The sequence below is a fragment of the Eleutherodactylus coqui genome, chromosome 3 (assembly GCF_035609145.1).
Source record: "Eleutherodactylus coqui strain aEleCoq1 chromosome 3, aEleCoq1.hap1, whole genome shotgun sequence".
Taxonomy (NCBI): Eukaryota; Metazoa; Chordata; class Amphibia; order Anura; family Eleutherodactylidae; genus Eleutherodactylus; species Eleutherodactylus coqui.
This window is the reverse complement of record NC_089839.1, coordinates 292260797-292388622: the sequence shown is the minus strand read 5'-3', so window position 1 is coordinate 292388622 and position 127826 is coordinate 292260797. Positions and strand designations below refer to the sequence as shown.

General features: G+C 46.0%; 2 protein-coding genes across 3 annotated transcripts in view; both read left to right on the top strand.

Moving 5' to 3' along the window:
- Positions 1-12626: 12626 nt before the first annotated feature.
- PGM1 (phosphoglucomutase 1) lies at positions 12627-72286 on the top strand. 2 transcript variants are annotated; one of them, XM_066597698.1, is made up of 11 exons: positions 12627-12978; positions 30430-30592; positions 31622-31768; positions 34655-34780; positions 36341-36531; positions 36813-36967; positions 53935-54050; positions 63542-63677; positions 64857-65040; positions 65268-65402; positions 72040-72286. In XM_066597698.1, exons 1-11 carry the CDS (start codon positions 12733-12735, stop codon positions 72127-72129), a joined length of 1689 nt encoding a protein of 562 aa, XP_066453795.1. In that variant the 5' UTR covers positions 12627-12732; the 3' UTR covers positions 72130-72286. The 2 variants fall into 2 exon arrangements, with proteins under 2 accessions (XP_066453795.1, XP_066453794.1); XM_066597697.1 differs by lacking the exon at positions 12627-12978 and adding an exon at positions 22829-23101.
- Positions 72287-108639: 36353 nt separating this feature from the next.
- The window catches only part of ROR1 (receptor tyrosine kinase like orphan receptor 1), a 238570-nt gene continuing 219383 nt past the window's right edge, over positions 108640-127826 (top strand). Inside the window, exon 1 of the mRNA XM_066597694.1 lies at positions 108640-108882. Coding sequence (XP_066453791.1) covers positions 108789-108882 — 94 coding nt within the window. The 5' untranslated portion in view covers positions 108640-108788. The remainder of the gene's footprint in view (positions 108883-127826) is intronic.

Here is a 127826-nt window from a genome sequence, read left to right as displayed (position 1 = left end):
GGGAATGCGGTATGCCTCCCTGAAGAGGTGCGTTACAATTACGCATTATATGAGCGTAACAATCACACAGAGAAAGTTTCATGCAATTCCGACAACTTCTAGGGGAGGGATGGGTGCTGACAATGAGTGCATTAGTAATAACCGCTGAAATGGGACTTTTCTATAAAAAAAGCTCAAAGGCATAAAATCGTGCTAGTAGTTAACTTTAGACATCCCCGCAGTGTGGTGATCCAGGTGTGATTGTTGCAGACAAGGGGTGAACCAACCCAAACCCTAATCTTGAGGATCTTCACTCTTGAAAATATATTCTATAGGGGAATCGACACGTCCTTCTCTCCCAGCGACAAACCGGTCTTCCATGTGACATCGCAGCTCTAACAAGGTGGTAACGTGACTCTGATCTCTGCGGGGATACTGGGGGGGGGGGGGGGGCTATTTATTAGGATTCACAAGGTGAGAACCCTATGGGTTAAACCCATATTATTTGTTTAACCTTCCGAAAGGGCGCAGACAGCCGGCTGCTGCTATTTTTGCCGCCGGTGACCTTTGCTCTGTGTGTGTAATAGTATCCTCCATGATAAATGTCAGCTGTGCTATAGGATCGGACTGGATCAGGATGATGACTGCGCTCTCACGTTTCTGCGGCCCATCGAGCTATAAATCACAAATATTACGCTGCGCGGCTCATTTCGATTATTTGTGCAGGTAACAGTCTCATTATTCGGATGCTCCAACCTGCTAAAAAGGTCAAGGAAATCCGACATAGCGAATGCAACCAAGACAATATACGTTGTGGAGCTGCGCCATTATTGGAGAGGAGAACTGCAAGAAGAGATGAGGATGAACTATGGGGCATTGCTACTAATATTGGCGCACCACCAAACAGTGAGGCATTTAGTGTACCATGCGCCATGCGATAATTAAGGCAAGAACATGCGAATCGCATACCGGTAATAAAATTTTTTTTTAATCAACCACGCCTCTAAGGGCTCGTTCACACGAGCAAATGCTATTTTTGTCCATGAAAAAACATTATGTGCGTGTTGCGTGCGTTTTTGATGCTTGTTTTATACATCCGTATTGCATCTGTATTTTCTGCATTTTCCATGCGTAAATAAAAAAACGCAAGAAGGCCCAATTGATGGAACCTTTGACCAACTGTATGCTGGCAACGTTTGTGAGAAGTGCCGTGAACACACATGCAACTGCGTATTTGCTGCGTTTTCATTGACTTTAATGAGCAATTTTCATCCGTAAATACTGATAAAAATACGACATGTTGCGTCGGAGGGTTTTTTTTCTTACGTTCGTAAAATAAATGCATAAAAATTGAACGCCTGAATACACCGATATAAATCAATCATGTTATATGATGTCTGTATTACGTCTGTTTAAAATATGGATGGATGATATGACAGGAAATACATCTATGTGAGCGGGCACTTAAACATGTTACCTCAGACCAGACCCGTAAATCCATCAGACCACCAACCAGAACCCTTAGAGGGGTTTCTGAGGCTAAGGGTACCTTTACACAGCCTGATAATCGCCCTAATCACTCAAACGATTAAACGCAACTGTTTGCCCGTGTCGACGTCTCCACACATCCCCAACAGGACACTGAGCGAGTAGTCCGTGTACACACGTCCCCAACAGGCCACCGAGTGAATAGTCTGTGTACACACGTCTCCAAAATGCCACTGAGCGAGTAGTCCGTGTACACACGTCCCCAACAGGACACCGAGCGAGTAGTCCGTGTACACACGTCCCCAACAGGACACTGAGCGAGTAGTCCGTCTACACACGTCCCCAACAGCACACTGAGCGAGTAGTCCGTGTACACATGTCCCCAACAGGACACTGAGCGAGTAGTCCGTGTACACACGTCCCCAACAGGCCACTGAGTGAATAGTCTGTGTACACACGTCTCCAAAATGCCACTGAGCGAGTAGTCCGTGTACACACGTCCCCAACAGGACACCGAGCGAGTAGTCCGTGTACACACGTCCCCAACAGGACACTGAGCGAGTAGTCCGTGTACACACGTCCCCAACAGGACACTGAGCGAGTAGTCCGTGTACACACGTCCCCAACGGGGCACTGAGCGAGTAGTCGTGTCCACACATCCACAACAGAACACTGAGCGAGTAGTCCGTGTACCCACGTCCCCAACGGGGCACTGAGCGAGTAGTCGTGTCCACGCGTCCCCAACAGGACACTGAGCGAGTAGTCCGTGTACCCACGTCCCTAACAGGCCACCGAGTGAATAGTCTGTGAACACACGTCTCCAACATGCCACTGAGCGAGTAGTCCGTGTACACACGTCCCCAACAGGACACCAAGCGGGTAGTCCGTGTACACACGTCCCCAACAGGACACTGAACGAGTAGTCCGTGTACACACGTCCCTAACAGGACACTGAGCGAGTAGTCCGTGCACACACGTCCCCAACAGGCCACCGAGTGAATCGTCTGTGAACAAACGTCTCCAACATGCCACTGAGCGAGTAGTCCGTGTACACACGTCTCCAACAGGACACTGAGCGAGTAGTCTGTGTACACACGTCCCCAACAGGACACTAAGCGAGTAGTCCATGTACACACGTCCCCAACAGGCCACGGAGTGAATAGTCTGTGTACACACGTCCCCAACATGCCACTGAGCGAGTAGTCCGTGTACACACGTCCCCAACGGGGTACTGAGCGAGTAGTCGTGTCCACACGTCCCCAACAGGACACTGAGCGAGTAGTCCGTGTACCCACGTCCCCAACAGGCCACTGAGTGAATAGTCTGTGTTCACACGCCTCCCAAATGCCATTGAGCAAGTAGTCCGTGTACACACATCCCCAACAGGACACCGAGCGAGTAGTCCGTGTACACACGTCCCCAACAGGACACTGAGCGAGTAGTCCGTGTACACACGTCCCTAACAGGACACTAAGCGAGTAGTCCGTGTACACACGTCCCCAACAGGCCACCGAGTGAATAGTCTGTGAACACACGTCTCCAACATGCCACTGAGCGAGTAGTCCGTGTACACACGTTCCCAACAGGACACTGAGCGAGTAGTCTGTGTACACACGTCCCCAACAGGCCACCGAGTGAACAGTCTGTGTACACACGTCCCCAACAGGACACTGAGCGTATAGTCCGTGTACACACGTCCCCAACAGGGCACCGAGCGAGTAGTCTGTGTACACATGTCCCCAACAGGGCACTGAGTGAGTAGTCCATCTACACACGTCCCCAACAGGACACTGAGCGAGTAGTCCGTGTACACACGTCCCCAACAGGACACTGAGCGAGTAGTCCGTGTACACACGTCCCCAACAGGACACTGAGCGAATAATCTGTGTACACACGTTCCCAACAGGGCACTGAGCAAGTAGTCTGTGTACACACGTCCCTAACAGGGCACTGAGCGAGTAGTCCGTGTACACACGTCCCCAACAGGACACTGAGCGTATAGTCCGTGTACACACGTCCCCAACAGGGCACCGAACGAGTAGTCTGTGCACACACGTCCCCAACAGGGCACTGAGCGAGTAGTCCATCTACACACGTCCCCAACAGGGCACTGAGCGAGTAGTCCGTGTACACACGTCCCCAACAGGCCACCGAGTGAATAGTCTGTGTTCACACGCCTCCCAAATGCCATTGAGCGAGTAGTCCGTGTACACACATCCCCAACAGGACACCGAGCGAGTAGTCCGTGTACACACGTCCCCAACAGGACACTGAGCGAGTAGTCCGTGTACACACGTCCCTAACAGGACACTAAGCGAGTAGTCCGTGTACACACGTCCCCAACAGGCCACCGAGTGAATAGTCTGTGAACACACGTCTCCAACATGCCACTGAGCGAGTAGTCGTGTCCACACGTCCCCAACAGGACACTGAGCGAGTAGTCCGTGTACACACATCCCCAACAGGACACTGAGCGAATAATCTGTGTACACACGTTCCCAACAGGGCACTGAGCAAGTAGTCTGTGTACACACGTCCCTAACAGGGCACTGAGCGAGTAGTCCGTGTACACACGTCCCCAACAGGACACTGAGCGTATAGTCCGTGTACACACGTCCCCAACAGGGCACCGAACGAGTAGTCTGTGTACACACGTCCCCAACAGGGCACTGAGCGAGTAGTCCATCTACACACGTCCCCAACAGGGCACTGAGCGAGTAGTCCGTGTACCCACGTCCCCAACAGGCCACCGAGTGAATAGTCTGTGTTCACATGCCTCCCAAATGCCATTGAGCGAGTAGTCCGTGTACACACGTCCCCAACAGGACACCGAGCGAGTAGTCCGTGTACACACGTCCCCAACAGGACACTGAGCGAGTAGTCCGTCTACACACGTCCCTAACAGGACACTAAGCGAGTAGTCCGTGTACACACGTCCCCAACAGGCCACCGAGTGAATAGTCTGTGAACACACGTCTCCAACATGCCACTGAGCGAGTAGTCCGTGTACACACGTTCCCAACAGGACACTGAGCAAGTAGTCCGTGTACACACGTCCCCAACAGGACACTAAGTGAGTAGTCCGTGTACACACGTCCCCAACAGGCCACGGAGTGAATAGTCTGTGTACACACGTCTCCAACATGCCACTGAGCGAGTAGTCCGTGTACACACGTCCCCAACAGGACACTGAGCGAGTAGTCTGTGTACACACGTCCCCAACAGGCCACCGAGTGAACAGTCTGTGTACACACGTCCCCAACAGGACACTGAGCGTATAGTCCGTGTACACACGTCCCCAACAGGGCACCGAACGAGTAGTCTGTGTACACACGTCCCCAACAGGACACTGAGCGAGTAGTCCGTGTACACACGTCCCCAACAGGACACTGAGCGAGTAGTCCGTGTACACACGTCCCCAACAGGACACTGAGCGAATAATCTGTTTACACACGTTCCCAACAGGGCACTGAGCAAGTAGTCCGTGTACACACGTCCCTAACAGGGCACTGAGCGAGTAGTCCGTGTACACACGTCCCCAACAGGACACTGAGCGTATAGTCCGTGTACACACGTCCCCAACAGGGCACCGAACGAGTAGTCTGTGTACACACGTCCCCAACAGGGCACTGAGCGAGTAGTCCATCTACACACGTCCCCAACAGGGCACTGAGCGAGTAGTCCGTGTACCCACGTCCCCAACAGGACACTGAGCGAGTAGTCCGTGTACAAACGTCTCCAACAGGACACAGAGCAAGTAGTCCGTGTACACACGTCCCCAACAGGGCACCGAACGAGTAGTCTGTGTACACACGTCCCCAACAGGGCACTGAGCGAGTAGTCCATGTACACACGTCCCCAACAGGACACTGAGCGAGTAGTCCGTGTACACACGTCCCCAACAGGACACTGAGCGAGTAGTCCGTGTACACACGTCCCCAACAGGACACTGAGCGAATAATCTGTGTACACACGTTCCCAACAGGGCACTGAGCAAGTAGTCCGTGTACACACGTCCCTAACAGGGCACTGAGCGAGTAGTCCGTGTACACACGTCCCCAACAGGGCACTGAGCTAGTACTCCGTGTACACACGTCCCCAACAGGACACCGAGTGAATAGTCTGTGTACACACGTCCCCAACAGGACACTGAGCGAGTAGTCCGTGTACACACGTCCCCAACAGGACACCGAGCGAGTAGTCCGTGTACACACGTCTCCAACAGGGCACTGAGCTAGTAGTCCTGTACACATGGCCACCAACACGGCACCGAGAGAGTACTTCATGTACACACGTCCCCAACAGAGCACCGAGTGAGAAATTCCCCACTACCGGTAGTCACAAGTTGTTCGGTTTGAGCTCACTAAAGCAGAACGACTTCTGAGCGACGTCTCACTCAGTACAAACAGGAGGACAATCTCTGAGTAACTCCTGTTTGCAGTGAATGGTGGCGGGCGGCTGGAAGACATCTCCGCCCGCTCCCCCCTCCGTTCCCTGTCGCTCCTGTGTGAAAGCATAGCAGCCATAGACGCTGGGATGGCTCTCGCACTTATGCCATGTACAGGTTGCTTACCTATCCTTAGGGCTCGTTCACACCAGCGTATTTGTGCAGCGTATTACGGACGTATGTAATAAGCAGTGAACAGACCCGTTGATTGCCGTGGGTTCATTCACAGGAGTGTATTTTTTCACAGGGTGTCCAATTGTGTGAAAAAATATGCGAGATGACCAAACTGACATCAATGGGTTTGTGTAAATACGCATGACACACGCAGAAAACCTGCATATTCGTTGCGCATATGTGCAGAAAATGTGATTTTGTGCGTAATTTGTTTGTGTGCGCAAACACATGCAGATACATGCTGGAGCGGGCGATACACCCAGATGTAAGAGCATGTCGGTCACACAGCCAAAATGCACTTTCGCCCATGTGAGCAAGCCCTTAGGATAGGTCATCAATATGAGACCGGTAGGGGTTCCGCCGTCCAGCTGTCTGAAGTGGCTGTGGCATTCAGGTGAGCGCCGTGGCTTCTTCTCTGGCCTGTGGGGTGATGTTCATCGATCTCATGACCTGAGAGCACCTGAGCCCCATTCAAGTAAGGCTGCCTGTCCATGTGCGGGTTTGCATTGCGTTCCCCGTGGCGATAATCCGGCCGCGGAGAACACAATGCACGCTTTCCATAGCACCGCTATGGAAAGCGCAGCCCCGCTGTCCACGAGCGGAGAACCATAGCAATTCTCCGCTTGCGGGCGGCAAATCGCTGCATGCTGCGAATTGCCGAGATTCTCTGCGGTCTGCCTATCTGTCAGATAGGCTGACCGTGGAGATCCATCGGCAGGCTCCTGCTCCTTAATAAGATTGAGCCTTAGGGCGAGCACCCACTGGCGTTTGCGTTTTCCGCGGGAAAAAAACGCAGCGTTTTCGCGGCGTTTTCGCGGCTTTTCCATTAATTTCCATGGAGAAAAATAAGGACACATATGCAACTGACAGTTCCTATGTTAAAAACGCAAACGCAACGCAAAAAAAACGCCAGTGGACAGGAACACATGTTATCTCTATGCCTGTGCAGGAAAAACGCAAAACGCAAAACGCAGGTAAAAAAACGCCAGTGGGTGCTCGCCCTTAATAAGCAGCCTTAATAAGATTGAGCTGCTATACCAGGCTTCGCCACTGTGAAATGTACGGCGCTGTGCCTGGTATACAGTGAAGTGGCCATGGCGGCCAGTTGAGTATTGCAGTCACTTTGAACATCTGCCTGAGGATAGACCAGTGGTGGCGAACCTATGGCACGTGTGCAGAGGCGGCATTCAGAGCCTTCCCTACTGGCATGCGCCGCTGTCCGCAGCTCACCAAATTAGTGAATACCAGCAGGGGTGCCGCAGCACCCCTGCCGGTATTCACTCAGCAGCGCTGCTAGAGGCGCTGATCCTGGCGCATACTGTGACGTCAGTGTGCAGCCGGGATCCTCCTTCCCCCCTCCCCTGACGTCTCTACTTGGTTTCACGAGAGTAGGGGAGGAAAGGAAGCGTCTGGCAGCACATCACAGTGTGCACCTGGGATCAGTGGCAGCAGCAGCGGCGAGCAGTGGAAGGGGTAGGCAGTGAAAAGGGGTGGGGGTGGGGGGAATATGGGTCTCGGGGGGTGGGGGTGGGGGGACACTATTTCTACAGGGGCCACTGTGGGATGTTGCAATTACTACTGGGGCCACTGTGGGGTGTCACTATTACTACTGGGGGCCACTATGGGATGTCACTAATACTACTGGCTACTGTGGGATGTCACTATTACTACTGGGGACTTTGTGGGGTTCCACTATTACTACTGGGGACCACTGTGGGGTGTCACTATTACTGCTGGGGCTGCTGTGGGATGTCACTATTACTACTGGGCTAATGTGGGATGTCACTATTACTACTGGGGCAGCTATGGGATGTCACTATTATTACTGAGGGGCCACTGTGGGATGTCACTATTACCACTGGGACCACTGTGCGGTGTCACTATTACTACTGGGGGCTACTCTGGGATGTCACTATTACTACTGGGGACCACTGTGGGGTGTCACTATTACCACTGGGACCACTGTGGGGTGTCACTACTACTACTGGGGGGCTACTGTGTGGTGTCACTATTACGACTAGGGCCACTGTGCGGTGTCACTATTACTACTAGGGACCACTGTGGGGTGTCACTATTACCACTGGGACCACTGTGCGGTGTCACTATTACTACTGGGGGGCTACTGTGGGATGTCACTATTACGACTAGGGCCACTGTGGAGTGTCACTATTACCACTGGGACCACTGTGCGGTGTCACTATTACTACTGGGGGGGCTACTGTGGGATGTCACTATTACGACTAGGGCCACTGGGGGGTGTCACTATTACCACTGGGACCACTGTGCGGTGTCACTATTACTACTAGGGGGCTACTGTGGGATGTCACTATTACGACTAGGGCCACTGTGGGGTGTCACTATTACCACTGGGATCACTCTGCGGTGTCACTATTACTACTGGGGGCCACTATGGGATGTCACTAATACTACTGGGGACTTTGTGGGGTTCCACTATTACTACTGGGGACCACTGTGGGGTGTCACTATTACTGCTGGGGCTGCTGTGGGATGTCACTATTACTACTGGGCTAATGTGGGATGTCACTATTACTACTGGGGCAGCTATGGGATGTCACGATTATTACTGAGGGGCCACTGTGGGATGTCACTATTACCACTGGGACCACTGTGCGGTGTCACTATTACTACTGGGGGCTACTCTGGGATGTCACTAATACTACTGAGGACCACTGTGGGGAGTCACTATTACCACTGTGACCACTGTGCGGTGTCACTATTACTACTGGGGGGCTACTGTGTGGTGTCACTATTACGACTAGGGCCACTGTGCGGTGTCACTATTACTACTAGGGACCACTGTGGGGTGTCACTATTACCACTGGAACCACTGTGCGGTGTCACTATTACTACTGGGGGGCTACTGTGGGATGTCACTATTACGACTAGGGCCACTGTGGGGTGTCACTATTACCACTGGGACCACTGTGCGATGTCACTATTACTACTGGGGGGCTACTGTGGGATGTCACTATTACGACTAGGGCCACTGGGGGGTGTCACTATTACCACTGGGACCACTGCGGTGTCACTATTACTACTAGGGGGCTACTGTGGGATGTCACTATTACGACTAGGGCCACTGTGGGGTGTCACTATTACCACTGGGATCACTCTGCGGTGTCACTATTACTACTGGGGGCCACTATGGGATGTCACTAATACTACTGGGGGCCACTATGGGATGTCACTAATACTACTGGCTACTGTGGGATGTCACTATTACTACTAGGGAGTTTGTGGGGTTCCACTATTACTACTGGGGACCACTGTGGGGTGTCACTATTACTGCTGGGGCTACTGTGGGATGTCACTATTACTACTGGGCTAATGTGGGATGTCACTATTACTACTGGGGCAGCTATGGGATGTCACTATTATTACTGAGGGGCCACTGTGGGATGTCACTATTACCACTGAGACCACTGTGCGGTGTCACTATTACTACTGGGGGCTACTGTGGGATGTCACTATTACTACTGGGGACCACTGTGGGATGTCACTATTACTACTGGGGACCACTGTGGGGTGTCACTACTACCACTGGGACCACTGTGCGGTGTCACTATTACTACTGGGGGGCTGCTGTGGGATGTCACTATTACTACTGGGGCCACTGTGCGGTGTCACTATTACCACTGGGACCACTGTGCGGTGTCACTATTACTACTGGGGGGCTACTGTGTGGTGTCACTATTACGACTAGGGCCACTGTGCGGTGTCACTATTACTACTAGGGACCACTGTGGGGTGTCACTATTACCACTGGAACCACTGTGCGGTGTCACTATTACTACTGGGGGGCTACTGTGGGATGTCACTATTACGACTAGGGCCACTGTGGGGTGTCACTATTACCACTGGGACCACTGTGCGATGTCACTATTACTACTGGGGGGCTACTGTGGGATGTCACTATTACGACTAGGGCCACTGGGGGGTGTCACTATTACCACTGGGACCACTGCGGTGTCACTATTACTACTAGGGGGCTACTGTGGGATGTCACTATTACGACTAGGGCCACTGTGGGGTGTCACTATTACCACTGGGATCACTCTGCGGTGTCACTATTACTACTGGGGGCCACTATGGGATGTCACTAATACTACTGGGGGCCACTATGGGATGTCACTAATACTACTGGCTACTGTGGGATGTCACTATTACTACTAGGGAGTTTGTGGGGTTCCACTATTACTACTGGGGACCACTGTGGGGTGTCACTATTACTGCTGGGGCTACTGTGGGATGTCACTATTACTACTGGGCTAATGTGGGATGTCACTATTACTACTGGGGCAGCTATGGGATGTCACTATTATTACTGAGGGGCCACTGTGGGATGTCACTATTACCACTGAGACCACTGTGCGGTGTCACTATTACTACTGGGGGCTACTGTGGGATGTCACTATTACTACTGGGGACCACTGTGGGATGTCACTATTACTACTGGGGACCACTGTGGGGTGTCACTACTACCACTGGGACCACTGTGCGGTGTCACTATTACTACTGGGGGGCTGCTGTGGGATGTCACTATTACTACTGGGGCCACTGTGCGGTGTCACTATTACCACTGGGACCACTGCGGTGTCACTATTACTACTAGGGGGCTACTGTGGGATGTCACTATTACGACTAGGGCCACTGTGCGGTGTCACTATTACCACTGGGACCACTGTGCGGTGTCACTATTACTACTGGAGGCCTCTGTGGGATGTCACTATTACCACTGGGACCACTGTGGGGTGTCACTATTACCACTGGGACCACTGTGCGGTGTCACTATTACCACTGGGACCACTGTGCGGTGTCACTATTGCCGCAGTGGGTGGTCACTATAACCGCTAAATCCGCTCTGGAGGGGGGTCACTATTACCGCTGGGGCTGCTCTTGGGGGTGTCACCCTTACCGCTGGGGCCGCTCTGGGGGGTCAATATTACTGCTTGGGCCGGTTTAGGGGGGGTCAGTATCACTGCTGGGATATGTTTACACGAGGTGGAAATGCTGCAAAATGTCCTCAGCGGAAATTTCCGTGGCAAATTCCACAGCATTTCCGAATCCAAAAGCAGTCAAAATCTACACCTTGTCTGTTTTGAAGCGGCCGTCCTTTTAAAATCATACGTTGTGATAAGCCCCGCCCCCTGACATGTTGGCACTTTGCGGTAAATAAGTGGGTTTTGGGTTGCAGTTTGGGCACTCGGTCTCTAAAAGGTTCGCCATCACTGGGATAGACCATTAATATCTTCATCCTGTAACGCCCCTTTAATTCATCCGACCACCAACCGGACCTCTTAGTTTATCAAATACGGTCATTATTATTTTCTATTGGGCAAATACGGATCAGTGAAGTATATGGCGGCAAATACGCATCACAGAGTGATGGGATACGGTTGTAATGTCATCCGTTACATGTCTGTATTCCGGACGTGTTACAATACGCTCGCCTGAATCCGCCCTCAGGCTGTATTTATATGAACGCGTTCCACGCAAATTCCATCCAGTAGCGATACGGACGGAACTTGCATGTGAAAATGTCCCGTTACTTTCAGTCTGTTTATTTACAGGGGCGATCTTTCTGTCGGACCGATGATCGGAGATAAAAATGTTGCGGCGTCTCCTATTTTTGGGCGATTCTTATTCAAGAATTACCCACTATTTCCTATGGGAGGAAAAAAAATCGTATCCCTCTCGCACGCCACGTGATTTGCATGCAGGTGGGACGTCTTTTTTTCTGCTATGATTTTTGGAAAGACGTGCAATTTTTTTTTTAACGCGTGAAAAATGCTTGAGAAAATTTAATGTACGACGCAATTTGCAAAACGCATCGCAGAAAAATATGGCAGTTCAGCCGTGTGATTTTGGTCCGATTTTCTTGTCTAAATCGAACTTTTAGCTGGACTCCCACGGACGTATTTGCGCACAATACGCAGAGAGGCCATTGATTTTGATGCGTTTGTCCCTTTGCACATATTTTCCGGCGCATTTCAGACGCACAAAAAAGGCTGATTGCTCGATTTTCCTGCGCATTTGCACACCAAAGGTCCCCATAGAAATCAATAGGGGTGCGCAAATGTGAGCTCAATACGCTGGGAGATGCGCCAAACGCTGCGGAATTCTGCTAGAAAAAGAACACATCCGGAACTCGTTAGACTAATTAGCCATTCGGCTCATGAGCGACAATCATTGAGAAGATAGTTTATACAATATGTCCTTTATATTAATGCAACTCTCCAGTTTCTCTGAATCTACAGCTCCCAGCATTCAGTGCCAGGCCATGCTGAGACTTGTAGTCCGCCAAGTGCTGGACAGCCAGTTGGCACAGCAACTCATATCAACCAATCAGAGTTCAGCTTAAATGATTCTCAGAATTTGCAAGCAGACTTCCTATTGGTTGCTACGGGCAACAGCAGCGTTAGGAATCCAAATCAACGTTCCTATTGGTTGCTACGGGCAGCGTGAGCAGGCATTAGCGCGAGGACGTGATCCGGGGCGGGGTCACCGCGGATTGGCCGGGGAGGAGGGTCGGGCAGCTCCGGGCTGACAGCTCAGTCCCCGGCCAGTGACTCCCGTGCAGCGGGCCCTTCCTGCTGTCCCTCCAGCTCACTGACTGCGGCGCTATGGTGAACATTCAGGTGGTGAAGACCTCGGCGTTCCCGGACCAGAAGCCGGGCACCAGCGGGCTGCGGAAGCGGGTCACCGTCTTCCAGAAGAGCCCGAACTATACCGAGAACTTCATCCAGAGCATCATCTCGTGCACGGAGCCGGCGGAGCGGCAGGACGGGGCGCTGGTGGTCGGGGGCGACGGGCGCTACTACATGAAGGAGGCCATCCAGCTCATCATCCAGATCGCTGCGGCCAACGGGGTGAGTAATGCGGGGGGCTCAAGGGCAAAGTCATACCGGGGCGAGCTGCTGCAAGGACATGATGGAGTGCAATGCTCTGCAGAGCAGATAGTATGGGGGTGGGTGCTGGAGGGCAATCTGGGGCTGTAGGGAGTGTGTGATGGGGAGCAGTGGGGCTTGCATGGCTGGGGAGCAGTGGAGCTGCAGGGTATGCAGTGCTGGGGAGCAGTGGAGCTGCAGGGTATGCAGGGCTGGGGAGCGCTGGGGAGCAGTGGGGCTGGGGAGCAGTGGGGCTGGGGAGCAGTGGGGTGTGCATTGCTGGGGAGCAGTGGAGCTGCAGGGTATGCAGTGCTGGGGAGCAGTGGAGTTGGGGAGCAGTGGGGTTGGGGAGCAGTGGGGTGCGCAGTGCTGGGGAGCAGTGAGGCTGCAGGGTATGCAGTGCTGGGGAGCAGTGGAGTTGGGGAGCAGTGCTGGGGAGCAGTGGAGTTGGGGAGCAGTGGGGTTGGGGAGCAGTGGGGTGCGCAGTGCTGGGGAGCAGTGAGGCTGCAGGGTATGCATTGCTGGGGAGCAGTGAGGCTGCAGGGTGTGCATTGCTGGGGAGCAGCGGGGCGAGCAGTGCTGGGGAGCAGCGGGGCTGCAGGGTATACAGTGCTGGGGAGCAACATTCTGTAGGGACTGCATATCAAACTGAACTCTATTATTCTGCAAGTCCCGAATGGGCTGCGATGTTCTGCAGGGCAGTTTATAACAAGTGTCAGAGTTCTGCAATGTTGGTGACATCAGGAGTGCAATGTGCTGCAGATCGCTACACCTGGGGGTCATTCACCTCGCCCCTCCCCCGCTGGCGTCTGCCCCTCATTCCGTTAATATAGCAATTTAAGGAGGTGACATCATCCAGAATCTTCGCTCCGTCTCTTTGAGAATCTAGGGGGCTCCGTCGTCACCCTGACATCCTGGGGGGTGTCTGCAATTGCAGCATTGTGCCACCTCTGTTACTGAGACCTGTAGTACCACGGCCTCTGGCATGGGGGTCATGCCCATTGTAAGAGGAGGACACCTCAGCGATGCCAGGGAGCAGCTGAGCGCCCGGCTCTTGGTGTCACCTTGTAGATGGCATTGTGTGACCTTTGACATTTAAAGTGACCTTGCAGGAATCCAGCCGCACTTCCAGCTGGTGATCCGTGTCACGGTCTCTCAATGATCCCCGCTCCTTTAAATAGAACCCTGAATGTACGGATTATATTAGTAGCGTTATATAGTCGTAGCGCAAATCACGACTTTGCCAACGAAGACAACAATACGTGCGACTCGCAATTTGGCAGTTTTTTTTCACAGTCAAATCGCAGCTCTAAAATAGTCGCACAAATGCAGGAAAAAAAACCGGGTGCAAATAATGTGGCAGAATATGGGCATGGAGGGGGGGGGGGGGGTCTCTGGGACGTCCTCCTGTGTGGACACTTTGTAACAATGTAGAAAGAGTTTCACCATAATGTAGCAACGGCCTCATGAAGTTACTGCTTGGGGTGTGACGGCACTTGCTGAACTTCCTCCAGAGTTACACTTGTCACGCCGCTCAGAATAGGGGATAACTCACTGATCGGTGGGGGTGTCACTGCTGAGACCCCTGCCGATCTCAGGAACGAGGGTCCCGTGTCTCTTCTGTATGTCAATGTGGGGTCGTTTTTCCCACGGCAGTGACGTCAGAATAACCGAAACGCCGGCGGAACGTGCACAATCACCACTCCACTCACTTCTATGGGCAAATACCCGATACTCGCCGTCCGGCTGTCCCCTATTGAAAGTGGATGAAGCATCGGCATGCTTGCGTGACCGACGGTCCATTCATTCTCCCCCATGCACAGTGAAGAGGATGGGATTCGTAAGACCCCCACTGGTCAGCAAGTTATCCCCTGGTTTGTAGATAGGAGATGAGTTGTAATCTTGCAACAACCCCTTTAAGGCCTCCTATCCTCAGGATAGGTCATCAGTAGTTGACCAGCGTGGGTCCACCACTCAGGATCACCGCCAATCAGCTGATTGCCGGGCCTGCAGATAGCGCTGTCCGTAGTGCAGTAGCCACCGCGCCAGTTGGATTCAATGCTGTATGTTGGCCGTCTCCCTTGAATACAGATAGGTCCTCAATATCAGATCGGTGGCGGTCTACCGCTCAGGACCCCGGCCGATCAGCTGATTGAAGTGGCCCTGGTGCTCAGTAAGTGCCGTACGCTATATAACAGCTGCGCCTGGTATAGCAATCCAATCCCATTCACTTGAATGATACTGAGTTATCGCAGGTCTTGTAATCACTGAATGTGACGTCAGTACCGCTACCCCTTTAGTCAGCTGATTAGCGGGGATCCAGAGTGGTGGACCTCCTACATATCACATATTAACAGCCCTTTTTTGAGGATGGCTCATCAGTATTTTTAGTGAACCCTTTTAACCTCTTGAGTCAGAAAATCCTGAAGATCTGGAACACAAGGGGTAAGATTTAACAAAATTAGGGAAATAGAGGAGCTGATGGCAACCAATCAGATTGCAACTCATTAGTCAGAGGCAAATAAAGACCTGATCGGTTGCTCTCGCTCTCTCCTAGTCGGATCTCTTCCAATGTACCAGCTTGCTGGTTGATCTCTGCCCGATACATGATGAAGCTCCTGAGTCACGATGATCTGGAGTTTGGATACAGTTTTTCAGCGGCGTTGAGTCACAAGTGATGGGAAGCAGTTTTGGCTTTTGTACAAATCTGTCGCTGCCGCGCCTCGTATTCAGCCGGTGAATCACCGGGTATAAAGCGCTGATCTCTTACATGGCTATAGAAAAAGCTTCCTCCGGGCGGTGGAGATCCGGCTGCAGACAATGGGCCGATTACCGTGTCACGTTGGGGGTCAGTTAATGCAGCTATAATAGGGTCACATTGTATTATGGTCTCAGGGACCAAGTAATGAAGGTTCACGTTGATACAATGGGGTTCTAAGTCTTCGGTTCGGTAGAAGTGGTCTAGATATTACGGCACAGTAAGGCGGGGGCCACCGTGCTCTGTCAGAGGGGGAACTGGGTAAAGGTGCAAATTGGGAAATGCCATGATGGGGTATATAGACTGTCCAAGAATGGGCAGCTTTTTAAAGGGGTTTTCTGGGCAAATATTATTGACAACATATCCTCAGGATAGTTGATTGATTGTTGGGGGTCACCACTTGGGATCCCCAACGATCGCCCGGGCTGCTGTGACTGCAGTTGGGCCAGGCATCATCATAGGGGTTGGAGCAGGAAGTCTAATATACGGCTTCATTCCCATTGAAATCAGTGGGATCAAAGCCGCCTCTGAGACTTCCTTCTCCAACCTCGATGCGATGTTTAGTCCCACTGCACTGACTGCATGCCGGGCGGTCAGCCAATGGCGGATCCCTAGTGATCAACTGTCCCGAAGATAGTCTTTGCCTGGAAAACCCCTTATGTCACCCTGATTTTCTGTCATGCACGTTCATTTGCATAATCGTCAGGCTGTGTAAAAAGCCAGAGGATCAGCCAACGACTGAGCGAACGCTTGTTCATCAGCTTATTGGCTTTCTAGCCAGCATAAAAACACGGAGGAGGATGAGTGCTGTCCAACGATCGCCATATTAAGGATCGATCCTCTCCATACAGACTTACTATGTATGAGCCATAGTGAATGAGCCCCAGTCGACATTACTTTGTCCAACCAGTGCTTTTTATAATGAGCAACTCTCAGCTTGTCCAAGAGGACCCTTATTCTGTGAGATGAGGGGTCAATCAGCTGATCAACAGGGATCCTGAGCGAAGGACCTCCAATAATCCAACTATTGATGACTAATCCTGAGCACAGGAACCAAAAAGTGGCAACAGCACTCAAAATACATTAGGTATCAGAAATATACCAAATAACAGTATCCACACTAACCAGATTAAATAATGCAGGGTTCTTGGTATATAATGTGATCAAATCATATTGGCCCATCTACCAACATCCAGCTGACCTAGCGTTCGGATGGGTCCTAACACTAATACCAGGTGATGTTTTGAGTGCTCTTGCCACTTTTTGGCTTCTGCTCTTGGGCTGATAGTCCATGTCCTATTTGGGGGGGGGCGATTTATTTTTTTGCATAAGAATTGCCCATTATATTCTACGGGGCCGTTAACACCCCCCCCCCCCCCAAAAAAACCCCCCCCCTACATGTTTCCATACACAGCGAGCAAGCAGAGATCCTGAGAATTGTGGAGGATTGAAACACAAAGTATATTAGAAAGTTGCAGAACTTTTCCTTAAATAATTGCACTTATTTACGACACACAACCTTTCATGGTTTGCTGTCTGGTCTGTCGTGGTGATGATGTGCAGTAAGTCGCTTCCTCGGTGACCTTGCCGAAGATGTAAACGAATGTGGTCAGACTTAATCAATCCCATTACTTATCTAAAAATACCAATTGTATCTGGAGGAGAACAATCCTCTTGCCATATAGTACCCCCCCAGCCCTATCAGCACCCTTCTGTTTCATCCCGAACTTGAGTCAATATTTGAAGCCCCTGGTTGTCTGCGACATCTGACTTGGGGGGGGGGGGGGGGGGGGCAGATCTGGCCTTAGAGATTGTGTAAAAGCCGAGCCTTGATGTCTGGATCAAAGGTTGTAGAGGCTTTACAAACAAATCTCAGTTTGTCTTTCTGTTTCTGCCGCATGTCGCTGCACGATGTGTAACGCAGTCTATATGTACCTTTATATCCTAGGAAGTTGCATAATGGACAGTCCCTAAATATATATCCAGTAGTTGAAGTGGAAGCGATGCGTTAATAAAGGACCCTTTACATAGAAACCTTATCGACCAAATCGCTGGAAACGGTGAATTTGGGTGATGATCGTTCCCTGGACACGCGGCCGGCGCTGAGCCAGAAGTCGCTCCCCTGTCACAAGCGACCGTCGGCTGTGTAAGCAGGCGGTTGCTCATCTATGAGCGATACATTGCTGATTGGATCTTACATGCAGATCGTTGTTCTGCCATTGCGCCATTCTGTGTAAAGAGGCCGTGGTTCGTCGGAGCAGGCAAATCGCCACGTATGGCAGCGACTTTGTCCTGTGCATGACAGCGTGTCTCATGCGCGGCCTTCCTGTTTTTTTTTTTTTTCTGTTCAATTTCCCATGTTATCGCTTAGTGACGATGCGTAAAAACGCCGCACATACGCAATGTATATACACAAGTGTGAATTAATCAATGAAAATCGCTGCGCTCTCATTGACTCCATTCACTGTGTATTATGCATACGTAAGGCCACTCTCACACATGCGCATTTTACCGCGATTATCCCGCCGCGTTCGAAACGCGGTAGAGCGCTCCTATTGATCTCATTGGGGCCTCGCAGACCTCCGCTCGAACGCAGCATTTTCTAACGCCATGATTTTTGAGCGCTGCCTGCTCTATTTTGCTGTGTTTTCACGCTTTTTAATGTAGGGGCCTGCGGCTTTCTTGGGAGCCCGCAGACAGACAAGTGAGAAGGTACGTTAGTTCTTCTTGCAACTCTTCTTCTGCAAAAATGGGTCCAATATTTTTGCACAAACTCGAACAAATGTGCAAATAGTCATGACTTAAACAACCAAACCAAACCCCTTCTTAACATTTTATGTATACAGAAATCGAATGAAATCCCGAGGGTGTCCGCCTGTACACAGCCGTATTTGCTTTCTGGAATCCGGGATGGCATCTGCCCCTGTCCATAGCGTGCTATGGCAAAACGCCAGTTCATCACCACGAGTGGAAATCCAATTGGGATTTTAAAACTTATTTTATTATTTCCCCCCCCCCCCCCCCCCCCGCGCGCTCGGGCGCGGAAGTCAATGGAAGCCATGTCATTGACGGCGCGCGTAATCTGTACTGCGCATGTGTGATGGCCGGCATATCCGTAGGACAGGGGCAGCCTGCACACGGGTGTATTTGCATTGTGTACTGCGCAGCAAATTCTGCCCATTAGCATTCAGTGGCAAAATGCTGTTTCATCTCCACGAGTGGAAATCTATTGTAATTCCCCCCCCCCCCCCCCCGCAGTGAAGAAATCGCAGCATGTTGCAATTTTGTGCCGCCCATCCATCCTGCGGCACTGCGGAAGTATTGCAGGATACGCATCACCCCACAGCACCAGCAGCTACTGCGCATGTGCGTCGGAGTACCAGTGGGCACATCCGCAGCGCTCACAGTAGACACCCGATAGGTGCACAGGGTTGGTTTCAGCAGCCGGAATCCGACCCGTTTGTGTGATGGGAGATAACTTACTCATTGGTGGGGGTCTCGCTGCTCATTCCCCCACTAATCCCAAGAATGGAGCTCCTGTGTCCGTCCTCCTCATTGTAGGCTTACAGCGCCCCCTGCAGTGAGGAGGAGAACGGATGAAGCACTGGTCGCACATGCACGCTGCCACTCCATTCGTTTTCAATGGGACTGCGGAGCGATAAACGCTCGGGTATTTCCCTCAGCCCCCTTGAAATGAGTAGAGTACCAACTGCACATGCTCAAAGCGACCCTCCCCATCCAGTGACAAGAACAGGGCAGCATGGGACCCAGTTTCTCAAGACCGGTGGGCATCTCACTAATGAGACCCCCATTAAACAGTAAGTTATAGGGGATAACTTGTAATTCCAGTACAACCCCTGCGGTCAGTAAATGACTGGGATCGCTCTGCTGTACTTTAAGCTTAACATCTCAAAAAAGTTCTGCCTACTGTATTCATAAGGGGGATAAACTTTAACAAAAGTATCTGCAAAATCCCCGAAGCGGCTGCAGAACCCTGATGTGTGAACCTGGACTGTCCTTTGCTGGATGAACTTTTGCATTGATGTAATTGATGGTTTCCACCACTAGGGGGAATGTTTCCTGAAAAATCTCAGTTCTCAGAAATATTGACTCGCGTCTCGTGTAGATCTTCAGGTTGTTATATTGATATTGGCTAAGAATTAGTTCAAAGTTGTAAAAGTTTTTAAATTGTGGCCAATTTCGAGCATATTTAGTCCTGAGATCTGGAAAACGGCTAAATAGACGATCAGTGGCGCTAAAGGTGAACCCGCTGTGTAGGGCATTTACCCGGCGTATAACTAGATTGCGCGACACTATGGAGGTGAACGACTCCAGATCTGCTGGTGCCTTTATGCGCTCCGGGGAGGCGCTCCTATTTACAGGGCAGCGTTTGTCACTAACGGGCAGATTCTTGTTCCTGTGACCTTAATCAAATTAGAAAGGATTACGTTACAGACTTGGGAACGGAAAACCAGAGTGCGTCCACCTATCCCCATCTCTTGGACGCTATGCAAAGGTCAGCGAGGAGGGAAGAGGAACAGGTGTCACCGGTGGGTCCGGTTACAGAAGAGCTGCTACAACCAGAGAAGTTACAAAGTCCTGGCGGGAAAGTGATTCATGGCATTTAGCTCAATTGGCGTGCATATAAATATATGGAAGGGCAACCTGCAGGGCTGGGCATCTCCACTCCAGGTCTTGCCACTGAGTTGCCAGCTTCTAGTGCCCGTCTCAGGAGGTGTCTGTTATTTAGACGTGGCATGACTGCAAATGGAGCAGCTGGAGAGTGGTGCATTTCCTGAGATATCTGGTATGTAGTAGGATGGCGCTAAAGAGCAGGGAAGCACCTGGCATGTGTAGGGGGCAGCACTTGGGATACCTAGATACCCAGAAGTGACATGTGAGCGAGCATGGCAGCAACTGGAAAACCTGGAGTGGAGATGCTAGAGAGCAGGGCGGCACCTGGGATACCTGGAGTGGAGACGCTAGAGAGCAGGGCGGCACCTGGGATACCTGGAGTGGAGACGCTAGAGAGAGCAGGGCGGCACCTGGCATACCTGGAGTGGAGACGCTAGAGAGAGCAGGGCGGCACCTGGCATACCTGGAGTGGAGACGCTAGAGAGAGCAGGGCGGCACCTGGCATACCTGGAGTGGAGACGCTAGAGAGAGCAGGGCGGCACCTGGCATACCTGGAGTGGAGACGCTAGAGAGAGCAGGGCGGCACCTGGCATTCCTGGAGTGGAGACGCTAGAGAGAGCAGGGCGGCACCTGGCATTCCTGGAGTGGAGACGCTAGAGAGAGCAGGGCGGCACCTGGCATTCCTGGAGTGGAGACGCTAGAGAGAGCAGGGCGGCACCTGGCATACCTGGAGTGGAGACGCTAGAGAGAGCAGGGCGGCACCTGGCATACCTGGAGTGGAGACGCTAGAGAGAGCAGGGCGGCACCTGGCATACCTGGAGTGGAGACGCTAGAGAGAGCAGGGCGGCACCTGGCATACCTGGAGTGGAGACGCTAGAGAGAGCAGGGCGGCACCTGGCATACCTGGAGTGGAGACGCTAGAGAGAGCAGGGCGGCACCTGGCATACCTGGAGTGGAGACGCTAGAGAGAGCAGGGCGGCACCTGGCATACCTGGAGTGGAGACGCTAGAGAGAGCAGGGCGGCACCTGGCATACCTGGAGTGGAGACGCTAGAGAGAGCAGGGCGGCACCTGGCATACCTGGAGTGGAGACGCTAGAGAGCTGGGATACCTTAAGAAGAGACTCTAAAGAGCAGGGCGGCACCTGGGATGTCTGTGGTAGAGCGAGAGCAGGCCCACACCTGGGGTATCTAGAAGACTGGCACTGGAGCAGGACAGTACTCGGGGTACCTGGTATGTAGTAACGTGACACGAGAGTAGGGTAACACCTGATACACAGTACTATGTAAAAGTTTTAGGCAGGAGCAGATAAAATGCTGCATACTAAAAAAAAAAATTTCCAAAATAGAAGGCGTCTGACTCCAAACTTATTCTGCAGCAGGACAACAACCCCCAACATCCAGTCAATGTCATTAAGAAGTATCTTCAATCTAAAGAAGAGCAAGAAGTCCTGGAAGTGCGGATACGGCCCCATAGAGCCCTGATCCGATCATCATCCAGTCTGTCTGATTACACGAGAAGACAGAGGGATTTGAGCGAGCGACACCCACAGAAGACCTGTGCTCAGTTCTCCAAGATGTTTTGGAACAACCTCCCTGCCGAGTTCCTTCAAAAACTGTGTGCAAGTCTACTTAGAAGAACTGATGCTGCTTTGAGGGTGAAGGGCGGTCACATCCAATATTGATGGGATTTACATTTTACTTTTGTTCAGTCACTTAGTTTTTTGGTCAATTAAGAAAATACAATTATCTCTTCTATTTTTGGAAGCATTCTTACTTTGCAGCATTTTTTTCCACACCCGTCTAAAACTTCTGCACAGCCCTGTAACGTCTGGTATTCTTACAGACTTGGGTGTAACAAAGTGGGAAGACAAATCTTTTGTTGACTTTGGATCCAGATTTGAACTTGTACGTTAACCATTTAATGTCTAACCCCATACTTGCACCAGCATGAAGGTCCGGGCAGGTGAAGACCCCGAGCTCTTGTGCATTTGTCACTCTCGAACAATCTCAGCCTTGTGCTAGCTGGCACCATACCAGGGCTACCGGGTGAATCCTGGAATACTGCTCATTTTCTGCCCTCCTGCTCCGTCGCCATTCATGCAAGCGATGCCGCCTTTGTCCTTTCCCACTTCGCATGACAACCTAAACGTGAGAGCCCCGTGGATTATCCCGCGAAGGTGTAAAGTAAAATCCATGTATACGTTTAATATTCCCTCCTGTGACATTGACGGTTGGGGACATGTGTACGAATCGTTCTTCAGTTACACTTAGAAACCACTTCGTCGTCGCATCCAGGGAGCTATTTTTGGTCTCTCCTGGTTGAATGTCTCGCTGTTGGATTTGACATTGCTGCTCCTTAAATCAGTTTCCTCTATTTGGCCCCCTTTCCTTTTATTTTTCCTGACAATTTGTGTCCGTTTTTTCTTACCGCGCGGCCTCTATGAATTAGCGCAATGGATGACGGCCCTATCCCATTACTGACGTTGCCTACGGTGCCGTACTGTGACCAGCGACCAGGAACCAGTGGACTGAGGAAGAAGACTTATTATTTTCAGACCAAGATAAACTACTTTCAGAATTTCATCCAAAGCATCTTTTTCTCCATCGACCTGCGGGATCGTCAGGGATCTACTATGGTCGTCGGCGGAGACGGCAGATATTTTAATAGATCTGCTATTGAAACGATCGTTCAGATGGCTGCTGCAAACGGGGTGGGTAACGTTTCCGCTATTCCTAGAGTTATTACCTAGCAGACATGTCATATGCTTTTGTTACAAGTTGCAACATTTGTATTAGTTTGTGTTTATAAGTATGTAGCATTTAGAGAGTTAGAATATAACTCCGGCCGGCTTCACATCAGCATCAGAACTTCCGGTTAGAGGATTCGTCGTGGATCCGGCTTGGTCCGTCTGGCGCAGTTCGGTTCAGTCCAGAGACGGAACCGTTCGGTCACGGGGGTTCCCCTCTCCTGCTCCCCAAACGTAGTAGGAAAGCGGAATCCCCAATGCAGGTGAAATCGCTCTTATTCCATTATTTCTATATTTTGCATCGCTCCTCGTTCCTCCAGTAAACCGCATATTGTAGCGGAAGCGGGTTAAGATTCCACGAGTGAGAGCTTACATATGACAAGTGACATAAATGACAGATAAGATTATACAGGCTGTCTTTGTAGCTTCGCTGAAAAGTGAATGCTGGGATCGTCCAACCGCGCCATTGTGTTTTTAAGGGTACATTCACGTGTGTATGTATGTGTGTATATATATATATATATATATATATATATATATATATATATATATATATATATATATATATATATATATATATATTATATATATATATAAGATTTATTTATTTTTCTTCCTCTGGTCTTCTAACACCCACTATTTAGTCATATAATAGCGTTGTGGTCATTGAGGATGTTTAGGGCTCATTCACATCAGTTTCAGAGGTCTTGTTATGGAGCCTCTGTCGCTGATCCCATTACAATGCGGGATGGAATGGCGCAGGCGCAGCATTATTTCATCCTGTGGAATGCTAAATGGAAACCATTAGTCAGTGTTCAGCGCCGATCTGATCTGTCCTACGATGGATCCATTCGGCCAGTGGATTCAATTTTCCTGCTTCCATAAAAAGTTGGAAAACGGAACTTGCAGCGCAGATGTGAAGTCGCCGTACGTGGGGATTACTGTCATGTATGAAAGAAGAAAATGTTTTGGAGCTTTTTTATTTTTTATTTTTATTTAAAAAAAAAATTCTTGTGACATTTTAAAAGTGATATTTAAGCTGCCCCCTATGTGCAAGATAAGGGTTAGCTAGCTGATCGGTGGGGTCTGACTGCTGGAACCCCATGATCACCGGAAAGGGGGACCTGTGTCCCCTGAGAAACTGGCAAAATGAATGGAGTGGCAACGTGCTGCTCGTTCACTTCAATGAGGAGCGCCAGAGATTGTGGCATACTTGGACGCATCGGTTTTCAACGTTCCCATTGAAGTGAATGGCACGGTGGACGAGCATACTCACTGCTGCTCCATTCACTTGTCAGTCTCTGGTGGAACACGGAACTCCTGTTCTAGCGAGCGGTTGTACCCTCATTATCAGCTAATTAGCCCCCAGCAGGATAGAGGGAACCAGGATGCCCCTTCTTAGATCTCATGAAACTACAGAATCCGGTGATGATTTTAGGGTGTTTTAACATAATAAGCAACAGTTCTCCGTAGCGGACGATCACGTCGCTGCTTTTATTTTTGCCAAAATGTTCATTTCCATCTCCTTCTTTTTTATTTTTTTTTTTTTGTGTATATTATATTATATTTTTAGACAGTTGTGGTGATTCTGTTGCTTTTGCAGAAATATGATTAAGTAATCCGGAGAGCCTCACATGCAATATATTTCTGTGTATTTCCACTTAGAAACAACGTCTGTCCCCATTAGATCCAAAACTATTTTGGAGTTTAGCATAAGATTAATTTGACACCTGATGATCTGGAAATCCTGCTAATCCAACATGAAATGGATATAGTCCCGTGCCAGATTAGCAGAGATTTACACTGAATGACCACTTTATTAGAGACCCCCATCTACGAGTGCGCCGGCCCCTCCTTATACTTCCCAACCACAGCAATTTGTCAGGACCTCCATTCATGGGTATGGGGGGACCCGGATGTGCCAAGAAAACCTTCCCCGCACCATTAGGGCGCATTCACACAAAAACCGCATTCTTGCATGAGTATTGCGTGACGCAATGCGCACAAATATGAAATCCATTCTTTTTTTAAATCGCAGCTTTCGGCGTTCCCTCAGAACACATGGCCATTGTTTTCAAATGGGATATTGAAAGACTTCATATGGCGCTCACATGATGTGAGATGCACATGCGATGTTTCCCATTGAAGTCTATGGGAAACGCTTGCGATCCTATCACATGCATAAAAATCGCAATTTCACAAATGCAAATTTTTATTTTTATTATCAAAAACTCTGCATCACAGTAAAAGTTGCACGTTGGCGTGGTTTCGCGCTCGCCCATGTGACTGTAGCTCCATCAGCCTGACAGGAAGGGCCATTCATTCATGCTGCTCATGCTACATTCTGACCTCGCATCAGCCCAGAAATCTGGATCCGTCTGACCAGGAGATGTTTTTCCGACGCTCGGTGATACAATTTTTGCTCCCTGTTTATCTTGGCTACAATGGCGCTGGAACTGGTCGTCTGCGGTTATCGCCCGTCCGTGCTGTTTGGACACATCACTTGGAGCATCAGCATGGTTTTCGACTGCAGTTTGTGCAGTGCCTGTGTGATTCCTGACATCCTCCTCTGACCCCTTTCAGGGACGAGTTGTTTCTGTCCTCTATCAGTGTATTATAAAAGACCGTAATCTGATAATGTAGAAAAATAAAACCAGAATGTAATACGGCACTCGCCTGCTGTGAAGGAGACGCCCGACTAAAGCGCCCCACCACATCTGTAATCCCAAGTGGGGGTTACCCTAGATCCCACCCTAGGATATCTACAAACTGCAGAGTGCTTGAGGTCCAAACCCAAAGTCCCACAGGGTGTTGGTAACAGAGTATCCCAAAAAACACAAAGCGTAGCAGTGCTGAAGGACGGCCGGTACGGTGCGCCCACAGGGGCTTATTTATCAATGAAGGTGTAGTTGATGCCGTGGTTTTTTTTCCCCCCCAGTCCCAACGGATGTAATCTGCACCATATTGATGATGGATGTGAACGGCGCTTGTAAATGGGGTGAATATTGAAAGGCACCCGAAAAACTAGATGTGTCAAAAACTTGAAATTTGTCAAATTTTCATGAAGTGTACAAAAGATGCACAGAGGTCAGGAAACATCAATGGCGGAGGCATAAGGAGTGGAGATTCGCCAAAACTCACACAATGGGAATTAGATTGACTTTTCTCAAATTTTTACCTCCGAGTGTGCTGGGGTGATATTTACAGCGAGCGTCTGGATTCACCGCTGTATAAAGAATTTTCTTCCAGTAAAATAAAACAAGAGTAAGGTGAGCGCCAAAATGACGACAGATGCACCAAAAGGAGTGCTTAGTTGCGCTAAAAATTTACCTCCAGAGGCTGAAAGATTACACAATAAAGTTGCACCAAATTTGGCAAATTTATAGCCAGCGCCAACCTATTCCCTATATTATTTGTCTACTTTACACTTTTTGCGCCTCTTTTCTGACATTTAGCTTCACAAATGTTTTGAAGACATCTGAAACGCAGGCCACACCCACTTTAAAAGGGAAAAAATAAAGGCAGAGCTTTTCGTAAATTTTTTTTTTTTTTTTTAATTTGGTGCCAATCAGCTGTTTAAAAAAAAAAAAGAGGAAGCTATTATTTCAGTGTAAATTCCACCACGGATCTGGCGGATAAGGCTTCATAAATAAGCCCCGCAGTATAAATAAAAATGCATGAAAAGGAGAAATGAAAACTTGCATCACAGGGGGGCGGTATAAAAAATCCGAAACTTTACCGCTTCCCTGTTTTAAGTAAGTTTTCGTTTCTCCTCTCATCCACTTTATACTGTGTAGCGTACGATCCACCCGGGAGCGCCGCTGTGTCTTTTTGTTTCTGGGATACTCTTTCCTTGGATGTTTCTCCTTGATCACGCCATTCTCTGTAGACTCTCCACACAGTTACGTGAGAGCCTATGTGGTTGTGTGGTTGGCAGTGACATCCCGGCCCCGGCTAGTCCAGCACCGATGACCCGGCCTTGTTGGAAGTCGCTCAGATTGCTGGATTTTCTCATCTATTGTGGATTCACACTGAAACTGATTCACGGAAAACTTGTCGTGTGTGTGTGTGTGTGTGTGTGTGTGTGTGTGTGTGTGTGTGTGTGTGTTTTTTTTTTTTTTTTTTGTTTAATGCCCAGGTTACGGGGATATCATCCATACAGGGAAGCTCTACCTTGGCAGCCTGCCCCACCCCTCAGCCACGGGGCTGTGGTTGATGCCAAAATGTATATGAACAAGTTGTAATAAGGCACGCAGTGGTTCATAATTAACACTAAGGTGGTGCATTGGCCATCCCAAGGATGCCAGATTAGTTTCTGTTCCTGCTGTGTCTTTACTGAAAGGTCTGTGGTTTTGGTCTGGAGAATTTTAGAGACCTCCGACATATAATTATGGATGACTCTTAGTGTGCATGTCCACAGGTCTTCATTCACCGCGTATTACGCGTGGGTATGCCGGCCGTGTGATATGCGTAAATGGAGTAAATGAAAGTCTTTACGGTGATTCCGAATCTCCCCACCCCCATATAAAGTTTAGCTCTTCTTAGAGGATTTTCCTGACTTTTTCTTAGTTGGTCAGTGAAGATCTTACAGAATATCCAAGTTGGAAGTTATTAGTCAGGAGAAGGGGGCAAAAGCCTCTCCAAAACATTACATATACCATGGGACACAGTGAAGACGTCAGCAAGAGGTGGGTTACATTTGACACAACAGTGACATTACCAAGAACTCGACGTTCCTCGGAAATTGATGAAAGACCAGAAGAACATTGGCCTGTGAGACTACCAAGAGGCCGACAGTAGCAGTAAAGGAGCTGCAGGAGTTTCTGACAAGTACGGGTTGTGTAGTGCATGGGACAACCATCTCCCATATTCTTTATATGTCTGAGCTGTAGGGGAAGGGGGTAAGACGGAAGCCTTTTCTAACAAAGACGAATATCCAAGGCGGCTATGATTTACCAAAACCTCCATTGAGTCTACTAACACCAGACCCGCAGTGAAGATGGTGGAGGTAACATTATGCTTTGATGCTGTTGTGCTGCTGGAACTGGGGCTTTAGCCCAGGCGGAGGGAATTATAAACAGTTCCAGATAGCAGTCCGTTTTGGCACAAAACCTTCAGGCCTCGGCTAAAAGGTTGAAGATAAAGAGAAATTTCACCTTTCCAGCACAACAACAACCTAAAGCAGACCTCCAGATCATCAAGAGAATGGCTTCACCAGAAGATCAAAGTTTTGCAATGGCCCAGCCAGACCTGAATCCCATTGAAGATCTGTCGTTGACCTGAAGAGGGCGCTACAAACAAGTTGCCCCCACAATCTGACAGATTTGGAGCGCACTTGCAAGGAAGAGTAGGCAAAGATTGCCAAGTCAAGATGTGCCCCGCTGATAGACGCCAGCCCAAAAAGACTAAGTGTTGTCATAAAGTCAGAGGGTGCATCAACAGAATATTAGTTTTAGGGTCTGGCTATTAATGCAACCACATTAGTCTTTTAGGGTGAAAAAAAAACCAAAAAAACCCCGCATAGTTTGCTTTTTAACCCTTTCCAATCCACTGTCTGACGTCTAAAGACATTCTGATTGAAGGCTGTACAGCTCCGATGTCGGAAGACGTCCGGCAGGGTATTCTTACTGTAGATTACTGGCCACTCTGTTGTCGGGGGCCTCTCCAGCATGTCTCATATCGCAGTACTGGCTCTAGCCAACAGATGGCGCCATTGTATAGTGGCAGAAAGAGAAAGCCCCCTAGGAAACCCTCAATCTAAAATTGGATTGCAAAGGGTTAATGGAATTGTACAGAATGCGTCTCTTTGAAGGTGGAAATGGATCTGAAATGATTCATCTTTTGTTGGAATTTTAATAGGGGTTTTTAAACTTTTTTTTTTTTTTTTAACCACTGCATGTACCAAGAGGACTCCCTGTACACTAGACATACAATGAAGACCCTGTAAGGCTGGGTTCACACGAGCCGGAATTACAGCTTAATTTTAACAATCTGCACGGCAATTCCGCCCCCGGCTCCTAATCTGGATAGCTGCTGCTGCATATAAACATGTACACTGCAAAATCTTGCTGTACACTCCTACATGATGATGAGCTGTGTGTGTGACAGACAGTTATATACCAGAATCCGTGTAATCCTCTGTGTACATTCTGTAGAACACAGCGCAGTAGCATCTCCTCCCACCGGTGCTGAGAAAGTGGAGAATCAGATGTACACAATGCAGAGGGGGAAAATGGGGAACAATACAGGATAAGCCATATAATGGCCTGAAGGAGCGTTGTTCCTCGTGTACACAGCAGCTTATCCTGAAGCCTCTGGTAGGCTTTAAAGGGGTTTTCCAGGTAAACACTATTAATGACCTCTAGGTCATCAATGGTTTAATCACCAGGGACACCCTTGGGATCCCTAGCAATGAACTGCTTGCCCAGCCCGCTGTTAGGCCGGTATAACACGGGTAATAAAATCATGTGAAATCGCAGAATTATACAACCTATGATCTTCAATGGTTTCAACAAAAAAACAGCATGTTCTAAATTTTTCTGTTACTTGCTGTGGTTTTTTTTTTTTTAATCTCCCATGTTTCCCTATGGAGCCTTCATTTTTATCGCATTGCAATGAACGAACTTGCGTTTTTTTTAAAAATATGATGCGGTTTTAACATTAGAAATTCCTATTGTCTCATGAGAAAATCTCGCGCGAAAAAACATCCAAGAAAATCGCAAACGGCAGTGATGTTTTGTGAGCAAAAGCAGCGCTGACTCTCAAATCACGTGAACAAAGACGTGATTTTTCTCACTGGGATATCGCGATCGCCCGTCTGCAACTACCCTTAGTGCAGCGGGCCGGACGTGCTTCACAGGAGATGGGAGTGGAAGTTCCGTAGCTGGCTTCACTCCTGCTGAAATCTATGGCAGCTGAAGCGGGTGTTACACTTCCGCGTCCGTCCCCAATGTCTGAGGCAGAAGTGCCGGAAGTGTAATAGCCAACTTCAACTTCTTTTTGATTTCAACGGGAAGGAAGCCAGTTGGGGCGCTTCCAAGACACATGTGCGGGCCACTGCACTGACAGTGCGCGGAGCGATCAACTCCTCTCCAGTGATCCCGGGGATTACCTATTGATGACCGATCTTGAGGATTGATCAATCGTTTTTGCCCAGAAAACCCCTTAAGATTACAAAACCTAAAAAATTGCAAAAAGATTCGGACCGCGGCTGTGTACATGAGCTCAGTTTGTGCTTCCTCCAGGATTCTTGTCTCCATGGTATAATAACGTTCTCATATCTTGTGCTTCAGATTGGTCGTCTCGTCATTGGGCAGAACGGCATCCTGTCCACGCCAGCCGTATCCTGCGTCATCCGCAAAATCAAAGCTATTGGGGGAATAATCTTGACGGCCAGTCACAACCCCGGAGGGCCCAACGGAGACTTTGGCATCAAGTTCAACACTTCCAATGGAGGTGAGAAAAGAAAATGGAATTTTTTTATTTATTTTTTTTCAAGTAGCCAACAAACTGAGCTAAAAAGGAAAAAGTTGTCAGATGTTTAGAAGTAAAGGCCGGGTTCACATTGGTGTTCCTTTAACCGTTATTGATGGGTACGCCTTTCTTTTCAGAACGAAAAAAAAAACCCCGAAATGGATGTCTAACTGATGCCAACGGATCTGTCAGAAAAAACTGATAGTTTCTGGTCGCATTAGATAGGGGGCATCAAGATTTTGCTTTCAAACTACTGATGATGACCCGTCCGTCCGTGCGTGCATAGGTTGGTGAGTGCCTTACATACTTCGCGCCCTGATCACATGACTATGACGTCATCAAAGGTCCTTCATCCCCAGTGAGGGAATTGCGTGCTCCACTCCTGATCGCATGACTGCTGCTGTCCGGCTAGGTGTTCGTTAGTATTCCATAGCAACTGAGGCCGCAGGCAATTTGTAATCCGCCCGTAATCTGCACAAGGGTGCAGGACTTTTGACCTCGCCGTCATGTGATCAGTGGTGGAGCATGTAGGTCATTCACTCAGGATGAGTGTCGCCGTCATGTGATCAGGGGTGGGGCATGTAGGTCATTCACTCAGGATGAGTGTCACCGTCATGTGATCAGGGGTGGGGCATGATGGTGACTTCATCACAGGTTTTTCCATCTCAATGCTGTGCTGCTTCTGATCCCCGTTGTATGGGACGAACCGTGTGCGTGTGCGTGCGCGTGCGTGCGTGTGCGCAGCACAGCTGTGTCGCGCATTGTGCCACCAGAAATACTGGTACTATAATTTCCTAATGATTAGTAGTCTGTTTTGAATGGATCAATTGGTTTCATTAAAAAACAAATAAAAATAGTTAAGACTAATTAGAAACCAAAACCAAAAAACTGAGAGCGGCCAGAGCTGAGCATGAGAGCTTCTTCACACGGGTGTGCGGGTCAGATGAGGCTTTGGCAGGGGCTGCATTAGAGGGGGTCAGTCCGTGCTAACCGCTCTCATGTTTCCTCCAGGCCCGGCTCCCGAGGCCATCACTGATAAGATCTTCCAGCTCAGTAAGACCATCGAGGAATACGCCATCTGCCCGGACCTCAAAGTCGACCTCTCAACCATCGGGAAGCAGCAGTTTGATCTGGAGAATAAGTTTAAGCCATTTACAGGTGAGACTGTAACCTACCTGTGTCGTGAGGTTTCTGGGCTGTTTAGGTCTTCGTGCGAATGGCTGCCCGCTGCGCTATTCTTGTGGACAAGTCTGATGCCAACAGAAGCTCAGACACAAGTGTGAATAGAAGCCGATTCCAGTTCTTTACATTTGCTATTGTGTGTGATACTTTATGAGCAGTAATGTTATGATATTCGCAACATTCGCACGGCCGCGTCCAGATGGCGAGGAATACCGGGACACATCACGGGGAAGTGCTCAGTGCACGGCAGAGGTGAAAGAAACTAACTTGGCAAATGATACTGTCTGTTGCCATGGGCAGCATGGAGCATGATTTAGGGGGTCTTTCATTGTTCTTTGATTCCTGGTGTCATGCCTCCCCTGTTCAGAGGCTTAGGGGGAATGTGCATGGGCGGTCCTGAATTGCGGAATCCAGAGCGGGCGACTGCTTCTGGATTCCACAGCAAATTCCGCCCATGGCATGCAATGCAAAAGTGATTCTTCATGCACACAAGCAGAAACCAATTGCGGTTTCCGCTCGCAGGTGAAAGATCACTCCATTTCCCTGTGGATTCTGCACGGACGGCTTCCATTGAAGTCAATGGAAGCCGGACGTGCCGCAAATTCCACAGGAAAAGTAGGAGTTTACAGAGAAAAAAAATCTGTACTGCGCATGTCTGACGGCGAGCCGTGTGGGCCATCCGCAGAACAGAAAATACAGGTACGAGTGGATGCCGGCTGGGTACAGGGTCGGATTCGGCTGCAGGCTCCCGTATGTGGAATCCGACCTGCCCGTGTTAATGTGGCCTTGATAGTGTGTTGGTATTTGTTGGAGTGCTCCCCTAATATTTATAAGGGCACATTCACACGGGCGTATTTATTTATTTTTTCTTGTCCATATGTTTTATGGGTGGCTTATGGACGACCTAAACCTAATTGATTTGCATTAGGGTATTCAGATGTGCTTTTTTTTTTTTTTTTTCTCCATACTGCACTTTTTGTATACATGTGTCCTCTTTTTAGGTCCAGATCACAGACCAAGCAGAAATCTGCTATTACAATTCAATCTGTGGTGTTGCATAAAAATGCATCAAATACGCAGTTGCCAGGACACAGTGGTTGAAGAAAATAGTAACCTCAATTGGGCCGGGGTTTTTTTTGTTTTGTTCTGTTTTTTTGTTGTTTTTTTTTTGCATGAAGAACGCAGTAAATACGGGTGAAAAAAATAAATATAGCCTCAGAACTCACTAAATACACAATGAAATTGCATCCGCCCGCATGCATGTGCCCCTCTTACCTGGCACAATTATCGTACAAGTGCCTAATTAGATGTGCACAATAATTGTGCTGTGTAAATGCACGCAGTGAAAGAACAATCGGTGATAAATCGCTGATCGGATCTTTAATGCAGACCGTGAAATCATCGTTGATCTGCCGCTGCGTCATTCAGATTAAACTGTCAGGCATTCGTTTATGAACATCTGCCTGTTTACTGTGAATGGAGATGGACGGGCTGCAACGACCGCCATCCCGCTGCGCCTCCATTCACTGAGCTGGGACGGCCTGTCAGCGCCAAACGGTCATCCTGTCTAAAAGGGGCTTAACACTGCTGGGGTGGAGCAATGATTACTGCAGCAGCCCATTGCAGGAGAAGCCGGGGTTACTAGTCTGGAGTCTGCAGTCGTGGAAATATCTGCTGGGATGGGGTCGTCTGCAGGGGGGCAGTTAGTCTGACAGTAGAAGTTAATACTACTTTTGAAGAACCTCTTCCTACAGATGGACGTACCATTATGTCCAAATCCTAGTGTCTATACCTATGGACATAATGTTACATCCAGTGGCTGGCATTAGCTGTCAGCGGCATGGGCTAAGTGTAATATATAGGAGACTTGCTACTGCAATAGTCACAATCAGAGATGCCTTTTGATCCTAGACATCTAACCCCTTAAATGCTGAGGTCAGTAGTGACCCCGGCATCTAAGGAGTTTGACGGCGGCTGGGGACTTCCTCTAGCAGCCTATTGCTGCCTCACTATGTAGTTGTGGGGATCTGATGGGTTTCCATAGCAGCTGCTTATTAGTCCCATCCCTGCTCCCTCCACCCCCCCTCCCCCCTCAATAATGCAACTAAGCATTTCCATTAAAGCGATACTCTAGTAACCGGACAAAATTTTGTCCAGGGACCTAAGGAGGAAGGAGTATATTTCCTGCAGCAGTTCTCTGCCATCCCTCAGATTGCCGGTTCTGGCCAAGATGGCCAACGCAAGCTTCAGACTGCCTCATCCCCACAGTGGATTGTTAGTGTTATTCTTGTCCATACACTATACCTGCTCTCTCATTGGCTAGCACTAATCACATGAGCAGCCCTGGCCAATCAGAACAGTACACAGTGTGCATTAGATAGTTAAAAAAAATTTTTAGTAGCCATCTTGGATAGCCGACAACTGGATCCTGAGGGAGGAACGGGAAGAACTGCAGGTGATATTCACCCCTCCGCTTCCTGTCCCGGGACAGAATTTTAATCCTGATATCACAGGGCTGATATATGCAAATACTGTTTTGAAAAGACATGTGGTACCCCCAAAGTTGTAGTAACCCATGAAGAGAGAACACATTTATACATTGTTTCTTGTGTTGGTACATTTCATGGGGGAAAAAATGTCAGAATTTCTGTTTTCCCTATTCCTATGTAGAAAATATGGAAATCTGGTTCCCCATAATCGTCCCAATATGTAGGCTATAGAAGGTAGTCGTGCCGCATGGTTTAGGGTGTACAAAGATAAAATGGCAGAATTAGAATTCATTGATCAACTTACAAATTATTTATTTATTTATTTTCCATAAATTCTCGATTTCTGACTTTTTTTTTTTTTTTTGACTTGCAGTTGAGATCGTGGACTCTGTGGAGGCGTATGCCAACATGCTGCGGAATATCTTTGACTTCAGTGCCTTAAAAGAATTGCTCTCAGGGCCGAACAGACTGCTGATCCGACTTGACGCCATGCACGGAGGTAACGTGTCCGCTGGGGGTGGGGGTGGGGGATTGATTTAGAATTTTTGGCAAAAATCCTTAAAGGGGTTGTCCCGCGAAAGCAAGTGGGGTTATGCACTTCTGTATGGCCATATTAATGCACTTTGTAATATACATCGTGCATTAATTATGAGCCATACAGAAGTTATTCACTTACCTGCTCCGTTGCTAGCGTCCCCGTCTCCATGGTGCCGTCTAATTTCAGCGTCTAATCGCCCGATTAGACGCGCTTGTGCAGTCCGGTCTTCTCCCTTCTGAATGGGGCTGCTCGTGCAGGAGAGCTGCTCCTCGTAGCTCCGCCCCGTCACGTGTGCCGATTCCAGCCAATCAGGAGGCTGGAATCGGCAATGGAACGCACAGAGCCCACGGTGCACCATGGCAGAAGACCTGCGGTACACCGTGGGTGAAGATCCCGGCGGCCATCTTCGCAAGGTAAGTAAGAAGTCACCGGAGCGCAGGGATTCGGGTAAGTACTATCCGTTTGTTTTTTTTTAAACCCCTGCATCGGGTTTGTCTCGCGCCGAACGGGGGGCTATTGAAAAAAAAAAAACCCGTTTCGGAGCGGGACAACCCCTTTAAGGAATGTTATTGGTATTAAAGGGATCCTGTCGTCCACTTTAAGCACCATAAACTAAGTTCTGGTGCTTATAGTTTAGTTGCCGGGGTCCATGGAGCCTCTTTTCATACTCCACCGCTCCCCTGTTTCTGCGGTGCCCCCTGACAAGTCAGTGCTCAGCCAGTGTGGCTCTTTTCAAAAGGCTGCGCACTCCCATAGAGATGACTAGAATGCACATGCACTCCTTTCTGAGGAGTCGGACTACTGTGCTCGCATTGACTTCACCCAGGGACATCATGGGAATGGGGGGCAAAGTGAGTATAAAGCCGCATTTACACACAAAGATGATCGCTCAAAATTCGTTCAAGAAAAGAGAGGGTGACAGTTTGGGCGATCATTTTGCATAAGCTGCTAATGGGCACTAATGCCCATTGGCAGCTTATTACCTTCATTTGCATGTAAATTGGCCTCCAGGTGCTTTATGTAGGGAACAGCAGGTGGTCTGTTCTCTGCATACGTTCCTTTGTTCTACTGTGGGACTGCAAACTGAATACAACGTAGTCAGCACTCCTCATGAAGAACGCAGCATGTGGTCCCTGCTATCAGTTCTCCAGCTGAACAATGGATTTTATGCTCACCTAAAAAATCATCGTTCAGCCGAAGAGTGAAAGATGGGAGCATTTACATACGATTATCGCTCAAACGATGGCTTTTGAGCAAATTTTGAGCGCTAATCGTTGCGTGTAAATGGGGCTTAAGACACAGCTCTGCAGATTGCCCGTCACCTAAACTATCAGCACCAGAACTTGGTTTATGATGATGATAGTTGATGACCGGTTACCTTTAAAGTTTTAGAGTTCTGATAAACGAAACTGAAGTAGGCATCGGAAAATGGTTACGTCTGAGGTCTCAGAGTCCTATTTCCTTATACAGTATATAAATCGCACATCCAGTGTTTGCATAATGTTTTTTGTTTTTAACTAGTTGTTGGACCCTACGTGAAAAAAATCCTTTGTGAGGAGCTGGGCGCCCCTGCAAACTCTGCAGTAAACTGCATCCCACTGGAGGATTTTGGCGGTCACCACCCTGATCCAAACTTAACCTATGCATCAGAATTGGTAGACACTATGAAGACTGGCGAACATGACTTTGGCGCAGCCTTTGATGGAGATGGGGTAGGTCAGACTTGCATTGTAATTGACTTTCAGAGAGAACGGAGGGTGGTTGTCTGTGACCAGGTGACAGAAGCATTAGCTCCATTGGAGATGGCTGACGATGGTAGCAGTCAGATAACTACTTCCTGTACGGGAAAGTGAAGGAAGGAAATGTATGGCATAGAGACGCTGCACACGGTCACTAAACGCCAGCAGAGTCGGGGTTTCCGTTTTTCATTTTGCTGTTATAATTTTTCGTATTTATTTTGTAACTTTTTTCTCTATTTTCCCCTTCTCCCCAGGACCGGAACATGATTCTTGGCAAAAACGGCTTCTTTGTGAACCCATCGGACTCTGTGGCTGTGATTGCAGCTAATATTTTCAGTATTCCCTACTTTCAGCAGACGGGTGTACGTGGATTGGCAAGGAGCATGCCAACCAGCGGAGCGCTTGACAGGTTAGAGGAGGGGTGTTGCTTCAAGACTGAATTGTTTTCCTTTAAGTTCTTTCACCTATTGAAGCTGCTTAGGGAAGGTCTCCAGGGCTGCCATGTGTTGCAGTCTATTAAGTTGTGCCACAGGCAGCACTTAAAGGGGTTGTCCCGCGGCAGCAAGTGGGGTTATGCACTTCTGTATGGCCATATTATTGCACTTTGTAATATACATCGTGCATTAATTATGAGCCATACAGAAGTTATTCACTTACCTTCCCTGCGCTGGCGTCCCCGTTGCCATGGTGCCGTCGAACTTCAACGTCTAATCGCCCGATTAGACGCGCTTCCGCAGATGGGTCTTTTCCCTTCGGCTCGGCAGCAGCGGCGTTCTGGCTCCGCCCCCTTGTAAGCGTCATCGCGTAGCTCTGCCCCGTCACATGAGCCGATTCCAGCCTCCTGATTGGCTGGAATCGGCACATGCGACGGGGCGGAGCTACGCGATGACGCGTACAGGGGGCGGAGCCAGAACGCCGCTGCTGCCGAGCCGAGCTGAAGGGAAAAGACCCATCTGCGCAAGCGCGTCTAATCGGGCGATTAGACGTTGAAGTTCGACGGCACCATGGCAACGGGGACGCCAGCAACGGAACAGGTAAGTGAATAACTTCTGTATGGCTCATATTTAATGCACGATGTATATTACAAAGTGCATTAATATGGCCATACAGAAGTGCATAACCCCACTTGCTATCGCGGGACAACCCCTTTAATGGACCAATATTAAAATATACTAAAATGCTCCAGTATGTTGTAGAAATGATCAGATTACAAGTTCAAGTCCTCTGTGGGGACTAAAAATTATCTTTTTTATTTTTCCAATAACCTGGCCACATAAGGTCTTGTTTTTTGTGTGTCGAACTGTAGTTTTTATTGGTACCATTTTAGGGTACATATAATGTATTGTAAAACGTCAAATTTTATTTATTTATTTTTTTTCTGGAGCATCGCGAGAGAAAACGCATAAATTCTACCATTCAGCATAAATGACATGATACATTTTCTTTTCTGCGGGCCGGTAAGATTACAACGACACAAATTATTATATTTAAGTTTTTCCACATTTGCATAATACAAACTTTTTTTTTAAATTGATTATTTTACATAATTGCTCTCAAAGTTCTATAACATTTTTTATTTTTCCATTGATGGAACTCTGTGAGGGCTTATTTTTTGCCTGACGAGCTATAGTTTTTATTGGGACCATTTTGGGCTACATATGGGTTTTTTGATCACTTTTATTGTCTAATTTTGGGAGGCAAAATTAACAAAATAAGCATTTTGCCTCCATTTTCCAGGTGCTTTTTTTTTCAAAGTTTTTTTTTTTTTTTTTGGCGTGCAGGATAAATGGCGTGTTCAATTTACTGTACAGGTTGTTACAGATACAATGATACCAAGTATACTGTAACAACCGTCTCCCGTTGCGGGAGGGCACTGGCTCATTTCTGAGCCTGCGCCATCCACAGGATGTAAACTTGCCTCCTGTGGCGTTAACCCCTTGAGTGGCACGTCCGGAAAATTTCCGTGACTAGCTCCACTGCCCATAGCGATATAGATTTCCAGGCTATGTTTCACTATGGGAGCTGCAGAGCACAATGCCACAAGCTGTGGCATTGTGCTCTGCCTGCACAGACCCACAAAGAGCAGTGCAGGACTTTGAAAAACAGAAGCAGGAAGATATTGCCGATCTGCCGGCAATCTCCGCACTTCTAAATTCAAAGTCATGCACTGCTTTGTTTACAGGTTGCCATAGAGACCATCGGCTTGTCAGAAGCCAGCTGATGGGTCTCTGTGGCAGGGAGAGCTGGTGCTTGGTTGTCAGAGGACAGCCAAGGCACCAGCTCTTACAGCAGAGATCAGAGAAAACCTCTGATCTCTGCTGTGTTAACCCTTTCCATGCTGCGTTCTATGTGACTGCAGCATGTAAAGGGCTGTCACCATCGGATCCTTGGCATGTGATCAGGGGGTCCTGATGGGTCTCTGTAGAAGTCCCCTAAAGGGACAAAAAATAAAGTAAAAAAACCAAAAAACACTTGTCACCTTTTACTTTGTAAACAATTAAAAATAAAATAACTACCCCCCCCCCCATTTAAAAAATCGTAACTCCTTTATTTATCCATCGACATCTCTGTATGAGGGCTTGTTTTTTGCGGAACGAGTTGTATTTTTCAATGGCGCTATTTAAAGTACCATATAATGTACTGAAAAACTTTTACAAAATTTTAAGTGGAGTAAAATGGAAAAAAATGACATTCCGCCATCTTTCAGTGCGTTTTGTTTCTACGGCGCACAAACTGTACCAAAAATGGCATGATAACTTTATTCTATGGGTCAGTACTAGAGATGAGCGAGCATACTCGCTAAGGGCAATTACTCAAGCCCTTAGCGAGTACCTGCCCGCTCGGAAGAAAAGGTTCGGCTGCTGGCGGTTGGGGAGAGCGGGGAGAAACAGAGGGGAGATCTCTCTCTCCCCGCTCCCCCCTGCTCACTGCCGCTACTCGCCTCTCACCCGCGCCGGCAGCGGAACCTTTTCTTCCGAGTGGGCAGGTACTTGCTAAGGACAATGCTCGATCGAGTAATTGTCCTTAGCGAGTATGCTCGCTCATCTCTAGTCAGTACGATTACTAGGATACCAAACTTGTATAGGTTTTTTTTGCTGTAGTGCTTGTATTTGTTTTCAGACATTTTAATTTTTTAAAATTATTTTCTGCTGCATCTTCTGTGCGCAATAACGTTTTAATTTTTCCGTCGACTTACTTGAGCAAGGACTCATTTTTTGCGAGATGTACTGTAGTTTACGTTAGTGCTAATTCGGAATACATACGACTTTTTGATCGCTTCTTATTGCATTTTTCTGGGAGACAGGGTGACTGAAAAAGTGCATTTGTGTCGTTCTTTATTTTTTTTTGGGACTACGTTCACTGTGCGGGAAAAATAATATACTACTTTGATAGATCGGACTTTTACAGGCACGGTGATGCCAAATATGTATTTTTCTTTTAGGATTTAGATTTTTTTATTATAGATAAGGCAAAAGGAGGAGGATTTAAAAAAAAAAAAAAAGTAATAAAAAAGTTTGTGTGAAAAAGAAAACTATTACAATTTGGTATTGGCATAATCGTACCGGCCTGTAGAATCACTTTAATACATTATTTATACTGCTCAGAGAATGCAGTGAAAAATAAAAATGAAAAACATGCAGAATTACAGATTTTGTTAATCTTGCCACTAGAAAAGATAGCATAAAAAGCGATCAAAATTTTACATGTTCCAAAAAATTAGATAAATGAAGACTGGAGTTCATCCCACAAGAAACAAGGCCTTCTAGACGCCGGCAATGGGAAAATAAAATGATACGGCTCTTGGAATGTGGCGACACAAAAGCAAGGCTATAAGAAAAAAAAGTTTTATATGTACAAAAATAGCAAAACATAAAAAAAACGGTATAAACTTGGTATCGCCAGAATCGTGCCGACTCAGAAAATAATGTTATCACGCTATTTATTCTGCACGCTGAACGCCGTAAAAATGAAACCCAAAAATGAAATGGCAGAATTTTTTTTTCCCTCAATCTCCCTACAAATTTTTTTTACAAAAGTTATGCAATACATTATATATACCCGAAAATGATGCCATCAAAAAGTACAACTTGTCAAAAAACAAGCCCTCGTATGGCCATGTCCATGGAAAAATGAAAAAGTTATGGCTCTTGGAACGCGACTGCAAAATTGGTTGAAATTAAATGATTAGACCATTTAAAAAACCTGCCCTGGTGGGCACGACGGGGTTGTAAGAAACCCGCCACTCAAAGGGTTAAGGCCTCCTCCCACAGGCGTTTTTTACAGCGTTTAGCGCTGCTTTCTCGTCCGTATCATTGGGGGCCACAGCCTAGCCCATGGGGATATAGCCACTGCCCTAGGAGGCGACACTAAGCAAAAAAGTGTCAGCTCCTCCCCACCTGGCTATATCCCCCCTGCAGGCACTCAGCTAATTAGTCTTTAGCTTAGTGTCTGCTAGGAGGCAGACGTGGAAAGAGCTATTCGCGGGAATCCGGGGAGTCGGGGCTTTTCCCTGGCTCTACTGGCCTCCCGGGGGAGACGCAGGCAGGGGGTGTCTCCACCACTACTGCGGCGTCTCACCCAGAGAAGAAAAAGGGGCCCGACCATGCAATGCGCATCTGAGTCGGTTACCCGCCAGCCATAGGGCTCCCCCTCCCTGGAGTAGCGCACTGTCTGACGGTGACGCATAAGGGGCAGCACTGCTGGAGCGGTCGATGCACGGACAGGCTGTGGCCCCCAGGACAGGACACCCCGCTTGGGACTCCATACGGACAGCGGCGGCGGCAACATTCCGTCTGGGACTCCACACGGACAGCGGCGGGACGCCATACTGGCAGCGGCAGCGGACGCAGATTACCTGAAGGAGCATCGGGACGGCGACAGCAGCGGCGACGGCAGCGGCGGCAGCTCTCCCGGCCAGGGATAGAAGCGAGCATGTTGCAGGACGCCGGGGCGCCGGCCGGCAGGCCACTTCCGGGCACGGCACTCCGGGGGGCGGAGTGCCGTCGTCACGGCCGGAAAAGTCACTTCCGGGTCGCGGGGACGCTTCCGGGGCAGGCCACGCCCCCTCCGACCGCGGCAAGTTTAAAAGGGGCAGCCGGACAGAGGAATGGCCGCTCTCTGCAGCTGGACACTTCGTCTGTCGGCACTTCTGAGCCCAGCACTGCGCAGCTCTCTGAGCACACAGCAGCCGTCCAGCCATTCAGCCCTGCAGTTTCCTTCTGCTACGGAGAAAGCACCCGGACAGCAGCAGCACCTCCTGTCTCGGGCACCAGCAGCTGTAACAACGCCGCAGCAGTCCCTGCCACAGCATCTGCCGGGTCACCAACGCCGTGAGATCGTGTGGTGGACCCGCGTCGACTCCCGACAGCATTCAAGCGTCAGGACCAGAGGCTCCAGCTGGACCAGGGGAACCGCAGAAACAGCTGCTAGACCGGGTAAGCCCTGCCCAAGGCAGCACTTCGCGGTGTTCTCCCCTCGCCCTCCCCGTCCCCCCTGCAGGCATTCCTGTAACGGTACATAGCTTACCCGCTACCTGGAAATTGTTTTCTGTTGCCATGTCTGACCCTAGATCAGAGGGTGAAGCATTACGCTTGCACTTCCTGCAGCGTTAAGTTTGCTTGCGGTCAAGTCGACCCCCGCTGCGCTAGATGTGCCGCGGCGCGCGCAGCTCCAGGGACCCCGGTGCCCCCCGCCGCCCCTGTGGAGCCAGGGCCCGAACCCTAATGGGCGAGGTCCCTGGCCGCTGCCGTTTCTGTCTTGGCCACATCCTCTGCGGCGATTTTACGCCGGTTAGAGCCCAGCTCAGACGCGTCCTCCTCGGATTACGAGGGAGGGCACACAAGAGAAGGAGGTCCCGTAGCAGCGAGGACACTGCCCATAGATCGCGCCGCACCAGGAGGTCGTCTAGATCCTCCAAGTCCAGACGATCCAGGGACTCTCATGGGTCCAGGGAGTCCGTGCATACTTACCACAGATCAAGGCATTCTTCACTGTCCCGGTATTCTGCGAGACCGGCCCGGGCTCGCCATGAGTCCCCTCGAGCGTCTTGCTCATGGGCGTCCCAGGACACGGCCCAAACGGCAGGCGAGGGCAGTGGGTCTGAAGACTACGACCACTCTGCAGGCTCGTCAGTTTCGGAACTAGACGAGGAACAGGTGTCGCGCCTAGCAAGTCTAATGGACGGCCTGGTAATATCCATAAGAGAAACCCTCCAAGTAATGGAGGAACCAGTGGAGACGCCTCCTTCCACGGTGTCATTTAGACGGCAGAAGAGATCACGACAGGTCTTCCCAGACCATCTGGATTTTGCGGAGGTCCTTAACAAGGAGTGGCAGAACCCGGACAAAAAATTTAGGCAACCCGGGAAGACTTGGGAAATTACATACCCATTCCCAGGGGGTCTGAAAAAGGGTTGGGCGGTACCTCCAGTAGTCGACCCGCCAGTGTCACGACTGTCTAGAAGCACAGCATTGCCAACAGCCGAAGTAGCAACGCTGGCTAATCCTCAAGACAGGAAACTGGATACTTTGGCAAAAACCGTGTTTCAAGCCACAGGCACTGCCTTGCAGCCGATTTTTGCGGCCGCATGGGTCAGTAAGGCGTCCATAGCCTGGGCCAAACAGCTCCGGAGAGACATTGTAGCAGGCGCTCCACCGAGTGAGTTGCTCGAACTGACAGACGACGTCATACAGGCAAACAAGTTTGTATGCGCAGCAGAACTAGACGCAGCCAAGTTCGTTGCCCGGGCATCCGCTGCACCGGTCGCGGCAAGGAGAACTCTCTGGCTGAAAAGCTGGTCAGCAGATACAGCATCGAAGATGGCTCTAACAAAATTGCCATTCGAAGGAAACAGGCTGTTTGGACCTAAACTGGATGACATGATAAAGGACGCCACAGGCGGCAAGAGCACGTCGTTACCACAAATGCCGGCAAGAAAGGAGAAGGTTCCATTAAAAAGGAAACCGTTTTTTAGATCCTTTCGGCGTTTTTCGTCCCGTCCAGGGTCAGGGCAGTGGTCCCAGTCTACAAGAACCCCGACTGACGCAAAGAGGGGCCCCTCTTTCAAAATAAGACAAACATGGCGATCCCGACCAGGAACATCTAAAACGGCGGGATCAAAGAGCGCGGCATGAGATGCTGCCCCCACCCAGTGTCACCAGGGTGGGGGGCAGGCTCTCCCAATTTCGGGAGACGTGGGGGAGGCGTGTGAGCGACAAGTGGGTGCAGGAGATTGTGACATCCGGGTACGCAATCGAATTCACGACTCTCCCACGGAATTCGTTCTGCAGGTCCAGAGTGCCTACCACCCCGGAAGGAGTAGCCAACCTACAGCAAGCAGTGCAGAACCTTCTGGCACAGGGGGTTGTGAAACCGGTACCGGGGGCACAAGAGAGGCAAGGGTTCTATTCGAATCTTTTTCTTGTACCCAAAAAGGACGGCAGAGTGAGGCCGGTTCTGGATTTAAGGAGGTTGAATCAATTCATCAGAGCAAAACACTTCCGGATGGAGTCAATCAAGTCCGTAATAACCTCCATGCAGCCGGGCGAATTTCTGTCCTCGATAGATATCAAGGACGCTTATCTCCATATCCCGATTCGGGAAACGCATCAAAAATTCCTTCGTTTCAAAACACAGGGAAGGCATTTTCAATTTACGGCGCTGCCATTCGGCCTGTCTACCTCTCCTCCAAGAGTTTTTACGAAGGTACTAGCAGCAGTGATGGCGCTACTCCATGCGGAAGGTATATCAGTCATTCCATACCTGGACGATATACTAATAAAGGCACCATCGTGGGGCGGCAACATCAAAAGCCTACATGTCACGATGAAGATTCTAGAAGAGTTCGGCTGGATAGTGAACCGCGAAAAATCATGCCTAATACCGACACAGCGCTTGGAGTTTTTGGGCATGATATTCGACACCAGCCAGCACCGGGTCCTGCTACCCCAAGCAAAGGTAGACAAGCTCCGGCAGGGGGTCCGGTCCCTAATACAGGGGAAACCGCTAACCCTCAGACACTGCATAGCTATCCTGGGCCAGATGGTGGCAGCATTCGAGGCGGTTCCGTTCGCCCAGTTCCGGTCGAGGAAGCTACAACACTTGATATTGTCACGCTGGAATGGATCCCGGCTGACCCTGGAACAGCGAATCCAGATAACCCCTCAAGTCCAAAGGTCACTGAAGTGGTGGCTGGAACCTGGGAGGCTTCAGGCGGGACGGCCTTTGGGCCTAAGTCGTTGGATAGTAGTGACGACGGACGCCAGCCTTTCAGGTTGGGGCGGAACACTGGGGGACCAGTCTGTTCAAGGAGTGTGGTCTCAAAGAGAGACAAGGCTGCATATAAACATCCTAGAGTTGCGGGCCATCTACCTGACTCTCCGACACTTCGGGCCCAGTCTCGAGAGAAAAAATGTACGCGTCCAGACGGACAACACCACAGCGGTGGCCTATGTCAACCGACAACGGGGAACACGGAGCGCATCGGTAATGAGCGAGGTAGCAGGCATACTAACGTGGGCGGAGAAGCATCTGCGCTCGATTTCTGCAGTCTACATTCCCGGAATAGAAAACTGGGTGGCGGATTACCTAAGCCGGGAAACAGTGGATCTCGGCGAATGGGGGCTGCACCCAGAAGTTTTTCGGACGATATGCCTGAAATGGGGCACACCAGACGTGGACCTCATGGCGTCCCGACTAAACTACAAACTACGCCCATTTGTGTCCCGAGCACGGGATCCACAAGCAGCGGCAACGGACGCGCTGACTATTTTGTGGGGGGAGTACAAGCTCCTATACGTATTTCCACCAATCCCTCTCATACCGAGGATCCTAGGGAAAATCAAGCAGGAAGGGTGACCAGCGATATTAATAGCGTCAGACTGGCCAAGAAGAAGCTGGTACACGACCATCATAGAAATGCTGTTCGACACACTGTGGCATCTTCCAGAGCAAAAAGACCTGCTATCCCAGGGGCCTTTTCTACACCCGAATTCCAAGTCTCTACATTTGACGGCTTGGCCGTTGAGACCGAGGTGTTGAGGAGAAAAGGTTATTCGGAGAAGGTCATTCAGACAATGATACGGGCCAGAAAACCAGCCTCATCTGCAATTTACTATAAAGTCTGGAAGCGCTTCTTCACCTGATGTGAGGAGAGGCGGGTACAACCGATGCAATTTTCGGTGGCCAGAATTCTTGCATTCCTACAATCAGGCCTCGAAGTAGGATTGAGGGTAGGTTCGTTAAGGGGACAGGTGTCGGCATTAACTGTACTGTTCCAAAAGCCAATCGCAAATAGGATGGCAGTACGTACATTCCTGCAAGGAGTCGCCCATACGACGCCTCCATTTAAACCCCCAGTCCAAACTTGGGACCTTAATCTCGTGTTGGACACTATGACGGACCAGCCGTTTGAGCCGCTGAAGGAAATTTCTATGCGACTACTGACCTGGAAGGTGGTATTCCTCGTCGCTATCACGTCAATCCGTAGGGTCTCGGAGCTGGCGGCTTTGTCTATACAGGCGCCATATATGACCTTCCACCAGGACAAAGCGGTGCTAAGACCATCACCTGAGTTTCTACCAAAGGTAGTCTCGCGGTTTCACATTAATGAGGAAATTGTCTTGCCTTCTTTTTGTCCAGATCCAGTACACAAAAAGGAAAAAATGCTGCACCACCTGGACGTAGTAAGGGCGCTGAGGATCTATGTGAAAAGAACAAAGGAGTTTCGTAAGACCGACACCCTCTTCGTTATTCCGGAGGGGCCCCGAAGGGGCTTGGCAGCCTCAAAAGTCACCCTATCGAAATGGATAAGGTCCCTGATAACAGGCGTATCGCGCCTCAGGACGCTCGCCGCCATTTCGGGTTACGGCCCACTCCACACGGGCGGTAGGGGCTTCCTGGGCAGTCCGCCATGGAGCCTCAGCCCTCCAGGTGTGTAAGGCAGCCACCTGGACTTCATTACATACGTTCTCAAAATTTTATAAGGTCCACACAGCTGCATCATCTGACGCCACTCTTGGTCGGAAGATCTTGCAGGCGGCGGTCGTTGACCGCACAGCCGAACTTTGAATGCCCACCCAATATATTGTTTTCGGGACTGCTTGTGGACGTCCCATGGTCTAGGCTGTGGTCCCCAATGATACGGACGAGAAACAGATATTTTTGGTATAACTTACCGTAAAATCTCTTTCTTGACGCGTTCATTGGGGGCCACAGCACCCACCCCTTGTTTTTTAGGCAGTTGCTGGAGCTTTCTGTTCTTCAGTCATGGCTTGGCAGAAAATTGCGCCAAAAGTTATGTTTTTTGGTATGTAGAAAACATAGTATGTATAATTTTACTCCCACTGGCTTCCTACTGCTTGCAGACAGACTAATTAGCTGAGTGCCTGCAGGGGGGATATAGCCAGGTGGGGAGGAGCTAACACTTTTTTGCTTAGTGTCGCCTCCTAGGGCAGTGGCTGTATCCCCATGGTCTAGGCTGTGGCCCCCAATGAATGCGACGAGAAAGAGATTTTACGGTAAGTTATACCAAAAATATCTGTTTTTCAGCGCAGCGCTAAGCGCTATACAACGCTCCCATTCATTTTAATGGGGCTGTTGACACAAGCGTCAAAACGCAGAGTTTCCAACGCTGCACTTTGACAGCGATGCATGCTCTATCTTTGGCCGTTTTCAGCCCTACATCACCCATTGAAATGAATTGGCAGCAGTTTCGCGCTGCCGAAAACGCGGTAAAACTTGGTACTGCATTTTTGGCAGAGCTAAACTCCCTAGCTACACTACCTGAGAGAGAAAAGAAAAATCAATACTCACCTCGCAGGCGCCGTCCGGTTACCCGCCGGTGTTTTTGGAGCTTCGGGCCGGCTACCGGGCACTTGTCAAGCTGGCAAAGCATCTATTGCTAGTCACTGGGATTGAATTCCCCGCCTCCCAGCAAGAGATTGCTCTGATTAGCTGAATAGGCTGAGTAACACCCTGCTCAGCCAATCACAGCCAGCACTGGATGCACCAATCAGAACAATCTCTTGCTTGGAGGCGAAGAATTCAATCCCCCGTCACTAGCAATAGATGCTTTGCTGGCTTGACAATTGCCTGGCAGCTGTCCCGAAGCTCCGAAAACAGCGTTGGGGACCCTGACGGTGCCTTCAAGGGGAGTATTGATTTATAAAAAATTTTTTTTTCAGCATTCTTAGCTGCATTTTCGTCTGTGCTGAAAACGCAGCCAAAGCGCTGGTGTAACGCACGCCAGCGCTGCTGAAGCCGGGTGGAATCTGCAGTAAACGCAGTGTTGAAAAACACGTTTCTGCAAACGCCTGTGTGAGGGAGGCCGCGTCAACCGAAAAATAAAAAATTATAGCTGGTGACAAGCCAGGATGAAAGAACGAAAAAGATTTGAGAGATTTCTGGTCTTTAACAGGTTAATTTTGGATTTTTTTCTTTAATATGAAACAATGGTAGTTAATTGAATATGGAGGATAATGCCCGGGCAGCGCTCCAGGGCAAAGATCCTTTTTTATTAACACCCGTGCAAAATTTCAGCTCATACTCGGCTGTTTTTGGCTTGAGAAACCTCAGTATGAGCTGAAACTTTGCACGGGTGTTAATAAAAGGCTCTTTGCCCTGGAGCGCTGCCTGGGCATTATCCTCTATATAGGTTACAGGGCCTTGGGATCAGGGTCATTTTGGGCTGGCACCACCCTTTATTTCTACCAGCGCTGTCTGACTTCGGATTATGTAGTAGTGAAAACAATGGCGCTGGACCCCTTAGCGCCTCAGACTCTATATGAACATCCTGGGTTTATATGTATTGGAAGCTGCGCCCGCTCCATACACGGCTGATGCCGGCTGTCTCAGAAAGCTGCCAACTGGCCACAATCGGCATTCACAACGTGATGACCTCACAATGTACAGTCTGGATGTCATGGCAGCTAGGGGCCATGTATTTATGCCTATTAAGATGGGCTTGTGGCCTGTGTCAATAGAATGCCAGCAGAAATAACCTATACTGCAGTACTGAAGTATTGCAGTACACGGTATAAGCTATCAAACGATCGCAATTTTTAATTCCCCTATGGGGACTGCAAAAAAAGAACGTAAAGGGAAAGTTTTTTTGTTTTTTTTTCCCGTAAAAATAAAGGATATTTTAAAAGGTTTTTAAAAAAACCCCTTTCCTATATTTATAATAATCAAAAAAATCGAAGCACAAAAAAAAACCTGTATCAAAATAACGCATTACTTATCCTGCACTGTGAACATTGTCAGAAAAAAACACCAGAATCGCATTTTTTTTTTCTTGGTCAGCTCATCTGCAAGAAAATGTTTAATAAAAAGCAGTCAAAGTTGTCTGTACTATAAAGTGGTACCAATAGCAACCACAGGTCATCCCACAGAAAAGAGCCCCACTACAACCCCAGCAACGGAATAATAAAGTTATGGCGGTCAGAAGATCCTGAAAGAAAATACTTTTTTTTTTTTGAAGATATTTAATTTTCTAAAACTTCTGCAAGAAAAAGCTGCATAGACCTGATGTTTAGTAAGTGCACCGACCCACAGAATTCGGTTATATGACTTAATTTTTTTATTCTTTTGCCGTAATGTGTATTCCGCAAAAACAAGACTCTCTCCCGCTACCTAAAAAATGCCAAACTGCATTGTATTTCCATTTCACTCCTATTTTTAAAGTTTTTCAGTACATTATATGGCACATTAACCCCTTAGTGACGGAGCTTTTGTGTTTTTTTTTCCATTTTTGTTTTTTCCTACTCCCTTTTTTAAAAATCGTAGCTCCTTTATTTATCCATCAACGTCGCTGTATGAGGGCTTGTTTTTTGCGGGACGAGATGTATTTTTCAATGGCACTATTTATTGTACCATATAATTTACTGAAAAACTTTTTAAAAATTCTAAGCGGATAGAAATGAAAAAAAAAAACCACATTCCACCATCTTTCGGTGCGTTTTTACGGCGCACAAACTGCAACAAAAATGACCCGATACTTCTATTCTACGGGTCAGTACGATTACTACGATACCAAACTTGTATAGTATTTTTTTTGCTGTAGTACTTGTATTTTAATTTTTTTTTTTAAGATATTTAATTTTTTTACATTATTTTCTGTGTCCATTTTCTGCGCACGATAACTTTTTTATTTTTTTGGCGACGTAGTTGTGTGAGGGCTCATTTTGTGTGGGATGTCCTGACGTTTCCATTTTCGCATACAGTTGACTTTTTGATCACCTTTTATTACATTTTTTTCTCGGAGATAGGGTGACCAAAAAAGTGCATTTCGGCCATTCTTTATTTATTTATTTTTTGGACCACGTTCACCGTGCGGGGTAAATAATACATTACTTTGATAGATCGGATACCAAACACGTATTTTTGGTTTATTATTTTGATTTTTTTTTTTTTTTTTATTGCAAATATGGCAAATGGGTTTTTTTTTTTTTTCGAACTTTTATTATTTTTTTTTATAATAACTAAAACTTTATTGTTGGTGTGTTTTTTTTTTTTTACACTTTCTTTCAGTCCCCCTGGGGGACTTTAACATGCCATGCTTTGATGGCTCCTGCAGTATGACGTAATGCTATAGCTTTACGTCATACTGCTTTTTCACAGGCAGTCTATCAAGCCACCCCGCGGGGGGGCCGTGCGGGACCCCCGAACAGCGTTCGGGTGATTTAAATGCCGCTTGCCAATTGACAGCGGCATTTAAAGGGTTAATAGCCGCGATCGGCCGATCGCGGCTATTGCTCGCGGGTGTCAGCTGTAATAAACAGCTGACGCCTGCACTGTATGGAGGGAGATAGCGGCGCTATCTCCCTCCATACACGTCCTGCAACAGCAGGACGTAGAAAGATGATAATGCCGTCACTAAGGGGTTAAGTAGTACCATGTACAAATATAACACAACAAAGAAGGTCTCGGGTAATGGAAAAAGAAGAGTTGTGAAGGTGAGAAACCAAAGAGAAGTGTGGAGGAGAAACCAAAAATGGGGTTAAGAGCTTAAGACCCTCTGTCCACGGCCGAGGCGGAATATCGCTAGCGATATTCTGCCGCGGGGGAGAAGGGGAAGCACTGACAGGTCTCTGAGATGAGCCTATCTGATGGGCTCACCGCTCAGAATCGCAGCATGCTGCAATTTAAATCGCACGAGTAGAGAATCGCTGTGATTCTCCGCTTGTGGACGCCAGCGCTGCACCTCCATAGTAATCCTATGGAAAGCTTTTACAGAGCGTGATCCGCAGACGACTTATTGCAAGCAGATCATCGCCTGTGGACAGGCAGCCTTAACCCCTTCAGTCTTCAGCACATTTCAACACTGATTTTTAGATTTTCCGGGCGAGCCACTAAAGGGGTTAAGAGATGCTTTTATCTCAGTCAAACATGGCCAAGATGGAAACACTGCTGATTACGAGGTGGCTGGGATAACGTGAGTGGCTGAGCGTGGATGAACTTGGATGAGATGAGTCGCTTCTCATCAGGAGATCATCCATGAGCTTGGATGAACTGCGCAGTTTCCATAATGTCTATAGAAGTTGATGGGAGTTACATAAACAATGTACAGTAACAGAGGGCGCTCTGCTGTTTCTGCTCTCCCAAGGGTGGCCAGGGCTGGTGGGGACCCTAATACAAGATAAATGCAGGTTCCACGTCTGACCCTCACATATCATATCCTGTGATATGCCATAACAGTCTGAGCTGAGAATACCCCTTTAACACCAAATACAATGGCAGCAGGAACCTGGAGACACCACTGTGCACATCAGTCATCCATAATCACCCATGTCGAATGCATCATCTCTATAATACAACAGAAAAAAACACATGACCATGATTGGATGCTTCAGGGTGAGTTCACACATCGCTGATTTCATGCCCATCATTGCACCAAAATCCACCGCAAATCTGTTGGATGTGAACGCCGCCTTAACCTTCTCACAGCCAATGGCTCTCCTAAGCAGTGTAGGTTAACGCATGGATACGGGTACCAGGGCTTCTGGTTCCTCTAAGGGCGGTTTCACATCTGACTGGAGGTTCCAACGCAGATCTGGAAGAAAAAGCCGGGCAGCTGAGCAGAAGCCAAATGGGCCCCGTTATAGTTTATGGAGTCCGTTCGGCGCGATTTGGTTCCATCCTAAGACGGAGCCGTTCGGCCACAGGGATGTGTAAAGAAGGACTTGGGTGGATTTCATTTGCCAACAAGCAGCAGATGACCTAGTCAGCATTCTGTGTCAGGAACAGATAATATATAAGGCCCTTTGTCAATAGTTAAATATGTGAAAACAGTTTAGTAATATCTTATTTCTATACTGAGATACAATCACTTGAAGTTACAGGCCTAAAGCCTGAGGCTGCACTACTGAGAGCTTCTGGTGCTATCTGATTTCTATTGGCTGCTGTGTTGTCATGGAGGTCACACCATACACAGGAACTCTCCAAAATGCTTCTCGAACTAATTCTGGATAACTTTGTCCCAATGAAACCCCCCATCATTGTGGAGGTACATGACGTCCATGAAGGGCTGCAAATGGTCACCAAACAGTGAAATGTAGCGGGCAGCGGTCAATGACGTGTTTAGGCAGACCAATGGACCCAACCCATGCCATGGGAACACCCCACATCAGTATGGGACCACCACCAGCCTGCACAGTACCTTGCTGACAACTGGGGTCTGAACCACACACGAACCCTACCATCAGCCCAAAAGAATTGGCCATCCGTCTGGCACCCACTATCACACATCATTCAAATTCCGGGAATTCCCGTCGCCTTGCCATGAGCATGCTGGCCCGTGTTCAACCTCACAACTTACACAGGTGTGGGCATCCCTAAGTGTCACCTGAGGTCTCGCCACTACTTACTTAATTTATATACTGCTATCCCATGATTTTTGGCATCTCTGTGTATAGCATCTATTATGGTTATATACGTAGAGACATTAATGTGCATGGAAAAGTCTGCATAATGACACTACACCTGACTGAAATCTAACATGTCATCAGACTCTCAGTAGTGCAGCCTCAGGCTTTGGGCCTGTAACTTGAAGTTATGTCTCACAATAGCAGTAAATTAACTCTTGACAGCCTGAAGGAGAGCGACCCATCTCTAGACAATCTTTCAGGGGTTCTTGCTAAGCATCAAGCCGGTACCCTGAACTAGACTGTCTTCAGATTGGTCTCTCTTTATAGAGATGGCTTTGAGTTGGCTAATGAGCTAATTTGCATACTTCCCATGAATCCTGCCTGAAGATAAGTCTCCATATTCTTGCTGAATCTCAGAATCTTGCTGAGAAGCTGAACCCCAAGGCTAAAAGTAACCTACAAAACAGTTTTCTCCCATTTTTCTGAACTTGTTAGAGACTGTAATACACCTTTCTATGGATCTCACTAATGGGCTTTAAACCTGCACCTACATTTTTTTTTATGTGGCTTGGCTGACTACTGACAGCCAGGCTCCTGCTCTAACAGCCAGTAACGGAAAAATTTAAGATCTTGTCAGTTTAATCTTTTACATGCTACAGTCAATAGCAACTGCATGATTTAGGCAGATGACCAGGGTAAGGGGGCTCCCTCTGTCACCCATCGGCACCCTGCAGTGCGATCGCAAAGTACCAATGGCAGCCAGAAGCCTAGCAAAGGCCTACATGCCTGACATGTAACTCGGCTCATTAGGCCCAACTTCCTGTAGAGTCTGATAGGCTGCTGTCACAGACATAATAGAATGCACAACATAAGTACTGCAGTGTACTATTCTAGCGATCGAACAATCGCAGCTTCAAATCCCCTTCAGGGACTAAAAATTGTTTCAAAAATTTAGTAGGTTAATTAAAAAAAAAAAATATATATATTATAGATATAGATTATATCGTGGTGGTGATCCTAGATGTCTTACAGGTCGCCCCATAGACTTTATGGGTCACCTTGTACCCTTTGCGTACAAAGTGACCCATCAGACTCCTCCCCGAATTAGCGATTCGTTTCCAAGCCATCGAAAACAGAACCTGTCAGACGGCGACCTTCAATAAATACTAAAGTCCTAGATTAAAAAGCGAGTGACGAGCCAAACACACGTCCTTGTATTTCGCCTCCGTTGCCATGACGACGGGGGAAATAAAAGTTGTGAGAAAGCAGAGGCCTGGATTTGTAAGTCCATAAAACTTTAAAAACTGTACGTGTTTATTACATGTCATGTCGGCGCATGAAACGTGTTCTTTCATTAAAAAAAATATATGAAGTAAAAGCACTCTGCAAAGTGAAGAAGAGGAAAAAAAAGCCGGAGCTTAATTAGAGCGAGCGACTCTTACAACTCCGGGCAGAGCCGTGAAAACCATAATCCAGTGTTTTCATTCAGATTTTTTATTTTTTTTGTTTTTAGAGTGGCGAAAGCTACAAAGATCGCTTTATACGAGACTCCGACCGGGTGGAAATTCTTTGGAAATTTAATGGATGCAAATAAACTCTCGCTGTGCGGAGAGGAAAGCTTCGGAACCGGTAAGATGCGTCCTGAGGGGGTTAATTACTAGTTGGGAATGTATGTGGTTGAATTAAAGGAGTTCTGCGGGACTAGGAAAGGGGTGATCTATTCTTGGGCTAGAACATCAATATTAGATCTGTGGGGGGTCCGACTCTTGACATTCCTGCCAGTCAGCGCTGTACATCTGGTAGTGGATGTACCTGGTATTGCAGCTCAGCCTTGTGATAGCAGACACAGCCACTACTAAGAGTATGATGAACTGCTGTATGAAGGGGATGGGGCACTTGTCAGACCCCCACTGATCAAATGATAAGGGCCTGTCCTAAAGCTCCATTTAGACGGATCCTGAGTTACATCCTGTATTATACTCCAGAGCTGCACTCACTATTCTGCTGGTGGAGTCACTGTGTACATATATCATCCACCAGCAGAATAGTGAGTGCAGCTCTGGAGTATAATACAGGATATAACTCCGGATCAGTACAGGATAAATAATGTATCTACACAGTGACTCCACCAGAAGAATAGTGAGTGCAGCTCTGGAGTATAATACAGGATGTAACTCAGGATCAGTACAAAATAAGTAATGTATGTACACAGTGACTCCACCAGCAGAATAGTGAGTGCAGCTCTGGAGTATAATGCAGGATGTAACTCAGGATCAATGCAGGATAAGTAATGTATGTACACAGTGACTCCATCAGCAGAATAGTGAGTGCAGCTCTGAAGTATAATACATGACATAACTCGGGATCAGTACAGGATACGTAATGTATGTACACAGTGACTCCACCAGCAGAATAGTGAGTGCAGCTCTGGAGTATAATACAGGATGTAACTCAGGATCAGTACAGGATAAGTAATGTATGTACACAGTGACTCCATCAGCAGAATAGTGAGTGCAGCTCTGAAGTATAATACATGACATAACTCGGGATCAGTACAGGATACGTAATGTATGTACACAGTGACTCCACCAGCAGAATAGTGAGTGCAGCTCTGGAGTATAATACAGGATGTAACTCAGGATCAGTACAGGATAAGTAATGTATGTACACAGTGACTCCACCAGCAGAATAGTGAGTGCAGCTCTGGATTACAATACAGGATATAACTCAGGATCAGTACAGGATAAATAATGTATCTACACAGTGACCCCACCAGCAGAATAGTGAGTGCAGCACTGGAGTATAATACAGGATGTAACTCAGGGTCAGTACAGGATACGTAATGTATGTACACAGTGACTCCACCAGCAGAATAGTGAGTGCAGCTCTGGAGTATAATACAGGATGTAACTCAGGATCAGTACAGGATAAGTAATGTATGTACACAGTGACTCCACCAGCAGAATAGTGAGTGCAGCTCTGGATTACAATACAGGATATAACTCAGGATCAGTACAGGATAAATAATGTATCTACACAGTGACCCCACCAGCAGAATAGTGAGTGCAGCACTGGAGTATAATACAGGATGTAACTCAGGATCAGTACAGGATACGTAATGTATGTATACAGTGACTCCCCCAGCAAAACAGTGAGTGCAGCTCTAGAGTATAATACAGGATGTAACTCGGGATCAGTACAGGATACGTAATGTATGTACACAGTGACTGCACCAGCAGAATAGTGAGTGCAGCTCTGGAGTATAATATAGGATGTAACTCAGGATCAGTACAGGATAAGTAATGTATGTACACAGTGACTCCACCAGCAGAACAGTGAGTGCAGCTCTAGAGTATAATCCATGATATAACTCGGGATCAGTACAGGATACGTAATGTATGTACACAGTGACTGCACCAGCAGAATAGTGAGTGCAGCTCTGGAGTATAATGCAGGATGTAACTCAGGATCAGTACAGGATTAGTAATGTATGTACACAGTGACTCCCCCAGCAGAATAGTGAGTGCAGCTGTGGAGTATAATACAGGATGGAACTCAGGATCAGTACAGGATAAGTAATGTATGTACACAGTGACTCCACCAGCAGAATAGTGAGTGCAGCTCTGGAGTATAATGCATGATATAACTCGGGATCAGTACAGGATACGTAATGTATGTGTACAGCGACTCAACTTTTTAACAGACTCAATATAGATGGTATGTAAATTATAACATGGTGATTAGAGATGATCTCCAATAATATATACGGTAATATTCCTGTAATCCAGCATCATTACAACCCAATAGATTAGATTTTCTGGATTATCAGATGATAGAGCAATACATAAAGCAGACATATGAGAAAACAGAAACTTCAGGAAATCTGGGGACACAAAATAATCTGCTACTATAATTGCTGCTAGACCTTCCTCGTTTGTTCTCTGCTGCGTCTTGTGGAATCCCACATTACATTGGATTTCTGGATCGGTAACAAGTGCCAGATTATCAGATGCCAGATTAGAGGAATTTCATTGTATTACATCATTTTCTTCTGTGATGAATGACGTACATTTTTGTTCCTGAACGGCCCGATTGAAGTCGCGGTTGTATAACTCTGGGGCAGATTATTTTCCCGCCGCGCTCGTTGCTGGCAGAGACACGTTTGTAACGTATGTGTACTGATGGGTATAAATAGGCGCTCGACGAGAGGCTGACCGCGCACTTCTCTTCCTGCCGAGACCTTTCGTATATAAACATTTTATTTGGCGACTGCTTTGTGGAACTTATTTTTTTCGTCTTATTATTTTACAAATGTACAAATTAAATTCAGCATTTTACATGGAATTTCATCCAAGCCAAAAACTGCGTCTGACAGACGGCCGTGTAATTCTGGTACACAAAGGAGTAATTAAGTTATTATTGGAAGATATTCTGAGCTCTATTTTTAGCAAGATGGCCTCCCGTTCTCCCCGCAGTCTCTATTCAATACAGATGTTCAGAGCGTCATTAGCCCCACTGACCACCGGAGGGCAGACTTTTTAACCATAAATTAGTTTTCAAAAACATCATGGCTCAACTGAATGGGTCACCGCCTCCCTGGAAACCTGATATATGTTCTCCTGAAATCCTCTGCACTGCCGAGGATGCCTTCTGCCATATAATAGAATGCTCATTCTCTGAGCTCCCACTCGTTTCCATTCCCCTCCTGTCATGTGGCCAACATAATCACATGAGGAGATGTCTCTGACCCCCACAAGATCGGGATGGGCTCTCCTGAAGTACTCTGTGCTGCTGGAGGCCTTTTGCCGATTTCTGTGATCTAATAATTATGGCCATTCCCATGGGTGCTGCGTGATGCCAAGCGACAGTGAAAACAATAAAAGTGACAGCAATTGGGCTTTTGTGTGTGTCTTTTTTTTTTTTTTTTTGCTTACGTGAAAAATGGACGTTGGGAAAAAAGCGCACAAAAACAGCAAAAATGCATGCAAAGCGCAAATGACGTGCAGTGAATTCGGTCCGTGAAAAATGGTCTGAGATGTCATAGGACTGTGAATGAGCCCTCAGGATACATTTTAATGCTGCAGAATCGTTGTGGATTGTTTTCAGCGGGAAAGTTTCATCCAAATCTGCGCCAATGCTGCCAAATTTGACGCAAATCCGCACCAGACTTCACGCCTTCAATTGAAAGGTTGAATTCGGCTGCGTAGCCGCTTCAAAATCTGCGTTTTGGTACGGTTCTGCATCAAAATCCCCTACTTGTGAACGTACCCTAAAGGGGGTTTTCCACTAACAACTTAGGGTGCTTTTTCCAAGGGACCTGCAGCGATCCGACGATCTGCGAACGCCAAGCTAGCTATATGAACGCAGCAGCGGGGGGAGGGGGGGGCAGCTGTTACCCCTTTCACTCTTTTGGGGCAGAGGGAGATTCTTGAGTTGAACAACCTCCCTGCGTCTTATAGGGATGGATGGAATGGTGGTCACGCCTGCGCACTGCCACTCCGTTCGCCAGTGTGCTACTTGTGCAATGTATGCGGTCCTTGATCAGCCGATCGAGGGTGCATACTGTTGCACAAGATGCGTGCACGTCGCACATTTAGAAGCCCAAATTCTGGATCTAAATGGGCAACTGGCAACACTGAGAGCCATTGACATCATGGAAAGGAGTTTGGTGCTCACTGAGCAGACACTCGCTGGTGTAGAGGCAGGGGCGGATGGTAGTACGGAAGAGCAGGGGGAGCAGGCAGTCAGCTGGGTGTCAGATAGAAGGAGGCGTAGAGGGAATAGATCCAGGGAGGCTGGTCCTGAACTGGCACAACCCAACATGTCTGCAATGTTGGCAGATGAGGGCGATGCAATTACAGAGCCAGCACCGCTGCAGCACGACACGCCCTCTGAACGCCAGGGAGATGACTGCTACAGTGAGACGGGGACGGGGAGCGCAGGGCAGGCTAGACAGGTTCTAGTGGTGGGGGACTCAATTATTAGGGGGACAGAGAGGGCAATCTGCCATAAAGACCGGGATCGTCGAACGGTGTGTTGTCTTCCTGGCGCTCGAGTTCGACACATCGCGGATCGGATTGACAGATTACTGGGAGGTGCTGGTGAGGATCCAGCAGTCATGGTGCACGTTGGCACCAATGAACAAGTTAGAGGTCAATGGAGGGCCCTCAAAAATGATTTCAGGGACTTGGGGTCAAGCTCAGGGCACAGTCCTCCAGGGTAGTTTTCTCGGAAATACTACCTGTACCTAAAGCCACACTAGAAAGGCAGCAGGATCTTAGGGAGGTAAACAAGTGGCTCCGGAGTTGGTGTAAGAAGGAGGGATTTGGGTTCCTGGAGAACTGGGCTGACTTTGCGGTCGGCTACAGGCTCTACCGTAGGGACGGGCTGCATCTTAATGGGGAGGGTGCAGCTGTGGTCGGGGAAAAGATGGCTAGAAGGCTGGAGGAGTGTTTAAACTAGGGACTGGGGGGGGAGGGTAAAATTAAGAAATAGTGGGGTAGCCAGTGTAACTAGCGATCCGGGTCCAAGCAAAGGGAATGGGGGTCGAGCAGGGGGTGGGTTTGGACAGTTAGAACTGATAGATCAGCCATTAGTACGAATAGCAACAAAACAAATTTAAAAAACAAAAAAAATGATATAAATTGTATGACCACGAATGCACGAAGTCTGATCGGTAAAGTGGGTGAGCTTGAAGCGAGAATGACTGATGAAAACTATGATATAGTCGGAATTACGGAAACATGGCTTGATGATAAGTGCGATTGGGCGGTGAATTTGCAGGGGTACAATCTCTTCAGAAGAGACCGAAGGAACCAGAAAGGGGGAGGGGTATGTCTGTACGTCAAATCGAACTTGAAGCCGAGGCTACGGGAGGATATAGGGGTAGGAGACGAACAGGTGGAATCTCTGTGGGTAGAAATACAGGGAGGAAAAAATAACAAAATCCTGATTGGGGTCTTCTATCGACCACCAAAAGCAACAGAAGAAACTGAAAACTTACTACTAAGGCAGATAGAAGAGGTGTCAAAACGAAACGAAGTAATTATCATGGGGGACTTTAATTATCCAGATATAACATGGGAGAACGAAACCTGCAAATCTCACAGGGGTGATAAGTTCTTGAGAGTAATTAAAGACAATTACCTGAACCAACTTGTACAGGAACCAACAAGAGGGAGAGCCATTCTGGACCTAGTACTAACCAACAAACCGGAACGTGTAAAGGGGGTACAGGTTGAGGGGCACTTGGGGAACAGCGACCACAATATAATCAACTTCCAGCTGTCAATCTATAGGAAGCCTTATCAGGGAGCGACAAAGAAACTAAACTTTAGTAAAGCAAAATTTGATGAGCTTAGAACTACCATCGGTAACATTAATTGGGACAACATCCTCAAAAATATCAGTACGGAGGACAAATGGGAAAAGTTCAAAAGGATCCTAATCGCCTCATGTGAGCAGTTCATTCCCTTTAAAAATAAAAGAAACTCAACTAAAAGGAAACCAATGTGGCTCAACAAGACGGTAAGGGGCAATAAACGAAAAAAAAAGCGTTCAAACTACTAAAGCAACAAGGCAGCGAAGAAGCGCTAAAATCATACAGGGAAAAAAACAAAATATGCAAAGATAAGATCAAAACTGCCAAGGAGGAAGCAGAAAGAGAGCAAAAACAACCTGAAGCTATTTTTCAACTACATTAACAGCAAAAGGATTTGCAGGGAGAGCGCTGGCCCTTTAAAAAACAATGCAGGAGAAATCATTGATGATGACAAAGGGAAAGCAAATCTACTAAACAGTTTCTTCTCAAGTGTATTCACCAAAGAAAAGGAAATGCCACGCGAGATGCAGGGGAATAAAACGAACCCCTCACAAAATATCTCATATCTAACGCAGGAGGAGGTGTGGAAGCGTCTAAAGAAAACTAAAATTGATAAATCGCCGGGCCCAGATGGGTTACACCCAAGGATACTAAGGGAACTAAGTGATGAGATAGCTAGGCCGCTATACCTAATATTTCTAGACACTATCAAAACCGGTGTAGTACCATTGGATTGGTGCATTGCCAACGTGGTTCCAATTTACAAAAAAGGGAGCAAAAGTGAGCCTGGTAACTACAGGCCAGTAAGTCTCACTTCAGTAACGGGAAAAATTTTCGAGGGGATTCTGAGAGACGCCATCGATGAGTACCTCAAGGAGATTAAGGGAATAACTCCTCACCAGCATGGATTCATGAAGGGTCGCTCATGTAAGACAAATCTGATCAGTTTCTACGATGAAGTAAGCTCTAAGCTGGACCAGGGAGAATCTATTGATCTTGTATATCTGGACTTCTCTAAAGCCTTTGACACCGTGCCACATGATAGGCTAATATACAAAATGAGGCAGCTCGGACTGGGCGAAAACGTGTGTAAGTGGGTAAAAATTGGCTCAATGATAGAAAGCAGAGGGTGGTAATAAATGGCTCATACTCTGATTGGACCACAGTCGCTAGTGGGGTGCCACAGGGTTCAGTATTAGGCCCCACTCTGTTCAACATATTTATCAATGACCTAATAGAGGGGCTGCACAGTAAAATATCAATATTTGCAGATGACACAAAATTATACAATATAATTAATGCAACGGAGGACAATGTGCGGCTACAAACGGACCTGGATAAGATGGGGGCTTGGGCAGAAAAATGGCAAATGAAGTTCAATGTTGAAAAATGTAAGACTATGCACATGGGCAGGAGGAACGGATGTCACAAATATTCACTTAATGGGGTACCGCTAGGGAAAAGTGAGATGGAAAAGGATCTGGGGGTATTAGTGGATAATAGACTAAACTGGAGTAACCAATGCCAGTCAGCTGCTGCAAAGGCAAATAAAGTCTTGGGGTGCATTAAAAGAGGTATAGGGGCGAAGAACGAGAACATCATCCTTCCATTATATAAGGCACTTGTCAGGCCTCACATGGAATACTGTGTACAGTTCTGGTCACCGGTGCTCAGGAAAGATGTCACAGTGCTTGAGGGGGTTCAAAGAAGGGCAACTAAACTAATACATGGAATGAAGGGACTGGAATACCCAGAGAGGCATCAAAATTGGGACTATTTACTCTAGAAAAAAGGTTAAGAGGCGACCAAATAACCATGTACAAGTACATGAGGGGACAATACCCTTATCTCTCCCACGATCTGTTTATACCCAGGACCACGACGGTAACAAGAGGACATCCGCTACGCTTAGAGGAAAGTAGGTTTCATCACCACCATAGAAGGGGATTCTTTACTGTAAGAGCAGTTAGACTGTGGAACTCTCTGCCTGAGGATGTGGTGATGGCAAAATCCATAGAGGAGTTTAAAAGGGGACTTGATGTCTTTCTGGAGAGGAAGGACATTATAGGATATAAATCTTAGGTTAATTGTCAATCCTGGTATATAGGCAGGTAGGAACTGTTAGGGGTTGATCCAGGGAACAGTCTGATTGCCATTAGGGAGTCGGGAAGGAATTTTTTCCCCAAAAGGGCTAATTGGCTTCTGGCCTTGGGTTTTTTTTGCCTTCCTCTGGATCAACACAGTAGGATAGACAGGCTGGACTAGATGGACATTGTCTTCATTCGGCCTTACATACTATGTTACTATGTTAGCTAGCGTGGTGTCTGCAGATCTTCGGATCGCTGGAGGTCCCTGCGATGCAATGTTTTATCCACTGACGTGTGACTAAGGGATAAAAGTCAGGGAGGAAATTCCTTTCAAGTGTTAATACCGAAATTGACTTATCACATATCCTGTAGATATATTATACAAGTCTGATTGATGTGGGTTTCACCGCAGAGACCACCGCTTATTCTGAGAATGGGGATTCCATGTCGCCCCTCTCCTCCCATATAGTGAGGAGGAGATTGAATGGCGCGGTGGTTGAGCATGCACGGCGCTGTGGCATTCATTTTTTAAATGGAGGAGTAGAAGCGCTGCACTATCCCTGGCAGTCTCATTGAAAGGGGATTGGAGCGACCCCCGCGCATGCACAACCGCCTCTTCGTTCAATCTCCTCCTCGCTGTACGGGTGCAGTGAGTCCATAGTGAAATAGAGGGGGACGTTTAACCCCCATTCTTGGGATTGGTGGGGGGGTCTTGCTGCTGAGATCCTCTCTAATCAGATTTTTATCACTAATCCTGTGGATAGGTGATAAATCTGAATTTTGGGAATACCCCCCTTTAAATGTCCATTTATTAAAGTGTGACCACACAAATGTGACCGCCTCTCCATTGGCAGCTTGAACTAAAACCAGCATGTTCTCCAAATCTTGGGGGTGATCATGGCTGGTAATGCCATAAATCTCTTTGGGTGGGAGCCCCTCTAATGTAGAGGTGTCTCTTTATGGCACGCCCGCTTCTCATGCTCTGCCCCTGGTGATGTCATCGTTCTGCCCCCTGGTGACATCATCACAGGTCCTACAGTTATATATAAAACGCAGAGCCTGACCAACAGAACAACAACAAAGTTAGGGCTCTTGAAAGGGGAGGACAAAAGTAACAAAATAAGAAAAACTAAGCCGTTATTATCTCACACACAACTCAGCAGTCCTGACAGGAGACGGCAACCTACCCCCACCACAGACATCCGGTGGGCTGAAGGACCTGCGGTGACGTCACTACTGTGGGAGGAGCCATTCTTCAGTTTGGTAGAAAGTACTGTATGCTGGATAAACCAACAGCAGCTACCAGGATGTAATGTGCCGTGTGTATAATGGATATACTATGTAATACAGCTGTTTGGCGCCACCAGAAACACTGGTACTATAATTTCCTCCTACTACCCTGTTTCCCTGAAAATAAGACATAGCATGATTTTCCAGAATTTTTGAGAATGCAAAATGATTTTTCAGGCTTTTTGAGGATGCTTGAAATATAAGCCCTACTCCAAAATTAAGCCCTGCTAACAGTTAATTTAAAAAGTCAATTTAAATAGTGTCCAGGCAGCTATACATGTAAAAAAGTTAAACCTTTTTGAACAAAAATTAATATAAGACACTGTCTTATTTTGGGGGAAACACGGTAGTAGTTTAGCAGTTTCTGTACCTATCCCTCTTTAACTTCTCGCTACAAGTTTTTGTTGCTTGATGTCTTCCAGGTTCAGATCACATCAGGGAGAAGGACGGGTTGTGGGCTGTTCTCGCCTGGTTATCGATCATTGCTACACGCAAACAGAGCGTAGAAGACATCCTGAAAGATCACTGGCAACAATATGGACGCAATTTCTTCACCAGGTAATGGTCTCTGTGAAAATCCAGGTCTTTATGTATCTACAATACAGACAGTAACTCAGGTTTAGTATTGCAGAGCTGCATTCACGTTTCTGCAGGCTTCAGAGCTGAAATATCCCAACATTCTGCCTTTTGTTTAGTCTTTGCACAGGACTTGCTCTAGTGATTTACATCATGTAAAGTGTCATCTCATCTGTATACCAGGCGCTGCACAGTGTTCAGATGTAGAAAATGAAGAGCCTGCTTGTAGTATTGGAACTCGTAGGTGTGTCTGACAAGCCTATTTTAACAACCCGCAGAGTAGTGAGTGCAGCTCTGGAGAATAATGATATGTTCACGTGGGTCAGAAATTAACTAAATTAATTTCCGAGCCCGTGTTAGGAGGCTTATAAGGCCATGCATGCTCCTCTGGAAAACATGCAAATGAGAAGATGGAACAATACCTCTTGAGCACCACCTATTGGAAGGTAGCTTTCCTGCAAGTCATTGTCAAGCGTTTTACTAAGCCTGGTAACAATTAATAGGAATAAGGAGCCAAATCTTTTTCTTCCTTCCAATAAGTGCTGCTGTAGAGGCATTGTTTCATGTATACAGTGACTCCACCAGCAGAATAGTGAGTACAGCTCTGGAATATAATACAGGATGTAACTCAGGATCAGTACAGGATAAGTAATGTATGTGCACAGTGACTCCACCAGCGGAATAGTGAGTGCAGCTCTGGAGTATAATACAGGATGTAACTCAGGGATCAGTACAGGATAAGTAATGTATGTACACAGTGACCCCACCAGCAGAATAGTGAGTGCAGCTCTGCAGTATAATACAGGATGTAACTCAGGATCAGTACAGGATAAGTAATGTATGTACACAGTGACTCCACCAGCAGAATAGTGAGTGCGGCTCTGGAGGATAATACATGATGTAACTCCGGATCAGTACAGGATAAGTAATGTATGTACACAGTGACTCCACCAGCAGAATAGTGAGTGCAGCTCTGGAGTATAATACAGGATGTAACTCAGGATGTGTGATGTACGTACGCAGGGACTCCACCAATATACGTATGTAAGTAAATTATCTTGTAAAGGGTTTTGGGTCCTTAATGTGTAACTATTAGTTCTTGAGGTCTCCATCTATTCTTTTCTGCACAGTCCTCTTACTTCCTCCTATCCTGCCTTATAGGTACGACTATGAAGAGGTGGATTCTGAAGGTGCCAACACAATGATGAAAGACTTGGAGACGCTCATGTTTGACCGCTCGTTTATTGGTCAGAAGTTATCTGTCGGGGACAAGGTTTACACTGTGGAGAAAGCGGATAATTTTGAATATAGCGATCCAGTGGATGGAAGTATTTCGCGGAACCAGGTACGTGAGCATGGAGTGTTAGAGTATCTAGAGCCGTGGAGCAAAACTACGACTACCTGGATGAGGGGAATGTTGGGAGATGTAGTTTTACAATTGCCCAGAGAGTCACAGGTGTAAGACTACTGCTCTGAAGTCTTGACATCCATTTCTAAGACTTGACTTTGTGGTGATGACTGATGCCTGATGTAATGTTTAATATGCTGACATTATACCACCTCTGTTATTAGGGCCTAAGGCTCATCTTTACCGATGGCTCACGCATCATCTTCAGACTGAGCGGTACCGGCAGCGCCGGAGCTACTATACGGTTGTATATAGATAGCTACGAGAAGGGCGCCCCCAAAATCTACGAGGACCCTCAGGTGGGTACAGTAATGTGTAAACGAGGGACTTCAGCTTATGAAGTAAAGGTCATTGACTGCTGTTTTCAATGGAATGTTAAAAGCCTGTTGGGTCTTTTGGAAGCTCACCGTAGAGGGGTAGGGTCTTAGATGCCGAAATGTAAGAAGACCGATGTCTGGGACGACTTGATGAAATGAAAGGGGTTTTTATTTTATTTTTTTGTTTATGCGTCTCCTGTGCGGAGGAGCTCCAACCATGACACAAAGGACGTAAGTGGATAATCTGCATCCGCAAAACCAGCGCAAGTTGTAAAAACCCAGATTTAGAACTTAAAGGGGTTGTCTGGGCGCAATGACTTAAAAAAAAAAAAAAGGCTACAAATGTTTTTAAAATAATCTGAGCAGCGGTTCTCACCCGTTCGTACTTCTCATGATTCAGTGCTGCCGCTCCCGTGGTCCTCCTGGTCTTATTAAATGAATGGCTGTCGTCTGACTGTTGCTGCCAGTCAGAGGCCGTAGCGGTCACTTGCCGTTTTCCTGGTACCGCAGCCGTGATGCTGAGTGTCATGATGCCAGGCGTAGGTCATTAATAAAGTCTCAGACAAACTCCATAACTAGTAAAAAAAAAAAAATAGGTAGAACGTGTTTTAAAGGGAATGTATCTGCTCTTGTGGATGGAGCGGTACCGTGCCAGGCCCTGTCTTGGGCTCTACTACGGTGGAGTGGCAACGTGGCGTTCATGTCCCTGCCCGTTCTGTCTCCATATGTATCAGGGTCGGTTCAACCTGCGTGTAGCTGATCACCTGCAAATCCCTCATCTATTTCTCTTACGTCCAAAGGTTCTAAAACAGGAAATGTACAATCCTGGCGGATCCCTTTACCTCCTCCGGTTACCCGCACCTGCGCCACTTCCCGTGCCAGCGAATTGTTCCTGGTGTGAAAAGCCACATAACTTAATTTAGTCTTTTTTTTATTTTTTTTTTTACAATGTGAATGACATTTTAATCAGTTTTACCTCCTACCCGGGTGGATTAAGACAATTAACCTTTTGTAAACCCACAATGTCCTCGTTACCCGCAACCCGCGGTTCACCGTAGCGCAGCATCGGGTTCGAACCTCTTAATGAGTTCTTAATTCCTAATGTCTTTCTTCTGCTCCCCAGATAGCGTCTCTCCCTCACGCTGCCAAACTTGAATTCCTTCCTGCTCTCTGCTGTGGTTTTTGGCTGCAGTCGCGTTTCCTGTCGTTTTAGGCAGCTCTGACACGTAGCGGGTCCAGTATAATAAAATGGGATTGGGGGTGGGGGGGGTAGGAAAATAAATGAAGTATTTTCACTTTTTTATGTCCTAGTAGTTACAAATTGGAAAATCCAACAATATGTCAAACGCCATAAAAGACGACGTATGTGGCTCCGCAGCCTGTGATCTTGGCCTGTGGGGGGGATAGATATTAGACTGGTCATTTTATGGGTGTGTGGACGGGTGTTGGGGGTGTTGAGGAGTTGGACCTACCCTTAATACGATTTTGTGAAGTCACTGCTGTATATACAGCTGTGGGGGCACAAACTTAATGCAAGTGACACGTTTATTCCTTCTGGTCCTGGTGATAAAATTCCGGTATCCCCCTGAAATCACTTAAAACGTTGATTTAATTCATATATGATTTACGCATATTTATTAAAGAGCGTTTAGACAGAACGATAATTACTGTTCCAAAAGTTGTTCCGGCGAACAAAGCGTGAGGCAACGACTAACAATCGCGCACTTTTCGTTCATTATTCCGTTTCAGCCGGCATAAAAACCCTCGGCGTCTCGCTCGCTTAGCGTTGCGTTTAAACACTCCCCGCTCGGTGTATATATAGGAATCTGAAACACTGAATGAGAAGTGAGCGATTCTCAGCGATGACCCGCCTGTGTAAACGGGCTGCGCAAGTGTGCTGGTGATGACGTCACCAGCTCGTTTGCTTGGGCATGCGAGAAATGTGCAGTACTCCTTATGTGTGAAAGGGCCATTACGAACCCAAACCCCTCCTTACACCAACTCCAGAGCCACTTGTGTACCTCTCTAAGATCCTGCTGCCATTCTAGTGCGGCTTGTGGTGCAGGTAGTATTACCAAGAAAACTACCTTGGAGGTCCTCGCCCTAAGCTTGGATCTTAGGTCCCTAAAATGGTTTTTGAGGGCCCTCCATTGACCTGTAATTTTTTTCATTGGTGCAGATGTGTACCATCATCGCTGTAATCTCTGCTAATGTCCATTAACACTTTATCATCTTCATTTGCATGTAAAAAGGCCTCTAGAGCTGTTTGCAGAACCCAGCATGTGATCAATCACACACACAGCTTTGTGCACAGCTGCATTGTTCTCATCAGGGCTGCAGGCAGAATACAATGCAATCTCCGGACTCCTGCGGGGAGCACAACATGCAGTCTATTGAGAGATACTTTATCTCACTGTGGCTGAGCAACAGATTTTAAGTTCACCATAACTTCATCTTTCAGACGAAAAGTGCGTGATGGCCGCGTTTACATGTAACGATTTCTGCTCATTTGTGGTCATTGGAATCAATTTTGAGCGATTAAATCGTTGCATGTAAATGGGCCTTTTAATGTTGTGACAGGGCAAATAGGACAGTGGGCTTCACCGCATAGCTGATGTGTAATGCTAGCCTATGTACGGATGGAAAGCGGGGTGGAAACTGATTTAGGGTCTGTTTACATGTAGAGGAAATGCTGCGGATCTCCTGCAGTGGAAAACTCTGCAGCGTTTCTGCATCAAAATCCACATAATTTGTGCAAATTTTGACTGTTTTTCAGATTTGAACCCGCAATGTCGCTCCTTTCACCTCATACTGCGCCCTAACTGCTAAGCGCCACTGGTCAGGTGATGATCCCACTTCTGCATCACCTGATCAGCGGCGCCATTTAGTAGCGCTGGTTAGGGGAGGAATGTGGCTGCAGTTGGCGCTCATTATGAGGCGGTAGGAGCGCCGTTGCAGGTTCAGATCAGCTGCTGGTTCGCAGCGCAGTACGAGTCAAAATGCAGATTTTGATGCAGATTTTACTGTGGAATTTTCTGTTGTGGAAGATCCGAGGATGTGAACGCCCCCTCAGGTGGACATACTGCTTTTGGGGGCGAAGGGTGCTTGACCAACATGTGAGCGCAAAGTATGGAAATGTGAACTTACCCACTAAAACTAATGGGCTGTATTCTCTGCTCGCACAAGCTCGTGCGTGTGATTCTGGCCTTAGGCTTTTTTTTGTGGCTGTATGATTTAAGTTTAGTTTGTCGCCAAGCTCTTCATGTGTCGTCCTCTTGCTGTGCGTGATGATGCATTAGCGCTCAGCCGCAAGATGTTTGGCGTCAGTTGTCCAACTGCAGCCGTTGCCTTATGGCACGTGGTGATGATATTGTTCATAGGTGCAGCATAAACGCTCTCCTTTACGTAAAATTCGAGTGCTGGGAGACCTGAAGGACGCGGTTTATGCCGCAGCTATGAAGGTCGACTACATCCTGCGTCAAAGAAGAACGGCTGCAGATGGACAACCGGCGCTGAACGAATGAACTGCTGCTGAGCGCCAATGCATCCTATGCAGAGCTGTGCCGCAGCAGGACGACGCGCCGAGAACTGGTTGACGTAAACTATTTGCTCTTTCTAAACTCTAATCGGACCGTTACAATCAAAACTTATTTTACGCTTCAGTTAGTTTTCCCCCTGCCTTCTATACGTATACTGTCCTAGCATTACATGTCGGGAATGCGGTTAAGCCTGCCTTACTGGTTTCACGCTCGCACCAACTGGGACCGTTTGTGTTAGAGAGGTGTAGGGGGGTGGGTATAGATGGGGTTAGGTGGGTATGGGGTGTAGAATTAGGAATAGGTGGGTATGGGGGGGGTGTAGACTTTGGAATAGGTGCGTGGGTATGGGGGGTGTAGATTTTGGAATAGGTGGGTATGGGAGGTGTAGATTTTGGAATAGGTGGGTATGGGGGGGATGTGTAGACTTTGGAATAGGTGGGTATGTGGTGGTTATAGGCTTTGGAATAGGTGGGTATGGGGGGGTTGTAGGCTTTGGAATAGGTGGGTATGGGGGGGATGTGTAGACTTTGGAATAGGTGGGTATGGGGAGGTTGTAGGCTTTGGAATAGGTAGGTATGGGGTTGGGTGTAGGCTTTGGAATAGCTGGGTATGGGGTTGGGTGTAGGCTTTGGAATAGCTGGGTATGGGGGTGGGTGTAGGCTTTGGAATAGCTGGGTATGGGGGGTGGGTGTAGGCTTTGGAATAGCTGGGTATGGGGGGTGGGTGTAGGCTTTGGAATAGCTGGGTATGGGGGGTGGGTGTAGGCTTTGGAATAGCTGGGTATGGGGTTGGGTGTAGGCTTTGGAATAGCTGGGTATGGGGTTGGGTGTAGGCTTTGGAATAGCTGGGTATGGGGGTGGGTGTAGGCTTTGGAATAGCTGGGTATGGGGGGTGGGTGTAGGCTTTGGAATAGCTGGGTATGGGGGGTGGGTGTAGGCTTTGGAATAGCTGGGTATGGGGGGTGGGTGTAGGCTTTGGAATAGCTGGGTATGGGGGGTGGGTGTAGGCTTTGGAATAGCTGGGTATGGGGGGTGGGTGTAGGCTTTGGAATAGCTGGGTATGGGGGGTGGGTGTAGGCTTTGGAATAGCTGGGTATGGGGTTGGGTGTAGGCTTTGGAATAGCTGGGTATGGGGTTGGGTGTAGGCTTTGGAATAGCTGGGTATGGGGGTGGGTGTAGGCTTTGGAATAGCTGGGTATGGGGGGTGGGTGTAGGCTTTGGAATAGCTGGGTATGGGGGGTGGGTGTAGGCTTTGGAATAGCTGGGTATGGGGGGTGGGTGTAGGCTTTGGAATAGCTGGGTATGGGGGGTGGGTGTAGGCTTTGGAATAGCTGGGTATGGGGGGTGGGTGTAGGCTTTGGAATAGCTGGGTATGGGGGGTGGGTGTAGGCTTTGGAATAGCTGGGTATGGGTTTGGGTGTAGGCTTTGGAATAGCTGGGTATGGGTTTGGGTGTAGGCTTTGGAATAGGTGGGTATGGGGGTGGGTGTAGGCTTTGGAATAGGTGGGTATGGGGGTGGGTGTAGGCTTTGGAATAGGTGGGTATGGGGGTGGGTGTAGGCTTTGGAATAGGTGGGTATGGGGGTGGGTGTAGGCTTTGGAATAGGTGGGTATGGGGGGTGGGTGTAGGCTTTGGAATAGCTGGGTATGGGGGGTGGGTGTGGGCTTTGGAATGGGTGGGTATGGGGGGTGGGTGTGGGCTTTGGAATGGGTGGGTATGGGGGGTGGTTGTAGGCTTTGGAATGGGTGGGTATGGGGGGTGGGTGTACGCTTTGGAATGGGTGGGTATGGGGGGTGGGTGTACGCTTTGGAATAGGTGGGTATGGGGGTGGGTGTAGGCTTTGGAATAGGTGGGTATGGGGGTGGGTGTAGGCTTTGGAATAGGTGGGTGTAGGCTTTGGAATAGGTGGGTATGGGGGTGGGTGTAGGTTTTGGAATAGGTGGGTATGGGGGTGGGTGTAGGTTTTGGAATAGGTGGGTATGGGGGTGGGTGTAGGCTTTGGAATAGGTGGGTATGGGGGTGGGTGTAGGCTTTGGAATAGGTGGGTATGGGGGTGGGTGTGGGCTTTGGAATAGGTGGGTATGGGGGTGGGTGTGGGCTTTGGAATAGGTGGGTATGGGGGTGGGTGTGGGCTTTGGAATAGGTGGGTATGGGGGTGGGTGTGGGCTTTGGAATAGCTGGGTATGGGGGTGGGTGTGGGCTTTGGAATAGCTGGGTATGGGGGGTGGGTGTGGGCTTTGGAATAGCTGGGTATGGGGGGTGGGTGTGGGCTTTGGAATAGCTGGGTATGGGGGGTGGGTGTGGGCTTTGGAATAGCTGGGTATGGGGGGTGGGTGTGGGCTTTGGAATAGCTGGGTATGGGGGGTGGGTGTGGGCTTTGGAATAGCTGGGTATGGGGGGTGGGTGTGGGCTTTGGAATAGCTGGGTATGGGGGGTGGGTGTGGGCTTTGGAATAGCTGGGTATGGGGGGTGGGTGTGGGCTTTGGAATAGCTGGGTATGGGGGGTGGGTGTGGGCTTTGGAATAGCTGGGTATGGGGGGTGGGTGTGGGCTTTGGAATAGCTGGGTATGGGGGTTGGGTGTGGGCTTTGGAACGGGTGGGTATGGGGGGTGGGTGTGGGCTTTGGAACGGGTGGGTATGGGGGGTGGGTGTGGGCTTTGGAACGGGTGGGTATGGGGGGTGGGTGTGGGCTTTGGAACGGCTGGGTATGGGGGGTGGGTGTGGGCTTTGGAACGGCTGGGTATGGGGGGTGGGTGTGGGCTTTGGAACGGGTGGGTATGGGGGGTGGGTGTGGGCTTTGGAACGGCTGGGTATGGGGGGTGGGTGTGGGCTTTGGAACGGGTGGGTATGGGGGGTGGGTGTGGGCTTTGGAACGGGTGTGTGTGAGTTAGTTAGTTATAGAAAAAGGCAGCTAGGGATAGGTGGGGGTGTCCTAGCATTACACGTCAGAAATGCGGTGAAGCTTACCTTACTGGTTTCACTGTCTCACCAACTGGGCCTGTGTGTGTGATGTCCCCATTGGAATAGTCGGCTTACTGGGCACATGGACGACCTTTAACAGTTCCTCTTCTCTCTCTGCAGGACATGTTGGCTCCCCTCATCACCATTGCACTGAAGCTCTCGAAGTTACAAGAACGGACCGGCCGCACAGCCCCGACGGTTATCACATAAAGCACCGCGCTCCATCTCAACCTCACAAGTGTATTATTTTTGTTTAGATGCCTATAAATGTCCCCATAATGTCCCTGTCGTGTCCGAGCCACGTCCGTCACAAAGGTGTATGTGCCAGGGATGGAGAGAGAGAAGAGTAAAAGTCACTGGAAGTGGAGATTTGTGTCTGGTTTTATTATACGTGTCTATTCTGGAGCTCAATTGGGCCGCGAACTCCAGTTCTGCTCCACAGTCCAGCTTACTGGTGGAGCCACGTGAAGCTATCGGTGCTAATAACATCCAGCCAAGTATCTAGAAGGGACGATCGGGGTAAAACTAATAGCTGGCTTTACCTGGGACAAGTTTCGTCCGAATAGTAGCTCAGCAGAGCCAATGTAAGTGACAGTTCCATGTAAAAAAGGGCCACCAACCGAGTGACGACCAAGCATTCGACGATCAATTGCTTAACTTAAGCTCACCTAAAAATAGTCAGTGGTTGCTTGTCTGGTATAACCAGGTAATCATTGTCTTCCAATGACTAGTCAACAAGTTTGCAGGGAAATGTGCACTCCCTTCATAGTGCCCATTACAACGAATGCCAGTTGGCTCCCATCTTCTTTTTAAGAACATTTTGCTCTTCCGCTGAAGACTCATTGGTTCCCAAAAACACAAATGTGTTCGAGTTAACGTCGAGATAGCCTCTGACTAGTTTTGGTCTTTAAAGACGTCCTCTCTGCTGCGGTCTTACTGCTTTGGCTTCTGCCGGATCACTTGCGACATCTCGCAGCAACAAGCATTCAGGCAAAGGCCACTCACACGTATTTTCTTGCAGTCCAATGGGCATTCGTTCGGAAGAGGCGAACATTTCAAATGCACACCCATCCAAGAACCTTACACCCCGAACTAGTTGTCGAATGGTATTTCGGCTCATGTAAACACTCCCAACAAAGTCGTTCAGCGATCACAAGCCTGAACAATAATGGCTTTGTGTAAAAGCTACAGTTGGTCATACGCTTTAGTGACTATTACAAACGACTGTACAGACCATATTTACTCCATGTGTAGAGCAGGGCCAGGCGGACGAGGCATTGGGGTATTCTTTGAATCACTGTGCCATGTTCTGCCCCTCAAGCCTTAAACTGCCCACACACATTCAACAACTGTTGGCTGAACGATTGTTCATCGGAGAGCTGTTTCCCCAATACAGGTGAATATTTAGCTCGGTTTATGTGTTTTAGGGTGGTAAATACCCATTTAGACACAACGAATATCGCTCAAAAGCGATAATCGTTCTGTCTAAACGCACTGCCATCGTGCACTGTTTGTTCATTGCTCATTTCTAGCAAGCTGGAAATGAGCAATGAGCCTTTTCAGCGCCGCATGCTGATTTTCTCAGCGGGCGGCACTGATGGCATTCTTCCAGCTGGTATCCCGCTGTCAGCTCAGCGGGACACCACGAGAACAAAGCAGCTGTTTGCATATACAATACAGCTGCTTTGTTCTGAATTATCAGCAGGGTCCTAAATAAGCTACTTAAAGGGGTTGTCCCGCGGCAGCAAGTGGGGTTATACACTTCTGTATGGCCATATTAATGCACTTTGTAATGTACAGTGTGCATTAATTATGAGCCATACAGAAGTTATTCACTTACCTGCTCCGTTGCTAGCGTCCTCGTCTCCATGGTTCCGTCTAAATTCGCTGGCGGCTTGCTTTTTTAGACGCGCTTGCGCAGTCTGGTCTTCTGCTCTGAGCACGAGCCGCTTCAGTGTGCTCGCCACTACAGCTCTTCTGCGCAGGCGCAGATGAGCTGTATCTTCTCGGGAGCACGCTGGAGCAGCCATTCTTCTACCATCCTCTCTTAGAGGAAGGTGCAGAGCTGCCCAGCCGTGCCGAGAAGCCGCCCAGCCCAGCCGCCCAGGTAAGTGATGGGTGATGGGTGACGGACTGACGGGAGTGACGCGTGACTGACTACCGCTGTGGCCCCGGGGGCCTACCGCTGGGGAGCCGGGGGCGTAGCGCTGGGGAGCCGGGGGCGTAGCGCCGGTTACCTGCTGCCTGGCGGTGGGTGACTGGTCGGCTGCGTTCAATCCCGGGTTCCGGTCGGCGGCTGCGGGGCGTCTGGTTGTCAGGGAGACACAGCTGGTAGCGTCTCAGGAGCGCGCACGTCGGGCTACAGCAAGCGACGGGAAAAGAGCCGGCAGCCATCTTGGGGAAACTTTTTATAAGTTACTGGAACTGTAAGTACAAACCAGCTAGAAAAGTCATTTACAGGGGGGCTTAGTAATGTATGCTTAATTAGGGAGACTGGGCAAAGAAAAAATTTCACTGCTTCCTCGAGACAACCCCTTTAAGCGTTATGCAAAGATGATCGCTCAAAGCTGTCATTCGAACTGCAGTTTGAGCGATTTTTGAGCGATCATCTTTCAGTCTAAATGCACCTTAAGCCGCAGTCGGACGGCCCCTGTTCTGGATTGAGCTTTGTAATGGGACTTTGTTGTTTGTATAGCGCCAACTTATTCCGCAGCGCTTTCAGGTAATTTGGTTACTCTCAGCTGGGTACTCAGTTTACCGACCTCAGAAGGATGGAAGGCTGAGTCAACCTTGAGCCGGCTACCTGAACCAGGCAAGGATTGAACCCTCAACCTTCAGGTCGTGAGTGAGAGCTTGGGACTCCATACTGCTGCCTTAACCACTGTGCTTGACATTGTTAATTCTTCTCTGTCAGGGAAACGTTGAGCCGCCTCCATACACATTAGACAGTTGTTCCAAGGTTGTTAGTCCATGCTCATAGGCCCAGGCTCCTCTCAGTCCACCCTACTCTATAACATCAGCTGCCCAAATCTGCTCCGCTTTAAGCCAAGCCAAGGCTGCAGACTGCACGCTGGCCACTAGGTGTCACCATTTTCACAAATTCCCAATTAGGACCTTTCACTATCCATCTAATGACTCCAAAAAGATAATTTAACCCTTCTGGCACCCTACCAATTATTTATTAAGATGATCCGATATGTGAATTGTCTCTCTTTAAAGTTTCCATATTTTCTGGATCGTATTACCCTAGCACAAAACAACCCAATTTTCCACGGTAGACACTCGACTGAAAAGCGCTGGCTATGATCCAAGCGGTAATGAAAGCTCTTCTCCTAAACCTAACCCCCTTCTTAATGACATCATACGTGCATGTAACAGTGCCGTACTGTAATACTGCAGACCCTAGTCATTTAAAATGTCATGTGCGGAGAAAGGGGGGAAAAAATCTCTACGTTTCGGCCTCCAGTGAAAGATTATTAAACAAGGTTCCCATTTAGTGATGGAGAGAGGCCACCTTGTGAAGACATTGGCCTAATCTGCCCTCTCAGCTTCCATCAGCGCTGTAGGGACCTGGAATCAAATATCGCCTTTTTTTTTTTCTCCCCGGGATTAAGAATTAGTAACCGTGAAAGACTCTCCTATTAATAGAGCGGCAATGTTTTCTCCCTCGAAAGGCTCAAAAAAGTTTTAAGAGTCCTCGAAAGTCCTGAGGATATGAAGAACCTTGATGTAAGGGTTAAATATAAAGTTCTGTGGTTTCTCCAAACTGTGTAGCTCTGCAGAAGTTGTAAAACTACAACTTCCAATCAGGGAATGCTGGGAGATGTAGTTTTACAACAGCTGGAGAGCTTCAAATTGGCGACCACTGCAGAACTAGCCTATACATGGGGGTAGCGGAAAAGCTGGATCTGGGCCCATATCCCATTACTGGTGTCCTATAGTGTAATAACAATGGCGGACTTGAATAGTAAGCCGTGGATGCACTACACCATAGTATGATACTCCCCAGAACATGGACTTCAATTGTAAGAGACGGCGATTAAAACCCAGTTGCAAATTTAAGGAGCTAACAGACCAATAGTTGCTAGATAGAACAGTGCGAGCGTGAAGGTGTAGAATTAACGGAAGAAATGAATCCAGTTCCCGGGAGTGAAGTAAAGACTGACATTCTTCATTGATAATCCATCAACATGATTAAAAACTTTACAGGAACATCCAGATCACCAACCAACGCACTTCAAGGGCTCGTGGCGCGCTTAATCATGGTAAGGTTTAGTATCCCTTAAGTGTTTACACACAGCAAAGAAAAATGGGGTGCAAGACTCAAGGAAATATCCAACACAAATCCAAAGTTTATTATACTCTTTGAAAACAGAGCCAAAGCCGTACATATGAGGCTGGCTTCACACGGGCGTTTCAGCGCGGCAATTTTGCCATGATAAACCGCTGGTTATAAATTGGATTCCAATGCATTTGTTCAGATAGGCAATCTTCCGGTGCATAAAAACGACCTTCTGGAAAAGGTAGCGCATACAGTGCGTATTCCAAGAAGCAGTTTTTACACCGATCCACGCATGTTCACAATACGTGTGACGGAAGCTTGTTCCCATTGCTTGCAATGGGGCCTGCTGCAGTGGGATGTAGGCAACCCCCCCCCCCCCCCCCCCAGTGACTTTTGGGGAAAGGCTTAAAATATAAGCCCTTCCCTGAAACTCATCCCTAGCTGCTGTAAAAAAAAAAAGTTTATATGTGTGTATGTATGTGTGTATATATGTGTGTGTGTGTGTGTGTGTGTGTGTGTGTGTGTGTGTGTGTGTATGTATATATATATATATATATATATATATATATATATACACACATCACCTTCTAACACTTCTGGGGCTCCAGTGTGTCTTTTCATTTAAAAATCCCCGCCTCCAGAAAGTGCTTGTCTGATTTGGCCGACCGCTCAGCCATTCATTGAATGACAGCTGAGCACTGCCTGTGATTGGTCACAGCGCTCAGCAATTCATTGAATTCAATGGGAGAACATCGCGATCCTGTGCCACAGCTGTGGCAGGGGATACTTTCGTTCTCGCAGGGATATTTTACGCGCAGCATGGACCTTCCCAGCGCACAATGTCCTATCTTTTGCAGATGCGAGCATTTTGCGCCTGTAAAAGACGGACATGTAAACACACCATAGGGAACCAATGGTTTTATCAGCTGTGCTTTTTTTTTGCGCACATAGCACGCAAAAAAATGCTCGTCTGACTTCGCTTTATGGGAGCAAAATTGATGTTTTCGTTCGATCAATTTGGTACAGCAGCATTAAGACGACGAATCCAATATACTTAATGTTGCGCCAATATTCTTTTCAAATTTGCACTTCTAAAACAAAGCAAAATACGAATGTTTCACTTTGGGTACGTTCCGACACAGCGGAAAATGTTGCAGAATGTCCATAATGGACATTCATCACCAAATTCATCACCATAGCCACACAATAGAGGCAGAGTTTGACGTTGTTTTTGTTGAGGATCCGCAGGAGATTTCAACCATTCAATATAAATTCAGTTGGAGGGGTGAAATCTGCGACTAAATCCACATCAAATGGCGCAGGTTTTTTCTTTTGCTGCGAGAAAATCCACAGCAAATTTGCTATATGTGAATACATCCATAAGAGGATTATTATCAAGCCTTCCCCGGCTGCTGAATGGAAAATCTACTTTTGTCAAAACATGGTAAATCTGTGACAAACATACCAAAAAATAGGTTTTGTGGCAGTTAAGAAAAAAAAAAGTAAAGCAGATATAAAGTGCGGGAAGCAGCTGCTCACAGCGACCAATCAAGATCTACCTTTCATTTCTCTAAGGTAGATTGTAAAATGAAAGCAGTAATCTAATTGGTTTCTATGAGTGACTGCAACATTTTATGTCTCTATTACTTTTGTAAGTAATGTAGGTCGAAATTGCTGAGATTGAAGATTCTATCCTCTACGTCTCTGGACGACTTCTTTCTCGTTATCACAGGTTTTGTCTTTTTATCTTAATCCGCCTCCTACGGTTTATAGACCCATTTGATGTTAAAGGATTACAGATATACACTACCGTTCAAAAGTTTGGGGTCACCCAAACAATTTTGTGTTTTCCATGAAAAGTCACACTTATTCACCACCATGCGTTGTGAAATGAATAGAAAATAGAGTCAAGACATTGACAAGGTTAGAAATAATGATTTGTATTTGAAATAACATTGTTTTTACATCAAACTTTGCTTTCGTCAAAGAATCCTCCTTTTGCAGCAATTACAGCATTGCACACCTTTGACATTCTAGCTGTTAATTTGTTGAGGTAAGCTTGAGAAATTGCACCCCACGCTTCTAGAAGCATCTCCCACAAGTTGGATTGGTTGGATGGGCACTTCTGGCGTACCATACGGTCAAGCTGCTCCCACAACAGCTCAATGGGGTTCAGATCTGGTGACTGCGCTGGCCACTCCATTACCGATAGAATACCAGCTGCCTGCTTCTGCTGTAAATAGTTCTTGCACAATTTGGAGGTGTGTTTAGGGTCATTGTCCTGTTGTAGGATGAAATTGGTTCCAATCAAGCGCTGTCCACTGGGTATGGCATGGCGTTGCAAAATGGAGTGATAGCCTTCCTTATTCAGAATCCCTTTTACCCTGTACAAATCTCCCACCTTACCAGCACCAAAGCAACCCCAGACCATCACATTACCTCCACCATGCTTAACAGATGGCGTCAGGCATTCTTCCAGCCTCTTTTCATTTGTTCTGCGTCTCACAAACGTTCTTCTTTGTGATCCAAACACCTCAAACTTGGATTCATCCGTCCACAACACTTTTTTCCAGTCTTCCTCTGTCCAATGTCTGTGTTCTTTTGCCCATCTTAATCTTTTTCTTTTATTGGCCAGTCTCAGATATGGCTTTTTCTTTGCCACTCTGCCCTGAAGCCCAAAATCCCGCAGCCGCCTCTTAACTGTAGATGTTGACACTGGTGTTTTGCGGGTACTATTTAATGAAGATGCCAGTTGGGTACCTGTGAGGCGTCTGTTTCTCAAACTAGAGACTCTAATGTGCTTATCTTCTTGCTTAGTTGTGCAACGCGGCCTCCCACTTCTTTTTCTACTCTGGTTAGAGCCTGTTTGTGCTGTCCTCTGAAGGGAGTAGTACACACCGTTGTAGGAAATCTTCAATTTCTTAGCAATTTCTCGCATGGAATAGCCTTCATTTCTAAGAACAAGAATAGACTGTCGAGTTTCAGATGAAAGTTCTCTTTTTCTGGCCATTTTGAGCGTTTAATTGACCCCACAAATGTGATGCTTCAGAAACTCAATCTGCTCACAGGAAGGTCAGTTTTGTAGCTTCTGTAACGAGCTAGACTGTTTGCAGATGTGTGAACATGATTGCACAAGGGTTTTCTAATCATCAATTAGCCTTCTGAGCCAATGAGCAAACACATTGTACCATTAGAACACTGGAGTGATAGTTGCTGGAAATGGGCCTCTATTCACCTTTGTAGATTTTGCACAAAAAACCAGGAATTTGCAGCTAGAATAGTCATTTACCACATTAGCAATGTATAGAGTGCATTTGTTTAAAGTTAGGACTAGTTTAAAGTTATCTTCATTGAAAAGTACAGTGCTTTTCCTTCAAAAAATAAGGACATTTCAATGTGACCCCAAACTTTTGAACGGTAGTGTATATTCCTGACAAAGACACATTGAAGTCGTAATGTCAGGAGTTTTCTGTTTTTTCTTCTGTGTGTAGATGAATGAACGCTGTTTTGGGTTCATGTGTAATATCTATTGGCATTCAGTAGAATACAAGTTAATACTAACAACATTTTCTGTGGTCCAGTTCTATAAGACGATTGAAGTGCAGAACTATAATATTAGCCTTGATGTACAAGAATATAACTACCCTAATACTGCTCCCTATGTACAAGGATATAGCTACTATAATACTGCCCCTATGTACAAGAATGTAACTACTACAATACTGCCCCCTATGTACAAGAATGTAACTACTACAATACTGCCCCCTATGTATAAGAATATAACTACTATAATACTGCCCCCTATGTACAAGAATATAACTACTATAATACTGCCCTCTATGTACAAGAATATAACTACTATAATACTGCCCTCTATGTACAAGAATATAACTACTATAATACTTCTCCTATGTACAAGAATATAACCACTATAATACTGCCCTCTATGTACAAGAATATAACTACTATAATACTGCTCCTATGTACAAGAATATAACTAATATAATACTGCCCCCTATGTACAAGAATATAACTACTATAATACTGCCCCTATGTACAAGAATATAACTACTATAATACTGCCCCCTATGTACAAGAATATAACTACTATAATACTGCCCCCTATGTACAAGAATATAACTACTATAATACTGCCCCCTATGTACAAGAATATAACTACTATAATACTGCCCTCTATGTACAAGAATATAACTACTATAATACTGCCTCCTATGTACAAGAATATAACTACTATAATACTGCTCCTATGTACAAGAATATAACTACTATAATACTGCCTCCTATGTACAAGAATATAACTACTATAATACTGCCCTCTATGTACAAGAATATAACTACTATAATACTGCCTCCTATGTACAAGAATATAACTACTATAATACTGCCTCCTATGTACAAGAATATATCTACTATAATACTGCCTCCTATGTACAAGAATATATCTACTATAATACTGCCCCCTATGTACAAGAATATAACTACTATAATACTGCCCCCTATGTACAAGAATATAACTACTATAATACTACTCCTATGTACAAGAATATAACTACTATAATACTGCTCCTATGTACAAGAATATAACTACTATAATACTGCCTCCTATGTACAAGAATATAACTACTATAATACTGCTCCCTATATACAAGAATATAACTACTATAATAGTGCTCCCTATGTACAAGAATATAGCAACTATAATATTTCCCCCTATGTACAAGAATATAACTACTATAATACTGCCCCCTATGTACAAGAATATAACTACTATAATATTTCCCCCTATGTACAAGAATATAACTACTATAATACTGCCCCCTATGTACAGGAATATAACTACTATAATACTGCTCCTATGTACAAGAATATAACTACTATAATACTGCCCCCTATGTACAAGAATATAACTACTATAATACTGCCCCCTATGTACAAGAATATAACTACTATAATACTGCCCCCTATGTACAAGAATATAACTACTATAATACTGCCCCCTATGTGCAAGAATATAACTACTATAATACTGCCTCCTGTGTACAAGAATATAACTACTATAACACTGCCTTCTATATACATGAAGCTGGATGACATACCTTTTACGGTATTCCTGATCTATAACAGAACTTGTATTGTAAATTAATCCCAGTGGACTGTTTCTTGCCTTGATTCTCATATTCCACCTCTGGTACACCTTTTACTAGAAGGAGCTACTTTCGTCACTCATGAAGTTGACTGTATTATACATACAGGTGTGTTTCCTGGCTTCAGAGCTGCATTCCTGTTATTTCCTGCTTCACTCTGGTGATTTGCATTCTGCGTCATGTAACTATTGCACCAGGGATTGGACATTAGTGAAAAAGTGGCAAGTGCAGTAGAGACAGTTAATATGGCCGTTCTAAGGTCCCTGGAGTGTAGGGGACCAGCCTAGGTTGACCTTTTCTTTTGAGAACACTGACCTTTGGCGCTGAGGGCCGGTGGATAGCAAAACCCTTTAGTAATAGCTAGCAGTCAAAGGTTTGAGGAGTTAAAGCAATGTGCCAATCCTGGCCAAACCATATAATAATAATCTTTATTTGTATACCGCCCATTCATTCCACGGCGCTTATGGCCGTATCACGTGTCTGACTACCTGATACATACTTGGTAGTCTAAGATGCTGCACACGGTTCGGATTGGCCAGCATTGCTCATGTAAGAAGTGCTTGCAAATCAGAGCAGCATGCATGTGTTAGACTACTAATGCATCAGGCCATCTTAACTTGTCCAGGACTTAAGGGTCATATTACCCAAAAGACCCGATGGTGGGGGCATACGAGGACCTCCTGGCACAGAAGGGGTCCCCTCTCATCTAAGGCCAGTTTCATTCAGCCAAACTATTACACCTGCATTCACACCTGGGTTCCTGTTTTCTATTGATGGCTCCTCCTTCGGAGCCGATCAACAGAAAATCGTAACTTTCAGATCCGGTAGGTGCATGGTAGTCCCACGTGACACTGAACTAATGGAGTCCATCTAGAATAGGGGAGAAACTGTTATTGGATGAAATAGCGCAGCATGCTACACTGTATTATCTGGGATATTGTGCCAAATCCGGTGTGGTGCCAACCGTTCCAACACTGATATGAACTTTGTCTAATACTTTTTGGGTCGTGTGCATTCGGTTGAGTAGCACGGCAGGGGTCCAAGTATGCGAGTGCCCCTGAGCTGCACTTTCCTTCCAACTCCCCATACAATAGCCCACATTACATTAGAGGGTCTTCACACTGTGATGCTTGCACATATCATTTGGCCTAAATGTTAGGAGAAAGCCTCGCAGATTGTCTAATATTGACCTGCTTCAGCGGGAGACTAAACAAACGGCAGGACTTGTGTGCTCACCTGAGGCCCCCTACCGGCCAGGTACACAGCGCCCCACACTCCGTTGGGAGCCTCTGCATTGTCCTATATACACAGTGGGAACAAAGCAGCTTGATGCTACAAAGTGAAGGAAAATCAGAGCAAAAATAATTCCTATTATTCCTTGTGGAGACAAAACGTTGCATGTGACCTTGTGATTATGGCAAAAAACACCTTTTAACTATGATTTTCTGCAATTTCTTGCCACTGTAGCAAAGGCTACAGAGATGTGGATGAAACTGGACAACCCCTTGAAGTAACAAAAAATATTTCTATAATTGTCTAAAAAAAAGTTCCTATCCTAAAAAGTTGAATAGATAGTTAATGCTTGGGACCCTTCTCCATAAACCAAAGAACCACAAACAAAGAGCAGAACTGACTCTGGAGGACCCAGCCTATGTTTAGATTTATAGATAGCCATTCAATTAAATGGGTGCTATGTAATACCACATTTCTCTGCTAGAGGTCACTGTTGGGTAAATGAATGGCTGTCCACAACTGTCGCTGGTGATCATGGCTGATCTAAGATGATCAATGGAAAAAGGGGTTATTGAGATAAGGCAACCCTTTAGGAGGACCTGTCATGAGGGATAGGTCAGGAGGGTAAGTGCATGGCTCTGCATTTTTCTTTTGATAATCCTCTCCTTTGTGGAGGAGCTTTTCTTAGGTCCAGCTCCTGGTGGTGTCAATATGTCAACTGGGCCAGCCCCACAGATAACTGAATGGGTGACGATGGACGTAATGGACTGCCCAATTGACACACTAACGACGCTGGGAGCCGGAGCTAAGAGGTCATTCACGCAATCATATGCAAGTTTGGTCTGTGAACAACGCATTGCTTCCACTGTCTGTGCATTTTTGATGCATATGTGCATTTATTTTACTCCTCTGCTGCATTCGTGTTCGTCTGTTTTTCACACGAATTACGAATTTCCACGAAATTCAGCAGGAAAGCATAAATTATGCCAATTTCATTAGAACCCATTTAAAGCAGGGAGTGCAAAAAACCCCACAGTGAGTACAAATGTAATTGTGTGGTGCAGAGTGTTAGGGCAGCAGAATGCAGTCCTAAGCTCTTGCTCATGACCAGAAGGTTGTGAGTTCAATCCCCTTGTGGTTCAGGTAGCCAGTTCAAAGTTGACTTAACCATCCATCCTTCCAAGGTTGGTAAAATGAGTACCCAGGGGGTAATAAATAAAAAATTACCTGAAAGCACTGCACAATAAGTTGGTGCTATACAAGTAACAAGTCCCTTCCCAAATGCTAATGTGTGTTCGCTGCGTTTTTTTAACATAGACTTTAATGGTTGATTTTGGCAGATGAGCGGGGTCTCCACCACGTCTCCCATGCACTGCTCTACCCTACACAAGAACGGATTTGTGGTTGTGCAATCATGTCCGCATGGGACTCCTATGCCAGGGAGAGTGGGTCCTCATACTATCTAATGACAGTCTGATGATACCTGTTCTAACTGCATGGACCGGAGAGACCGCCGATCCCCGCTGTTTAACCTGTTACATGCCACAATTAATGAAATGGAGAAGGTTGGCAGATGGAGAGGGGTTCCCTTGACCACCCATTGGGTCCCTACAATGTGATCATGGGGTCCTGATGCATTGCTATGGGACCTGGAGGCTTGAAAATGGCCTCAGGGTCTGCCAGCTAGGGTGGCCTATTAGGCTCAGCTAAGTTTCATAGACTATATAATACACTGTAATACTGAAGTATTATAGTGAATTATAGGAACAATCAGAGTCATTCAAGTCTTTTAGTGAGTTTGGAATAAAACTTTAAAAAGTGTAAAAAAATAGTAAAAAATATTTTAAAAATAAAAACATCACTTTTCCCCCCATGGTATGTAAAAAAAAAAAAAACACACACAAAAGAAATCACAAAATCACCCCCCAAAAATTGGTATTACAGTATTTGCAATTACCCATGTAAAAAAAAAGTTAGTAAATTATATAACCTGCATGATGCACGTCATGCAAAAAAAAGATGGCAAAACTTGCTAATTTTGCATATTGCGCCTCACAAAAATGGAATAGAAAGCGATCAAAAAGTCCTATTGATCATCAGAATGGTACCATTAAAAACTACAACTTTTCCTGCAAAAAACTCCCCCCTGAGGCTAACTTTACATGGGGGAGTATGATGTTGGGCCATGGTTTACAGCCCGATATCGCGCTCACCAACATGTGACTTGTGGGGTTTCTCCCATTGAAAACAATAGGAGACCTTGCATCGCATTGCATGCGCCTAGCACATGGTGCAATGCTGCAGCCGGCCCCATGAAAAACAATGGGTGCTGCGATACGAGAGCACACACAGCATAGAACGTGCTGCGATTTGTTTCCCGCTTTTCTTATGTGTATGACCCTAGTAAAGTAAATTTTTAAAAAAACGTGAAGAGTTGCAAAAAATATATATATGTAAATTCGATCTAGACATAATGATGATTGGTTTAACATATGATTTATACCACTTGGTGAATGCTGTAAACAAAAAATTCCAGAACTGCAGATTTTGGTAATCTTGTCTCTAGAAAAAATGGAATAAAAAGTGATCAAATGTTATACAAATTCGAGTCTCAAAATGTTATGACCACCTCCTACTTTCTATGTCAGCAGCGTGTAGCGCATGAAGTAAGTGATGTGCGGTGGGTTGGCTTGGTGGGTATATGAGGTATACGATAGGCCGTCTGCTCACATATCACTTGTTGCTGTCGGGGGTAAAGCGGGCGATTTATCAGAGTTGCATAAAGGGATGATTATTGGCTTTCGGACCAATGGGTGGCGGTATTTCTCAAACAGCGCAGTTTGCGGACTGTTCGCATGCTGCTGTGGTGAAAGTCTATCAAGAGTGGACAAATGGCACCATTGGGAATAACCAATGTGGAAACTGCAGAGCAGCACATGCATTGATGTGAGAGGTGATCGTTGGTTTTGAAGGTGCGCAAGGGTTGACCGAAACGCTATGAACCAGGGGCCACCAGATGTATGTCTATAGTAACAGTTCAGCAAACCCTACTGTGTATGGGACTCCGAAGTGGACAATCAGAATTGGACCACCGCTGGTTATGACTCCATCCTAGTAGATCACGTATACCCATACATGCTGTTGTCTTCCATGGGGCAGATGGGATCTTCCAGCAAGACAATGTGACGTGGCTAGAAATGTCCATCGGTGGTTGGAAGAGCACAACCAAGACTTCCAAGTAATTCCCTGTCCCCCTTATTCCCCAGACTTGAACCCAACTGAAGATTTGTGGGACCACCTCGATCGTCATGTTCGCTCTACGCAAACATCAGTAACTGTGAGATGCAGTCAGCAAGACTCCAGATCTCTGCGACAACCAACCGGAACCTCATTGAGTCAATCCCGACCCATCTATCTGCTGTCCGTGCGCCACACTCTGGATATTAGCTGGATAATAATGTAACTCAATTCTGTATGTTCCCAAATATGAAAACTAGAGCTCATCTGGCAAAAAACAAGCCCTCATAGAGCTCCGTTGATGGAAAAATACGAAAAAAATGCAAATCTTTAAAAAAAACTTTAAAAAGGTCTTTTTGTGTACAAAAATAGCAAAACATAAATAACTGTATAAATTTGGTGTCGCCGGAATTGTGCTGACCCAGACAATGTCCTCACATTATTTATTCCGCATGCTGAGCGCTGTAAACATGAAATCCAAAAAAAAAACTACGGAAAAATATATAAAAGTTCTACAATACGTGAAATGAACCCCAAAATGATGGCATTAAAAGTGCAACTCATCCCGCATAAAAGAAGCCCACATACGTCGACGGAAAAACTATAAAGTTATAGACGATGAAAAAGAATGGAAACTTGGTTGGTCATTAAGGCATAAACAGGCTCGGGCACTAAGAGGTTAAATATAGTAAAGACCTTCTGAGGTGACTTACCTGAGGAAGAGGTGTGTCTGAGTCTGGAAGCGTGTTGTATTGTCTCCGCTGCCTGGGATATATGTTTGCTGTATTCTTACCTTGAGGTGCGCTGATTCGCTCTGCGATCCGATTTTATTGGGTCACTTACCCTATGATTGTCTTCAGTGTCTCTAAAACAATTAACCCTTGATGTGTCCTCCCTCGGCCGCTTCCATTGTTGCCAACAATTAACACCAGTAGGTGAAAGATCCACAAAGTCAGAATTGTCTGTAAACAAGACATTAGCATCCGATTGTCTCACAATTGCAACATTTGTTTGTGTGTTTTTCTACAATGACCATAAAAGTGAAGGGAACTCAAAGACAACCGCAAATGATCAAAAACCCAAACAGCCAATAGGAATGGAGCGAAAGTATATTCAAAAACTCAACTAATGTTTGATACGATTTTCTTCTGAGTGTCCATTTCATACAGTATATTGTGTGTATTTTTGGTGTTAAAAGGGGTTTTCGCTTCCCCTCCCCCTCACACAAACTCTTGTACCCCGGCGGCAACCCCTGCGGACATGTCATTTTTTCTCTTCTTCTGTGCTGCTGATGTGCCGGCCATCGCAGATGCGCAGTACAGAGTTGCCCGCGCCGTCGCAGATGCGGATCCCGCGACCCTTCTGCAGTGCTCACTGCGAAAGGTCCGTGAGGTGGACGGCTTCCATTGACTTCAATGGAAGCCATCCATGCGAGGTTCGCACTAGAATAGATCACGAGCGCCGCTGTCTCAGCCAATCCAAGTCGGCGATCGATCATTCACAGTCATTCAGAGAATGACATCACTAAATGGCTGTGATTGGTTCATCGAGCGCCGCTTCTGATTGGCTGAGCCAGCGGCGCTTGTGATCCAATCACAGCCATTCAGTGATGTCATTCTCTGAATGCCTGTTAGTTACCAGGAAGAGAGTGCTGTCGGCGCCGAGGGTACGGCAGCCTGCCGCAGTGCCGGAGACCGGCGCGAGGCAATGGGACTCCGCTGGCTAGGTAAGTATAAGGCACCCTCAAAAATAAGACACTGTGTCTCTTTCAGGGCAAAGATTTTTATAAGACAGTCTGTTATTTTCGGGGAACACGGAAGTAACATCCCCATTTAATGAGAGAAAGCCAAGACCCTAAAATTGGGGAGAGATTTCAGCACAAAGTACACTGATTGGCCACTTTATTAGAGACCCACATCTAGTAGCGCGTCGCATATAAAACATACTCTATCATTCTACTCATTTGCACACTAAAGGCCCCCATGAAAGCCGATGGGGAATGTGCAAAAAAAGCGTGAAATGCGCAATCAGATGAGTGAAACACTGTAATTCCGGTAAAAAAAAAACACACCTGGAACTAATTGGCCATTTCAATCGGTGCTTTTTTTTAACATACGCTATGAATATGCCTTGCGGGCAGAAAAAGTGCGGCAGAATCTGCTGATATGCGCAGAAAAAAAGCCTTGTTTACACTGCAAAAAGTTGCTCTAAAGGTGAAATTCTACAGAATGATGATCGCTCAAAAATCGCTCAAACGACAGTAGTTAATTAGCTACATAAAGAGTTAAATGCAGGCGGAGCGGGACACCGCTGATAACTCAGAGAACAGAAGCTGTTTTGTGTATGCAAACAGCTGCTTTGTTCTCGAAGCTGTCAGTTGGTGTCCTGCTGAGAAGTCCCAGCGAGATACCAGCTGAAAGAATGCTATCAATGCCGCCCGCTGAGAAAATCAGTGATGAACGAATACTGCACGAACAGTGTACGATGGCAGCGTGTTTAGACACAACTATTATCGCTCAAAAGGTGGCTTTTGAGCTAATTTTGAGCGATAATCCTTGTCTAATGGGGCCTTAAGGCTTGCGCAATTGCACTTGTGAAGCTGCCCTTGAACAGCAATGGAGCTGGAACTGGTGGTCTACTGTTATAGCCCATGCATGCTAAAAATTACCTCCTGTACTATACTCCAGAGCTGCACTCACTATTCTGCTGGTGGAAGCACTGTGTACATACATTACTTATCCTGTACTGATCCTGAGCTACATCCTGTATTATACTCCAGAGCTGCACTCACTATTCTGCTGGTGGAAGCACTGTGTACATACATTACTTATCCTGTACTGATCCTGAGCTACATCCTGTATTATACTCCAGAGCTGCACTCACTATTCTGCTGGTGGTGTCACTGTGTACATACATTAGTTAACCTGTACTGATCCTGAGTTACATCCAGTATTATACTCCAGAGCTGCACTCACTATTCTGCTGGTGGAGTCACTGTGTACATACATTACTTATCCTGTACTGATCCTGAGTTATATCCTGTATTATACTCCAGAGCTGCACTCACTATTCTGCTGGTGGAGTCACTGTGTACATACATTACTTATCCTGTACTGATCCTGAGTTACATCCTGTATTATACTCCAGAGCTGCACTCACTATTCTGCTGGTGGAGTCACTGTGTACATACATTACTTATCCTGTACTGATCCTGAGTTACATCCTGTATTATACTCCAGAGCCGCACTCCCTGTTCTGCTGGTGGAGTCACTGTGTACATACATTACTCATCCTGTACTGATCCTGAATTACATCCTGTATTATACTCCAGAGCTGCACTCACCATTCTGCTGGTGGAGTCACTGTGTACATACATTACTCATCCTGTACTGATCCTGAGTTACATCCAGTATTATACTCCAGAGCTGCACTCACTGTACTGCTGCTGAAGTCACTGTGTACATACATTACTTATCCTGTACTGACCCTTAGTTACATCCAGTATTATACCCCACAGCTGCACTCACTATTCTGCTGGTGGAGTCACTGTGTACATACATTACTTATCCTGTACTGATCCTGAGTTATATCCTGCATTATACTCCAGAGCTGTACTCACTATTCTGCTGGTGGAGTCACTGTGTACATACATTAGTTATCCTGTACTGATCCTGAGTTACATCCAGTATTATACCCCACAGCTGCACTCACTGTTCTGCTGGTGGAGTCACTGTGTACATATATTTCTCATCCTGTACTGATCCTGAGTTACATCCAGTATTATACTCCAGAGCTGCACTCACTATTCTGCTGCTGGAGTCACTATGTACATACATTACTGCTCCTTAGTTACATCCTGTATTATACTCCAGAGCTGCACTCACTATTCTGCTGATGCGTTAATCTCACAAAGGATTGTCTGTGCCAGATTCTATTGTGACAAATCCTCAGTCGTGAGAAGTACTACATCTGTGTATGGTTCAATCCTCTGGATACAAACCGAGATTTCTAAAACAGTGAGGAGTTGAACGATAAAGTAAATCAGAAACCTGCAGAACTTTCTATAATCCAATGATTGAGCTGTAATTACATCAGATCACACCGTGACTTTCACCACTTGGTCGGCCATTTTGGAATTTTTTGTATATCATAAAAAACCCCGCCACAACAGTCCATAAACTACAACCTGGGGGCTGGTAATTCCCGTCTCACCAGAACATATGTTTTCCCTCCACGTAATGAAAAGAAAACAAAAACTCCCGTTGACATAAGTTATGCTTTTTCTACTTTACTTTTTCCTGGCCCTACGTCATTCCCAGCGCTTTACGGAACGATCCGGTGAGGCTTGGAAACCTGAACGTACGGTAATATTCTGTGCCCAGTTGGGCGGTAACGAGGGCCGTGCCGTTGTCACAATAATTCTATTTCAGATCAGGCGAATGAAATAGATTTGGGCCGGTGATGGATGGCAGCGCGCGTTATTAAAAGCTGCAGGACGGGATTAAGGGCCTTCAATTGTTTTCACATGATGCAACATTAAATCCATCTTTTGAACTGTATAGAGTTTCCTTCTCGTTCCCATAAAACTTCAGAACTTCGGAGCGATCTCACGTTACAGACTGTGACCCGGCGAGTTTGCACTTTTCCCCCCTTACCAGTCTACAGAGCTAAAGTAATCAAACCCAGAGCCTTGCAGTGCAGCGCACATGAAAACCCCGGGGCAGCGAGCGAGGAGGAACTAGAGCAAAAAAGGAAAAAAAACTTTCAAAAAGTTTTTTTTCTAAATGCGATGAAAATAAAGTAATATGTCTGAGCGGTGACTTCATCGTCGTTATCAGATCTCGGTCAGTTCCTCTTCTCTGGTTCTGATCAATGAAAATAGGGTAGAGTGTAATTTATTGTAGCATTCGGCGCAGAGCGGCCTGGGAAGGAAGAAGGAGGGGGTTATATTGCGGAGATTACAATGTAATTTATAAGCGGGGTTCAGAAAGGTATTTTTATGAGGGGATTGAAATATAGATTTAGCTGCATTTCACTGGTTTCCATTTAATGTATAGATTGTAGTGGAGAAATGAATGAAAAGGGAAAGAATTCTCAGCGGATGTACCTGGACAAAAATGAGCGCCCCCTATTGCGATACAGGAGAATTAATGGGGGGAGTAACAGGATGGATGGATAGATAAGCAGATAGATTTGATTTAGATACTTGGGTGATAGATAAACAGATAGATAGATATGAGATAGATAGATAGATAGATAGATAGATAGATAGATAGATAGATAGATAGATAGATGGATAGATGTGAGATAGATAGATTAGATTAGATATGAGATAGATAGAGAGATAGATATGAGATAGATAGATAGATAGATAGATATGAGAGAGATAGATAGATAGATATGAGAGGATAGATAGATATGAGATAGATAGATGTGAGATAGATAGATAGATATGAGATAGATGATAGATAGATATGAGATAGATAGATGTGAGATAGATAGATAGATAGATAGATATGAGATAGATAGATATGAGATAGATAGATAGATAGATAGGAGATAGATAGATATGAGATATATAGATAGATAGATAGATATGAGATAGATAGATAGATAGATAGATAGATATGAGATAGATAGATATTAGATAGATAGATATGAGATAGATAGATATTAGATAGATAGATATGAGATAGATAGATAGATTAGATATGAGAAAGATAGATAGATATGAGATAGATAGATAGATATGAGATAGATAGATAGATAGATAGATAGATATGAGGTAGATAGATAGATAGATATGAGGTAGATAGATATAGATAGATATGAGGTAGATAGATATGAGGTAGATATGATATGAGATATATATATATATTAGCCTGATAGATTGACTTCTAAACCTCATACCTAAAATGTGCATTAATCACTAAATCTCTATTCTCAACTTGCCCCACACATGACCACACCTTCTAATGTTAGGCTTTTCCCATTTTTTTTAAAGGGGTTGTCCCGAGGCAGCAAGTGGGTCTATACACTTCTGTATGGCCATAATAATGCACTTTGTAATGTACATTGTGCATTAATTATGAGCCATACAGAAGTTATAAAAAGTTTTTTACTTACCTGCTCCGTTGCTAGCGTCCTCGTTCCCATGGAGCCGACTAATTTTTGGCCTCCGATGGCCAAATTAGCCGCGCTTGCGCAGTCCGGGTCTTCAGCAGTCTTCTATGGAGCCGCTCGTGCCAGAGAGCGGCTCCGTGTAGCTCCGCCCCGTCACGTGCCGATTCCAGCCAATCAGGAGGCTGGAATCGGCAGTGGACCGCACAGAAGAGCTGCGGTCCACGAAGACGGAGGATCCCGGCGGCCATCTTCAGCGGTAAGTATTGAAGTCACCGGACCGCCGGGATTCAGGTAAGCGCTGTGCGGGTGGTTTTTTTAACCCCTGCATCGGGGTTGTCTCGCGCCGAACGGGGGGGGGGTTTAAAAAAAAAAAAACCCGTTTCGGCGCGGGACATCTCCTTTAAGTTGCAGGGCTCAGCATAAAAGCCCCAAAAGTAGCAATTTTGGCACATGCGACCTTTGTACAACAGAAATGTGACATAGGCATGCTTATCTCCAGATAAATGCAAAGTATTATTCTCTGTTATCAGCCGGCTGTGGGTTATTCTCTCTATTATGATCCTCTTTTTTTCTGTGTAATGCAGTTTTGGAGCCCCATCATCTGCTGCACACTCGCAGAGAACAGAGTAAACATGTCACTTTTTGCCTTGAGGTGACAGATTGCAGGGAAGTGCCTTATATCCGTATGATGAACAGCACACCTTGCCACAGAACCATGGTGTCCGAAGATGACACCATTCTCATGATACATTGTTCGCATGTGTAACCTGATAGTGGATATACATGATGTACAGTATGCTACCACACGGCGCGGAGTCAGGAGGGGAGATGGGAGCGCAACAGCACACTCACAGCAGCCGCCTTTCCGGGGAGGAAAACAGAACCCAGTGGGGGAACTTAGATCGGGGTCGCCAGGGGAGATGGCAGCGGAATACCACACTGACAGCGGGAGGGTTCCGGACAGGACGGTGGCTTACTCAGCCAATCAGCACCTATGGGCATCACCTACCCCTCCCCTGCATCTCAACCCAGCTACACCCATGTATCCGCCCATAATTCTGGTGGAGACAAGATAACGAGAATCCTATAAATGTACAATCATACACTTCTTTCAAGTTGTTAAAAATCCCATTTAGGTATTTCCACTAAAAATTGCTATAATACAGCCCCCTATATACAAGCATATAAGTACTATAATACTGCCCCGTATGTTCAAGAATATAACTACTATAATACTGCCCCCTATGTACAAGAATATAACTACTATAATACTACCCCCTATGTACAAGAATATAACTACTATAATACTGCTCCCTGTATACAAGAATATAACTACTATAATACTGCCCCCTATGTACAAGAATATAACTACTATAATACTGCCCCCTATGTACAAGAATATAACTACTATAATACTGCCCCCTATGTACAAGAATATAACTACTATAATACTGCCGCCTATGTACAAGAATATAACTACTATAATACTGCCCCTATGTACAAGAATAGAACTACTATAATACTGCTCCCTATGTACAAGAATATAACTACTATAATACTGCCCCTTATGTACAAGAATATAACTACTATAATACTGCACCTATGTACAAGAATATAACTACTATAATACTGCCCCCTATGTACAAGAATATAACTACTATAATACTGCTCCTTATGTACAAGAATATAACTACTATAATACTGCCCCCTATGTACAAGAATATAACTACTATAATACTGCCCCTATGTACAAGAATATAACTACTATAACATTGCCCTCTATTTACAAGAATATAACTACTATAATACTGCCCCCTATGTACAAGAATATAACTACTATAATACTGCCCCCTATGTACAAGAATATAACTACTATAATACTGCCCCCTATGTACAGGAATATAACTACTATAATACTGCCCCCGATGTACAGGAATATAACTACTATAATACAGCCCCCTATGTACAGGAATATAACTACTATAATACAGCCCCCTATGTACAAGAATATAACTACTATAATACTGCCCCCTATATACAAGAATATAAATACTATAATACTGCCCCTATGTACAAGAATATAACTGCTATAATACTGCCTCCTATGTACAAGAATATAACTACTATAATACTGCCCCCTATGTACAAGAATATAACTACTATAATACTGCCCCTATGTACAAGAATATAACTACTATAATATTGCCCCCTATGTACAAGAATATAACTACTATAATACTGCCCCCTATGTACAAGAATATAACTACTATAATACTGCTCCCATGTACAAGAATATAACTACTATAATACTGCCCCCTATGTACAAGAATATAACTACTATAATACTGCTCCTATGTACAAGAACATAACTACTATAATACTGGTCCTATGTACAAGAATATAACTACTATAATACTGCCCCCTATGTACAAGAATATAACTACTATAATACTGCTCTTATGTACAAGAATATAACTACTATAATACTGCTCCCTATATACAAGAATATAACTACTATAATACTGCCTCCTATGTACAAGAATATAACTACTATAATACTACCCCCTATGTACAAGAATATAACTACTATAATACTGCCCCCTATGTACAAGAATATAACTACTATAATACTGCCCCCTATGTACAAGAATATAACTACTATAATACTGCCCCCTATGTACAAGAATATAACTACTATAATACTGGTCCTATGTACAAGAATATAACTACTATAATACTGCCCCCTATGTACAAGAATATAACTACTATAATACTGCCCCCTATGTACAAGAATATAAGTACTATAATACTGCTCCTATGTACAAGAATATAACTACTATAATACTGCCTCCTATGTACAAGAATATAACTGCTATAATACTGCCTCCTATGTACAAGAATATAACTACTATAATACTGCTCCGTATATACAAGAATATAACTACTATAATACTGCTCTCTATGTACAAGAATATAACTACTATAATACTGCCTCCTATGTACAAGAATATAACTACTATAATACTGCCCCCTATGTACAAGAATATAACTACTATAATACTGCCCCCTATGTACAAGAATATAACTACTATAATACTGCCCCTATGTACAAGAATATAACTACTATAATACTGCTCCGTATATACAAGAATATAACTACTATAATACTGCTCTCTATGTACAAGAATATAACTACTATAATACTGCCTCCTATGTACAAGAATATAACTACTATAATACTGCTCCGTATATACAAGAATATAACTACTATAATACTGCTCTCTATGTACAAGAATATAACTACTATAATACTGCTCCTATGTACAAGAATATAACTACTATAATACTGCTCCCTGTATACAAGAATATAACTACTATAATACTGCCCCCTATGTACAAGAATATAACTACTATAATACTGCCCCCTATGTACAAGAATATAACTACTATAATACTGCCCCCTATGTACAAGAATATAACTACTATAATACTGCCCCCTATGTACAAGAATATAACTACTATAATACTGCTCCTATGTACAAGAATATAACTACTATAATACTGCTCCTATGTACAAGAATATAACTACTATAATACTGCTCCCTATGTACAAGAATATAACTACTATAATAGCGCCCCCTATGTACAAGAATATAACTACTATAATACTGCCCCCTATGTACAAGAATATAACTACTATAATACTGCCCCCTATGTACAACAATATAACTACTATAATACTGCTCCTATGTACAAGAATATAACTACTATAATACTGCCCCCTATGTACAAGAATATAACTACTATAATACTGCCCCCTATGTACAAGAATATAACTACTATAATACTGCCCCCTATGTACAAGAATATAACTACTATAATACTGCCCCCTATGTACAAGAATATAACTACTATAATACTGCCCCCTGGATCTGCCTGAAGTTGGTCTCTATAACTTCATTCTCCTAGACATCATGTAGAAGAAGACAAGCGGCTCTCCTAATGACGGCCACACATATGGTTACGCTCTCTTTCTCCTTGCATCGGGGTAGTTCCTGGCCGCCGGTTCGTTTCATGTGTCAGGTAACAGGTTTCATGGACATAAAATCAGCTCTGAATGGAAATTCCAGCGGGCTTAGTTAGACAGATGCTGCGCAGGCCGGCCCAGACCTGACTTATAGCGCTCTATGAACTAATATTTGAAACCTCATTCATCTTGATAAGATCATTGACGTGAATTATGGGAAATCCAAGGCCGGGAAGTTGGTGAAGTGACTGCATCGGAAAATTAAAGGAGCGCATGATGTCACAGCTGTGTTATATTTAGTACCATGTGACGGCATTACTGCATGCACAGCATTAAAGGGAACATGACACCCAGACGAATAGACCTCCCTAGGACACTGGGCTAGCGGGCACAATGGCACTGACCAATCCGCAGAAGTGGGCACTGAGGTTAGGGACCGTATTTAACCACATGAACCTCAAGAAAACATTTCCTGCAATTCGGACTCCTTACAAGTAGGCTTGGAATGTACGTCTGCAGGTTTGGCACATGTGGCACGCTCCCTGGCAGGCTGCCCGACTGAGTCCATAAACCCTTCGAGTCTCAAAATAAAATGTGTTTAACATGAAACCCTTTCTATAAAATTCACATGTAAGGCGGGTGCTACAAGGTGGGCACACAAGTGCCTGTGAGGTCACTCTTCCCAATGCCAAGGGAACGGGCACATGCACTCTTTGCCTTAGGCTCATGGATAAGGGGTTTGCAGAGCTTGTTCCTACAGGTCTCTATATGTCTGTATTACATAGGTGAGTGCGGTCTCACTCCAGAAACTCGAACCGACGTGTCGCAATTTTTCCTGTGTGATGTGCTTTGCAAGAAAAATCCATCGCATCACCGCGCATGATTTCCACTTGCGTGTTTCGCGCACACGAGTGCAATGCAATTCTTTTTCTCCTCCCATAGGAACCAATGGACAAACCGAATCGCCCAAAAATAGGACCTGCTGCCATCTTTCTGTCTCCGATAAGAGAAAAATGCCGAAACAAAACCATTAAGTTCAATGGTTTCATTTTGAATGGCGCGGTTCTTGCGCTATATTGCCACGTACGAGAAAAGAAGGTATTGTCCGATCTTTCTCGCCTGTAGTTGTTCATATGGGAAAAGATTGGGCAGGACCGGTCTCTTTGCTTTTTTTACTGCGCCCAATAGTGCAAAATTTAAATTACTTTTCACTGGTTCATGAGCAATGACGCTCCTTAGCGGCAAGCGTATTTGCGGATGCGTCCGTGTGTTTAAGCCCTAAAGCCTCTTTCCGTGCGCAGTCTGTTAGGCCGGCTGTCCACGGGCGATGCGGTATCCCTGGCGAAGCTCCGCCGCGGGAGCCGCCGCCCGGGAGCAGGAGCCGATGCCGAATCTCCACCGGTCAGCCTATCTATTATTGCCCACCGCGAGTGGAGAATCGCAATGATTCTCCGCTCGTGGACAGGGGCCCGCGCTTTCCATAGCAATGCTATGAGAAGAGTCGGCGGGCGTAATTCGCGAATACATTGCCGTGGACAGGGGGCCTTACTCAATGTAGCAACACAAAGTAGTGAGTTTTTTCACGTAGACTGCATGACGCGCACGATTCCAATCCGTTTTAAAGACTAGACTCAACCATTCAAGTCAATGAAAGATAGTAAAAAAATTGTGATTGTTTCAGTTTTTTTGTGGATATGAAAAACGGATGGCGCATGGACTGATTACGGACCGACCGCTGAGACCGCACGTTGCTGCGTGCAGATTGAAAAACAACCTTTTTTTTTGAGATGTAACATGGACTTTTTTTAAACTCAAGTCTGCACCTAGTCTAAGGGCTCCTTCACACGGGCGTATGCTCAACTGCGCACGATTCAGCACAAAACATTTGCGCTGTGAACAAAATAGATTTGCACACGTTTTGGCGCATTTTGCCTCCCAAGACATGTTTTTTTGCACATAGGACACGACCACACCCCAATTTAAAAGGCTATTTAGCCTAATGAGATCCAGACGTGTTTTTTTTTCACGGAAATGTGCAGCGTATTGAGTGCGCATTTGTGCACCTCCCATAGACTTCTATGGGGATCTTTCGTGTGCGAATGCTCACAAAAATAGAGCATGCACGGAATGTACGTGCAAGAAAGAGAAATAAGATGGTACCCACTGAAATCAATGGATTCTATTCCCTGCATATTGCATGTGCAAAATACGCTCGTGTGACGCCGCCCTAAAAGGCTGTATTTACACAAGCGAGTGCGCTATCAGTCCGAGAGGCTCAGGCCGGTATCACACTCATAAACCTGCAATTTTTTTCTGCCAATGCAATGCGTTTGGCAAGAAAAACTCATCGCATCGCTGCACATGTGATTTTCACGCGCATGTTTCATGAACGTGAAAAAATAGCATGTTGTTCCAATACTTAGAATGATTAAGCCGGCTTCACAGGGGAGACAAAATTGCGCTATTCTCTCGCGATGCAACAGTGCTGCGAAGCGCTTGTATGTGAAGCTCAGGCTTTCCAATGGGTTCCTTCACATGAGCGATGTTTTGTACATTTGGGAGGTTTGTTGTAGCGACACAAAATTGCAATATCGCCCTCTGTAGCGACAAAGATGTGTGTGATAGGCCTAAAAATGGCGCGTAGATCTCATGGCATGCAAGGGCGATGGGACTTTGTCACGCTCCTATAGAAAGTAACAGGCGATATCGGCCAATAATAGGACTGCTGTGATGTGCTTATCTTGGACTCTCGGTGTGAGGGCAAAATCATCCAAGTGTATAAAAACATAGAAAATAATGGGTTATTGAAAAAAAAAAAAAGCGGGCAGATAGAAAAACTACATGTGAGAAAGCTAGTACAAGTCCGAAATTTTCTTTGGAGTAGTGTTAACCCTTTTCCATCCAGTTTGTATCCTGGTTTTCCTAGGGGGCTTACTCTTTTTCTGCCATTATACAACGGCACTATCTGCTGGCTAAAGCCAGTACTGCATGAGGTGACACGTTGGATAGGCTCCGACAGCAGAGAGGCTGGCAATATACAGTAAGAGAACCTTGACAGATGTCTTCCAACATTGGAGCTGTCCAATCCACTGTCTTCAGGGGTCAGACAGTGGATTGGAAAGGGTTAATGCACGAGGATCCCGCTAGTGAAAAGGAAACCATTGAAATAAAAAGTTTCATTCCGTCCCGCAAAACGGGACAAAACCATGCCCATCTGTTTAAGCCCAAAACAGCTGAATTCAGAAGATATCGCACTCCCTCCCACCTCCGAAGTCTTCTCACTCGCAACGCTTCCTTTGACGGGCACCCGCCGGCCTCTAGTGAGTGCGGCTCCGCTGGTCAGGTGATGCAGAAGTGGCGCTGTGTTCGTGGTAAGGGGGTGTCGGGAGCGCGTAGACTTTGGAGGTGAGGGCGAGCGCTGCATTTACTGCTGTGGATTTGGACTGCGGATTTCTCCATATACGGTTCCCGGGGCTATGAGTTGGGGGTCCTGTTACAGGTTTTGCTTTGGGGCCCTGAAGCTTCCAGTTACGCCCCTGGTACCCGGTAATATTACTTCCCACCCTTCAGTCCCTGGACCGGAGGGTCACTTTAGCTCTATACTCTGGTCACTGTGCACTTAAGGCGTTACGTTTTCACTTGTGCGCCTGCGTAGTCCCGCTCGGGGTAAAGCTTGAAGACTCGGTTGCCCGAATCTCCATTTCCTGCACAGACAGACATAATCACTCCCAGCTCTCCGTATGAATGATCGCCGCAGCGCAGGATGAAATTAATCGACAGACGTCCCTTTATCCGTAACACATTGTTCTGCACCCCCACCCCCGCACACATAATTACACGCGGTATCCATGTACAGTGTTGTAATTAGTCGTTCTTCCATCAGTTCATCAGCGCAGACACAATGTATCAATCACCCCTGGAAATCCGTTACTAAAAATAATCGCATTATGTCTTCGGAGCGGAGAATTGTTTCCAGACGATGTTCTCATTATCTCACCAAAGAAATGGCGCTCAGGATTCCACCTCCAGGGAGTAAGACTCCGACCGCAAACTGCAACCAATATTAAGTGCTCATTAACCCCGTTACTACCAGTGCAGGGAGTCCTGGAATTGAATCACAGACTCTGACAGCGGATTACAATGCCTGAAAGCACCTTGGACCTCCGCACGTCCCCCTACGTACGCGACGCATCATCCCGCAGCAGGAGATTTCTGTAGCATCTGTGAAGATAAATCTTCAAGACGTCTTCTTCTGTCTACATGGATGACAAGCAGTATGGCCTCCATCGCAGCTCTAATCATACAGCGCTATGGGCAAGGATGTGCATAGAGTTTGAGTCAAGTTGGGGTAGTCAGATACCAGTTCTACATGGTGATAGTTATTACAGTGCAGTTACCTCCAGTGAGCAGATAGTGTTAAGGCAGCAGAAATGCAATCCTAAACTCTTGCTCACGACGCGAAGGTTGCGGGTTCAATCCCCGTGTGGTTCAGTTATCCGGCACAAGGTTGAGTCATGCTTCCAAGGTTGGTAAAATGAGTACCCAGCTTGATGGGGGGGGGGTGTAAAAGATGACTGGGGAAGGCAATGGCAAACCACCCCACAAAAAAAATCTGCCAAGGAAATGTTACAATGTGATTTCACCCTAGGAGTCAGTCATGACTCTGTGCTTGCCCCAGGGAACTTACCTCCAGTGACATCTTCTGTGATTGGTGATGCCCATTTTCTTCTCTTTGGGCCCAGACGAGTTCATTCAACCATAACTTTTTTGTGCATTCTGTTCTTGGGGCTCTTTATATATTTGGGTTCGTTCTCATGAATGTGTTTGAGTTTACATTTTGTGCATGTGCAAAAAAATAAGACCTGCTCTATCACTGCAGGGATGAAGGGAATTGAAATCAATGCATTCTATTTACTGTGTATTGCGCATTCATCTATACCCGTGTGAAGCCGGCCGAATTGTCTCAAAATATCTTTAGAATCTTGAATGTAACCAGGACTATTGGGGACAAGAGGTTTAACGAGACCGTCCGCCCACGCACACGGCTTCTCGGCTATTGGATGGAAGAGAGGAGGGAAAACAGGTTTGTGGATTGTAGGTAGTGAATGGAAAATTGACATAATAGGATGTTGCACTTTAATGCCATCTGCCTGTTTGGGTGTGAGAACACAGACTACAACCCTCATCTGCCAAAGAAATTTTGTTTTTTGAAATTCAGCAGTCGGGTCAGACTGCAGTTCCTCATAACTGGATGTGTCACCAGATTGTGCTGTTTGTAGAGATGAGAATCAAGAATAATGACAGAACCCCATCTGTTAGCCTCCAATATCAGGGAGATTTTTCAACTATTTGATAGCCACAAATTTCAGGAACTATTGCAGATAATTAATAAATATTCACCTAAACTAGTCTTCAATTATATAAACAGTAAAAGGATTTGCACCGAGAGCACTGGCCTTTTAACAAGTAATGCAGGAGAAACCATAGAAGATGATGGGGGGAAGGCAAATCTATTAAATAGTTTCTTTTCAAGTGTATTCACGAATGAATGGAATACACCCAAGGGTTCTAAGGGAACTGAGTGACATGATAGCTAGACCGCTATTTCTTATATTTATGGACACTATAGAGACCGGGGTTGAACCACTGGATTGGCGCATTGCAAATGCCGTTCCAATATACAAAAAAGGGTCCAAAAGAGAGCCTGGTAACTACCGGCTGGTAAGTCTCACTTCAATAATTGGAAAAATATTCGAGGGGTTTCTGAGAGACGCCATCGAAGAATACCTTAAGGAGAACAACGGAATAACTCCTCACCAGCACGGGTTCATGAAGTGTTGATCATGTCAGACCAATCTACACAGCTTCTACCATGGAGTAAGCTCTAGGCTGGACCTGGGAGAGTCTATTGATCTTGTATATCTGGAATTCTCTAAAGCATTTGACACCGTGCCGCATAATAGGCTGATATACAAAAAGAGACAGCGCGGATTGGGTGAAAACGTGTGTATCTGGGTAAAGAACTGGCTCAGAGATAGAAAGCAGAGGGTGGTAATAAATGGTTCGTACTCTGATTGGGCCACCGTCACTAGTGGGGGCCACAGGGTTCAGTATTGGGCACCATTCTGTTCAATATATTTATCAATGACCTGATAGAGGGGCTGCACAGCAAAATATCAATATTTGCAGATGACACAAAATTATACAATATAATTAATGCAACGGAGGACAATGTGCAGCTACAAACGGACCGAGATAAGCTGGGGGCTTGGGCAGAAAAATGTAAGGTTATGCACATGGGCAGGAGAAACGGATGTCACCAATATACACTAATGGGGTACAGCTAGGGAAAAGTGAGATGGAAAAAGACCTGAGGGTACTAGTGGACTATAGACTAAACTGGAGTAACCGATGCCAGTCAGCTGCTGCAAAAGTGAATAAAGTCTTGGGGTGCATTAAAAGAGGTATAGGGGCGAAGGACGAGAACATTATCCTCCCATTATATAAGGCACTTGTCGGGCCTCACATGGAATACTGTGTGCAGTTCTGGACAGCGGTGCTTTGGAAGGATGTATCAGTGCTTGAGGGGCTTCAAAGAAAGGCAACTAAATTAAACGGAATGGGAGGACTGGAATACCAGAGAGGCATCAAAATTGGGATTATTTAATCTGGAAAAAAGACAGCTAAGGGGCGACCAAATAACTATGTATAAATACATGAGGGGACAATACAAGGATCTCTCCCATGATTTGTTTATACCCAGGACTGCGACGGTAACAAGAGGGCATCCTCTACGTCTAGAGGAATGAAGGTTCTATCAGCAACACAGAAGGGGGTTCTTTACTGTAAGAGCAGTGAGACTGTGGAACTCTCTGCTTGAGAGGAATTTAAGAGGGGACTAGATGCCTTTCTAGAGTGCTATGATATTACAGGATATAGACATTCGGTGACCAGCGGGTTGTTGATTTCAAATGTTGACCCAGGGATTACTCTGGCTGCCATTATGGAGTCAGAAAGTAATTTTTTTTCCTCCAAATGAGCTAAATGGCTGCTTGTTTTTTTTTTGTTGCCTTTTTTTCAGCCTAACATACTATGTTACCTGTTCTGCATATTGATCCTAATTCCACATCTATTCTCTGCGATGGTCATAGAAACACAGCAAAGAAAGACCCAACTTTGGGTCAACTATTATTGCCTACTCTGCTTTCTGACCATATTGGTCCATCTACCACCTGGCTCACACATCCTGGGTCATATATATGGGGACATTCCAAATGTAGATATTGTTCGGATCTGCATAACTCAAAAACACCATTGTATGAGCTTCCCGTTGGGATTTTATTTTTGTGTCAATAAAGCCATGAATTTATGGATGCTGCATCCTTTTCTTGCTGTCTTCTTCGAGTCCGTGCATCCTGCTGGTGAGCTGGTTCATTTTCTCTGTATGGAGCGTCATTTGTCACTCCATAGAACGGTCTTCCATTGCTCAACTGTCCAATTTGCTCAACTTGCACCATTGTAGACCGGCTGATTCATCTTATTTGAAAGAATTCACCAGATTTTTGCAGGATGAATGGAGGGAAATACCAGCTAATGAGTATCAAACGTTGGTAGAAAGTATGCCATGGGAGTATCCGATGTTATTAGGGCCAAAGGATTCAGCAGATGAGTAGTTCTGGACCGACTACTGCAACATTTTTTGGCCTGTGCAAATCACTTGACACGGATACAAGTTCTGCAAGATCATATCTGTCATAGTTGGTGTCTCATGGGATGAGATAAAATAGCCCAGGAGACAACAGATATCGCCAACTGCTCAAACAGTTCTCTTACTGAAGCCAAACTGAAACAAAAAAAATAAATAAATCTTGTTATTTGTATCGCGCCAACTCATTCTGCAGGGCTTTCAGGTAATTTTTTAAAATTTATTACCCCCCACCAAGCTGGGTACTCATTTTACCGACCTCGGAAGGATGAATGAACCTTGAGAGCTGGCTACCTGAACCATGTGGAGATTGAACCCACAACCTTCAGGTCGTGAGCAAGAGCTTAGGACTGCATTTCTGCTGCCTTGACACTCTGCACCACACAAGGCTAATAAAACATTGGTATACAAATATTATTAGTTTATGGAAACAGTGGTATGGTTACTGGCTCACAGCTATTCTGGTTGGCTCACTCATCATACACAAGCACAGCAGCTTTTTACTTCCTGGTGGAGATGAGCGAACCAAACCCATAGAAATCAAATTCAGGTCAAACTTTACTAAAGGTTCGGTTTGGCGATAACCCAAACATCAGGTGGTTTGTTTTAGCTGAACCAGAATTTCATAAAAACCTCTAAAACTAGTATTAAACACTGTCTAAGAGCCATGTGGTGCTGGTGCCCTCCTGAAGCATGCTGGCTTAGTGGCTAGAACTGTTGCTGGGGGTCCTAGATTCAATATCTGCATGAACTTTATAAAACTCCATACAGGTGTTGTACTCAGCCACCATGCCTCTTCCTTGTTCTCCAAAGGAGAAGATGATGAAACACATGGAGAACATATAAACTCCATGCAGATGTTGCCCTTGGTCAGATTTGAACCCAGGACTCCAGCACTGCAAAGCAACATGCTTCTCCCTTCTTCTTCTTTCTCTTGCTCCATCTTCCTCACCTTCTCCTTCTCCTCTGGAGGAAGATGCAGGAGGACGATGAATAAAGAAAGAAGAAGCTCATTTGTTAGCACTGGGGCTCATCGATAAGATGGAGTTTGCATGTTCTTTATGTTTCTTCTTCTCCTTCTCCAAAAAAGGAGGAAGCAACATGGTGGCTCAGTGGTTAGAACTGTGGTCTTGTAGAGTAGGAGGTCCCTAGGTTCAAATATGATCAAAGATAACATCTGCGTGCAGTTTTTATGTTCTCTGTGTTCTTCCTTCTCCGCCAGAAAAGGAACAAACAGCGTGGTGGCTCAGTGGTTAGCACCGTTGCCTTGTAAAGTAGAGACCCTAGGTTCAATTATGACCAAAGATAATCTATCCATGGAAATTTACAAAGATCATACAAATGTTGTCCTTGGTCACATTTCAACTCTAGCACTGGAAGGTCATGCGTTAACCACTGAGCCACCATGCTTCAGGAGGACACCACCATTTCTGGGCTCTTAGACGGTGTTCAATACTAGTTTTAGGAGTTTTTCTGGAATTCCAGTTCTATTCAAACTTTTTTCTGATTGAACCAAACTTTTTGACAAAAGCCACAAAACTCGACAGTGACACAACATCCACATGCCTGCTGCACCCCACCTTTTATACTTGACTCGGCACAGCTCTCACACACCCAAGCTCTGCCTAGCATGGTGGCCAATTGCAGAGCCTTTACCATGTCTGGCTTCGGGACCTCACACTCTCGTCCACACGGGCCATGACAGCAGCTGTTAATAACTACCATCTCAAGAACCAGTTTCCTACAGAAATGGCTACCTGATGCATTAGTTAACCCTTTAATGACTATTTAGATATATTGTAGCCAGCAATGTTAGCTATAGGGGTGCAGAAGCGGCAGCCACTGTGGGTCCTGGTGCTTTAGGGGGCCCAAGAACACCTTTGCCACCTAAGAAGACTTCAGTATTATAAATGGTAGTTGGGCTCCTTGTATCAGATTTTTCACTAAGGCCCAGAAGCTGCAAGTTACTGCTCTGATTCTCACTTTTGGTTCTATCCCTATCTGGAGGGCCGGGATATAAAATCTTGTAGTAATGAGGCCTGGATGGGAGTGAGATCTGTCTCCTGGAGTACGAGGTCTAAGAGCAGCAGCCAAAATGATCTCATTTCATATGTGGGATCGCTAACAATGTCAAATCCTAGCCGTAAAATCTGACTCTGTCAGTCCTAAAATGTATTCTGCTCTGGAGTTTGGTGTCTGCCGCGCTCATTGTGCTGCCTCCTAGGAGAGGCTTTTGATAGAGAACTGGCTGGAGGAGGGAAAAGTCGCACATATCCCGGGTGAGCGTTCCCTGCGATCACGAGGCTGCACTGAAATGTTTCACCAACAGCTCATTAATATTATTAACATTTATTTATAACGTGCCAGAATATTCTGGAGAACAGCGCGGTGGGGTGAGCGGGGGACAGCTGGAAATACGCAATCCATACCACACACCAGATACTGCGCGCAGCGCTTCTATAGTCTCACCGTCATCGGGGGGAGTTACTGCTATAAACTAATAAAAGGATGGAAAAAGCACAAATCTATCTCTCATATCCATCTATATGTCTATCTATCTATCTCATATCTATCTATCTATCTCATATCTATCTATCTATCTATCTTCTATCTATCTATCTCATATCTATCTATCTATCTATCTCATATCTATCTATCTATCTATCCTCTATCTCATACATATCTATCTATCTATCTATCTATCTATCTATCTATCTATCTATCTATCTATCTATCTATCTATCCATCCTCTATCTCATACATATCTATCTATCTATCTCCTATCTATCTATCTATCTATCTATCTATCTATCTATCTATCTATCTATCTATCTATCTATCTATCTATCCCATATCTATCTATCTATCTATCTATCTATCAATCTATCTATCTATCTATCTATCTATCTATCTATCTCATGTCTATCTATCTATCTATCTATCTATCTATCTCATATCTATCTATCTCCTATCTATCCATCTATATGTCTGTCTATCTATCTATCTATCTAGCTATCTATATAATATCCATCTATCCATCTATCTCATATTTATCTATCTATCTATCTATCTGTCCATCTATCTATTGTCTGTCTATCTCCTATCTATGTATGTATCTATCATCTATCTATCTATCTCATATCTATCTATCTCATATCTATCTATCTATTTATCCCATATCTATCTATCTATCTATCTATCTATCTATCTATCTATCTATCTATCTATCTATCTATCTATCTATCTCATATCTATCTATCGTTTATCTAATCTTATATCTATCTATCTATTGTTTATCTAATCTCATATCTATCTATCTGTCCCTCTGTCTGTTTATCCGTCTTTCTGTCTATCTATCCATCTATTTTATATTTGTCCATCTAAAGAAGAGGGCGGTGCTTTTGGGAGGGGGTGTGGCCACCCAGCTGATAAATCTACATGTAATTTACATCGGAAAGTGGCATACAAGACATTTACTCCAGCTGGCATAGATTTATTTTTAGGCCCTGAGATGAGCCTAATGGATGAGGATGTGTGCGCCTCTGGTGGGGATTATATTATGACTGTGTTTGAATTGCCGGTCTTTATAAATTCCCCCCAGTGACTGTGTATAGAGACCACTGCCTGGCTGGCTGAGCCACAGGGAGGTCACCAGGGATCAGCAAACAGCGGACTGTTTATACGGGGTCTACGGCTGCTCTATAAGCCCCGCTGTCACCTGTCTGGAAACCTTGCGGATTTTGATGTGGATTTTAGTGCATATTTGCTGCGGATTCGACCCCAGTTTATGGATGGGATTTCTACAATTAAATCCACAATGCTTGCACTATAATGCTGGCGGCGTACTGCGATTTGCTCCGGATTTTGGTGCAGATCTGCAGGTAACCCCTTCAATTTGAATACAATTAAAAGGGGGAAATCTGCTGCAGATCTGCACCAAAGTCTACAACAAATCTGCTACATGTGAACGCACCCTAAAGGGGCAAAAGCACATAGGTGTATGCGCAACTACGCTCGCTGCTATGGAGTGTAGTCGCGCATGAACCAGGGTTTTTTTCATCAAGCCATTCAATCTCTATGCCATGGCACGTGAGTTCGAAAAGAACAGAGGGGAGACAGGTCCTGCCCTATCTTTCCCGCAAGTAGTATTAACTACAGGCAAGAAAGATAGGGCAAGTCCTATCTCTTCTTGCATATGTTATTAATGGTCAAGAATACCGCTGTCCCCTTATGCGGACGTGATTATCATGTTCGCACAACGGGACTAAATCATGCCCACGTGAAGAAGCCCTAAAAGGCATTTTTGCTAATAAAGTCCAAAAGTGTTCTTTTCAGAACAAATCTGTCCCATGTGAACATGGCAGAAGTGGTAAGTCTTGTTGCTGGGGAACAAGATCTTCGATCAGGGCTCAATGAACCCCTGAGTTCATAGTTGGGAACCCCTCTTGTAGTACATCATTAATAGGTGAGGTTAAAGAGGTTGTTCCAGAATTCGTTTGCATCGCGTGAAGGAGATTTTTTTGCGGCAGAATTTCCGCAGTGATTCTGGCAGTGGAAATTCCGCAGCATTTCTGCGCGCGTGTGAAGATGGCTATAATAAAAAAAATGCACAGAGCACCCTCCAACCTACAGTATCTAAGCCTATCATGTGTGATACTCCCTTAGAGCTTCACACATCACTGCCTCCCCCACAATGAGCTGTTACTTACTTGCCATATGTTACAGTTTCCTTTCATTATTGTTACATTGTTATTTATATAACAGGACACTTTGTTTACGATGAGCCGCAGTTAGGGGTGTTGGCCACCAGGTGGCGCCGCCTGCTCTCTTCTCTGTAGTTCTGCGCTGTTTTCTCTGCAGAGTTTGGAAAGTGACAAGTGAAGGGGGTTGAGAAAGTTTAGCAGAGGAGGCAGAGAAAAACTCCGACCTCAGAGCCCTCTGGAAAGGAGCAGAATCTCTGGCTCCATTAACTGCATCAGCAGAGAGAAGCTGCAGCCCCAGGAGCTCTGCCAGCTGCCCACAGCCTAGAGGGGCATCCCAGGGGCACCAGGGACCCTGCATCCAGCTCTGCAGAGGATTTCTAGCAGGATCACAGGGATGTACCCGGGCAGGCAGAGGCGGGGATGCGCCTGGTCCTCAGTACTCATCATTGTTTTGCTGGACATTGGCACAGGGAGACACTGGACACAAGGTAAGACCCTCTAGATTTGCAGGGGAGGGGGTGATTACTGTGATGCCACTGTGGGGTGAAGGTGATTGCACCACAGTCTGTGTATGAGAAGTACACAAGGGGTCATATGATGAACATGCATGGTGGTCACTCACATGGAATCTAGTATTAAGGAGGTCAGTCTTATGAGTGGAGCATATGGGGGTCATTCACGTGCAGAAGTGTGTAATCCTGTAATGAGGGGTCAGTAGTAGTTGTCTGTATATGATTCTTTCAAATATCAAAGTGGTCTGTTCTTTATTAAATGGGACAGTCATATGATAAAACATTGGGGGTCATAAATATACAAAGGTGTACAGTCACATGGTGGGACATGTGGGGGTCACTCACATTACAGAAATGGACAGTCCTGTATTAAAGGGGTCATTCATATGATAGGACACATCACCCATAAGTAGAAAGGGACCGTCCTATAATAAAGGTGTCAGTCCTATGGTGGGACCTGTGGGGTTAATTGCATATGGAAGTGGATTGTCTTATGGCAAAGTGTTGATTTATATGACAAAATGTGTGTGTGGGGGGATTACTCATGTATAGAAGGGGGCAGTTTTGTATTAAAGGATTCAGTCATATGATGGGACATGGGGGTTAATGAAACATATGAATGGACTGACCTATGTTAATTCAGTCATATGATGGCACATGTGGGGGTTAATCACATTATAGAAGTGTACTGGCCTATACTAAAGGATTCAGTCATATGATGGGACATGTGGGGGTTATGGACACATAGGAATGGACTGACCTGTGTTAATTCAGTCATATGATGGGACATGTGGGGGTTAATCACATTATAGAAGTGTACTGGCCTATATTAAAGGGGTCATTGATATGATAGGACCTGGGGGATTACTCACAGAAAGGAGTGGACCGTCCTATACTAAAGGGTTAGTCATATAATAGGGCTTGGGGGGGGGGGGGGGGTGTCACTGATCTATAAGAGTACATACTTAGGTTATGTATAGGAGGTGGTCACTTATTCATATAAAGGATCAGGCTAATGTGTATGATGGACTGACCTCCACCAATGATACACAGTGGGCCATAAGTCTTCATCTATAGCAGATCTAGGTAATTATGTTGATATATTGTGTCCCAGACATTATATGTATTAGGTTCATCAAGTCATTCTATACATATTATGACAAATCAAGAACAGTATATACATATTATGTCTCATCCGGGACATTATATACAAATTATGGCTCATCCAGGAAATTCTATACATATTATGCCTCACCTTGGACATTATATACATGTTATGGCCAATCTAGGAAATTATATAAATATTATAGCTCATCCAGGTCATCATATACATATTAGGGCTCATTCAGGCCATTATATGCGTATTAGGTCTTGTCTAGAACATTATATACATATTATGCCTCATCCAGGAGATTACATACATATTTATGGCTGATCTGGGGCATTACAAGTATATACATATTATGGCTCATGCAGAACATTATATACATATTATGTCTTGTCTAGGACATTATATACATATTATGGCACATCTAGAACATTAAAGACATATTACGACTCATTCAGGACATTATGTACATGTTACGGCTCATCCAGTACATTATAAGCATATTATATGGCTCATCCAGAACATTATTATATACATATTATCGCTCACCCAGAGCATTATAGACATATTATAGCTCATCTAAAACATTATATACATATTACGGCTCACCAAAACATCATATACATACTATGGTTCATCCAGGGCATTATATACACATGGTTCCTGCTGTTTAGAATACACACCAGCATATGAATGTCTCATGGATCCGGAGAAATGTTAACTTGTTATGACCTGGGCTCCAAACTATAGACACCCCGGGGGCCCGTGGGTACATTCATCTAGCAATAAACATTTCTATGTAATTACTGTAATCGCTCTACAAGGTGTTGTGGTAATTATGTATCCAGCTTTGAAGACAAGGTTGCAGATTTGGGTGAGGCTTGGAACCTTGGCTAAAGAGCTTGCAATCTATGTAGCGACAAATGGGACTGCGGTGATCTGCCCCGTGGCAGCTAGTGATGTACACTGGTATATTGTGGTTCGCCTGTCCCCATGGTCATGTTTGTACAATATTTATCATAATGCTCATGTCTCCAATTTACAGTTTGTTTATAAACAGAGTTCATTAATGTGTTGCAATGTTTAGTTCTGCTTGGTATACAGTGTTACCACTGATTGGCCACGTCACCCTGAAACAAATGCAGGCACCCTCATTTAATAAGGGCGGTTTAAAAAAAAAAGGAATAACGGCATTGCGTTTTTTTTTGCACCAAAGTCTGAAGTAGACGCAGTGTTAAGGAGAAGTAGAAGTCCTTTCTTTATATTTCCCGTTCCTTATAAATCCACTTCTGTGTTTGAGACCACCCGAAATATGGCAGATGTTCTGACCGCCATGTTTTCTGACAACTTTCTTCCCACCCATCTGTCTGCTACAAGTTTTTTTCTTCATTTGCTTGATCGTAAATGGTGAAAGACGTAACGTCGCTGTGTCCTGGGGGTCCAGGAGGTACAAGCCCCCAGATGCCTCCTTCCAGCAGCAGATATTTAGAATAGTCCATGTGCTTTTCATCTGCTCCAGTCTGAATGGTGACAGAGACAGATAGGGGTGCAAGTATGCTGCGCAGGCCGGTTGTCAGCAGGAACCCTTCAGGGATACACAGTGGTTAATGAGAAGGGCCATGAATGTGCTGAAGTTGACACCATTGTAATGCATAGTTAATGGGGCTGTCATAGAGCTGGGGAAAAACTAATGGGAAGAGTTCTTCCAGCCCTGCAGGGGGCAAAGAGGCACAAAGAGCCCCCCTGACCCCAGCTTGGTTGGCCTTTGAAGGCTATTGCATTAATGTGCATAGGTTGACAGGAGGGCATGGCAAAGCTGTCCAGGGCCTGAAGGGTTAAACTATGATACATTTGGTAACCCATTAAGCCAAAACAAGCAAAACTTTGGGTTTGCCAAATACCAAATAAGATCCAAGCATCATTTTCTAGGAAGGCTGGGTGACAACTGATAAGGCCACCAGTACAGCCAACACCAGGGTTGTCACTCAGCTTTTCCAAAGCCCTGAACAGCGAACCTCAATGCAAAGCAGTATGATTTGGGGGGCGGGAGGGTCTCACTGCGTAATTTATCACTTTTGACACCTAAGGGACCTTTTATACTTATGGAATATTTCTGCAAGACGCTCGTAAAGGCGCAGCTTAATCTGCTGTTGCGGATTTCCGCTCCATACGCCACATGTATTCGCACAGATTTTGGTGCAGAATTTTCTGTGCCTTTATGGGCTTCAGATGAGCATATATGCGCTTGCTCCAGCGCAACGTATTTCCACAATGAACAAGGTTTGTTTGCGCACATGCCTGCATACTTTAGTGCACATATTTGCGCGGGTACGGTATGTTCACATTGGTGGGGGACACCCCCTAGCCCTGATTTAAATGGCTTTAAGGACTAACGAGGTCCCGGTGTGTGCTTTTCCTGGCAGGTTTTCGCAGCGTATTGAGCATCCTGTTGGGTATTGCACTGGCACTTGCACACCTCCCATAGACTTCTATGGGGAGCCTAGGTGCGCAAATACGCAACAAAATAGAGCATGTTCTACTTTTTTAGGTTCCCAAGAAAAAAGGAAATGAGAATGAACCCATTGAATTTAATGTGTTCTCTTCTCTGCCTCTTGCGCACGCTATTTGTGCGCACGCAAATACCTCCGTGTGCAAATAACTGAGGTGTGTCTTGCAGAAATATTCTGCACGTGTGAAAGGCCCCTAAGGCTTACTGCACACGGACAAGAGCGTGACTAACGACTTCATGTCGCGCTCCCCACCCCGTGGATTCAAGGTGTTTTTATGTCAAACAGCCTCGCTGCAGCGGAGGATCACAGAGTTTCTCCCATTGTCTTCAATAGGGGACCTTGCATCACATCGCATGGACCTAGCATGTAGTATGATGCTGTCGCTAGTCGCATTGAAAACAATGCGAGAGCACGCAACAAGATAGATCATGCTGCGGCTTGTTTCATGCATCGCATCCCGGTGTCATGCAGGAAAGCATCGCTCATGTGTATGACCCCATTAAAAAGAATAGGGTCCATATTTGTGCAGCTCGCAACACATAAATCTCGCACGATTTTCATACCCGTGGGAAGGCAGCCTAGGGGTGTGTTCACGCTGTGGAAATCATCGGAGGAAAATTCTGCCTGAATTCCGCCTCTATCTAAAATCTGGGCCGGTTTTTGGTGCAGATCCATATGCGCCATTTACCCTGTCGATGGGCAAATTCAGGGCGTGGAAAAGCAACACCAAAAAACGCTTCTTGACACTGAAACGGGATTTTTCCATGTTAGCATTGCAGAATTTTGCAGAACTGCGCCAAAACCCGCAGATTTTGTACAGTTTTTTAGAGGTGGAATTAACGTGGAAAGTTCCGCCAGCTAGACATACATGTGAAGGCACCCTTCATATACTAAACATACATGAAGTGTGCCTTTACATGTACCAGGATATTCTGCAAGACCCTGCAGATTATATCATCATGTGGAAAAATCGACATGTCTCCGTGCTATGTGTAAAAGGAGGTGGTTCCATTCAGGAGTCTGGAAAAGTCAACTGACAACACTGTAACTCTTTCCAATCCAATTTGTATTCTGGTTTTCCTAGGGGGCTTGCTCTCTTTCTGCCATTATACAACAGCGCTATATGCTGGCTAAAGCCAGTACTGCATGAGGTGACACGTTGGATAGGCTCCGACAGCAGAGAGGCTGGCAATATACAGTAAGAGAACCCCAACAGACACCTCCCAACAACGGAGCTGTACAGCCTTAAATCATAATGTCTTCAGAGGTCAGACAGTGGATTGGAAAGGGTTAATGGTGGCCATATTGGTTGTCAACTAACTTTCCACATAGGGACGACATGAGGACAGTATCATTACTCACACTTTGATATATTACTGTCCCCCTCCCCAGAGAGCACATAGTCTCCCAACACTGATCCACCCCTCATTCTCAAACACCGGGCAGAATTTATCTTATAGGGCTGTCCATCTCCTAAATCGTACGTCTGCACTAAGCCCCCTGTTTATAAGACGTCCTTAGAGAACGCACATTGGGTGATGGATGACAGCCACAATGTATATGTGCAGCTCCGCCGGGTTCCTTTACTTCTTGTATTCGTATTTGAAGAAAATGTAGCCTTTTCTTGTTTTGGAGATAAGTTATCTGGCTGATACTGTGTGAATGGAGAAGCAAAGAGGTCACCGCTTATCTCCCCTCTTCTAAACCAATACCTTTGTTTAGGTCTGATTAACGGCCATATCCTCAATAATGAGTCGCCCTCTGATATCTGGATTAAGGGTCCTTTTTAGAGAGCCGATTCTCGTTTGAATGAGCGGACGTGCGGGTGACGCGATCGCTAGTTCATTCGTTCTTGCGCAGCCTGTTTAGACCAGTAGATACATTGTTGCGCGTTCATACGAGACTCGTTAGTCTGTCACATTTGCTGTATAAGTGAGTGAGAAAGACTGAACGAGCGCCGGTTAAAACGAAGATAAGTGAGCGAGTCAGCAGAAAGTAAACGACGAACGACCAGCGAACGATTATCATTTATTGGTCGATCGATTATCATTATCGTTCAATTTCCTTCACTTTCGCTCGTTTGAACAATTTTTTTGAACGACAATCGTTCTGTCGAAAAGCACCTTAAAGGCGGCTTCACAGGGGCGTTTTTGCGTGCGCAAAAATTTGCACGTGCGATATGCAGAGAATAGAACTCATTGATTTCAATGGGTTCGCCCTGTTCTCTTTTTGCGCGCGCATTTCGCACTCTTGGGGAAAAAATGTTTCATGTTCTACTTTGGCGCGGTTTTTGACTCGAAATTAGCTGCAGATTTGCAGCTGATTTTAGCCTGCAGCTCCTCGCAATCCGCAGCCCCTCACTGCAGCGCACAGAGCAGCCCTCAACCGGCAAAGACTACTAAGCGCCACAGCCGCTAGTCAAGTGGTGCAGAAGTGGGCACATCACCTCACCCGACTGGCAGCAGCATCACTTAGTAGCAATTGGTTGCTGGGGGCTGCTCTAGTGCTACAGTGAGGGGCTGCGGATTGGGAGGTGCGAGGATTGGTTAGCCACAATTAGTTGTGCATCCGCAGCCGATTTTGAGTCACAATGCGGACCGGTGGTATTTTGACTATTTGTCTTTTATGCGGAAATGCTGCGAATCTTGCAGCAGAATGTTCTGCTGCAGAAGATCTGCAGCATTTCCACTATGTGTGAATGTACTATCTAAGGGCTCATTCACACGAGGGAATGTGCACAACTAACTTACATGCACAAAAAAACACAATTATTAGAACCAATGGTTTTCTATGGAAACGTTCAGGCAAAAAAAAACAGAGGCCCTGACCTGATGCAGAAGCCTGCATAGACTCCTATGGGAAACTATATGAGCCAGTCGGCAAAGATAGATGAAGGGATTCCCCAGGAGTGCAGCTGGAGGGGTTCCCCTGCAGGGGAACCCTTCCAGTGTGCTGGTGGGGAATCCTTTCATCTCCCCTACAGGAAAACCCTTCCAGCCACTGAGATGAAGGGAGACCTGGCGATGAAGGGAAGCCCCGTGAAGTTGAAAGGAAGCCGCAGGGAGTCCCCTCATCTCTCTCCCGTAGAGTATACTTTCAGTCCCTCCTGTTCGGCGTGGAAAGATCGCGGCTGAAGCTTGAGACTTCAGCACGGAAAAATAGTCTATTCAGACAATTTTTCCAGAGCTACAGTTGCGTTTTTTTTGGCGCAGCTAACAGCTGCATGAATTCCACGCCCGTGTGAATGAGCCCTAAGGGACCTTTCACATAAGACAGAATTAGTCGGCAGGCGTCACAATGTCATCCCTATAGGGCTTGTACTCCGCAAATCTATGCGGCTTTACTTCAAAACTAAAGATTAAATTCTGCAGCGGATTTAAGGACGTTCTGCGCAATTGTTCTTGTGGATTTCTAGCATACAGAAGATGTAATTCTGCAATTAAAGTCTGAGGAATAAACTTCCGCTAGATGATCAGCAGAACGCATTGTGTAGTCTAAAATGAAACAAAATGCGCACTGATTGACAAAATGCGCAACTGCGGATTTCCGAGACAACATATTCCTGCTGTAGAATATTCTGTTCTGCGTTGAGGATCCCTAAACTGGTTACTTATCCTTGCTGTAACCTCAGTCATCTGCATGGTGCAAAGATAGATGTCATGTTCAGAAATACGACTCTTACGGTCGTTCCCAGCGCCGCGCTGCGCGTTCTGATGGACATCAGGGTTGGGTCGCCACCAGACTGCTGCGGTATTTCTGGGTTGGGACTGTGAGGGCTCTCAGCATAATCCAATTTAATGAGGTTTAGCTGAGCAAATATAAGATAAAAGAGACTTGTTTAATTATCCCTCATTAACACCTGCTGGTAATCTCCTGGGCGATGCGCACATATAGAAATCCATATAGGAAGGCTGAGATGTCTAACCCAGACTGCAGTAAAACTGCTAATTACCTTCATTACATCCAGTATGTATACATGATACTGCGGAGGACACCACCTGAGAAATACCATGTGCTGCTGCTGGGAGGCTTGGTTGTAGTAGAAATGATCTGGAAGCTGAGATATGTGGAGCTGTTTGAGTTATTCCCCTATGAAATAAATGTAGGGCACTGCTAGGGGTTCCCTCACTCGAATTGCACCTGTGCTGCCAGTATTAATGGTGTCCCAACATGCATAACACGCTCTGGACGTCTACTCTAGTTGGAAACTCATGTTTTGTATATAGGGTTAACACCTTTGTCACCAAAGCAAAGCTGACCAAAATAAAAGAGGTGTGGTCAGTGGGCGTGGCTTATCACAATGTAAAATTTCACCTCTCAGTGACCCCACTTGTAATAGTACCCCCTCTCAGTGACCCCATTTGTAATAGTACCCACTCTCAGTGACCACAGTATTAATAATACCCCCTCTCAGTGACACCAGTTGTAATAGTACCCCCTCTCAGTGACCCTAGTTGTAATAGTACCCCCTCTCAATGACCCCAGCAGTAATACCGTAGTACCCCCTCTCAGTGACCCCAGCAGTAATAGTACCCCCTCTCAGTGACACCAGTTGTAATAGTACCCCCTCTCGGTGACCTCAGCAGTAATAGTACCCCTTCTCAGTAACACCAGTAGTAATTTTACTCACCAAAGCCCTTCCACTCCAGCTGTCGCAGCGTCTGTAGGCAGAGACCCTACTTCCTCCCCCAGCATCTCAGTTTCTGTACATACAGCATGCAGCGCCAATGCCAGTGGTTTACCTTTCGGGTGGCAACCCTACTTGTACATAGAAACTGTGCACGATGGTTGTTTTGTCCCTTTTTGGGACTGTTGTTTGGACGCAATATACTGAATGGTCCCTTTCTTAGAGCCCTTTCACAATTGGAGCGTCCCTGGATGGAAATTATCCCCGGGACCCCGGAGTGCGGCATAAAATCATGTGACAAGATTTCCGTGGATCAGTATGAATCCACAATTAATGGGAATATCCAGCAACTTCCAACGAGGCCGAGTCATCGGGGCTGGACTAGCCGGGGCTGGGATTTGACTGCCAACTGCTTGGGGTTGTCTCGTGCGGCGCTGCGGAGTATACCGGGAATGGTGTGACTGTACGTGTTTCAGGCCTAAGAATGACGGAAAGCAGAATTCTTGAAAATAGCGAGGAACTGAAATACAAAGTATGTTATAAAGTTGCAGAACTTTATATTCTGCATAGATTAAAAGGGGTCTGAATAGTTCATTGGATGGGGTCTGCCGCTCGGACTCCCCACGATCATCTAATTTCTATCAATACTTAGAACCCTCGAAGCAGATAGTACTGTCCATATTGTCTTAGTAGTGCAGGCCCAGCTTTTATTGAATTCAGTGGGAGCTGTGCATGCAGTACCAAGTCGGGCCACTGCATTGTTGACAACGCTATCTGCTTACAGTGTTCTTCACACAGACAACCAAACAAGGAATCTGCTGATTGGCAGGGATCTCAAACGGCAGACCCCAGGCGATCAATTATTGATAACCTATCCTGAGGATATATCCTCAATAGTAAAAGTCCTAGAGAACCCCTTTAAGATTTCCGTATACCTTCAGTAGTTGCCAGCTGGATAAGTATTGGGCCATCAGCTGTTACTCCTGACCCCCGTCCGAGATGGATTCGGCCAACCTTTCTCTCTTCTGCATGAGGGCCTTAAGTTTTATTTCCAAAAACTCTTTTAGGATACGTTCACACGTTGTGAAAATGGCGTCGATATTCCGCAGTGGAAAATCAGCGCAAAAATTTGTTCCATATGTGGTCTGTATTTGGACCGTAAGACGCGGCCAATGTAAAAATGTACAGTATCTATTCACATGGCCGTATTTTTCACGGTCATTTTAAAAAAAAACGCAGCGTAATCTATTTTTTGCCTCCGGATCGCTACTATTTTCTATTGGGCAAATATGGATTAGTATTTGCCCTTAGAGAATAAAATAGATCAAATCAAAAAAACGGATCAAATACTGAATCTTTGGAACATTTCTGTCATACGGATCTGTATTACAATTTGCTCATCTGAAACTGGACTAGTTAGAAAAAATCTTCTGGGCGGCGGTCAACATGCATCCAGGCCTCCATATGCGAATGTCCCGTTGATCGATGAGAACAATATGGAATCATGTCTCCACTGGCGTTGGTGTATAGCTACTACTCTGACTCTTGGCTACGTCTGTGGATTGTCCGGAGTCCAGAGAATGAGGCATATCTGGCACATTCCTTGTGAGACGGCTGACGAGTGCCATGCATCTTATAACGTGGGCCGAAAGAAAGCAACACTTTTTGCTCGCCGCATGTCAAATATTACTATATAAACAAAGACCTGAGACAGAACAATTACCCCCTTTATGTATGGAGTCAGCCGCTATGCTTCCCTGTCCTATGTTGTGTCTTACTCACCGGTCGTCCTGCTCTGTTTTTCCACTTAAATGGACCTAAAGTTACCCACAAACTGTAAAAATAAACTCCGGCGTGGCCTCAAAATTACATTTGCAAAGTAAAAAGAAAAGAAAGCACAATAGTATGTTGTGTTCACGTCGCCATTAGGAGATCTCGTCATCGGCTTCAGGCCGGGGCTTCTGCAACTGCTGTTGGACTACAAGCATTGGGACATGATGAGATTTCTTGTCATCCAGCCATAGTCTTTAATGGTGGCTGCCAACAGTGGATTGGCCATTTGAATGGTCACCGCCAAAAACATTGGGGGAGTTTTATCATTGGGGTTGCCTGGTTGCGTTAGGGGAAGAGTAAAAGTCAGTTCTTCACTTGGACTTCCTTGAATAGATTTCAGTGATGAGCTGGGTGTCTCCCTCTGGAGGACTCAGCACCTCCATATATTACACACATAGCCCATTGGTTTTAGTGGGCACCATGCAATTTTTCATTTCTCCTGTGGTGGCACTGTAGGGAAATTGAACACTTCAGAGATTACAGATGATCACCGGAGGTCATATTCGCTGAAGTTCATATTCTACAGCCTATTCTATGAAAACATGTATAACTGGGCAACTTTGTAACAAGGGAACGTCAGGCATTAGATTCTAGTTGGTTTATTCTACTTACGCCACAATTTGTGGGGTCCTCCAAAAAGTGTCGACCGTTTTACCAATATGTGGTAGAGCTGCGGTGTTAGCTATGTAATCTCTATAGTCAGTTCTTGTTTGGTGTGTAGGTTCTATGGAAAAAGTTCTATGGACAGTAGGGCCGTCATAGGGGATGATCGAGGGCCGAAGTATAGTCAACGCTTGTCACAGTATTCTTATTGACATACATTATGCTACCAAAAGCAATTGGACACCTGAGCAAGAATCAAAAGTAGTATTTATTTCAGTCTGCTAATACTTAGTGTGGCTGCTTTGGCCCTAATGGCATTTAATACTCTCCATGACATACTTTCTACCAACGTCTGATACATTTCAGATGGTTTTTCCTTCCATTCATCCTGCAAATGTCTGGTGAGCTTTCTCAAAGAAGAGGCATCGGCCTGTTTACAGTGGTGCAAAGAGCGGCGTCATTGGATAGTTGAATAATGGAAGAACATTCTATGGAGTGACACATTAAGCAACTTCATCTGCACATCAGAGGGATGATCCTTTTGCCTGAGTGTGTTGTGCCAACAATTACAAGACAACGCGCATTCTGACAAAACCAATGCTGTTTTATTTTGCTTTGAAGATATGGATGTTCTACGATTGGATTGGCCGAACCCGAACATCCTTGGGACACACTGGAATGTCCGGTCAGGAAATATGAACAGTATCCATATTCTTTGGAGGAACTCTACAGATGTTTTCAGGATGAATGGAGGGAAATACCAGCTGAAGTGTATCAGATATTTGTAGAAAGTATGCCACGGAGTGTATCTGATGTCATTAGGGCCAAAGGAGCCCCACTAAGTATTAACATATGGAAATAAATACTTTGGATTCTTGCTCAGGGGTCCAATTACTTTTGGTAGGATAGTGTATCTGCATAATGTAATCTATCTGTCAAGCTGCAGAAGTTTCATTTTTCCCCCCAAGGGTTTAGTAAACAGGTCAGAGGTTGAAAGCCTCTGATAACCTTTAGGGGATTCCATCAGGTAATTGGATTTTTCACCACCAGAACTGGCGTTATATGTGTCATGTGATAAAAAAAAAATTAAAGAAACAGCAATAAAGATACACTATATGTAGTAAAGGGGCTGCGGGTTGGAGCATGTGGGGGCGGAGCATGACACATGGTGTCAAATACCAATGGGAGGATCTCTGTGTCATGCTCCACCCCCTAAGACCAGACATAACACAATATATCAGCTTTGCCCTGTTCCTTTAAGAATTCCCAGATCATATCCATATTTTAAGGACACCCTTGTCATCACATTTCACATCTATCATACAATGTTTTATAAAATATAAGCTTGTAAATGCAATTTTGTTTTTAAATTGACCAATCAAGGAACAGAAAATAGGCACGCCTCCTCCTTGACAACTTAAACACGGAGCTCAGGACTCCTTGGAAATGAGTAATGTGACTCTTCTCAGTGTGCTGAATGGCTAAGACGGCTTCAAAAAGGAAGATGGCCAATAGGACAAGCCATTCTTCTGCTCCAGGTTTGCATTCCAGTTGGTTGTCTAAGGGGCGCCCTTGTGCTCTCTAGTGATGCAATGTTGGGGTATATGTGGAGGTACTTCTAGGCAACAACTTCCCTTTAGTACATGAAAGTAGAAAAAAAACTCATTGCTTTGATTCCTAAATCTGTGGAAATTTCATTATGAAATAGCCACAAGGGGGCAGTGTTTTGTGATTTTTTTTTTTGTATTGTTACCATTTGTATTATGAGAAAGGGATTTATATTTTCTGAAATTCTTTTAGCACAACCTGAGTGTCCACTCTAATGGGCAATTTCTGAAACCACAATAGTGTTGAAATAGTGGTGTCATGACGTTTAAAGGCACAGTACGGATTTATGTGGGTGTGCAACATTGTCTCTGGTAAATGAATAGCTGCAGCCGCAGAACTACATATAACATATAATTTATTATTTTACAAGCCGAGTCTATGCCTAAAAGTGCTGCTTTAAGAAAAAACTAAATTACAGGAAACTCCTCTAAGTACGAGAATGCAGGCAGCTCTGGGAATAGAGATCTCTTAATGAGTTAATGTCCTTAATAAGTGCAGAGACAAAGCCTCTTATCATGAAGAGGTTATTATTACGTGATCCGGCAGAGATCCCAAGAACCTTACTAGTTATTATGAAGCCTTCTCCATTCTCTTCCCATAGGCGTGATGCTTTCCAAGGCTGTAGGGTCGGGGCAACCAGAGGTCACGAGGAGAAATCCGCTGCGGATCGCGGGGTTGAGGTCACGGAATTATCTATACAGTTTTCTACGTGAAGTCTGTATGCGGAAATATCCGGATCTACGTAAATAAAGAATAACTCTTGTTTTAGAAAACTTAAGACAATTCTGAAGTTTAGAACAGCGGGGGTCTGAGAGCCGAGACCCCACAAGATCAGTGAAATGCAGTTCTCGGAGTCAGTACAATGCTAATCCCACCACCCTGAAGAGAGCTGATCACAGCTGAAGAAGCACAGAGTAAGGGCGCATTCACACGGGCGAATTTGTGCGTAATATGCAGAGAATAGGCTGATTTAAATGGGTTCATTCTTGTTCCCTTTCATTGCGGGAGCATTCTGCACGTGCAGAAAAAAATGTAGCGTGCTCTACTTTTGTGTGCAAAGGTCCCCATCGGACTATAGGTGTATAGGAGGTGCGCAAATGCGCTATACGATACCCAATTCCGTGCAAAAGAAACACATCTGGATCTCATTAGGCTAAATAGCTATTTAAATCAGGGCGTATTCGTCCGCTGTGAGCAAATGAACATGCCCTGCCTGCGCAAAACGTATATTAAAATGCGCGCAAATCTACCTTGTTCATAGTGCAAATACGTTGCGCAGAAGTGTGCGTAATGGTGCATACAGTCATGTGAAGCCTCGTGTGGTGCAGAGTGCCAAGGCAGCAGAAATGCAGTCCTAAGCTCTCGCTCACGACCTGAAGGTTGTGGGTTCAATCTCCACTTGGTTCAGGTAGCCGGCTAAAGCTTGACTCAGCCTTCCATCTTTCCGAGCAATTGAATGAGCGCTGTTTAAATCGAACCAATGGCGAACGCGGCAGTGATTTTTATGTCTGCATAAAATGAGCGATGCGCGAAAAGCGAATGACCATCGTTCCTCGCTTGGTCGTTGGTGCGCATTTAGTACAGATCTGCAATAGATTGAAGGGGAAGAAGTCTGCTGTGGATTTACAATAAAATCTTTACTAATGGTCTGGATTTTGACACATTTTTTGATATAGAATTGGATGTGGGTTTTGGTGTGGATTAGTGCATAGCGCGCGAACTTGAAGAAAAAACAGTTGTTTCTCCCCTAGCACTTGTGTAGCACCGAGCTTCCTACCGTGGAGGGTTGCTGGGGTGCCGGGTAGGTGGGATCGGAGCCGTGCCGCCACCTGTGAGTTGTTGAACAGAGCGGTATGGAGGTTCGCCGGAGCTCAGAATCCAAGATGGTACCTGCTTCCTGTGCTGGTGCTGCCCCCTCTGCCAAGCATTGGCTGCGTCCTCCGGGCCTTCTGCATCCAGAAAGCCACATAAAATGACGGCCCAGATTCGGCCCGTGGAGCTTGAGTTTGACACATGTGAACAATGCTCTTGATAGATCATCAGTAGTTGATGGCTGGGGGTCTACTGCTTGGGATCCCCATCCATCAGCTGATTGTCCGGCCCGATGTCCAGTGCAGTGGGCCAGTTGTGGTCATAAGCGGACAGGGAAGGCAATGCCAGCGCCAGCTTCACTCCATGGAAATCAATGGGAGAACGCCTCCACTTCTGGCTCCTCTCATGGACTTGAGGCATCCTGACCAGCGAAGAAGTGGGAAGTGCTGGACGATCAGCTGATCAACTAGGGTCGCAAATGGCGGACCCCCATCCATCAACTATTGTGGCCTATCTAAAAGATAGTGAAAAAGAGGGCATGCAACCCCTTTAAACACCAGACAGTCGTCCTGTGTACACATAGATACAAACCCTCAGCTGTGGGGATTAGGTTTGTAGACATTTAAACAGGAATGTTCCCATTCACTGACAGCAAGCAAAGTGATACATCTATCATTTCCATAGTAATCTAGTCTATTAGGCCTGTTAAAGGCTCTACTACAAGTCTGCCCGAGCTTTCCTGTGAATGATATATTACAAATCACGGATCATTGCCAACGAAAGTATTTTTGCAGATGGCGACTTTGGAAAGCGCAATAGTAAAAGCACTTGACCTCTTCAAGGCGTTACCCTTCAGGGGCGATGATCCCTGCGTATTGGGACGATGTCCTTTCTTTTCCCAGACACCTTAAGCACTGTGAGTTTCTTAAAAGATCTAATTGTACGTTCTTACTTTTCCGTTCCACATTGTTCCGGCGCTGCCAAGCGCATATTTCGTACGGGACACGGTCTTTAATATGATATCATGTCTGAGCTTTTGTGCCGTTCTATTTCCATGTCAGAAATCATTACAGTCAAGAAACCAAATCCTCTCCTCCCTCCCGTCTTCCCTTTGGAAGAGATTTTATTTGGAAAACGTGTGGAGTAATCGGCCCCGCGCTCCTGACACGTCTGCGATCCGCTCTCGGACTCCTCTCGGCGCAGATTTCCTGCGGTTTACAACGAGAAAATTTAAATTTTGAGATCTCACATTTTCTTATGAATAACGTTTAAATCGCAAATTAGATCAGGCTGAGGTTTGGCCGACCCGGGCCGGGAAAAAGTGGTTTCTGTAGAATTCCAAGATGGAAGGAATGGAAAGAAGGATATTATTTGCAGAATCCAAGTCCATGAGTAAAAGACAAGATGGCTCTCTGCAATAGCTTCATGGATGTTAGGTTGGTGACAAAAGGGTTAATAAAGCAAAAATCTGATTATTATTGATCCTTAAAGGGGAACTCCACTCAGAATCTGGAAATTCAAGTTTGATAATAGGTGATTCCAATTGCTGTTATGAGCTTGGATCTGGTGCTGTTTTTCTTTTAAGAGATCGGTTCTGCTATTGTATCTGTAATGAGCTTGGTTCTGGTGCTGTATTTATGCTCTGAGTTTAGTTCTGGTGCTGTGTTTATGCACTGAGCTTAGTTCTAGTGCTGTATTTATGTTATGAGTTTGGTTCTGGTGCTGTATTTATGTTACAAGCTTGGTTCTGGTGCTGTATTTATGTTACCAGCTTGGTTCTGGTGCTGTCTTTATGTTACAAGCTTGGTTCTGGTGCTGTATCTATGTACTGAACTTGGCTCTGGTGCAGTATCTATGTACTGAACTTGGTTTTGGTGCTGTATCTATGCACTGAACTTGGCTCTAGTGCTGTATCTATGTACTGAACTTGGTTTTTGTGCTGTATCCATGTACTGAACTTGGTTTTGGTGCTGTATTTATGTACTGAACTTGGTTTTGCTGCTATATTTATGTACTGAACTTGGCTCTGGTGCTGTATTTATGTTATGAGCTTGGTTCTGGTGTTGTGTTTATTTTATGTGCTTGGTTCTGATATTATATGTATGTATGTTTAGAACCTGGTTCTGGTGCTGTATTTATGTAATGAATTAGGTTTTGGTGCTGTATCTATGTACTGAACTTGGCTGCGATGATGTGCCTATGTACTGATCTTGGCTTTGGTGCTGCATTTATGTTATGTGCTTGAATCTATGTACTGAGCTTGGTTCTGTATTTATATATGAGCTTGGTACGGGTATGGTATTTATTCCCTGAGCTGTTCTGGTGTGGGTATGCTGCTATCTTGTTGCTTTCTACAAAAGCAGAATATAAGCAGACTGCCTATCATTTTTTCTTAAGGAGGGAGGGGGCATCTCTACCTGGCACTGGTACCCATAAAGTTTTTCAGGGGAGTATCCTGATAGGACAATCTCTTTTAAGGGGTTACCCAGGGACATAATGTTATGTAAAAGCAGTAGTAAAATTATAGAATACACTTCTGCACTCGCCGGTCCCCGCTGTCTTGACGATTCTCCGATCCCCACTGGCGATGACATCCCTGACAAAAAGGCTACATGAGCAAGCTATTGTGTAACACTATGCCCCCAGATAACCCCTTTAAGTAGCCATTTTATTAGTCAGAGACAGAAAGTTATTAGTGACCACAGTGTCACCTCAGTGCTAGAGAGACATCAGGGACATCGGTGGACTGATACAATGGAGCTACGGTATGTAGAAACCTTTTTGCACCAAAATTCAGGCATCAAGAAGTTGCAGTTTTAGTGCCAGGGCCAAAAGTGTGACTTCTAGAGCTGCTACACTGGCCGGGGCACGTTTTTTTTTAAAGATGGTGGGGCCGGGCATTAGGGGGCACATAGCCTGTCAGACTTACTGCAACTTCCTCCAGAGACTGGTGTAGATTATAGCTGCAGCCTTTGCTAACTGATAGCTGGCGTAGGTTTCAGTCTGGCACATGGAGGTGCCGCCAGATGTGACAAATCTATCGGAGATCACATTTAGTCTTGTGCCTCTCAGTCCAGATGTAACACAAGTGCTCATTTGTTGCAGCGAGTGTTCGTATGCTATTAGCGTAGCGTGCCGCTCCCATTCAGTTTTTCACCAATAGCCTATCCACACCGCACTATCGCCGGAGCGCTCTCACACAACAAGCGTTAGCGTGGCTACATTGGTGCTGGTCTAAGTAAATAGAGCCCAATGTATTCCATGACTGTCCAATCGTCCAGAATATGTGATAATCCAGCTCCAGCCAAATACACTGGTGGAAAGGTGTTACAGCCAGAAGGAATTGGTGGAATGTCATGAAGCGTTGTAGATCTGTACAGTCAGTCAGGATAAATGATAACAAATTGGAATGATCAGACAGCGTCAGTAAGAAGGGGGCAAATGTATAAATGTACAAATAGCAAAAAAATGCTATAAACCTAGTAATGAACCTCTCTATATAGACTCCTAATAAACATGCAATAACGTGGTTGCATACCAGCAATAGATATACCAAAAGTATACAAAGATCCACCCAGGGGCGCAACTATAGAGGATGCAGGGGATGCGGTTGCACACGGGCCCAGGAGCCTTATAAGGCCTTTCTTCTCCATATAGGGAGCCCAGTACTATAAATAAAGCATTATAGTTGGGGGCCCTGTTACAAGTTTTGCATCAGGGTCCGGGAGCTTCAAGTTACGCCTCTGGATCCACCCATGATACAGAGACACCTGTCATTCCTACGTGGGATCACACTCATCATATAAGGTATAGGACTAATAAATACAGGCGGTAAAGGCTATATACAGTCTGTTGAGAAAGTGCAAGTGCATAGATATACAAATGATGGAAAAGTATTGTAAACCTTGGCAGTAAATCTCTCTAAAAAAAAAACTCCTAAAAAGTATAATAATATGATTAAGAGTCAGCCATAAACATGTCAGAAGTGTACAGTTAACCTACCTATTATAAAGGAAACACCCTGACATGTGTTTCGATCTCTTTGTCAAGGTCTACAGATCGTCACCAATGCTTATAGGTCCATAGATCGTCACCAATGCCTATAGGTCCACAGACCGTCAGCAATGCCCATAGGTCTACAGACCCTCAGCAATGCCCGTAGGCCTACAGACCGTCAGCAATGCCTGTAGGTCTACAGATCGTCACCAATGTCTATAGGTCTACAAACCATCACCAATGCCTATAAGTCTATAGACCGTCACCAATGCCCATAGGTCTACCCAACGTCACCAATGCCTGCAGGTCTACAGATCATCACCACCGCCTATAGGTCCACAGATCGTCACCAATGCCCATAGGTCTACAGATCGTCACCAATGCCTATAGGTCTACAGACCATCACCAATGCCCGTAGGTCTACAGATCATCACAAGTGTCTATAGGTCTACAGATCATCACCAATGCCCATAGATATACAGATCATCACCAATGCCTATAGGTTTACAAACCGTCACCAATGCCTATAGGTCTACAGATTGTCACCAATGACTATGGGTCTACAGACCATCAGCAATGCCAGTAGGTCTACAGATCATCACCAATGCCTATAGGTCTACACCTGTCACCAATACCCATAGGTCTACAAATTGTCACCAATGCCTATAGGTTTACAAATGATCACCAATGTCTGTAGGTCTACAGATCGTCACTAATGCCTATAGGTCTACAGATTGTCACCAATGCCTATAGATCTACAGACCATTACCAATGCCTGTAGGTCTACAGATTGTCACCAATGCCCATAGGTCTACAGACCGTC

What these genes read in the sequence shown, in the direction of transcription:
- PGM1 (XM_066597697.1), top strand. Translation starts at nt 22,844, where the DNA reads ATGGATGACGGCCCTATCCCATTACTGACGTTGCCTACGGTGCCGTAC. An exon ending in GGACGCAATTTCTTCACCAG is followed by an intron (nt 63,678 to 64,856) that starts GTAATGGTCTCT and finishes CCTGCCTTATAG; the next exon opens with GTACGACTATGAAGAGGTGG. An exon ending in GAAGTATTTCGCGGAACCAG is followed by an intron (nt 65,041 to 65,267) that starts GTACGTGAGCAT and finishes CTCTGTTATTAG; the next exon opens with GGCCTAAGGCTCATCTTTAC.